This window comes from Cyprinodon tularosa, unplaced genomic scaffold (assembly GCF_016077235.1).
Source record: "Cyprinodon tularosa strain WSP-4 unplaced genomic scaffold, ASM1607723v1 ctg97, whole genome shotgun sequence".
Classification (NCBI taxonomy): domain Eukaryota; kingdom Metazoa; phylum Chordata; class Actinopteri; order Cyprinodontiformes; family Cyprinodontidae; genus Cyprinodon; species Cyprinodon tularosa.
The window spans coordinates 2,518-120,580 of NW_024039751.1; the positions used below are offsets into that span (position 1 = coordinate 2,518).

General features: G+C 40.3%; 5 protein-coding genes and 1 pseudogene across 5 annotated transcripts; 4 read left to right on the forward strand and 2 right to left on the reverse strand.

Moving 5' to 3' along the window:
• Nucleotides 1–1,408: 1,408 nt before the first annotated feature.
• LOC119776937 (sialic acid-binding Ig-like lectin 14) lies at nucleotides 1,409–4,289 on the forward strand. Its single transcript, XM_038275595.1, has 6 exons — nucleotides 1,409–1,781; nucleotides 2,259–2,561; nucleotides 2,638–2,895; nucleotides 2,981–3,053; nucleotides 3,303–3,342; nucleotides 3,439–4,289. The coding sequence occupies exons 1-6, from the start codon at nucleotides 1,553–1,555 to the stop codon at nucleotides 3,646–3,648; spliced, it is 1,113 nt and encodes a 370-aa protein (XP_038131523.1). The 5' UTR covers nucleotides 1,409–1,552; the 3' UTR covers nucleotides 3,649–4,289.
• Nucleotides 4,290–17,736: 13,447 nt separating this feature from the next.
• Nucleotides 17,737–28,267, forward strand: LOC119776929 (annotated as a pseudogene).
• Nucleotides 28,268–47,092: 18,825 nt separating this feature from the next.
• LOC119776936 (sialic acid-binding Ig-like lectin 14) lies at nucleotides 47,093–78,007 on the forward strand. Its single transcript, XM_038275594.1, has 11 exons — nucleotides 47,093–47,101; nucleotides 48,897–48,972; nucleotides 49,163–49,540; nucleotides 51,681–51,716; nucleotides 53,351–53,611; nucleotides 53,688–53,945; nucleotides 70,259–70,549; nucleotides 70,633–70,890; nucleotides 71,061–71,139; nucleotides 77,093–77,192; nucleotides 77,661–78,007. Exons 1-11 carry the CDS (start codon nucleotides 47,093–47,095, stop codon nucleotides 77,694–77,696), a joined length of 1,782 nt encoding a protein of 593 aa, XP_038131522.1. The 3' UTR covers nucleotides 77,697–78,007.
• Nucleotides 78,008–82,884: 4,877 nt separating this feature from the next.
• pck2 (phosphoenolpyruvate carboxykinase 2 (mitochondrial)) lies at nucleotides 82,885–94,055 on the reverse strand. The gene is made up of 11 exons (XM_038275606.1): nucleotides 93,655–94,055; nucleotides 89,009–89,221; nucleotides 88,748–88,932; nucleotides 86,201–86,271; nucleotides 85,885–86,020; nucleotides 85,621–85,808; nucleotides 85,378–85,540; nucleotides 85,083–85,298; nucleotides 84,637–84,774; nucleotides 83,436–83,531; nucleotides 82,885–83,354 (listed from the first exon to the last, which is right to left on the reverse strand). Exons 1-11 carry the CDS (start codon nucleotides 93,684–93,686, stop codon nucleotides 82,885–82,887), a joined length of 1,908 nt encoding a protein of 635 aa, XP_038131534.1. The 5' UTR covers nucleotides 93,687–94,055.
• A 9,565-nt stretch (nucleotides 94,056–103,620) lies between these two features.
• On the forward strand, nucleotides 103,621–112,982 carry psme1 (proteasome activator subunit 1). Its single transcript, XM_038275616.1, has 11 exons — nucleotides 103,621–103,869; nucleotides 104,151–104,183; nucleotides 104,270–104,332; nucleotides 105,733–105,834; nucleotides 106,370–106,433; nucleotides 106,979–107,076; nucleotides 107,201–107,269; nucleotides 107,368–107,435; nucleotides 111,582–111,636; nucleotides 112,247–112,333; nucleotides 112,733–112,982. The coding sequence occupies exons 1-11, from the start codon at nucleotides 103,831–103,833 to the stop codon at nucleotides 112,811–112,813; spliced, it is 759 nt and encodes a 252-aa protein (XP_038131544.1). The 5' UTR covers nucleotides 103,621–103,830; the 3' UTR covers nucleotides 112,814–112,982.
• Nucleotides 111,531–116,041, reverse strand: LOC119776953 (fat storage-inducing transmembrane protein 1). The gene is made up of 2 exons (XM_038275615.1): nucleotides 115,636–116,041; nucleotides 111,531–113,686 (listed from the first exon to the last, which is right to left on the reverse strand). Exons 1-2 carry the CDS (start codon nucleotides 115,920–115,922, stop codon nucleotides 113,014–113,016), a joined length of 960 nt encoding a protein of 319 aa, XP_038131543.1. The 5' UTR covers nucleotides 115,923–116,041; the 3' UTR covers nucleotides 111,531–113,013.
• Between the last annotated feature and the right edge of the window lie 2,022 nt (nucleotides 116,042–118,063).

The following is a 118,063-nucleotide window of genomic DNA, read 5'->3' on the forward strand; positions in this document are numbered from 1 at the left end:
TATTTATTTTGGTCACTTTTCTGGTCACTTTAGTTTATTCTTTGTCAGTATTTAATGACATAACTCAGGTCTCTTAAGTTATTTTTCTTTAAAACAATTCTGTTGTGGTTAAAAAATTTGGTTAAATAAATATTTAATTGGAAGTCTGTGTTTGTGTTCTTTATTAAAATTAAATCCTTTAGCAATATCATAAAAAGTCCAGGCAGATGTTCAGAGAACATCAGGTTTTAGTAGAAAATCCACAGAAGTCTTTGAACATTAAGCACAAAGTCTAAATGTCAAAAAGAAGAAAATAAGAAATAGTAAGGATTAAAGTTTGCAGGAATGATACTGATTATTTAAATAAGTGACTTGGGAGTAGAAGTAATTATGGAAACCCTTAAATTGTTGTTGTGAAGGTAACTCTACAATTGTATGGCGACAAAGCATTTCTTCTTTTTTTAATTTCCTCCCTTAAACAAAGATTTATAGAGAAATGTTAAGACTGGAAGTGATGGCTGTTTGAGTGCAGAGAAAAACCTGAGAAACTGAAGTAAAAACGAGAAGCTAAAGCTTAAGGTTTTTTTTAGTTCCGCAGGAGGTTCTTATTGAGAACAGGCACTGATGTTTTAGATAAAAACATGTCCTTATGTGGTGAACGATAAATATGTGTATTTTCCAGGTTCTTTTTGGTATTTTTTAGATTTTGTGATCTAGCATTGATAAAGGCAGCTGTGCAATGAAAAATAATCAACTTTTATCTTATTTAGTTAATGGCTCTTAGCTCTGTGTTAAAACACCCTTCATGAGATGACTTTATGCAGTGGTGAGAAAGAGCTGACTTCCTCTTTACAAACCATGAAGGATGGAGACGCCTTTAAATAACACATCTGGTAACAGAGAAGGCTGCTGTTTATTCTGCTGCTGATCAACTGATCTGAACAGATCAACTGGTTTGAAAACTAAACTGTTTTATTTTTTACTGAAGAAATTCTGGTGAGTTCACATTTCTGACTCTGATCATTTAACCAAATATTTCAACAGGCTTTTTCATATTTAAGTTTAAATATTTACAGCACATTGAAAGCTGCTTGCTACGAGCTGAAGGTCTAATTTCAGATCCACTGTAATAAATCAGCTAAATGTTTGTTTTCCAGAGTCTGAATCTGATGGCAGCTCTGTCTGAGAACCTGCTGACAGTCAACATGATACTGAGTGTCTTCTTTCTTCCAGGTGAGCTGTTTGTTCACTTCCTTTCATTTAAATGTATCTTTTTTTGTCTGAAACATTGTATCCTGATGTTGTTTAAAGGCTCCACATGTTACAAGCTGCAGCTGAACTGGAGTTTATGGATCATGAAGATTCTAAGCAGGCAGATTTTGCTCCACATCATGTTCATCATTTGTCTGTTTTTACAGCTACTTTGGCTGGTTGTGGTGATATAAAACCAGACCTCAGAATCACTACACCAAAGAAGATTGAAGCTCTGAATGGATCTTGTTTGGAAATCCCATGTATCTATGATACAGATGATACCAGATATAACAGCAGCAGAACTATCTATGGAGTTTGGATGAAAGGTGGTCACAATTTTGGCCCTGATCCAAAGATAGTTATTTTCCACAGCAGTGGGTCAGTTAACACCTATTCACTGAATATTACTGGAAACCTGAGAGAGAAAAACTGCACCACTCTGTTTCCTGATGTAAAGACCAGTTATGCAGACAGATACTTCTTCAGGATTGAGAGCGAGCCGTTCAAAGCATCAGCTTGTGATGATCCTCTCAATATAACAGTTAAAGGTAAGAGAATTTCAATATTATAAGTCTATGACATTAATGTTCAGAAAAACTCACACTGGTTTAATAGAAATTAACAGAAAACACACTTACATGTGATGTAGTGTTTATTCAAACCTCATGAATTTAGTCCAGTATCTTTTTTCTGCTTAAAATTATTTTTGTTACTGATCTTCTTCTGTTTATCTTGCTGCAGCTGAAACATTAGAAAAAACTCTCTATAGGGAATGTATCAAAAAAGTTGAATGCGGTAGATTTATTTAGCCTGACTCTGTTTAGAGAAGTAAACCAAATGTCTTAATGATCTAATTAGACAAAGTTAATGGACCATTAAATCAAATACTGCCAACATTTTTGACACAATCAGTTGATAAATATTTTCAATTTTCTTCTGTGTCTAAAAAAAGATGATATATAAACAGCTTAACTTACTAACAGTCCACTGTTAAACACATTTGTTTTCCTGATTTAAATTCCCAGATTCTCCTTGGAGTCCCAGCATTAATATCCCTGTTGGTGATCTGAAGGAGCATCAGTCTGTCACTATAAGCTGCTCAGCTGTGACTCCCTGTCCACACTCACCTCCTGAACTCACCTGGAATCTCCAACAAGACTCTGACAGACAAACAGAGAAAAAAAAAGATGGAACCTTTACAACTAAAATCCAGGAGACCATCACTCTGTCAGACACACATGATGGATACAACATCAGATGTTCTGCCAGATATCCTGTGAATGGAGGAAGCAAGACAGCAGAGACAGAAGTGACTCTCAGTGTTTCATGTTAGTGATCCTGTCAGCACGTCATGGTTCAGCTGTTTCTGATCAATAAAGTTAATGTGTGTCCCATTTTCCTCAGATGCTCCTAAAGACACCTCAGCATCCATCAGTCCATCAGGTTTGGTGTCAGCAGGTAGCTGGGTGGAGCTGAGCTGCTCCAGCAGAGCCAAGCCTCCTGCCAGCTTCACCTGGTTCAGGAACAGCAAACATGGAGCCATTAATGTATCTGTGGGGCAGGTTTACAGCTTCAATGTTACTGAGGGAGGAGAGTATTACTGTGAGGCTACAAATAATCTGGGGACTCAGAGATCATCAGTGATTCTACTGAACAGTGAAGGTATCAAGAATCAATTTAACAGCCTTTATTTTTTCGTTTTTTTACATTTGTTGTCATTTTAATACTTCGTTTCTCTCTGATTTAGCTATAGGAACTCCTCTCTTGGTCACAGTCATAGTTGGAGTCATTTTGTTCATCATTCTGGTTCTTTCTCTCTGGTAAGTGTCAGACATTAAAATAACAAACTTCATTTAGATGATTATAGTGAGGTTTTTATTAACCCTCCAGATAAACATCTGAACCAGCTCCTTATTGAGGTTGTGTTCAGTTGATTCTGGTTCTGGTTGTTTTGATGTTAATCCTCTCATGTCTGTTTCAGCTCAGTCTTGACTCTTTCAGTTTTAATCTTTCTGTTTTCTCCTGAATCACAGCAGATTTATTTTTTACAGATCTTAAATGTCTTTCAGGTGCCTTAAGACCAAATGTCAAACTCCACATCAGACCCAGGTGAGGAAATGTTCTGTGAGCATCACTGAAGTAAGTTTTCCTCTGCAAGCTGAAACAGTATTTTCCTGAAACAAGAACATTTTCATTTTCCCACAGAGTCAAATATATCAGGAGGTTTCTGATCAAATTGCAGCCAATGAAACAGAGGAAGAACTTAATTATGGGGACATTACTGTCCTCCAGAAACGACCTGAAGCTTCCTCTGTCTCAGTGCAGGACGGTGGACAGCAGGAGACAGAGTACGCTCAGGTTCAAGTGTCTACTGACCATCCAGAGGATCTCTATGCACAAGTGAAGAAGCAATAACTTCATTCACTGATGTGTTCTGAAATGAGAGAATGTAGTTTTTGATTATAGAAATGTTAGTCTCTAAATTTATTAATATCTTTGCCATGTTTATTTTGGTTCGACTGTGGGATTAGCAGCTTTTGCTTTCATTACAGCTGTGTGACCCACTTTAAACCGAAGAGCTTTAATTTGATTGGTGGATTCAATTTCATCATCATTTCTTATATCAGTTGTTTCCTACAAAAGAAAAATACTGCAAACACAAAAATTAGACAAGATCATGGTCAGATGCTTAAAAAGACTTTAAGGCAGATTTGCTTTCTTTCTCCTCTCCAACATTCTTCTGAGCATCCCATTTTTGAAATACAGCAGCCAAGTCTCCAACATGGATGTAGCTGCCATTGCATGAATCAATTTGTTCTCTCCACCCAAGCAGAATCAGCAGGACCTAAAGCTATTTAGGACCTGCAGGCCTTTCATTTGTTTGAAGGTGAGGGGCCTGTGTGGCCCATTAGGTGTTGTGTGGGCTCTAGACATGCCTATCTGAATGGTTCCCAGACGTTTGGCTTTTTACCACAAAAAAGCAATAAAAGGGTCCTATGACTCAAAATAGCAGTTGGATTACAAACAATTCTAAAAAAAAATATTTGAATAGCAACAACAACAGCACAAAAAAATTATTTATTTGGGGTTATTTTTTTCTTTTTTAAACATGCTTCACCACTATCATAATTTTATTTGGTTTCATTTCTTTTCATTTCTGTAGAGGATCCCAAGAACCAAAACCTTTTGAACCACAATCCCAAGTAGGGTCACAACTTCAACTTTTGGAATGAATGCTCTAGCATTTCTTAACTCTGAATACTTAATGCTATCTTTATATATTATTACAGAGGTTCGACCATTTGAGCAGAATCTATTCAACAGAACCTAAGAACTAAATAAATACTATTATATCAAGGTTTGTAGAGTATCTAACAGCTTTTATTCTGTTAGATGGCATGTAGAGAGGCGAGATCATCCAAGCACTGCTAGGATCAGTCAGGTTTAATGGGAGGGCTGACAGAGTGATTGGGACCCTACCAGTTAACCCTGAGCTGAGGGTATCTGCTGGTTGGGAGGAACTAATGTTAGCCAGGTTTACAATAACCAGATAACCAGCTGAAAAGAATAACATAAAAGTGAACAATTTCAGCAATAATGAGTCTTTCTGGTGAAACTGCAGCTTTCAGCTGCTAACAGATTGATAGAATTAACATCTGATTTTTTACATTAAATTAAATACCAAAAGCAAAGTTTAAAGAAAACATTTTTCAAAAACAAAGTGCTCCTATTTCACCACTTCCCCTCCATTAACCAAAGGGTAATGAAATGTTCAGATTGAACTGATAGCTGCACAAAAAGGTGAGAAAAAAATGAGAAGTTAAAGAAATAGAAGACGCTGGTTCTAGTAGTTCTAGAGGAGGTTCACAGTAACAAAAGGCACAGAGTTTTAAATGAAACACTTCCTCATAGGCTGATCAACTGCTGTGTGCATTTTCTGTGTACTTTTTGTGTTTCTGTTTTTTTTATTTGTGATCAAACTCAACCATTCTGACCAAATGTAAGCAGGAAATAATCAGTTAGCATCATATTCAGTAAATTGCTCTTAAGTTTGTGCTGAATTACACCTCTTAAGATATGTTAATTACTTTAAGATAACGAGAAGGAGCTGACTTCCTCCTTCAAAGGCCGTGAATGATGTAAACTCCTTTAAATAACACATCTGATGGCAGATAATGTGGCTGTTTATTCTGTTGCTGATCCCTTTTATTTCCATTTTCTTATTCTTAAAATTTAAAGTTACACTGGTGATAAAAGCCAAGTTTTCATTGTTGGCAAAGCAAAAAATAATATATATATATAATATATATAGTATTATATATAATATATATATAATATATATTTATACAACTGATCTGATGTACATCCCCTCGATTGTAACACAACAGATGAGCTAACAAACTAAATATTTTCAGGGACTCATTTAAACCCTTAATGTTTACTAATTCTTTCATGTATTCTGTATTTATACCAACAGGTTGTAGTGCTAGCTAGTGATGGTAACTATGAAGCCCCGTCAACTAATTTCATACAATTTGCCAAAACAGTGCATCATGCTGTATCATACATTTGATACAACCATGAATGTCGGCATCTGCTGGATAGCTACGAGAACTACAACTCGTTTGTTCCATGATGATGATAATATAAATAAATAATTTTGAAAATAAATATCTGATCTGTTAAATTGAAGTGTATTAATCCTTCTGATGCATAATGGCTATATGATGGTGTGAATGGTTAGCACACATTACTTGCACTTGGTAGAATTTGGGATTGAATCTTGCCTGGATCCTCTACTGTGTACCTAATGAAGTTCACATATTTTTTTTTATTTATATGAATTAGGACCCTTGTTTGCCCTTTATAGCCCAATCTTAAAGTGGGCTGCACCTACCTTTAAATATACACATTAATAAATTATCCTTTAAAGAGTTAACCTAATCTAAGCTATAATCTTGAGCCTTATTGTTTATTTGTATTGTGTGACTAAATATCTGTCATAAATGAATCCCTGGATAAATGCGGTGGCTATAGGTGTGTGTGTCTCTGTAAGTCTGTAATATGTGTCTGTCTATTTCAGGACTGTGTGTAGATAGCAAACCAATCTGAATAAATATTAAACTAGATCTAAATATATATATATATTTTTTTACCGTCTTTTAGTAAAACTGTAAATGGAAAAAAAAAACTTGTTCTGAGCCGTGATTCTGATGCAATTTAAATACTTCCGTAGTATTGAAATTATTCACATTTACTGTGAAGCTCGGCATAGAGTGTGAAGTAACAGGGCCTCACTCACAGTGGTCATGTGACTAGAGTGTGCTCAAAACACTCAGTGACACTTCTGTATCACAAAGGTCGAAGCTGTGTCGAGGAGACTGATTCAGGCCTAAGATCCAGGGGCACCGTATGGGAGGGGAGTTGGGAAGATTCTGAGAACCCTCGACTGGGGGGGGGGGGGGCAAAAAAAGAAGAAAATATATGTCCTATATATTAAAATATAAAAAGAAAATCCAGCAGTAAAATAAATTATCTTTGTGTTCTCCATCATTTTTCACGAGTAAACAGCGACATAAAGGATGAAATTGCAATAAATACTTTGGTCCCCGGGTCCTACATGCTGCATCAGGTCTCCCCGTCTGTCAGTTTGCAGACCTGGACTAAAGAGCGCTAAAGTGCGCACGTTATTTGACATAGTGATAACGAATGAAACAAATGAACAAGAACATGTGTAAATAAGCAGCAGTGTGGAAAAGTCATCAGCTGATAAAAATGCAGTCCCCCCCCCAAAGTCTGGTTTTCGAAAATTAACAAAAAGGAAGGAGGAAGAAAGTGACCCTGTTTTTCAGAAAGGTTTGTTACCTGAAGAGTTCAAATTAACGAAAGATTATCAACCTGTTGAGTGAAATAAGATATCTATCAGCTGGCTACAACTACTTAATAATGCTACTCTTAAACGGGAAATGATGCTAGTTTTTTTTTAAATATTATTTTGTTTAGTTTTTATTTTTAAAGAACAATTAGACAAGGATTGATCGACCATTTAATGAGCCTAAAGTTTTAGTTTTATTGAAAGGATCCCCATTAGCTACAGCTATGCTGCAGCTATTCTTCCTGGGGTCCTGAAAAAATATATACATTAAAAACAAAACTAAAAAAACCATATTAACGTACATATGTACCCTCATGCGGGTGTGATATATGACAAATATAAAACACATTCTACACTTACACCTGTAAACATACATACACATACATATTCACACACATATAAATATAAACATTCAGTTATATTATTTTGATAAATGCTGTTTTACATATAATTTGAATTTATTGACATTATTAGCAAGCAGGATATGTTTTGGCAGATTATTCCATTCTTTCATACCTCTGAACACAACAGTATTTTTCATGGCATTTGTTCTTACTATGGGTAAAGTGAAATTACCTTTAGTTGCATGTCTAGTACTGTACTGATGATTTACTACACTGAAAGAAAGATGCTTGAACAAAACAGAAGGAAATTTGGAATTAGAAATATTTCTTATGAAAATTAACAATGAATACAACAATCTATCTTTGACCAACAACCAATTAAGATCTTTGTGCATTAATGTTATATTTCTCCTGTAGCTGCATCTGAGTGCTACACGAGCAGCTCTATTCTGTATAAGTTGTAATTTATTTATATATTCTCCAGTGGCATTTGACCAAACTGCTGGGCAATAGTCGAGGTATGTCAATATTAGTGCTTTCGTTGCATAATTCCTAATGTTTGAAGTTAAGAAATTTGCATGTCTTCTCATAATGGATATACCTCTTCCCATTTTTGCAATAATATTACTAATATGTTTTTTCCATGATAATCTAGAGTCAACTATTACACCCAGCAGTCTGGTCTCATGCACCTGTTCAATAACTGCGTTGTTAATCTTAATATTAATTACAGGATTCTGTTTAATATTGTAATTTGAACCTAAAATCATGCAATTAGTTTTTACAGTATTTAATGCCAGTTTGTTTGATTTGACCCAATCTACTACATATTGTAATTCTGTATTTAAAACAGTTTCTAATTCAATTTGTGTACTTGCTGATGTATATATAGTTGAATCGTCAGCGTACATGACAATATTAGCCTTATGTAAAATATATGGTAAATCATTAGTAAAAATATTAAATAATAGTGGACCCAGACAGCTACCTTGGGGTACTCCACATGTAATTTTTCTGATACCTGAGAAACTGCCATTGAAAAACACTGTCTGTGTTCTATTTGACAAGTAACTGTACATCCATGTGATTGCAGATTGCTCAAACCCGTAACAGGATAATTTTGTTAATAGCAGGTTATGATCTATGATGTCGAAAGCAGCAGAAAAATCTAAAAATACAACACCTGTAATTTTTTTCTTTTCAGTCTCTCTAAGCCAATCATCAGACATGTGAGTCAGTGCAGTGGCAGTGGAGTGACTTTTTCTGTATGCATGCTGAAAATCTGTTAATAAATCATTTGTATAAAAATAGTTATTAATTTGATCATGTACTATAGTGTGTCTGTAAAAAACACAGAGGCCAAATAACTAAGCCAGAAAGCTCACAGAGATGAGAATTTAGATTTAGGCTACAAACCAGTAGCCTGACGTAGTCCGACTCAATTCTAGTCAGAATATGAGTCTGATACTGCTCCATAGAGCTGTGATTATGGGGCGTGTTTAGAAAGAACCAGGAAAAAAAATGCCTCTGCACTCAATTGGATAGACCTACAACCAATAAGAGCAACGGAGTGTATGTTAAGCGAGGCATAGTTGTTGTCCACAAAAATCAAAGCGTGCAGTTTCACGCCTAGAATAAGAAGATGAGACTTGATCACGTTTCTCTGTTCCTCTTTTAAAATTAATTTGCTGTCGATATCTTCTAGAACAGACCTAATAGCAGAATCTACTCACCCAAACTCTCCAGCGGCAGCCATTATTGTTGTCACCCTAGCGCGCTTTGGTCACGTGGTTGATTACGTTACTGTTGATCATCTGTCTATCATCGTATAAAGTCCGCCCTGACAATTTGATTGGATCGCCTGACAGTGGGCGATAATACTCGCGCTACTATGGAGCAGAGCCAGACCGAACTTCCCCGAACTCAAACCTTGTGGGCGGGACTAAGTTCTGACTGGCACCCAGGCTAACAAACCAGACCAGGCAACAGGAAAACATCATAATACTCAGAGGGTTAGTCAGTTAAACGTTGGCAGATTAAGGGTGGCCAGGCAATAGCCAATGTACACTGAGGGGGGGCCGAAAGCGGATAGGCACCAGAACCTCACAGTTAATCTACACTGTTCCAACAGGAACATTAATGAGAACAACATCCATCTTTTCTAAATAAAGACTAACTTTACTTTCCTACAACCTTTGCTAACCAATAGCACTGTAGTTTTCAATGAAGATAACTTTAAACTAGTCTTAACTTTAAACAGGCTCTAACCAGAGTACATTAGAGTCTCTAGTTTGAGAAACTGACGCCTCACAGGTCCCCAACTGGAATCTTCATTAAACAGTAGCCGCAGTAGCCTCTTTGTGCTGTCATCTGAAGGGAGTAGTACACACCGTTGTAGGAAATCTTTAATTTCTTAGCCTTAATTTCTAAGAACAAGAATAGACTGTCAAGTTTCAGATGAAAGTTCTCTTTTTCTGGCCATTTTAATGTTTAATTGACCCCACAAATGTGAAACTCCAGAAACTCAATCTGCTCAAAGGAAGGTCAGTTTTGTAGCTTCTGTAACGAGCTAAACTGTTTTCAGATGTGTGAACATGATTGCACAAGCTTTTCTAATCATCAATTAGCCTTCTGAGCCAATGAGCAAACACATTGTACCATTAAAACACTGGAGTGATAGTTGCTGGAAATGGGCCTCTATACACCTATGTATATATTGCACCAAAAACCAGACATTAGCAGCTAGAATAGTCATTTACCACATTAGCAATGTATAGAGTGTATTTCTTTAAAGATAAGACTAGTTTAAAGTTATCTTCATTGAAAAGTACAGTCATTTTCTTAAAAATAAAGACATTTCAATGTGACCCCAAACTTTTGAACGGTAGTGTATTTAAACAGCCGTAATTTGTAGGTAAAAGGTATAATGGATAAAACTCAGTTTTGAGATCTGGGGCGTAAATCTTTTCCATTGTCACTACTTACCTACTTGTATTATTAAACATTCTGCATAAAATTGATATTTACAAGCACTAATAACTACAAAAATTGGTTATTTGATAAGTTTTAATTAACATTTTAATTTATCTTTGATTTCACTGAAGACTCTTAGATGACTTGCAGAGACACATCATTTTCTCTTTATACCATATAACACAAAATCTAGTTCTGAAAATAGAATTAATTATGTAATTATCATCTTTGATGTTAGTATATTGATGTGTATAATTAACCACAAAAAATAAAATGTTTAAAAATATTATACTTGAGAGTACTACTGCAGCCACCATCTGTATTAGAGGGGGAAAAATGTTAGGGGTGGCCAATGACTGGGTAAGGGTGGTCATGGCCACCTCTGGCCCCCCATCTAGCTCTGTCCCTGTCTGTGCCTACTCCTCTCTGCATTTGAGTCCTCAAAGCCTACACATAACCTGAAAGAAGAAAGCAGATAAAATGAAGTGATGACTTCTTTGTGTCATGAAGTCATTACTTATTGATTTTGTTAACTTTGCATTAGCACTGCACGTGTTAAAAAATACAATGCAATAATTTAGTGGATTATATAGTAGATTTCAGAACCGGGCTGATGTGCTCTACTTGTGTCTTCATGCAAACTCACAAAGACACTGTTGCAATCATCAATTCTACTAGAGACATATGCATGAATACATTTCTCTAGATCCTGCTCTTTAATTGATCGCTAGTAGTGGCCAAGATGTGTGATTAAAATCCTTTTTGAGAACTAATCAGTGAATCATATTCTTTTATTGTTGTATACTGTTAAGAAACAGACATGACAGCTGATACAGCATTAATTTGCTGTTAGCTCACGGAGTAATCCTTATGTTTGATATTCCCTCTTGTGGCGATTTGTTGCCACTACAGGCTTAGTTCTTTACCTTTGATTTAAATGGGAGAAATAAATGGACCTTAATAAATTATTCACTAAATAAAAAAATAACATTTGGAATAAATAACATCTTAAACAGGCTTTCAGTGAATTAAAACCTTATGTAAATTGACCAATGAATGAATATTTTAATGCATAAATGCAGAAGTTCAGCAGCTTACTAATAAACTACCTAATGTAAACAGCCAATGGTTCTCCATGGCTGGCAGGCGCACTTTTCTAAACTTATCAGCTGCTTTGGCGCCACCTATAGGATATTTGGTGCAACTGTTGATCATGTTAAATTATTGTTCAAATCATAGAAAATAATTATTTATGTAGCTTTCATCTGGGTCAACTCATTTAATTATTTTAATATTTAGTTACAAATGTACGGAAGTGTATTGCTGTCACTTGAAAAAATAAATTTTTGCTCATTATAGTATTAAAATGAAATTTTCAATCATAAATAAAGAACTTTCAGGAAATTCATGTTATTCATGTTCATGTAGTTTGGTTAAAAAGCACATTAAGATGTAAGGAGGAACCTATTTTTTGTTTCGCATGTTACGTTGTTGCCCATGGGAAAGATTGACACAATTAGTAGCAACCATGGGACTGTTTTCCAAGAAGTTTCACCAGGAAATGTAAGAGTTTGTGTGACAAAGTCTGTATAAATAATCTTTATTCCTCCGGAGTTTATGCGGCTAATGAGTTACGACATTAGTGTTTTACTTGTCTTTATATGGGTAAACCTTTATATGTTGTTTGAGTTAATTTGGGTTTCTGTTTCGCTTAGTTCTGACGGCATTTTGAGGGCTGTTTTCTAAGACATGTAAAGAAATGTCAGCAATTAATGTCTGTTAACTCCAAAAGAACGACGTTGAGCCTTGATTAACTCGAGAGGAGTAGCAATGTATATCATTCTAGCTATGCTCTAATCACAAGGCCATCCTTCCCAGAGAGAAAAAAATATGGGCAGTTAATTCAATTCGAGGTTTGCATGTAAAATAATGTGTATATATTATTATAAATAATAATCATCAATGGAAATATATTAAAAAGTACAAATAAGAAGCACCTTCATTAAAGAATATGCAGAACAAAAAATACCTCATGCCCAAAAATTTATCTCAAGCCACTCTATATATGACATCATACATCATTGGGAGAAATTATATGTTTTTAAAGAAACATTTAAAGACTTCTAGTGTTCTCAGCTGTAATCTCTAGGGTTCTCTGATCATTTCCTACAATCTCAGCATCCTTCTCTGTGACAGCAAACCCTCTTTCATTTCTCTTTGGTTGTGGTTAGTGAACGATAAGGGTCTAGCAATGAGTAGTTGCCTCGCCCAGGCACAGTAGACTGGGCTGGCAAGTACCTTCTCCTGAATAATGAAATAACTTTGTAATACAAAGGAATACCAGACTTAGACAGACATTATTGTCATTTTGTACACACAGAATGTATAGAAAAAGAAATTTCGTTTAGTAAAGCTCTCAAGATATGTTCTTTTTTTTTAAGTGCAGCAGTGATAAATGTAAAATACAACTGTATATAATTTACAGTTTCCAACATTTAGGTTTTTTTTTTTTATAAACCCCATTTTATACAACATTCAGCAGTCTAATGGCAGTGGGGAAGAAACTGTTGTGGAATCTGTTGAGGGTGTCTGTGATGTGCACCCCTAAGAATTTGGTGCTGTTGACCACCTCTACAGCTGAGCTGTTGATGACCAGTGGAGCGTGGTTAGGCCGATTCTTCCTGAAGTCCAAGATGATCTTCTTCGTCCTCTCCCTGTTCAGGATCAGGCTGTTATCTATGCGGTCCACCAGTCCACCAGCTGCTCCACCTCGTCTCTGTAGTCGTGGTTGTTGTCATCTCTGATGAGGCCCTTCACGATGTGATTGGTGTTGAACGACAAAGGGTTAACAGCAGGGGACTCAGGACACAGTCCTGAGGGGAGCCTATGCTTAGGGTGATGACATCAGAGGTGTTCTGTCCGACCTGGACTGACTGAGGTCTGTTGGTGAGGAAGTCAAACAGTCAATTGCAGAGGGGTGTATTGAAGCCCAGCTGTTCCAGTTTGCCCATCAGATGCTGTGGGATGATGGTGTTGAAAGCTGAACTGAAGACCAGGAACAGCATCTGCACGTGGATGTTCTTCTCCTCCAGATGTGCCAGGCTCAGATGGAGAGAAGCAGAGATGGCGTCCTCAGTGGAACCGTTCCGTCGGTAGGCGAACTGGAACGGGTCCAATGTTGGTGGATAACTGGAGACGATGTGTTTTTTAACCAGCCTTTCAAAGCCCTTCATCATGATTGGAGTCAGTGCGACAGGCCGGTAATCATTGAGTGAGTTGACCTGAGGCTTCTTTGGGTCTGGAATAATGGTGGCAGACATGAAGCATGTTGGCACTACGGATCGGTCCAGCGAAGTGTTAAGTGTCTGTGGGGACACCAGCCCGTTTATCTGCACACTCTTTGAACACAAGCCCAGGTATGTTATCAGGCCCTTGTGTTGTTATAAGGAAAGTTATAAGGAACTTTCAGCAAATTTGTCATCCCAGATCAATGAACTTTACCCTGCAAGCAGGATTAACATCATGCCAGGAGCCACCAGATATGTCTATCTCGATACAGAAATGTTTCGGTACAATCAAATGCAGTGACCTATGACATCACCAGGCGAAAGGCAGAAGCAAAACAAACATGGCTATGGAGGTTTTAGCTGGAATACACTCCATTTCTTTTTTCATTTTTTCAGTGCAAAAGCACACAGTTTTTGCCTTTGTGAATGGAAAGATGGTAGCATAGTCCACTTAACTGGATTTGGTAAGAGTTTGATTTATCAGATAACTCATATTAATTACTAACTAGTTCTTAGCTAATTAAGGTACCATTGCATTTTAAACCATGGTCTTTTGTGTTTATTTTACACAGTGAACAATTCATTGCTCAGGCTGGATTCACGCTTCTCTCAGAAATATCCAAATGAACAGAGACAGATTTATTTAATAACCCTGCTGATAGCCGTAGTCTAAATTGTTAAATCGGTGGAGGCAGCTAAATTTTTAACAGTTGATTCAGGATTCAAACCTCAATGTATAGTTAAAATAATTAAACTGATAATAATTACTTCGATTTAAACTTGATTTCAATAACATATGAATTAACTATAACTTCCAGTTCTACTGTAGTTGTTTAGTATATCCATAATCTTTCAGTTAACTTGTGCATGACTTGTCAGTTTCTCTTTTTTGTCACGTATCTTCCAGTTTCTTATTAAATTCTTCCCATGTAATCCATTCCAAATACAATACATTTTCTGCTCCCTTCACAGCAGTCTTAATTTTGTCAGTTCTATGTTTTACTTGATCCGTATAGCTTATGGCATAAGCTAAAAACACTATCACATTATCGATTTTGAGTTTGGTTCTCTCTTCAACAAGTTGCTGGTTCACTCATCGTCCTCGCCAGTTTTCTCCCCTTTAACCCTTCCCACTGCCTCAGCACATGAAATGTCATTTTTTTTCAGCTTTTACCTTCTGAATTTCCACAGCTTTTTTCCTGACATGACAGCCTTCAAATGTAACTACATGTTCACCACCACGGTTACAACATTACATTGTAGATTGGTATTTTCTCCACTACACTGACATTTGTAATCTGAGAACTTGTATCTGAGAGGAGGTGGGACAAAGTCTCTCACCAGGAAGCTCAAACAACCCACCTTCACTCTTTCAGGGAATACCGTCCCTTTAAATTCTAACAAGAGAAATGAGATCTTAACACTTGGGTCATCAACAGGCTTTCTCAATCTTTTCCCTTCATTTATCCTCCCACCAGCCATTATTCAAATCTTTCCAAATTTTCATCCAAAAGAGTACCAGTGATAACTTCACAAGCTGCCCTCTTTCCCCCAGCATCTCTCCCTTCACACACAGAAAGCCTTACAGATTTGATCCAAATTTATTACTTTTCTTTTCTGTTCTTCTCAAGTACAAAGAAAATCAGGAAACTGCCATCTTTGACAACTTTAACCAAAATCATATCCCCCAACTTTATGTTCAACTCCTTAGACAATGCCACCGAGCTTTCTTTTGCGATCATTCTAATTAAATCTAAGGAGAACATTAGGATGTCTACATGTAACACAACTGTTTTCATCTGAACCTACTCTCCCCCAGGTTACGCTTCCTTGCCTGATTTCCATTGTTCCCCTCCCCAGTCTTACATTGCACCCTGCTTATTTAAAGTGTCAATTTCCTCATCTGACAGGGAAGCAATCACGTCCCAGTCACAAACTTTTGTAAAAACACCACTTCCAAAATCAACTCGAATCTTTCTTTTGTAAAACTGAATCTAAATGAAAAATTCCATTTTCATCTGTCTTAAAATCCCCTATTTGTCATGATGGGTCTCTGAGTTTAAACCCACATGCAGAACACCACAGGAAACGGAGTAAAAGTTTAACAGTTTATTAAGAGGAGAACACAGAGTTATGGGTGAACAGGTTCTGGTACTGGTCCGGGACTGGAATCTCAGAGTAATCTGCAGAGATGAATAGTTTGGTCAGCCAGGCAGCGATGATGATTTGTCAGGGGTTTGATTCTGGTTTGTACCTTGATGAGGTTCAGACTGATCGATGGAGAGAGGGAAACGGTTGGGTCCAGAGACTGAGGATTCAGCAGAGAGTTCAGCAGCAGCAGCGTCTAGCTTCAGGCTAACGAGGTTCAGACCTTGAGTTGATTTTCTAGTCCTCCCTTGAGAACTAGCTGAGGAATTCAGACTGAGAGTCAGTTCAGGTTTGGCTTCCTTGGGCAGGCAGCCAGGTTTCCAAGCACAAGCTCTTCCAGAGCTACAGACTTCAGTCGGGCTTTCCTGTGAGCAGAGAAAACAGAGGCTGGTTAGAATCTGGTTACTCTCTAGAGCAGACAGAGATTCTAAATGTTAACAGAGGCTCAGGTTCCGCTAACCAAAACTGGTCAACACTCCGGCGCCGAAGACAGGTCTGGCTGATGCTTATGTAGGAGGTCTCCTGATGGGCTGATGATCCTCAGGTGTGCTGGAGGCTCCTGCCCAGTAGACCCACAGCGCTCTCTGCTGGAGACAGGTGGCAGATCCCAACAGTGCCCCAGATCTCAACAGAAAAAAACATAAAAACAGGGAGGGATCCTCAGCGCCCTCTGGAGGGCAAGCCTCTGGATCCCAACAGAGCCCCCCCCTCAAGGGCGGATTCCAGACGCCCTCAGAATAGTCCATGAAAAAACAACAAACAAAAAAACAACCCACCCAGGGTGGGCGGAGGGGGCACTAGGCAAGGAGGGCAAGAAACAAAGTCCTGAACAAAAAACGATCCGCTTAAGGCGGACGAAAACAACAAAAGTCTCTGAGAGTTTAAAAGGTAGAGTCTCAGGTGGCCGGCCGTGGGACCGGCAACGAGGCAGTGTCTCAGGTGGCCAGCCGTGGGACCGGCAGCGAGGCAGAGTCTCAGGTGGCCGGCCGTGAGGTCGGCGGCGAGGCAGAGGTTCAGGTGGCCGGCCGAGGGGCCGAAGACGTGGCAGAGGTTCTGGAGGCCGTCCACAGGGTCGGAGGCGAAGCTGACGTTCTGGAGGCCGGCCACGGGGCCGTAGGCGAAGCTGACGCTCTGGAAGCCGGCGGCGGGGCCGTAGGCGAAGCAGAGTCTTAGGAGGATGTCCTCTCCGTTGCTGCTGAGTCCTCGGAGGAGGATGACGCCCCAATTTCAACAGGTAGCCCCAAGGGCAGTGGCGGCTGGCCAGTAGGGGGCGCTTGGGCGCCGCCCCCTTTAAATTGTTTAGATAATAAATGATTTCTGAACTGCAAAATACTTAGAAATATATTTATTCCTACTGTGTGTCGAATAGAAATGTTAAATTTATTAAAATAGTAAATACATAATTCTATTTAATTGCTCACATTGTACACACTTCCTATCCTGCAGGGCGCCGTTCTAATGAGAGTGTATGTAGGCGCATCAACTTGTGGCAAGCAGGTGATCTGAGGCTGACTTTTAATTGGTTATTTAAGGTTTTCAGCAGGGCGCAGCGCTCTGCGTCCCGGACACACCCATTCTGTTGTGTCATTACTAGTAGAGTGTCAGTACTGGCTAATTTTTTTTTAAAACATTGTGGGATTGGACAATCCCCGATTTGACTCATTAGCGCAGCAGCAGCTGCAGTTCGTTAGGTCGATTCACGTTTACGTTTGCAAAGTGGAGTAGTTTCAAAATGAGAGAAAATTCTGTTTTGTCTTTACAAAAAAATGCTTTTACAAAGCGTTCACTTGAAGAAAAAAACAGGATAAAGGAGCTTGGACCGGATCGTCCCAATTTACAAATTCAGCAGCAGGCAAGTGATCGTGGACGATCCTACATGCGGGCTTTTTCCAGCTCTTCTTACGACAAGCGGAGTTGGCTAGCTGGATGTGATGTAAGCAATGCCTTTTACTGCTTTCTGTGTTTGCTATTTCAAAGTTCTGGCACGGAGGCAATGTGGACAACAACTGGGGTAAGAGACTTAAAACATCTTTCAGAAAAATGCAAACGGCACGAAAACAGCCGCAGCCACCTAGACAATGCAATGAAGCTAAGTTTTTGGGGGAAACTTAGCATTGCTCAACAGCTAGATGAAGGCTACAGGATTGCTGTTAGAAGGCAAAATGAAGAGGTGACAAAAAATCGGCACATCCTTTCTAGAATAATAGACTGTGTTAAGTTTTGTGGAGCCTTTGAGCTGGCCTTGCGTGGTCATGACGAAAGTAAGAGCTCTGAAAATCCCGGGATCTTTCGTGGGTTGGTTGCTTTTGTTGCTTCTCTTGATGGAGTACTAAAAGAGCACCTTGAGAATGCTACTGTGTTTAAGGGAACTTCGAAAACTGTGCAGAATGAGCTACTGGACTGTATGTTCTCTGTTCTGAAGGAGCATATAATCAAAGAAGCACAGAGCAGTGATTTTCTTTCAAGCCAGCTTGTGCTTGTACTACGCTATATCGATGCCAAAAACACTGTGCAGGAAAGGTTTTTTGAGTTTATCCCTCTGCAGTCAGCTACAGCTGATTCCATTGCTACAGCCCTAAAAGAACGTCTTGCAACTATTCTTCCTGAGGCTCAAAAGGCTAAGCTAATCTGTCAGGCATATGATGGAGCCAGCGTGATGCAAGGTGCCACTGCAGGTGTTCAAAAGAAGATACAAGATGTGTACCCAAATGCCCACTACATCCATTGCTATGCTCATCAGCTCAATCTAATAATGCAGCAGGCTACTTCTCACATAACCAAAGTTAGAATTTTTTTTTCTAACCTTAGTGGATTTTCCAGCTTTTTTTCAAGATCATCCAAGCGCACAAGTGTTCTTGATAAAGTTGTGGCCCACAGACTACCAGCATCCAGCAATGTCAGATGGAACTTTCACAGCCGTGCCATCAATACTGTGTTTGAGCACAGAGAGGACCTCATCCGCTGTTTTGAAAGCATACAAGACTCTGGTGACTTTGACCCCATTACCGTCAGAGAGGCTGGAGCATTTGCCATGCTACTGGAGGATCAGGATTTTAAGTTCTTTCTGCAACTTTTCCACCATATCATGCCTCATGTGGACCTTCTCTATGCCAAACTCCAGAAGAAGGTCATAGATTCAGTCTGTATGCAGGAAAGCATCCAACAGTTCCAGCAGGACATTCAAAAGATCAGGTAATTGTTTAAATAGCTGATTTTTTTTCTTCTTCTTCGTTATTATAATATTGTAAGTATTTCTCTTTGGCAGAAATTCTCTCCACTCCATGGTTGGACAAAGCAGTGTTGGTAGTAGTCAGCCAGTGAAGAAGCGTCGGACACTCAGTGTAGAAGACCATGAAAGGATTGCTGCAGAGGTGAGTTGTTGTGGAAAATCACTGTTACACTGGTTTATAGTACTGTTATTTACAGAGGCGTGCACAGACATTTTGGGGGGCAGGTGCTCAGGAGGGGGGGCGGGGCACTTTTTAGCGCACGTGGAACACTTAATTATAAAAAACAATACATGCATGTTGAATGAAATTTGACTTTTATTTGTAACATTCTCTAAACATGAGTTTTCAATGGAAAAAAGTCACATCACCAACAGAACAGACTAAAGCGTATTTCTTTCATCTGGCTCATCTCCCTGTTTTCCCTCACCCATCTGTTCTCCCTCATCCTGGTCTTTTTCTGTCTCTGTGTCTTCCCTGAACTCTTCCTCATCTCCTGTCCTGGTAGATGTTGATGGTATAGAGCTTCCCTGCTGTGACTGGCTACAATATAATAATAATAACCATCATGACAATAATAATAATAATAATAATAATATAATAATAATAATAATAATAATACGGTAATAATAATAATAGCTTTAACAAATATGCCACATTAGTTTAAATAATGGGCTATTAGGGCAACATGACTGGAAGTCTTGTCACGTGGATATGACTTATGGTAGCCTACAAAATAATAGCTATTTTAATACCTGCTGCACAAACCACTTAAAAATAAAATGTGAACAGCTTTTAAGATTTTTCAATACGATTAACCCTCCTTTCTTGGCATTGTGCTGCAATTATTAAATCAATATACAATTAAGACAATAAAGAGACCAACATGTGTTAATTTATGTTGCCTAACAAAACCTATACAACAGAAAACGTTTCTGACTTTAATCTCAGAATTCCTACAGAATTCTGACTTTTTTATTGTCAGAATTCAGTCAATAAAAAAAACAAGTTTCAAAAGGGCATTTTCTTTGATAAAGGGCAAACTTCTTAGTGCTTTAGCGCCACCTAGTGTCTATGTATGCACGCCCCTGGTTATTTAATATATTAGGAAGATGTGCGTTGTAGTTAGAAATACCTTTAGTTGTGTCTATGCTGTGTAGGTATGTTGATGTAATGTTTGTCAGCAAGATATTTTATTATTTAAGTTGTACTGAAGTTTATGGGTAATGGGGAATAAAACATTTGGTTACTGAATTTTGTATAATCTTGTCCCACAAAAATGCTGTAACACATTTCATAACACAGCCTTAAAAAATGGCAGCAAACATTATTAAAATCAGTAAGTTTATAAATAAAATGTGTTCCTTCTTTCTATGACTTAATAGAAAGGACAAAATAACATTTCATATTTAGAATGAAAAATGTGATTATAAAATCATAATCTTCATGTTTGTCCTTCTCTCTTAAGGTCTGTGATATCATACTGGGACACACCAGGGAGCGCTTTTCTTTCACAAACCACCTTGTTAGTGCCACACTCCTGCAGGGGGACAGATTTGAAAAATACAACACAGCATTTCCTGAAGATGCACTGAGCAACACCTTAAAAGCCTATCCAGTGCTCAATCGAGGTAAGCTGAAGACAGAGCTTACTCTCATCTACAGCAAGGAAGAGTTCAAAGCCTGTTGTGGTGCTGTGGGCCTATTCCAGCTGTTTATGGAAAACAATCTAGAAGAAGTCTTTTCAGAAACTGTCACGCTCTTGAAGATCCTCATCACCACACCCATGACCACAGCAGAAGCTGAAAGGTGCTTTTCAACTCTGAAAAGAATCAAGACTTTTCTGAGAAACTCAATGACTCAGGACAGGCTGAATGCATTGGCCATGTTGTCCATGGAGAAAAGACTAGTCACAGAGATGACTGACTTTAACAAGAATGTAATTGAGAAATTTGCAGGGCAGAAGGAAAGGAGGGCAAAATTCATGTTCAAATAGTGCTATTTTTTAAGATTTGTTTTGTTTGTTTTTCAGTTTGTTTTGTGTGCGCCCCCCTCAGTTTTTTTAGCACCAGCCGCCACTGCCCAAGAGATACCCCGTCCCCTCTTCAGCGGCTCAGCAACAATCTCAGAGGGGACCGCGGCTCTGGAACAGGGTCCGAGGAGGCCGCCGACTGCGGCTCAGGAGCTGGAGCAGGAGGGGTCGCTGGCTGCGGCTCAGGAACAGGCTTTGAGGGGACCGCCGACTGCGGCTCAGGAACAGGCTCTGAGGGGACCGCCGACTGCGGCTCCGGATCAGGAACAGAGGAGCCCGCCGACTGCGGCTCCGGGTCAGGAACAGAGGAGCCCGCCGATTGCGGCTCCGGATCAGGAACAGAGGAGCCCGCCGATTGCGGCTCCGGATCAGGAACAGAGGAGCCCGCTGATTGCGGCTCCGGATCAGGAACAGAGGAGCCCGCCGATTGCGGCTCCGAATCAGGAACAGAGGAGCCCACCGTCTGCGGCTCCGGGTCAGGAACAGAGGAGCCCGCCGATTGCGGCTCTGGGTCAGGAACAGAGGAGCCCGCCGACAGTAGCCCCGAATCAGGAACAGGGGAGACCACCGACTGTGGCTCCACGCCAGGAACAGAGGAGACCACCGACTGTGGCTCCACGCCAGGAACAGGGGAGACCACCGACTGTGGCTCCACACCAGGAACAGGGGAGACCACCGACTGTGGCTCCAAATCCAGCATGGAAGAAACCGCCCATGGCGGCAAAGGTTCCGTCTCTGAAGAGGCTTGCGATGCTCGCGGAGGACTCTTGGTGGTCAGGGGCGCCTGCAGAAAAGTCCTAGGAGGCATAAAATCACATACCTCGAATTCAGACACCTCTTTAAAGTTCCGCTTAGGGGTCTCTGGACGGCACAGAGCTAACTCAGGGGTCTCTGGACGGCACAGAGCTGACTCAGGGGTTTCAAAATGGCACAGAGCTGACTCAGGGGTTTCAAAATGGCACAGAGCTGACTCAAGACGGCTCAGGGTTGGCTCAGGGGTCTTTAGACGGCTCAGAACTGGCTCAGGGGTCTCTAGACGGCTCAGAGCTGGTTCAGGGGTCTCTAGACGGCTCAGAGCTGGCTTACGGCGACGCCGTCTCTTACGTCGGGGTTCTTTAGAAGCTGGGCTAATGGGTTCAGAGACTGACTGTGGAACTGGAGTGCAAGTGGGTTCAGGTGTAGGTTTAGCTAAAAAGCTAACAGGCTTAGGAGTAGGACAACTGGTTCATGATAAGGTGACAAGAAGGGGAACAGATCATCTCTATCCCCGTAATAGAAGTTCCAGAGGTCTGACTCGTGGATTACGGGAGCTCTGACTGTTTGGGTTGTGACTTGTGGTTTGATTTTAAGTTTCTTAATGGAAGGTGCTAACTGACGATCATGTAAGTGGTGGCTGAACTGGACTGAACTGGGCAGAGACTGACTGAACAGGGCTGTACAGAGCTGTACTGGGCAGGACTGAGCTGGACTGGGCTGGACTAGACTAGACTGGACAAGACTGGACTGGGCAGATCTGGACTGAACTGGGCTCAGCTGGGTTGAACTGGTTTCCTAGACCTGGGTTTGAGTCTGTGATCATGATATAAGGCTGTGTGAATGAGCTCTTCCAGGGTTGCAGATTTATCTAAAGTGGCTAGTTTGTCCCTAATTTCTTTATTTAATGCCTTTATGTAGATGGTTTTAAGCATGGCATCACTCCAACCGGAAGCAGCGGCTCTGACCCGGAAGTCTTCTGAAAAATGTTCGACGGATCTATTACCTTGTTTAATGTTAGACAAACCATGAGACTCGACAGATTTACTGGAAAAAACTAGAGTGAATTCGTTAAAAAACTCTTCTAATGTACAGGTGATAGTTGATTCAGAAGGAAAACGGGTCTCTTTCCATTCACAGGCTTTACCAGATAAAAGTGAGAGAATAAAAACAATTTTTCTCTCATCGTCAGGGAAACTGGACGGATTTAGTTCAAAAAATAATTTGCACTGCCAGAGAAAACTTTTACATTCACTAGATTCGCCAGAAAATAGTGAGGGACGGAAATAAGGAAGTGACGGAACATATTCTGACCTTAGAAGTGGAACTGAAACCGGAAGTGACAGGCGGAATTCCGGAAGTGACGAGACTGGCTCCGCCCCTTGAGGCGGAGTTGACTCCGGAACCGGAAGTTGAGCTGGCGCCGTGTTAGCGTTTCTCACGTAGCCTGCTAATATCTGAAAAGTTTGTTCTTTTAACTCAGAACTGGTGTTTAACTCACGGAGGGTTGAGTAGTGTTCCTGGATCTGAACAGCTTGCTCCTTGATAAACCTCCGTGGGGTGTCTGCTGGGTTTTGTTTGTGGCCGGAGTGTTCTGTCATGATGGGTCTCTGAGTTTAAACCCACATGCAGAACACCACAGGAAACGGAGTAAAAGTTTAACAGTTTATTAAGAGGAGAACACAGAGTTATGGGTGAACAGGTTCTGGTACTGGTCCGGGACTGAAATCTCAGAGTAATCTGCAGAGATGAATAGTTTGGTTACCCAGGCAGCGATGATGATTTGTCAGGGGTTTGATTCTGGTTTGTACCTTGATGAGGTTCAGACTGATCGATGGAGAGAGGGAAACGGTTGGGTCCAGAGACTGAGGATTCAGCAGAGAGTTCAGCAGCAGCAGCGTCTAGCTTCAGGCTAACGAGGTTCAGACCTTGAGTTGATTTTCTAGTCCTCCCTTGAGAACTAGCTGAGGAATTCAGACTGAGAGTCTTCAGGTTTGGCTTCCTTGGGCAGGCAGGCAAGTTTCCAAGCACAAGCTCTTCCAGAGCTACAGACTTCAGTTGGGCTTTCCTGTGAGCAGAGAAAACAGAGGCTGGTTAGAATCTGGTTACTCTCTAGAGCAGACAGAGATTCTAAATGTTAACAGAGGCTCAGGTTCCGCTAACCAAAACTGGTCAACACTCCGGCGCCGAAGACAGGTCTGGCTGATGCTTATGTAGGAGGTCTCCTGATGGGCTGATGATCCTCAGGTGTGCTGGAGGCTCCTGCCCAGGAGACCCACAGCGCTCTCTGCTGGAGACAGGTGGCAGATCTCCAGATCCCAACAGTGCCCCAGATCTCAACAGAAAAAAACATAAAAACAGGGAGGGATCCTCGGCGCCCTCTGGAGGGCAAGTCTCTGGATCCCAACACTATCGAACTATGGCCATTGAAATCTCTACATCATATTACTTTTCCATCTAAATGCTTTATCATTTCCTCCTGCTTTATATTTTGGAGTATGGAAACTAGAAACAAAAACTCAAAGTGACCAACAGCTCTAAGGTGTAAATGACAGCTCTGCCTGTTTTTAGGTCGGTATTTTCATATTTTGTGATATCATAGGTAAATAAAGATGAGAAAAGAGGAAGAAGCAGTTATTCTTAGACAATGGCTCTGAGCTGTGAGTTAAATTGCACTTAATGAGACGACTTATTTTTGAAAACATTAGATAGACTTCCTCTTCACAGAGCAAAAAGGATAGAGATTCCTTTAAATAACACATCTATTAACAGAGAAGGCTGCCACTTATTTTGCTGCTGATCAACTGATCTGAACAGATCAACTGGTTTGAAAACTGAACCGTTTTTGTTTTAAAAGCAACATTTCTGGTAAGTCTACATTCCTGACTCTGATTATTTAAAAAATACTTCAACTTGCTTTGATATTTATATGTAAATAATTACGGTCAATATGAAGCTTTTTGCTATGAGTTAAATATCTAATTTTAGACCTACTGTTATAAATGAGCTAAAAAAATTTTTAGAGTCTGAATCTGATGGCAGCTCTGTCTGAGAACCTGCTGACAGTCAACATGTTACTGAGTGTCTTCTTTCTTCCAGGTGAGCTGTTTGTTCACTTCCTCTTTTAAAGACAATAAATTAATCATTTCTATTCTGAAATATTAGATGTTGACCTTGTTTAAAGGCTCAACATGTAAAAAGCTAAAGCTGAACTGGAGTTTGTCGAGCATGAAGTTTCTCTGCAGACAGATTTTGCTCCACATCATGTTCATCATTCGTCTGTTTCTACAGGTACTTTGGCTGATTGTATAAAATCAGGCGTCAGAATCACTACACCGAAAAATATCAAAGCTCTGAGTGGATCTTGTTTGGAAATCCCATGCAGCTTTAATACAGAAAATGAATTATTTAACAGCAGCAAACCTATCTATGGAGTTTGGATGAAGCAAAAAATTAATGGCGATCCAAGTCCTGTTATTTTCCACAGCAGTGGGTCAGTTAAAACCTATCCATTGAATATTACTGGAAACCTGAGAGAGAAAAACTGCACCACTCTGTTTCCTGATGTAAAGACCAGTTATACAGGCAGATACTTCTTCAGGGTTGAGAACGAGAAGTTTAAAGCAACAGCCTGTAAAGATCCTCTAAATATAACAGTTAAAGGTAAGAGAGCTTCAGTATTAGCGTTTTGTGAAAGTAATGTTCAGAAAAAAATTAACTCTGTTTTTACCTTTTAGTTTTTTTTGGGGGGGGGGGGGGGGCATTTGATAAAAATTGTCACTTCATTTTTGCCTGCGAGTTAGGTCTAGCCTCGATCAATGCCCCAGGCCCTAGAACTGGCGGGCCAATCACAAGGCAAAGATTTGTTTTGAATTTTTGGATGCAAAGTGGGCGGGGTTTTGAGGGCATGACGACAAAGCTGCACGACGCTGGAGAAAGCACAAGCAAGATGGCAACAACTATTGAACAGTAGCATGCACTGCGGCTCCACTGAAAGTTAAAAGTTCTCTTTTCTGTTGCTGTTGTTCCATAAAAGTACATCTTAAGATCATTTGAGGCGAGAATATTATACTTTAAAGTGTCACTATATGATCCATTTACAGAATTAAAGAGTAATTTAAAAAACTATATCCAAAGTTGAGAGCACCGCGGCAACCAGCGGAGCTCTGAGGTTAACGGCAGCCAGGGCTAACCACAGCCTGTCTGCAGCAGCCCTCTCTCTGTATAGTTGTGTGTGAAGGACCACTGGCTCTGATCGCGATTTTTGACTCAGCTTTGGAATCAGTTTTGGAAGGATTAAACTTGGGGTTTTCGTTGAAACGTGAGCAGGAAGGGGCTCTACACTCATTCATTTTTGAGAAGGACGTATTCGCCGTTTTACCAACAGGCTGTTTGTTTACACTCCCCCACCAGCTTTCTGTCGCGCTTCCTACGTCACAGTCAATTACGCTCACTGGTCTGAGCGTTGGCTATTAGGCACAGACATGGTTTGAAAAACAATGGGTTGTTTTCATCAAAAAATCTTCTGATGTCTTATTCATCGGGGCCAGACTAAATGACACATTTAATCTCACATTTAGTCTGGTTTATCAGGCAAAAATTTAAATAAAGGAAATAAAAAGATGTTTTGAGTATGAATGAAGGGACAATTTTTTTTTTTTTTTTATAAAAATGTGACATGAGTGACAGAGTTTTATTGGGGGAAGCTGTTGTCTATTGGTTCTTTGAAGCTTATGCTTTCACACCTTTTTCTTTAGCTGGAAAGAACTTTTGCGATCTATGTCTGGACACAAAGTTGGTTTAATTGGTAAAATGTTTGTCTGATCTAAACTCCCAGATTCTCCTTGGAGTCCCAGCATTAATATCTCTGTTGGTGATCTGAAGGAGCATCAGTCTGTCACTATAAGCTGCTCAGCTGTGACTCCCTGTCCACACTCACCTCCTGAACTGTCAGCACGTCATGGTTCAGCTGTTTCTGATCAATAAAGTTAATGTGTGTCCCATTTTCCTCAGATGCTCCTAAAGACACCTCAGCATCCATCAGTCCATCAGGTTTGGTGTCAGCAGGTAGCTGGGTGGAGCTGAGCTGCTCCAGCAGAGCCAAGCCTCCTGCCAGCTTCACCTGGTTCAGGAACAGCACAGAAGGAGCCAAAAAAGTAGCTACAGGGGAATTTTACAGCTTAAGAGTCCCTGAGAAAGGAGAGTATTACTGTGAGGCTACAAATGATCTGGGGAATCAGAGATCATCTGTGATTCTACTTAATACTGAAGGTACATTTCAACTCTTGGTTTTTAATTAATCCACATTTATATGCCTAAATAGTTAAATGTATCTAATCTAAGGGCCTTTTGTGTTAAACAAAGAATACAGTTCAAAAGTTGAGTCGTTGAACTGAATCATTCATTTATCAAGTATTTTAGGCTGAACATATTTCAATTTTGACCAATCACTGAGTCTCAGTTGCTCTCTCAGTGTTTCATGTTTATTTATTTATTTTTGTACATCTACGTCTATCAAACCTTTTTATAATCCATTACCAGGAGTCAGTCTCTATGCTATATTGAAGATCCTGGGAATAATAATGTTCTGCAGTGCAGTCTGCATCTTTCAGAGGTGAGACTCATTTTTCTGATTTGATTCTTTGAGCTGTAGATCTGCTGCTCTCTGCTACATGTTTGTTCACGTTATTTTTTATTCTTTTAGCTGGTTTAGATTATCCAACAAACACGCAAAGAAGGTAAGCTTGTTTATATTCAATGTGCAAAATTGATAACAATATATGTGACAGGAATTGTCACCTTTTATTACAGTATCTATTCTTTCATTTAATCTTATACTGATTGTAAAAGCCAATTTATCATTGTTAACAAAGCAAAAGATAACTTTTGATTTCTTTGAAGCAATAATTTTAATGTATGGTTGTTAAACTTGATATTCGACTTGAAGAGAAGCTAAAAATGAATCATCAAAACAAAATCAACATGTTTCTTGACTGTCTAATGTCCACATGAGCTGATTCACTGCTGCTGTTTGAAAGATAGTGTTTCAATATTTATTGAAGGAATTCTGAGGAAAACCAGAGAGACTAAAGATAATTTAGACTGACAATAATTCTTCATTGGCTAATTTTCACAGGACACAGAAGAAACAGATGATGTCAACAGAGTGACGGAGGTTCAGGCATTATGAACCTCAAGGGGACAATGAGGAGGTCTATTCCACAGTCAAAGGGTCTCCGTTCTTCATCCATCAATCCAATTAAACTTCAAGGTTACAGCAGGAACTGGTGTCTGTCTGCAGCCGTCATCAGGCCAGAGGAGGAGGCCCACCTGGACAGCTCACCAGTTCATCACAGGACCAACCATTGGGTCATGAAGTCATTAATTATTGCTTTATGTTAATTTTGGCTGTGCATGTGTTAGAATATAAAATGCAATAATTTAGTGGACCATACAGTAAATTGCTGTAAATAATGCTTAATTAGCAGAACTAGCATTACGTTTTTAAACGTTTTGATAGTTTTACCTGATATGGGAATTTTAAAAATGCCTAATGTAAAACCTTTCAATAGATTATTTCCAAAGAAAGCTTAAATTATATTACAGACTTAGAAAGGGGCCGCATCACCGTAACATTAATTAAATATGACGAGAAAAATTCAACCCAGGTTCCATGTTTCTCAAACAGTGCTTCATGTACCACAGGAGGTACTCAAGGTCAACCTCTTAAATGTTAAGAGCTCAAGTGTTCATCAGGTGAATGTTTTTAAAATTTAGAATATAGTTTATTGAAACAAAGCTTGAGATCCTTTCCCTGTTTATCAGCCTTTGCATGTTTTTAGATTTGGTCTTCACTTCTCTGCTTCTATTCCATCATGACTCTCTGCAGTCAGGTTTTACTCATATATTTTTTAAACTGACTTTTCTGTCTCCTTTTGTTCTCTGATATGTTTGTCTTTAATAGATACATAGTTGAAGGCGATTCTAAACAAATGAGCTTTTAACTTTGACCTAAAATAACTCAGGCTTTCAGCAGTTTTACAGTCTTCTGGAAGTTTGTTCTGGACAAGTGAAGCATAGGAACTAAATGCTTCTTCTCCATGTTTGGTTCTAGTTCTTGGTGAACAGAGTAGGATGGAATAATCAACTTTGCATCAATTTGACTGTATGATCTGGTGAATTGTAAAGTGCTTGAGATGACATGTGTTGTGAATTGGCGCTATATATAAATAAACTGAATTAAAAGACCTGAGTGGTCTGAGAGGTTGATACACTGACAACAAATCTTATGTATTGAGGTGCTGATCCGTTCATTGATTTAATGCAGAGGTCACGGGTTAGCAGACCGCGGTCCAGATCACGACCCACCTGCTGGCTAATCCAGACCCAACTTAAATTTAAAAAATTTATAAATTACCACATGTTGTCCGATGACAGTGTCTCTTCTGCCCTCAGTTAGTGTATCTAACGTAACTTAGACAGTGAGCTAAACACATATGGTTCCAGCAATGAAGAGACACGATTCCTTTTCTCTGTCTTTACTGAAGACCATGTTAATTTGTGAAAAGATTATGATCTGCCAAGAGTCCAAACGAAGAAATGAGTAGAGAGGTGGATGAACACGTTACACCTCCAGAGCTGGATCATAGAAAAAACTGCAGGTCGTTTAGTTTCTGATTACTACCGTTGGCCACCAGAGGGCAGCGTTTTACACAAACTTCACACACAAGAAAAACATCATACAAATGACAAAACTGACCTCTGGGGAAGAATAATAGAACAAGTTTTTACCAAAAATTAACCTTAAGCAAGAATTGTCTTTCACTTATAATGAGGGACAGAATTCTCCCCGTCTGGCATCCTCACGATGTCATAACTCAAGATTTCTAAAGAACAGCAAATAAATCTTAGAACAAATAGCGTGAACATCTCTAAGCATTGTCATTACGCACCAGTAACACAACTTCACTTATAGGTCACAAGAAATGTTTGTGTTCTCCCTTACGGCATATTTTCACCTCTAGCTTTCTGACCCACCCATCCTCGCTGGGGAAAGTCTTTGTGATTAGTCCAAGTGGCCAGTTGTTTCTGTGCTCTGATCCCTCTTTGAGCAGGACTACATCTCCTGGTTGTAGATTCGGTTTCACTACTTTCCACTTGCGGCGATGTTGGAGTCCAGTAATGTACTCTTTTCGCCATCGGCTCCAGAAGACATTGGCCAAGTGCTGCACACGTCTCCATTGTGCTCTGAATAGGTCATGGCTTTCAAACCTACCAGGTGGTATTGGAGGAGTGCCAACCTTTTGGGTGAGCAACATGGCAGGTGTAAGGATGACTGGGTTTTCCGGATCTGTAGAAACTGTTGTTAGTGGCCGTGCATTTACTATTGCAGTCACTTCAGCCATGAATATCACTAACACCTCATGTGTAAGTTTAGCATTTTTTATGCTGATGAAGGTTCTCAGTCATCCAGGTCATAGTCATTCCGTAAAAATTCAAAAAATATCTACTGGACTTGGTTTTCAAGATTTGAATTTAGCATTTTTGTGTTCCAGAAGCATTGCATCAAGAATACGGCATGTGACTCCTATCATTCTCTCCCAGGAGCCTGCCATATGGGATGCATGTGGGGGGTTAAACAGCCAGTGACAGTGATTGTATTTTAAGAAGGAGTCAATTTTGGGGTTGTGACATCCACTCTTGTCTATTTGTAGCTCTCTGCACGCACTTACAAAGTTGGTGCCACAATCAGACCTGAGCTGTTTGGCAGCACCTCTTATTGCGAAGAAGCGACGCAAAGCATTGATCAATGATGAAGTGTCCATTGATTCAATTACTTCGATATGTATGGCACGAGTACTCATACATGTAAAGATGACTGCCCATCTTTTTGCATCTGCCTGACCTCCACGTGTTTTCCTGACTGTAACAGGCCAAGGACCAAATACATCAAGGCCTACGTGCGTGAAGGGAGGGTCGGTGGATAGTCTATCCTGGGGAAGCTCAGCCATGATTTGTTCTTGCTGTTTTCCTCTCAATTTACGGCATGTGACACAGTTAAATATTAAACTGCTAACTGCCCTTTTTCCCCCTACAACCCAAAAGCCTGCAGCTCTGACTGCTCCTTCAGTGAAATGTCTGCCCTGGTGGCTTACAGTCTCATGACAATGTCTGATTATGAGCTGAGCAAGGTGGTGTTTAGCAGGAATGAGCATGGGGTGTGTTTCATCCGACATTAACTGTGCTCTTTTTAGCCTACCACCCACTCTAAGGACCCCATCTGTGTCAATAAATGGGCTTAGTTTACTGAGTGGACTAGACTGTTTGATAGACTCACCTCGTATGATGCACTGTATGTCCTCTGAGTAGAGCTCTCTCTGAACAGTACGGACGATTGTGACCTTGGCATGGTGAAGCTGCCTTTCATCCAGATGTTTATTGCATTTGTGCCATCCATGACATGCAGTATCTGGGATGTGACGGAAGGATTTAGCAATGTGCTGAAGTCTAGCAATGGCTCTTAGTAACAGGCTCCAGCTCGAGAACCTCTCAAAACGTGTGCTTCCAAGCACAGCTTTTGACTGAATGTAACACAGGTAGTTATTACTGGCCGTATTTCAGTGTCAACCTCTGGGTTAACAAGATCAAATGGCTGTTCATGTGGTGAGCTTTGACGGTAATCTGTTAGAAAGGCAGGCCCACTGAGCCAAGTGGACAGGGAGAGCTGCTCAGCAGGTAATGTACGTGTGGCATGGTCAGCTGGGTTTAAATGAGTGGGCACATAATGCCACTGATGTGGACCTGTTCACTTCCTGTTTGGATTAACTGAGTGTGCAGCTGTTCAGAGGAACTCCATCTGAAGTTAAGTTATTTTCTCTGTGATATCTCTGTATCTAAGTAACTCTAACTGACTACTTTAAAACATAGCACCATCTGCTGCACTTTTCTACTGAGCACTTGTCAGTTTCACACGGTTTTATTTCTGATAGCAAGGAGTAGCTAGCCTAGGCTAGCACTAGCTTAGCATTGCTATGGCTTCTCTCTCTCCCTCCCTTGACTCTTTTCCAACTCTTCCTTCTTCCTCTCCTCTCTCCTGCTCTCTGTGTCAGATGTTCAGTTATTCCTCTGCCTCCTTTAGTGATAATGGGATGTGTAATAAGTGTAGTATTGTTGTAGCTTTGGAGGCAAGGGTGTCAGAGTTAGAATCCAGGCTTCAGTCTGTTGAACATCCAGGAGTTAAAGTAAGCCCCCCACATAGCTGTCCTCCAAAAGTGCCTGAGCAGCCAGGCGATTGGGTAACTGTACGCAGAAAGTGTAGTCGTGGATCTCTGCCCACTGGTCACCACCAACCCTTCACGTTTCTAACCGGTTTTCCCCACTCAGTGACACACCCACTGAGAAGCCCACTCTGGTGATTGGCAGCTCCATAGTCAGAAACGTGGCATTAGAGACACCAGGGACCATAGTCAAATGTTTGCCGGGGGCCAGAACGGGCGACATCAAATCCTACCTGAAACTACTGGCTAAGGATAAGGTTAAATACAGTAAGATTGTTATTCACGCTGGTGGTAATGACACCCGGTTACGCCGATCGGAGGTCACTAAAATTAGTGTTGCTTCGGTGTGTAAGTTTGCCAAAAAAATGTTGGACTCCGTAATTTTCTCTGGTCCCCTCCCTGATCTGACCAGTGATGACATGTTTAGCCGCATGTCGTCATTCAACCGCTGGTTGTCTAGGTGGTGTCCTGAAAACAACGTGGGCTACATTAATAATTGGCAATCCTTTTGGGGAAAGCCTAGTCTGATTAGGAGAGACGGCATCCATCCCACTTTGGATGGTGCAGCTCTTCTTTCTAGGAATCTGGCCACATTTATTAGTCCTCCAAAACCCTGACCACCCAGGGTGCAGCCCAGGAAGCAGAGTTGTAGTTTAACACACATCTCTGCAGCTTCTCTACTGTTACCCACTCTTTACTCCATCCAGACAGTGTCTTGCCCACGACCAAAATCTAATAAATTAGCAAAGATTCCCAAAGGAGTAAATCATGATAATCTAATTAAAATCAAAATAACTCCAATTGGGGAAAAAGTTAAAACAATTAAATGCGGTCTGTTTAACATAAGATCGCTTTCCTCTAAAAGTCTGCTAGTTAATGACTTGATTTGTGATAATCACATTGACTTGTTTTGCCTTACAGAAACCTGGCTGCAGCAAGAGGATTATGTGAGCATAAATGAGGCAACTCCTTCAAGCTATTTAAATTTTCACATACCCAGAAGTTCTGGGCGAGGAGGAGGAGTAGCAACAATCTTCCAGTCTGACTAACTGATTACTCCCAAAACAATTAATACCTACAACTCTTTTGAACATTTAACCCTTAATTTCCCTGATCCAAATTTCAAGGCAAGAAAACCTCTTCTTTTTGTAACTTTGTATCGTCCACCAGGTCCTTACTCTGAATTTTTAGATGAGTTTTCAGAGTTCCTTTCTGATTTGGTATTAAATACTGACAGGGTCATCATAGTGGGAGATTTTAACATCCATGCTGACATTGAAGGCGATAGCTTAAGAGCAGCCTTTAATGCTATCTTAGACACTATTGGCTTTGTTCAAAATGTGAATAGTCCCACACATTCTCATCTTCATACTTTGGATCTTGTGCTGACATACGGCATAGAATGTGAAGAAATAACAGTATTTCCTCACAACCCTGTCCTCTCTGACCACTTTCTAATAACCTTCAGGATTACTTTAACAGAGTTCTCCTCCCCCAAAAGAAGGTTCAATTTTAGTAGATCTTTATCAGATAGTGCAGTTATAAATTTTAAAGAATCTGCTTCACTTTCTCTCTCCTCTGTGTCGCTGAGCAGTGCTGCAGAGTGCAAAAGCATAGCTTATTCCCCTTCACAGGTTGATGATTTTGTTGATGGGGTTGCTAGTTCTCTGCGTATTGCCTTAGACAACGCAGCTCCTTTGAAAATGAAAACCAAAAATAGAAAGCTTGCTCCTTGGTTTAATGCAGAGCTGCGTACTTTGAAGCAAAATGCTAGGAAACTGGAGAGAAAATATCGCTCCACAGGCCTGCGGGAGTCCTTCCAAGTCTGGAAAAATGGTTTACTGCTGTATAAGAGGACCCTTTGTAAAGCAAGAGCAGCATACTTCTCCTCATTAATAGAGGAGAATAAGAATAATCCTAGATTTCTTTTTAATACAGTTGCCAAACTCACCCAGAGCCATAGCTCTGTTGAACCGTCCATTCCACCTGCTCTTAGCAGCAATGATTTTATGGGATTCTTTATAAATAAGATTGATCTTATTAAAAATAAGATCATAAGCACTCCTCTATCCGCGATTGTACCTGAGGTAGTCATGGAATCTGAACCGGGTTTAGACTGCTTTGATCCAGTTGAACTTTCTGAATTAGCAAAATTATTGTCTTCATCTAAGCCTTCAACTTGTATGTTAGATCCAGTTCCAACCAGGTTATTTAAGGAGGTATTCCCTTTGATCTCCTCCTCCATTTTAGATGTGATTAATCTATCTCTGTTACAGGGATATGTACCTAAAGCTTTTAAGGTTGCTGTAATTAAACCTCTGCTTAAGAAACCGTCTCTTGACCCAGATGACTTGGTCAATTATAGACCTATATCCAATCTTCCTTTCTTATCCAAAATTCTTGAGAAAGTAGTTGCCAAACAAGTGTGCGGTCACTTACACCATAATGAACTTTTTGAAGAGTTTCAGTCTGGCTTTAGAGCTCATCATAGCACTGAAACAGCTCTGGTGAAAGTCACTAATGATATTCTCATGGCCTCAGATAATGGACTTGTATCTGTGCTCGTCCTGTTGGATCTTAGTGCTGCATTTGATACAGTTGACCATAATATTATTTTAGAAAGACTTGAATATTTTGTTGGAATTAAAGGAACAGCACTAGACTGGTTTAAATCTTATCTATCTGATCGAATTCAGTTTGTTCATGTTAATGATAGATCTTCAACACGCTCAAAGGTTACCTGTGGAGTACCACAGGGATCAGTGCTAGGACCAATTCTCTTTACTTTATACATGCTCCTAATTGGTAGAGTTATTAGACAGCATGGGATTAATTTCCACTGTTATGCTGATGATACCCAGCTATATCTGTCTATAAATCCAGATGAAGCTAACCCATTACATAGATTACAGGCATGTCTTGAAGACATAAAAACCTGGATGACTCTTAACTTTCTGCTTCTGAATGCAGACAAAACAGATGTTATAGTCTTTGGACCAGAGTCTCTGAAAAAGAAACTGATTAGCCAGTCACTTCATTTGGATGGGATTAAACTGATTTCAGATAATAAAGTAAAAAATCTTGGTGTTATTTTTGATCAGGACCTGCCATTTAAATCCCATATCAAAGAGGTTTCTAGAACTTCCTTCTTTCATCTGAGGAACATTGCAAAAATTAGAAATATCCTGTCCAGGGGTGATGCTGAGAAACTAGTCAATGCATTTGTTACTTCAAGGCTGGAATATTGTAATTCTTTACTATCAGGAAGTCCACAAACTGTAGTTAAAAGCCTTCAGCTGATTCAAAATGCTGCAGCCAGAGTTCTGATGAAAATGAAAAAGAGAGATCATATCTCGCCTATCCTGGCTTCTCTTCATTGGCTTCCTGTTAAATCAAGAATATAAAGCCTTAAATGGCCAAGCTCCGCAGAGATCTGATTGTTCCTTATGTTCCTAACAGAGCACTTCGCTCTCAATCTGCAGGTTTACTAGTGGTTCCTAGAATTTCTAAAAGTAGAATGGGAGGCAGATCTTTTAGTTATCAGGCTCCTCTCCTGTGGAACCAACTACCAGTTTTAGTCCGTGAGGCAGAAACCCTGTCTAATTTTAAGGCTAGACTTAAAACTTTCCTTTTTGATAACGCTTATAGTTAGAGTGGCTCAGGTTATCCTGAGCTATCTCTATATTTATACTGCTATAGGCTTAGACTGCTGGAGGACATAGGGACCCCCATTTCATCATTCTGCTTCATTCTCTCTCTGTTCTCCTATTCTGCAGAATCTGTTAGTTCAATCTCTAACCTTCTGCTCTCTCTGCTTTTCCTCAGAGTAGCTTTGCCTCGTCTGTTCCTGTTTGGCTGTGACGTCATCCTGGAAAGAAACTTCAGCTGTGCTGCTTCCATCAACACCCTTGTTTATAGATGTTGGAGATCGGCCTGTTTTACAGTGTGGTCCTGTTTCTCTGACCGTGACTGAGTGGATGTGCTCTCTTCGTCCTCTGGCATTGGAGCTGCCTTGGAGCTTGTCTGCCTGGCTGTGTGTTTCGTGGACGGGGCCGCCTTTTACAGCTGCTTTTTGTATCTCTGCTTCTGTCTCCTTGAACCCCAGTCGGCCTCGGCAGATGGCCGCTCACACTGAGCCTGGTTCTGCTGGAGGTTTCTTCCTGTTAAAACGGAGTTTTTCCTCTCCACTGTCGCTACAAGCATGCTTAGTGTGAGGGATTGTATTTGAGTCAATGAGTCAATGCAATCAACTGGTTTTCCTTAGATAGAAAACTTTGTATCAATTTGACTGTATGATCTGGTTGAACTGTAAAGTGCCTTGAGATGACATGTGTTGTGAATTTGGCGCTATATAAATAAACTGAATTGAAATTTAATTGAATTGAATGTGCTCTTGTAGAACGTCTGATGCGCTCCACGCGGTTGTGCACATAAACATAAAATCGTCTCTTCTCATTGAATATGTAACCCAGCACTACTTTGGAGTCTGTGAAAAAGTTTACTTTATCCATTGTGATGTCTAGCTCCTCCAGGGCTAGCTCAGCAACCTCTACAGCCAGCACCGCTGCACAGAGTTCCAGCCTTGGTATGGTGATGTCTGGTTTTGGAGCGAGTCTTGCTTTACCAAGGAGGAAGCCAACTTTCCTGCAACCATCTACAGCTGTGAGCTTGAGGTAGGCAATGGCACCAACAACTTTCGTGGAGGCATCACAGAACACAATTAGCTCCTTTGTTTGTGCTGCAAACAAGGGGATTGAAGTGTACATTCTGGGGATCTCAAGTTGTTGCAAATGTTTTAGAGAGTCTTTCCATTTTTGCCATTGTTCTTGTTTCTCCTTTGGTAGGTCAGTGTCCCAGTCACTGACATCAGATGAAATGTCTCTTAGGATGGCTCTGCCTTCTATAATGACAGGCACTGCAAAGCCAAGGGGATCGTACACGCTATTAATTACTGATAGCACTCCCCGTTTGGTGTAGGGCTTTTCGCTGATGGTCACCTGAAACTTGAACCGATCAGTGGACAGGTCCCAGCCCAAGCCTAAACTGCGCTGTATAGGAGGTGAGGTTTGTCCTAGCTCAAGCCCCTGCATGCCACTTGCAAGATCTTCATTTGGGAAAGCGTTTGTAATAGTAGGACTGTTAGATGAGATTTTGTGCAAGCGTATGTTAGACTGAGCAAGCATTTCTTGAGCCCTACTGAACACATCAATGGCCGTGTCTGGGGAGGAGAATGACTTTAGTCCATTGTAGTGAATTAGTGTGCACCAATGATTAAAGTTATATACACAACATCTTTCACATTGAATATAGGGCTTACTTTAAAGGTCTAACCGTTTGAGCATCAGCATGGAAAATGCTGAGCTGTGTTTGAGAGACCCTGCACTTACAGATCTGAGTACAGCTTTACAGATAAGGCTTGTTAATTAGGTGGAAAGAATTCTAAGTGCAGCTGTGCAGATGTAGGCTTTTATTGAAAGTAAGCAGAAATAATTCTAAGTGCAGCTTTGCAGATGCAGGCCTTTAATGAAGGGAAAAATTCTGAGCACAGCAAAATGCAGATGGCTAAGCCAAAGATCATTAATGCCTCAGAAGCTGCAGGAAGTCAAAGTAAGGCCTGTTTAAAAGGCATTTGGAAAATGAGGGGTGCAGGAGTGCACAGCTTAGCTAAACTAATTGTGATAAATGGAGTTGTTGTCTTTAACACACACATACCGAGCAGTACTGGGTACAGTAAATGTGATGTTTTACTGAAACTTTAAACACCCTAGTTTGATGTGAAAGTTATACTCATGACTCACTGGAAGAGAACTTTGTTTCGAAACATTAATAACTAAGACTGTGTTCTCCCCTGAAACATTAATAACAAAGACTGTGATGTATTAATGGCAATATATGTTATCATGACCTACAAGAAATGTAACCATGATCTGTAATAAAGGGTTTTTGAATAAATATATAAAAAATATGTTTTGAAAAGGACTTTCCTCCGGTAGAATAAAATTAATTAGACTTAACGGAAGAAAATGCATCTAAAATGGTGAAAAGAAAAGGAGGAGCTTGGGGGAGGAGCCCCCAACAGCCCGAAATGTATAAAAGGGAAGCTGTTTCATTGTATTGTCAGTTGTTCTCCGGAGATCAGCTCAGTGTGGATGCTCTGTGTTTTGCAATAAAACACTCTGGACTTGGAAACCGTGACTCCTGCCTGTTTTTTAGATTTTTGGCTGAAGACTTTTCTGCTTTTTGAGAACTTTGAATTTTTATAAAACTTAGTTCCAATTTTTAAGTCGTTAAGAAGAGAAAATACACGACACCATCATCTACATAAAAGTGACGTTCAATGAATTGTCTAACATCACTACCATACTCACTCTCCCCCTCTATTGCTGTCCTTTTCAGCCCATAAATGGCAACTGATGGTGACGGGCAGTTACCAAATACGTGGACACGCATCCTGAATTCCTGCACTTCTCCATCAATATCGTGGTTTTTGAACCACTGCATATGGGTCAGACCGGAAACGCATGAGCACACCCACAAGACTGTTGTTCAGATTTGGCCCTTTTAGCAAAACATCATTGAGGGACACATTGTCACATTGAGCGCTTGAATCGAACACTATTCTGATTTTACCCGGCTTTTGTGGGTGGTATATGCCGAAGCTATGGAGATACCAGCACTCTTGCCCGGGGGTTAGAGGAGGAGCAGGCTCTGCATAGCCCTTCCTAAAGATTTTCTCCATGAACTCCACATAATGTTCTTTCATTTCAGTCTTCCTTTTTAGTGTTTTACGTAGTGACATGAGACGAGTGAGGGCTTGTTCCCTATTATTGGGCAGGCGCTGTCGGGGGGAACGAAATGGGAGTGGGGCTACCCAGTTATTCCCATCATCTTTTGCAAACTCGTTATGCATAATGTTTAGAAATGATGCATCCTCCACTGAAAGAGCAACTTTGTCATCTTCCGTTGTATGTATGAAAAGGTGTTTACCTAGTTCTTCATGTGCATTGTCGAGGGAGGAGCCTTTTTCTGTATATTTCTCTTTGCCACAGATTGTGTTCTTACAAGGAGTAAGAAAGCTGGGCCGCCCATTGTTCAGAACATTTGTTTTGAAAGTGTTTACCGTGGGCTTATGGGCACCTGAAAGGCAAACATCACCTACAATTACCCAACCTAAGTCAAGAAGTTGAGCCTAAGGTGCATCGTTAGGGCCATTTACCTGACTGCGCACCTTATGTGCTCTGATTATGTCCCTGCCTAGGAGGAGAAGGATGTCGGCTGATGGGTCAAGGGGATGGATGTATGACGCCACTGGTTGTAAATGAGGATGAGCAGCAGCTGCCTCTGGAGTGGGTATCTCACTTCTGTTGTCTGGTATCTGATCACATTCAGTTAGTGTGGGCAGTAACATAGACACTTTCCCACCTACAGTATGTCCTCAATAACAAAGCCCTGCGACCCCCTGTTTCTGTTAACCCTGCACATGTTTTAATAGTGTATGGGAGCAGACCGCCCTGTACGCCAAACATATAAAAAAAGGCGGATTTGGCTAATGACAAATTGCTTTGATCATCTAACATGGCATACATCTTTCTTTTGTTTTCAGGGGATGCACGATGGTAGACGTTAACTAAACAAATCTTTGCACAGGATTTGCCTTGAAGCCCTGGACCACATATTTCTGTACAGCTGGACGTGGTGACTATAGGGCTAGGAACATCTGGCTCCCCGCCATCACTCCTTGGGGACATGTTAGAATCTTTTGGTGACCATGGGGGTGGTCCTACATGCATGGCTGAAACATGTAAATCATTATTGCACTCAGAGCAATGAATCATAACTTTACAGTCTTTGGCTCTGTGATTTGTGGATGAGCAGCATTTATAACATATGGAGTGCTCTTTAAGTAGACTCTTCCTCTGTTCAAGTGTTTTCATTCTGAAGCCTCTGCATTTGGCAAGGGAATGTGGCTTATGGTGAAGGGGACACTCCTTGTCTGGACTGGGAAGATTTGCTTTGATGTTTTCACTTGTTTTGCCAATCTCTGTTTTATTTACTGCAATAGGGACTCTGTACTTGTTTTGTTTTATATGTGTCCTGTCGAACTTAGGAGAATGTGAACTATAATTCCCCTCAGGCACGACGAGCACAAATGGATTTCTTGAACTGATTTAATGAAGCCTCCAAATCTTCATTAGCACCGTGAAAACTGTACAGAACAATACAGTTGATACAATTAACTAATTAGCTACCATCAAACCACACAGTGTACATTGTAGCTGGCTTACAACAGAATGAAACAATGTAACGTTATATAAAAATAATAAAATACCTCGTTGGCTGCATGCCACAATGAGGGAATTATCCATGAATTAAAAAGGTGATAGTCCTTGATGCTGTCCTTGGTTTTTACTCAACAAACTTCAGTTTATAATGTTTGTGAGTAATGTGAAAAACCTCCGTTGATTTCCATGAAAGACGGGCGTTGGTGTTTGTTTCCATGGTAACCCAAGACGGACGTTGGTGAAATAACGTCTTCTCAAAACAGCGCAAGAACAAGCTTGTAGATATAATCATGAGAATAATCATAAATAAATCAAACCATGTGTCACTCAGTAAAACAATATAAAGATACAATCATATTTACAATAATTAATATGAAATGTAAATAACTATATATACATATATCAATATCAATGAAATATATCAATAAACTGTCTGCATCATCATGGATACATTTACATGAACTATGGCCCTGTAACATAAAGCTGGGGTCAGTTTTTATTTCAGCGTGGTCATTAACAAACTGTACAAAATATGAGAAGGGAGGATAGACAACGTCATAATCCTTTTTATATTTTGACTCTTGTTTGACCCATGACTCCTGGAGACTGTATGGGAGCTTCTCAACTATTGGGTTTATCCCTCTAGAAGTGTCAAGAAAACTAAGACCTGGTAAGTAGTTTTCCTCTTTCGCATATGTATCTCAAGGAGAAGATCAGCTAACTCCTGTAAAAGACTAGAGTCTTTATAAGAGATTTTTGGGAATTTTTCTAAGCGTGTAAAGAGGGTTGCTTTAATCACCTCAGCCGAACCATAGTTTCTTTCTAGGCGTTGCCATAGGCGTGCCAGACCATCTTCTGGGTTGTTTATGTGAACTGCTCTGATCCTCAGAGCATGCTGAAGTGACTCCCCACCAAGCCACTTGGTGAGTAAGTCAAGCTCTTCACTGGCTTTTAAACGGAGGCCTTCTGTAGCATTGCAAAACATGGACTTCCATGATAGATAGGATTCTGGCCTGTTATCAAAAACCTTAAAGCCTGTGGTTAGCAAATCACAGCGTGCTATCAAGGCTGCTAGTTCTGACATTTCAGTGCGTGGGGTTTGTGGTGGTCTGGGCTGATGATTGTGGCTGTATGATTTTACATAGTTTGAAGAGTGTTGTTTTGGGCACCCTTTGGGTGTAGGGTCCGCATGATACTCACATGGATGCATTATAGGGGACGACTCGCTTGGATCTGAGATTGGAATTGTGGTATGCGGTTGGTTGAAGGTTAACTGCTTGTCCGTTTCAACCTTTTCTTCTTCTTTAATGTCCTCTTCTTTGTAGAAATGGGTGTCCACAAACGCTTGGGCTAGTCCAATAGAGGGAACTGTTGTATCTGGGATGCCTGGGCCATTACATTGGGATTATGAGTCTCTCCAGCTGCACTTTCGTAGACTTCAGCCGCTGCGATCGCTGCTTCAGCCTCACCTTCCTGCTTTAGGGCATTCAGTGTCGCCTCGATGCGTGCCTTTTCAACCTCCATGTCGATTTGGCGTTTGGCATACTGAGCTCTGGTGCGGGCGGCCTCTGCCGTAGCCCGTGCTTGAACTGCAGCCTGGCTTGCAGTGGAGCTGCTGGAGTGACGGCTGCTGGAGTGACGTGATGCAGACGAGTGGACCTCTGACCTCACCTCGAGCTGTGACATAGCTCCAGCGTGTGACATTCTGCTGTCTAGAATTTGACCTTGGCGTGTAAACCAATCTTTTCACTCTTCTGCCCTCAGTTAGTGTATCTAACGTAACTTAGACAGTGAGCTAAACACATATGGTTCCAGCAATGAAGAGACAAGATTCCTTTTCTCTGTCTTTACTGAAGACCATGTTAATTTGTGAAAAGATTAATGATCTGCCAAGAGTCCAAACGAAGAAATGAGTAGAGAGGTGGATGAACACGTTACACCTCCAGAGCTGGATTATAGAAAAAACTGCAGGTCGTTTAGTTTCTGATTACTACCGTTGGCCACCAGAGGGCAGCGTTTTACACAAACTTCACACACAAGAAAAACATCATACAAATGACAAAAGTGACCTCTGGGGAAGAATAATAGAACAAGTTTTTACCAAAAATTAACCTTAAGCAAGAATTGTATTTCACTTATAATGAGGGACAGAATAGTGTCTAACTTCACTTCTCCTGTAAATATGGCAAAGCCTTGGATGTTATCATCCCAATAAATGACAGTTATAAATGGTATAAAGTAATATAATAAAACAATTTGATTGGCTATAAGTAGAGCAGATACAGGGGGACACTCTGGGTTTACTGCAGAAAACCTGCTACTGACCAATTTAGCTCTGGGGAGAATGTTACTCTCTTCGTGAACCAAAAAAGTCAGAGTTTCCCTGTTTTCAGGTTTAGACAACTTAGAGCTTCTGGTAAACCTGCTTTGTGAAACGGACCCCTGATGTCCTCTGCTTGTGTCTTCATACAAACTCATGAAGACACTGTTGCAGTCATCATTTCTACTAGAGACATATGCATGAATACATTTCTCTAGATCATGCTCTTTAATTGATCGCTGGTAGTGGCCAAGATGTGTGATTCAAATCCTCTTTGAGAACTAATCAGTTAATCATATTCTTTTATTGTTGTACACTGTTAAGAAACAGACATGACAGCAACCATGATTGCCCTTCTTCAACAGCTGATACAGCATTAATTTGCTGTTAGCACACAGAGTAATCCTTATGTTTAATATTCCCTCTTGTGGCGATTTGTTGACACCACATGCTTAGTTCTTTACCTTTGATTTAAAAGAGAGAAATAAATGGACCTTCTAAATTATTAACAAATTATAACATTTTGGATGACAGGTAATATCTTAAACAGGCTTTCATTAAAATAAAATGAAATAAAATAAATGTCTTTTCTCCAACCTAAAGTAAATTAACCCATTAATGAATATTCTTATGCATAAATGCAGAATTTCGAATGCTTACTAATGAGCTATCTAAAGAATGAATGTATACAGCCCCAATGATTCTCCATGGCTGGCAGGCACACTTTTTTAAACTAATTAGCTGCTTTGGCGCCACCTATAGGATATTTTGTGCAACAGTTAATTATGTTAAATTATTGTTCATATCCCAGAAAATAATGACATATCATATTAGCAGTGATGGGCAGTAGCGCCGCTACATGTAGCGAAGCTACAGTATTAGTTTAACTACATTTTCCAGTAGCTTGGCCGTAGCGTCGCTGCTTTATTTATCAAGTAACTTTCCTGTAGCAACGTTATTGTTTTGATCAAGTAGCGACGTAGCGTCCACAAACGCTACAAAATCCAGGGGAAAACTAAGAAATGAAACCAGGTTTTCTATCTCTAAACAACAATCAGCCACAAAACTACCGTAAATAGCAGTTTCAGCTGACGCTCTTATAAGTGGCGTAGTAGCACAGGCACACTCAGTAGGGTTAAACAAGCGCACCCTTTCCGAGGCTGTCGTTCTATTGGCTGGAAAGGTTGCTAGGCAACGATCCAACTGCAGTCTGAGAGAGAGCAAAACAAATCAGCAAGCAGAGCCTATGGGTTTGCGAGCGTATCTGAGACTGAACAGAGCGCGGTTTGTGCGCGAAGAGACGGAGGCAAGTGAGAGGAGAAAATATCTGTGCAAGAAGCATTAAATCTGAGAGAAGAAACAAAGATTTGAGAGAGAAGAGAAAATATTTGAGAGAGAGCGCATGTTTTGAGTGTGAGCATTATAAGTTTTGAGTGCAAGAAGATGAAATTATTTTCTCTTATTTTAAGTTATGTGCTCTTGCATTATGACAGGATAATTCTCCCATATCTATGTGCCACTAAGATACTCTAATTAGAGAGCAGTAGTGAAACTTCGATATTGTATTTTCATGGCCTAGTTTACCTGACAGGATGTTTACATAAATCTGTTTTTAGGCTTATTTGCACAGATAAGATTTTTTTATGGAGGAACAGCTCTACCGTATATAAAATAAATACATAAATAAATAAATGCTCAATAAATAAATAAATAAGCATTCAATTAATTGCCTCCAAAAGTACAATGAATAAATATGTAGGTAGAAATTAAATTATATGGTGAGACATATATATATGCATCTCTTAATTAGCTTCTTTATTTTTTCACCTTCTTTTGTAAACAGTTTTGTTTGTTACTTGAATCAACTGTTTAATTGAGGTCTTTTGTAGGGTTTTGTTTTCCCTAGAGATGTCCATTGAATGCAAACTCATAGCCATGTCTCCATGTGTAGAACAATACACAGTACCTTTAATTTGGTTCTAATAACAGCAGATTGTTTACTAGTTTGTCTACTAGTAATTACTTTAGTTTTTATTTTAATATGCTGATCATAAAGCAATGTTTACACTGTGTTATGTCATTGGCTGATCTTTAATAAATATTTTAACCAGTGCATCAGACTCATTTTAAATTGACATTAGGTTGGTACAACGTTAAGTAGCTTCTGATGTAGTTAAGCTACTGTTAACACATTAGTGTAACTTAGCTTGCTATAATTCTTTAGGTGGTAGCTTTTGTGTAGTGAAGCTTAATTTATTGTTGAGTAACTGATAGCTTACAGTAGCTCACTACACTGGACAAGTAGCTTGCCCAACACTGCATATTAGCTATGCTCTAATCACCAGGCCATCCCTCCCACAGAGAGAAAAAAATATGAGCAGTTAATTCATCTCTAGGTCTGTATGTAAAATAATGTAAAATAATATCTATATATTATGATTAATGATTGACTTATGATTAATATTATGAATAATAATAATCAATGAAAAACTGCCTAACTACAGTAGCAGCCATTCAAAATGGCCCTTCCAAGTCAAACGCCAGCTAAATGGCAGCCCACTTCCCTCCAACTCCCAGGGAAATACCCTCCAATTTCCAGCCACTGGAGTGACCCCTCTTGCATATTTTTTTTACTCTGACTCCACCCTTTCACTGAATTACAGGGTTTGGCCAGGTCATTACAATTATATTTATATCTTAATGTCCACAAATCATGATAAAAATAATATTTTAATGCAAATATTGATGTTTAAAAAGGAATTTTTGGAGACCAGCTAAGGACCAGCCAAGGGTCCTTAGCACCAGGTCACAATGAACTTGGTTGTAGCTTTTAAGACTGACCAGCATTCTACTCTTCAGAGCTAAAGGGGAGATATGTTACAGATCGGAATTACAGCCACCATGTTAGAGATTGGGTTACAGCTGTGTTTGATACAGTCCATCCCTCTAACATCACATCCTGAACCGCACCCCCTGGTCACCTCTAAAACAACCAGGACCCCCTTTATCTTCCACTTCCACTGGACCTCGGTCTGATGTAAGAAGAAACCCAACACCCTAGCTCAATATCGCATTACATGCGGTACATTCTCTAGAAAAAAGAACTGCATACACCTTCAAAGAAGCTTTGAGATCAAAACACATGAGTCGATTGAATAAGACAGCATCCATTTTTTGGCAGATGATAAACAACTTTTAGATGCAATACCGCCACTTACCAGAATGGAGTATGGGCTGGAAAGGGCCTTATATATCTAACATACCTTTAGATAGATAGTGGGTAAGTATCTATCTATCTATCTATCTATCTATCTATCTATCTATCTATCTATCTATCTATCTATCTATCTATCTATCTATCTATCTATCTATCTATCTATCTATCTATCTATCTATCTTTCTTTTTCCTCTACAACCTGATCTGCCATCCTGATCCAGCCATAAACTAGCTAAAGCCTACTGCCAACTTTCCTCTGAATTCTTCAGATAATGAGTTCAAGAAAGAAATGTGACTTACATGAACTTATTGGTCTGAGTGAGCAGGTGCCCGGAAAAAATTATGCTGTACAACACATTTGCTTCTAGTTTACATGCAATTGCTATCCTGAGTCTTTAAATGTGTGATTATCCCATTTGTTCTAAAGTCTCTCTTCTTCTGGAGACATAGAGAAATTTCTATGTCTCAATCCCCTGGATCGGGTTTGTATGATTAACTAAGAGCCTCAGGGTGGATGACCTGGGTCACCATTGCCTTATTACTTGCAGTCATAAATATCTACCATAAATTTGCGTCTTGCTCAAAAGTTCATCAGGCAGTTTTCCAAGGTTCCAGGATTCCAATATATCTTTTAGTTTATATGAGTGGGTATATATGACAATTTGCAGATGAACTAAGATTTACATTTAAAATATGAAAAAACCTACCTCTGTTATCTTATTTCAAGTACATAATATGTAATAAGCTTATTCTAAGGTTAAAAATTGTTTATTAATGGTAATTTTACGAAATGCGATAATTTGGCCTTATGTTTGGGGATATTCTGTTATGATCGGGGCGTTAATGACTGGCTTAATTACTCCTTTTATTCACCTTAATTCATGCGTTACTTTAGTGGTTCTGATAACCTGATCCTGACCTGTTCTGCCTCTCAACCAATGGCTCAGTGGGTAAGACAGCAGACCAGAAAATCAAAAACTAAGTCTAAGTGCTGGACACACCCTCCCCACTGGCTCGAGAAAATAATCTGCCTCCGATGACTGGTAGCAGGCAGCTTAAATAGAGGCAGGAGCAGGTGGATCAGATGAGCAGGAATGAGAAACCGGGCAGAGTTAACCAGGTGAATGAAATTAGTAATTAGGCCAGTCATCAGCACCAAGATATTGAAAGATGAAATGTATAACAACCAAAAGGTAACGTGTTGTGTAGATGTCATAAAAAGACAAGAGTCAAATAGATAGATTTACTGTGAAACTGAAAATCAATAATTACATCTATGAGAAGCTTTAAATCATTTTTTTTTCTAACTTAATCAAAGAGTTGTATTTAAACCATTCCTTGATGCATGGTAAAAAATAAATAAATTACAAAAACCTAGAATTTTGGTTTCAGGAGTGCACTTTTTTGTCCAGAGTGGAAAAGGGCAGTTGCCCTCTCTATCACCATCTAGTGTCTATCTGTGCAAGTCGCAGCCCAGCAAGACCATCAAACCAAATTTCTCTCCGCACTTCCTTGTCAGTGTTTAACATCCGCCATGCATCCTGCTTAAAACCAGTTCCTGTTATGTCTGATGATGTCTGATGATGTGCTGCACCCAGATTTGGACTGTCAGCGATTTTCGGCCCTGGAGTTTTTCCATCTACACCGGTCCACTTATGGACCCCCCACTGAAGCCCATCCACTGGAATGCAAATATAACCCAAGCAACATCCGCAGCATCCTTATTCCCACAGATGTCCTTTAAAAAAAAAAGTCTAAATGAAGGAAAACACAATCATATTTCCCCCTCCAAAAATGCAAAGCTCAAAAAGAAAATGTAAATAAAAGAAAAACATAAATAATATTTTTCCCCTGTGCAACATTAGTCTTTAGATGCAAAACCCCATCATGCACCGCAACGTATTTTTGCAAAATATTCAAACATGAATTCACCAAATTATAAGATGGTTTAAAGTAAGCACTTTAGTTTTATTATACTTTAATTTGTTGCAAGGATTTCACAGTTGAAGAAATTGAAATTTACACCAACCGTCACAAGGATGTGCATGACAAGGAAGGGCTATATATACTGCATGCATCATTTAGGTGGTTATCATTGTATTACTTCTTGAGCTTCTTGAGTTATTTACTGTCACAAGTAGGTGCTTCAGCCAGAGAGTAAGTAGGATTTAGGTATAACAGATTACCAGTCCGAGCCTGGCTGCACCTGTGAGATGAGTGCACCTGCAGGTAATGAGCAACAGATTATCCAAATGCCCAATACCTGACACAAATCTTATTATATTGCAAACATCGATAAAATCAAAAAGTAATATTTATTCATAAACGTTAAATTTATTTTCATTTTAAATGTTTTATTCTGGGTACTGTGGAAGTGCATTATATTTTGGAGTATGAAACTAGAAACAAAAACTTCAAGGCTCAAAGTGACCAACAGCTCTAAGGTGTAAATGACAGCTCTGCCTGTTTTTAGGTTGGTATTTTCATATTTTGTGATATCATAGGTAAATAAAGCTAAGAAAAGGGGAAGAAGCAGTTATACTTAGAAAATGGCTCTAAGTTGTGAGTTAAAGTGCACTTCATGAGATGACTTATTTTTCAAACAATCAGATAGACTTCCTCCTCACAGAGCAAAGAGGATGGGGACTCCTTTAAATAACACATCTAGTAACAGAGAAGGCTGCCGTTTATTCTGCTGCTGATCAACTGATCTGAACAGATCAACTGGTTTGAAAACTAAACTGTTTTTGTTTTAAATGCAACATTTCTGGTAAGTCTACATTCCTGACTCTGGTTATTTAACAAATACTTCAACATGCTTTGACATCTATATGTAAATAATTACGGTCAATGTAAAGCTTTTTGCTATGAACTAAATATCTAATTTTAGACCTACTGTTATAAATGAGCTAAATGTTTGTTTTTTAGAGTCTGAATCTGATGGCAGCTCTGTCTGAAAACATGCTGACAGTCAACATGTTACTGAGTGTCTTCTTTCTTCCAGGTGAGCTGATTTTTTACTTCCTCTTTTAAAGACATCAAATTAGTCATTTCTATTCTGAAATATTAGATGTTGACCTTATATAAAGGCTCCACATGTTACAAGCTGCAGCTGAACTGGAGTTTGTCGATCATGAAGTTTCTCCAGACAGATTTTGCTCCACATCATGTTCATCATTTGTCTGTTTCTACAGGTACTTTGGCTGATTGTTGTGATACAAAATCAGGCATCAGAATCACTACACCGAAAAAGATCAAAGCTCTGAGTGGATCTTGTTTGGAAATCCCATGCAGCTTTAATACAGAAAATAAATTATTTGACAGCAGCAAAACTATCTATGGAGTTTGGATGAAGCAAAAAATTAATGGCAATCCAAGTCCTGTTGTTTTCCACAGCAGTGGGTCAGTTAACACCTATCCATTGACTATTACTGGAAACCTGAAAGAGAAAAACTGCACCACTCTGTTTCCTGATGTAAATACCAGTTATACAGACAGATACTTCTTCAGGATTGAGAACGAGCCGTTTAAAGCAACAGCCTGTGAAGATCCTCTTAATATAACAGTTAAAGGTAAGAGAGCTTCAGTATTAGCGTTTTGTTACAGTAGTGTTCAGCAAAATTAACTCTGTTTTTACCTTTTTGTTTTGGAAGGTGGTGGCATTTGATCAAAAATTTCACTTCAGCATTTTAGACTTAGACTTAGACAGATTTTTTTGTCATTTTGTTTACACAAGTGTAAAACAAAAAGAAATTTAATTTGGAACAACTCTGGACAATTTCATCATGCAGCCTTGAAAAATAGTTAAAAAAAAAAAATATATATATATATATATATATAAATATATATATATATATATATATATATATATATATATATATATATATATATATATATATATAAAACAGTAATATAAACATATGACTGTAAATGTACAGTTCTAACTTTTTTTTAAATGATAAAATGTGATAAATATAATAAAATACATTCGAATAACCTATTATACAAAACATTCAGCAGTGTAATGGTGGTGGGGAAGAAACTGTTATGAATCTTCTGGACCTGCATCGGATGGTTCGAAATCTCTTCCAGAGGGCAGCAGGGAGAACAGTCCATGGTCGAAATCTCTTCCAGAGGGCAGCAGGGAGAACAGTCCATGGTGGGGGTGTGATGGGTCATTTATGATGTTACGGGCTTGGGACATGCAGCGCTGGGATGAAATGTCTTTTATGGAGGGAAGAGGAGCTCCAATGATCTTCTCTGCTGTTCTCAACACTCTCCTCACCTTCTTCCAGTCTGAGGCGCTGCAGCCTCCACACCACACAGTGAGACAGCTGGTCAGAACGCTCTATATGGGGCTTCTGTAGAAGGTGGTGAGGATGGGTGGAGGCAGGTGGGCTCTCCTCATCCTCTGCAGGAAGTATAAGCACTTTTGTGCCCTTTTGACCAGTGAGGTGGTGTTTATAGTAAAGTTGAGTGCGTGCACCCCCAGGAATTTGGTGCTGCTGACCACCTCTACAACTGACCAGTGGACCCTAGTTAGACCGGTTTCTTTCTGAAGTCCAAAATTATCTTTTTCGTCTTCTCCACGTTCAGGATCAGGCTTTTTGCACCAGTTCACCTGGACTGACTGAGGTCTGTTGGTGAGGAAGTCTAGCAGCCAATTGCGGAGGGGTGTATTGAATCCCAGCTGTTCCAGTTTGCCCATCAGATGCTGTGGGATGATGGTGTTGAAAGCTGAACTGAAGTCCAGGAATAGCATCTGCACGTGGGTGATCTTCTCCTCCAGGTGTGCCAGGCTCTGGTGGAGAGCAGCAGAGACCTCAGTGGAGTGGTTGTGTCGGTAGGCGAAATGGAACAGGTCGAATGATGGCAGCAAACTAGAGACGATGTGTTCTTTAACCAGCCTTTCAAAGCACTTCATCATGATAGGAGTCAGTGCGACAGGCTGATAATCATTGCATTAGGTAACCTGAGGCTTCTTTTGGACTGGAATGATGGTGGCAGACTTGAAGCATGCTGGCACTACGGATTGGTCCAGCAAGGTGTTAAAAATGTCTGTGAGGACACCTTCTAGCTGATCTGCACACTCCTTATACACCCACCCAGGTATATTATCAGGCCCTGGGGCCTTCCTTGGGTTGACTCTCCTCAGTTTTCCTCAGTTCAGCTACGTCCAGGTTTAGTGTCTCCTCCCCCTGGTGTGGAACGGCTTTCTCTGCTGGAGTGTTGTTTAGTGTCTCACACCTTCTATAGAAGTTGTTCAGTTTATTTAGGAAGTCAGTGTGTGCTGCATCTAATGGGGGGGAGGGTGTGTTGTAGCCTGTGATCATCAGAACGCCTTTCCACATCCTCCTGGTGTTGCTGTCATCGTGGAAAAGATCCTGGATATTCTAGCTGTGGTTCTGCCTCGCCGATCGGATGACCCGGTTTAACTTGGCAAGCGATGTTCTCAGTGCGTCTTTATCACCAGACTTTCATAAAAATAGTTTTTTATGAAAAATGTGACATGAATGAGAGCAGGAGTTTTATTGGGGGAAGCTATTGTGTATTGGTTCTTTGGAGCTTATGCTCCCACACCTTTTCTTTTAGCTGGAAAGCACTTTTGGGATCTATGTCTGGAAACAAAGTTGGTTTAAAATTAAAAGAGCCTTGTCTTTTCTTAATAATCTGTTCGTATTGGTAATAGGTTTTTATGATCTAAACTTCCAGATTCTCCTTGGAGTCCCAGCATTAATATCTCTGTTGGTGATCTGAACACTGTTAAAAAAGTAAATGGCAATTGTTGTTCTAACACACAATTGTATTGTAATCCGACTCAGAAATATAAATTTGACATCTAACAAATAAATACACGTTTGCCCAACTCAAATTCTCAGAAGTCGGTTTAACAAGGAGTTTTAAATCGCCTATACAAGATTTTTTGAGTTCCCTCAACTGTAAACTCATGGGCATGCACACTGCTTATGTTCATGGACACGCCCACTACGGTACGGGGTTTCCTATCCCTTTCTTCAAGTGCACAGCCTTTTTCCCTCGGGTTTGAGAAGATTGGCGGACATTGTGCTTTTATGCATCTGGAGAACCACGGAGGAACGACCCTGGGACCTTACCAGTTTTCTGAATCTTTTCTTTTCCCGGTGAGTGCTGCAAAGTATAGAATATTACAAGACTACATTATTTTACTTTCTTAATCCGATGTGGGTATTTACTGTTTAACTGTAAGTGGTTTTATAATTATTTACATGTGGATTTTTTGCTTTCATGATTTTATTTGCTTTACAAGAAAAACAGTGACATTAACATTTTATATGTTAACCCTGTAATGCAGCAGTTAATTCGTAATGAGTTAGAAAAGTTACATTACACACTGAAATTTATCATAATTGGAGAGATATAAACTATACAGTTAAGAACAAGAAGTGAATGGATTTAACTAAGCCCTGTTGTGCTATGCAGGCTGGGTTTTTTGGATACCCTGGATTCTGGATTCTCTCCTTAAATGGAGATGGCGAGCCAACCGTGTGAACATCTGGATTTGGACTGAAGAGAAGGATTTGGACTGAAGAGGACTTTCTTTTCTTGCATTCATCGTCCTGTCGGAGTGGTAGGACTAAAAAGAAAAACTCAGAGATAAAAAGGGAAAACCTTTTTCTTTTACCGTTGGGAAACAAGACATTTTATTTCATTTTATTTTTTTTAAAGGGTGCACCCAATTTAAAGAGACTACAATTGAAAAAAACAAACTGAAGGCCGTCCAAATTTGTAAAACTGTTATTTTTTCATATATGTTAATACACTTACTTCACAAAAAATTACCTGTGTGTTTTCCTCTTACTAAATCGGTGTCTTACTGTTTTTTCCCTCATCATCACTCCCTCTTACGAATCTAGAACATTCTGGTCCAGTGTCAGGTTACTTTGATCTGTGCAGTTAAGATTATGTTGTTGAACATGGTTTTATACTGTATCTATTGATACAATGTTTGACTTGAAGCAATAAAAATGTTGTATTAACATAATTTTTTGTGTGTTGAATGATTGGTAGTGAAGACGATTGGTTGGACTAAAAAAACTGAGTTGATAGAACTCAACTTGCAGATAACACTACAAAATCTGAGTTTGTAGAACTCAAAATCTATATGTCAAACTCATAAAACAAAGTTGATAGAACTCAGAACTTAAAGGTGAAACTCAAAAACCTAAGTTGGTAGAACTCAAAATTTCTATGTACCGGGTAACACTCCAAAAACCTAAGTTGGCAGAACTCAAAAATCTTTGTAAACTCAACCACAGTGAATTTAAGTAAGGAAAACTCAAAAAACCAAATGCATCACGTTGCCTAGAAAATTTAAGTTCTGTCAACCTCTATTTTTTTTTCAGTGAAGGAGCATCAGTCTGTCACTATAAGCTGCTCAGCTGTGACTCCCTGTCCACACTCACCTCCTGAACTCACCTGGAATCTCCAACAAGACTCTGACAGACAAACAGAGAAAAACAAAGATGGAACCTTTACAACTAAAATCCAGGAGACCATCACTCTGTCAGACACACATGATGGATACAACATCAACTGTTCTGCCAGATATCCTGTGAATGGAGGAAGCAAGACAGCAGAGACAGAAGTGACTCTCAGTGTTTCATGTTAGTGATCCTGTCAGCACGTCATGGTTCAGCTGTTTCTGATCAATGAAGTTAATGTGTGTCCCATTTTCCTCAGATGCTCCTAAAGACACCTCAGCATCCATCAGTCCATCAGGTTTGTTGTCAGCAGGCAGCTGGGTGGAGCTGAACTGCTCCAGCAGAGCCAAGCCTCCTGCCAGCTTCACCTGGTTCTGGAACAGCAAACATGGAGCCAGAATAGTAGCTACAGGGGAATTTTACAGCCTCAGAGTCACTGAGGGAGGAGAGTATTACTGTGAGGCTACAAATGATCTTGGGAAACAGAGATCATCACTTATCCTACTCAATTTGAAAGGTAACCGGAATCAGCCTAATTACTTTAAAAAATATATATGTAATAGATTTACCGGTACGTGTTCTTCATCTTTGTTTTCATTTTTACACACACAGATTTAGAAAAGATATCTCCTTTCTTGGTCACAATTGTAGTGGGAGTCACTTTATTTGTATGTCTGGTTCTTTCTGTCTGGTAAGTGTCAGGCATTAAAATAACAAACTAAATTTACTCAATCATTGTGAGGTTTTATTTAAACCTTCAGATGAACATCTAAAATAGTTATTTGTATTTGTGTTCAGCTGCACCTGGCTCTGGTTGTTTTGATGTTAATCCTCTCATGTCTGTTTTCTCACCGGTCTTCCAGGTGCCTTAAGACCAAATGTTCAACTCCACATCAGACTCAGGTAAGGAAATGTTCTGTTAGAATCACTGAAATAGGTTTTCCCCTTCAGACTGAAACAATTCAATTCAATTCAGTTTATTTATATAGCGCCAAATTCACAACACATGTCATCTCAAGGCACTTTACAGTTCAACCAGATCATACAGTCAAATTGATACAAAGTTTTCTATCTAAGGAAAACCAGTTGATTGCATTGACTCATTGACTCAAATACAATCCCCCACACTAAGCATGCTTGTAGCGACAGTGGAGAGGAAAAACTCCCTTTTAACAGGAAGAAAACTCCAGCAGAACCAGGCTCAGTGTGAGCGGCCATCTGCCGAGGCCGACTGGGGTTCAAGGAGACAGAAGCAGAGATACAAAAAGCAGCTGTAAAAGGCGGCCCCGTCCAGGAAACACACAGCCAGGCAGACGAGCTCCAAGGCAGCTCCCATGCCAGAGGACGAAGAGAGCACATCCACTCAGTCACGGTCAGAGAAACAGGACCACACTGGAAAACAGGCCGATCTCCAACATCTATTAACAAGGGTGTTGATAGAAGCAGCACAGCTGATGTTTTTTTCCAGGATGACGTCACAGCCAAACAGGAACAGACGAGGCAAAGCTACTCTGAGGAAAAGCAGAGAGAGCAGAAGGTTAGAGATTGAACTAACAGATTCTGCAGAATAGGAGAACAGAGAAAGAATGAAGCAGAACGATGAAATGGGGGTCCCTATGTCCTCCAAAAGTCTAAGCCTATAGCAGCATAACTATAGAGATAGCTCAGGATAACCTGAGCCACCCTAACTATAAGCTTTATCAAAAATGAAAGTTTTAAGCCTAGCCTTAAAAGTAGACAGGGTGTCTGCCTCACGGACTAAAACTGGTAGTTGGTTCCAAAGGAGAGGAGCCTGATAACTAAAAGATCTGCCTCCCATTCTACTTTTAGAAATTCTAGGAACCACTAGTAAACCTGCAGATTGAGAGCGAAGTGCACTGTTAGGAACATAAGGAACAATCAGATCTCTGATATAAGATGGAGCTTGGCCATTTAAGGCTTTATATGTGAGAAGGAGGATTTTAAATTCTATTCTTGATTTAACAGGAAGCCAATGAAGAGAAGCCAGGATAGGAGAGATATGATCTCTCTTTTTCATTTTCATTAGAACTCTGGCTGCAGCATTTTGGATCAGCTGAAGGCTTTTAACTACAGTTTGTGGACTTCCTGATAGTAAAGAATTACAATAGTCCAGCCTTGAAGTAACAAATGCATGGACTAGTTTCTCAGCATCACCCCTGGACAGGATATTTCTAATTTTTGCAATGTTCCTCAGATGAAAGAAGGAAATTCTAGAAACCTCTTTGATATGGGATTTAAATGACAGGTCCTGATCAAAAATAACACCAAGATTTTTTACTTTATTATCTGAAATCAGTTTAATCCCATCCAAATGAAGTGACTGGCTAATCAGTTTATATTAAACAGTATTTAATAAACAAGGAGCTTGCTGAACAAGAACATTTTAATTTTCTCACAGAGTCAAAGATATCAAGAGGTTTCTGGTCAAATGCCAGCCAGTGAAACAGAAGAAGAACATCATTATGGGAACATAACTTTCTCCCAGAGGCAGTCTGAATCTTCCTCTGTCTCAGTGCAGGACGATGGACATCAAACAACACAATACGATCAGGTCCAGGTGTCTACTGTCCGTCCGGAGGATCTCTATGCACATGTGAAGAAGAAATAACTTCTGTCACTGATGTGGGATGAAATTAGTTTTTGCTCAATGACAGGAAGCTCTGAAACCTCTTTCTCCTCCAAGTCTAAGACAGTGGTGGTTCTAGACAAATTTTACCAGGGGGGCTGTTTGGGCACTTGTTTTTTCATGGGGGCACAGAGAAAAAGAATAAAACTAAACAGGGTATTGATCATCATTTGATATATAAAGAAAGCCAAAAATGTCATGCCTCTAGAGAGCCTAATCTAGTAGATGAAAACTGTCATCCTTTATTTAATAAATCTGAAGCTAAAGACACTTTTATTTTTAATTATAATATATTTTTAAGAAATTTAAATCATTTAAATGTGTCCAAGGGACCAATTAGTTACAGTCTCTATGCCAACTCATGTCATCAAACATAAAACTGATTGGGTATTATGTCTTCAGCAGAGGGGCCATAGCAGGGGCCAAAGGAATAATCTTCAAAGGAAACCCAGCTGATTGGCCTCGTGAGACCATCCTGATCTAGCGAGCTTTCAAGGTTTCACTCGCAGATCAGTCTGGAGACTCTCCGTTAAAGAAAATTTGGAGCTGTTCACCAAACGAACGTCCAATCAGCGTTGGCTTTGAGGCGGGTTGAGGTGTGACGCAACGAGAAGCGCGACGGTTCAGTCTAAAGAACATGGCGGCTTCAGCCAATGAAACTAGAGTTAGCGTGGTTATCGAGCAAGTTTTATCGGAATTACAGAGTATTTCTTCACTGAAAGAAGAACAAAACACTGCTCTGGAGGCTTTTCTCAGAGAAAAAGATGTTTTTGCTCTTCTCCCGACTGGTTTCGGCAAGAGTTTGATCTATCAATTGGCTTGTGCCTGGCTTGTGGTCAGAGATGGCAAAAGTACTCACTTTCCGTACTTGAGTAAAAGTACAGATACTTGTGTTAAAAAATACTCTGGTAAAAGTGGAAGTACTGATTAAACTTCTTTACTCAAGTAAAAGTAACAAAGTACAGGCTTGTAAATTTACTTAAAGTATAAAAGTAAAAGTAGAAACCACTTTTTTCCTGCCGTTGCCTATATTTTAAATAGATGTCTGCCAATAGGACTAGATCTACGTTGTGTTCATTTTCAATCATCTCGTCGTCCATGCTACTATGCTAACGCCACCGCCACCAAGCTGCAATGATTTGCTGCGAATGAATACCACCGAATCTGTCGATTCATCTTGTAGTGGTGCGTCAAATGCAACGTAGATTCCCATCCAATTAGATTGAACTTGGTATTGATGACGTGAAAAATAATAACGGTAACTCCATTGAAATTATTCAAAACTAAAGTAACGAGCCAATTTTTTAAAATGTAAGGAGTAGAAAGTACAGATATTTGTGTAAAAATGTAAGGAGTAGAAGTAAAAAGTCGCCATAAAAATAAGTAGTAAAGTAAAGTAAAAATATCAGAAAAATCTACTTGAGTACAGTAACGAAGTATTTGTACTTCGTTAATTCCCATCTCTGCTTGTGGTTGTGTTTTCGTCGTCGCTCTGTTAGTACGTCATATGCTTCGTTGATCTGATTGGTTTATTTGGCCCGTCTATCACCAATATAGGCCAATCAGCTAACCAGTATTTTTGCCCCTTCCCAAAATTACTTCAACGGAAGGTTTCCAGATGGATATGCGGAGCAAATCCATCTGGCGGAGTCAGGTTACCAGCTGATACCATTCAAATCAAATCCATTCAGCGTATTTAATGACAATGTAAACATATGTCATCTCAAGTTTTTTAAATTGCATTAAGTCATTGAATTTGCAGGATCCATTCCTCCTGAATGAGCATGTAGCAAAAGCAGACGATGGCGTGCATTGTGTACTTAATTCTGCAGCAATCCCACACACAGAAAAGTTTATGAACTACTGCACATGTATGTACACACATTGTACACATAGACACTCTTCTTTTTCATCCTTTATCTTATTTGTTTTAAATTGTTCTAAATTTCTAACTGATGTTGACATGATATCAAGGGTGGAAAATGGAAGTCAAATTCCTCTCTTGTGCTAATGTTAGTAAATAAAATATTGATTCACATTCTTAGTACTAAAAATATTACCTTTTTGGTTCTGTTCGCTCAGTAACAGCATCCGCACCAAAGTGTGTTATTAAGGAGGCCTGATAGAGTCAAGGTTTGGGCTTGCCAATAAAAAAGATTAGGCCAGCTTCTCCTTGTAACCCAGCTGATGCTTTGCCTTCTTTCATTCATCAATATTTCTCTTGTTTCTCTGCTCTCTTGTATTGTAGTTTTAAGAATATGCTTATTTTAACCTTATTGCTGGATTGTTATATATCAGTAGAGATTTGTCTCCTAAATATTTTGTTTTTCAGTGAGTTACTGTTATTACATCTTTTATAAACTTTTTTTATCAGTTAGATCACATGTCTATGATTCTTTAATTATCTTCTCTTATATTCATCTTAGTTTCATTACTACTAATCCTATAATCTGTCTTCAATGCAGTGTTTTATTTATAAAAGGTTTGAGTCATATCACACTTTTTTTAAAGAGTTCCTTTGTATCTTATCTGTGTTTTGATATGGTTCCTCCCTCTGAGTATTTTGGTCATTTATCAAAATAATTTCTGTCGTAAACAAAAACATTTATAGCAACATTTCCCCTTAATAACACACACATGTAAACAGGGTTGGCACCTGCCCAGTAGGTTGAGTTCTCTACTGATCTTACTGATCTTACTCCTCTGTGTTGCAGTGACAGTGTTCTAGGCTTGTGTCAACCTGGGGCTGTTACAACGTTTTATCTGCTTGTGTGTACTGAGTTTTTGGAAACCCTATTCTCACATTTGCCACAACTCTACACCTCAAAATAAAAAATTCACATGTAACCACTTCACACACCAAGAGACCAGCATACACATGCAAAGACACATACATCGACCCATAAACATCCTTATAAAAAATAGCCCAAATGTTAGAGGTCTGTGCAAGCACAAGTACTCATTCCATTAATTTGGTCGGTCTACTTTAAAGGGGAACGCCGTTTTTTTTTACAATGGCTCCTTGATTTTACGTTATTACATCATGTTCTACTCACCCACATGAGTTTTGTGTCATTTGGAGCTGTTCTGAAGATATTCTGTTAGGTTATATCCAAGTAACGTCTTCCGATGGGCAGTCGACTTGAAGGCCGAAACTAAACTGTTCATAATTTATTCTTTATGGTACGCCAGCATTCATAACATGTAGGCGAATCACTGTCCCCCAGACATCCACTATTATGTTTTTTATATTTATATTTTTTTTTTAAAACAAAGCTGTGCGTGACGTCATCCGGAACATGATGTAATAACGTAAAATCAAGGGCCCAATGTAAAAAAAAAACTGCGTTTCCCTTTAAAGTCAGTCTTGATGTAATAAAGTCAGTGAAACAATAGTCAGTGGTGGAGGAAGTACTTAGCAGTAGTTCTTAAGTAAAAGTATACATACTTGTAGTCAAACCTTACTCAGCTACAAGTAAAAGTTACTTAATCAATAATCTATTCAAGTTAAAGTATTGAAGTACCCACTTTTGAAAATACCTAAGTATTGAAAAGTACATGCATTAAAAAGTATTTAAGTATTCAAAGATACAAAGTAAATTTTAAATTATCAGTACATTTCTGTCTAAGTTTCGGAGTAATTTAAAAGTACCTTGTAACTGTCATGATGGGTTCACTAAAGGAGACCCAGTTATGCAGAACACCACTGACGGACACAAGGATGAAAAGTTGAACAGTTTATTTAAGCACAAAACACACAGAATGTACTGATTCTGGTTCTGGTCTGGGTTCTGGTTCACCGGAGTCTGCGTGAGAGACAGCACTGTTAGTGGCTGCTGACAGGGTTTGATTTCCACAGGTTTACTGTTTGTACCTTGAGGGTTCTTGAGGTTTACTTTGGGAGAGTCACTGTTGGTTCTGGAGAGGGGTTTGTCAGCAGAGTCCGTTAGCTGCTTCAGCGTCTCGCGTCTTAGTTTGAACAGACCTTGGCTTGATTTCCCAGCTCTAGTCCAGAGCTGCTTGGGGGTTCTCTGAAAGTCTTCAGGGTTTGGCTCAGAGGGTCGGCTCGGCAGGTTAGCTCTTCCTGAGCTTTCACAGAGGAGGCACAGGTTTCCTGGAAAACAGAGACAGTAGTTAGAATCCAGACTGGATTCAAGGTCATGGAGATACACTGAGAATCAAGGCTTTAGCGCTGACCAACTGGAACAACACTGCGGCGTTGAGGCAAGGTCTGAAGACAGCTTATATAGTGGATCCTCTGATGGTCTTGATGAGCTGCAGCTGCGCAGGAGGCTCCCTCAGAGGATCCACAGCGGACTCTGCTGGAGAAAGATGGAATTTCTCCAGCTCCCAACAGTACCCCCCCCCTCAACGACCGCCCCTTGGCGGTCCGGAAGAGGTTGATGGGCAGGAACGCTCGTACTCCTCGATGAGAGCTGGATCGAGGATGTACGAGCCTGGGACCCACTGGCGATCCTCCGGTCCGTAGCCCTCCCAGTCGACGAGGTACTGCCATCCGCGACCTCGTCGACGGGAGTCCACGATGCGGCGTACTGTGAAGGCCGGATGGCCATCGACCTCCAGGGCGGGTGGTGGGGAGTCGGACGGTGGGCACAGAGGGCTCGAAGAGACAGGCTTGATCTGGGACACGTGGAAAGTGGGATGGATCCGGAGGGACTGAGGTAACTGGAGACGAACAGCTGAGGGGTTGATTACTCGAGAGATCCTAAAGGGTCCGATGAATCTTGGGGAGAGTTTACAGTTTACTAGTGGAGAGCCACACCTCCTGGCCCTCAGCGTACTCGGGGGCGGGACGTCTCTTGGCGTCGGCGAAACGTTTTGCAGATGCTGATGACTGATTGAGTGTGGCAATGGTCTCCCTCCAGATCCTCTGGCAACGGCGAATGTGATGATTGACGGACAGCACCGATATCTCCCTCTCATCTGCGGGGAAAAGAGGTGGCTGATATCCGAGACTGACCTGGAAAGGGGACTGTCCAGTGGATGCAGAACGGAGGGAGTTGTGGGCATATTCAATCCACGGGAGGAATTGGCTCCAGTCCACGGGGTTACTTGATGTGAGGCAACGGAGGGTGGATTCCAACTGTTGGTTCATGCGCTCGGTCTGACCATTCGATTGGGGGTGGTAACCTGAGGTGAGAGAAGGTTTGCAGCCGAGCGCAGAGCAGAAAGCTTTCCATACCTGGGAGATGAATTGAGGGCCTCTGTCCGAGAGGATCTCCTGGGGGGTGCCGTGAAGCCGGAAAACATGCTTAATGAGGAGTTGAGCGGTCTGGAAGGCTGTAGGAAGCTTTCTGAGGGGAACAAGGTGGCAGGACTTCGAAAAACGATCAACTATGGTGAGTATAGTGGACATACCTCGGGAGATTGGGAGACCGGTGACAAAATCTATGGCTATATGGGACCATGGACGCGAGGGAACAGGTAGAGGTTGAAGCAGGCCTGAAGGAGGTTGGTGTGAGGCTTTGTTGCGTGCGCATGTGGGGCAGGCCAACACATACTCCTTAACGTCCTTATGAAGAGAGGGCCACCAGAAGCACCTGGAAATGAGAGCAACTGTCCTACTCACTCCAGGATGAGCGGTGAATTTGGCGGCATGCATCCACTGGATCAGACGGGACCTGACGGAAGATGGGACATATGTATGATTAGACGGACCGGTACCTGGGTCTGGTTCAGTGGCTTGGGCAGAATTGATTAGATCCATTATCTCCCAGTTGACCACTCCAATGGTGCATGATGCTGGGAGGACAGGTTCAGGAGTCTCTGGATGATCGACGGAGTAGAGACGAGAGAGAGAATCGGGCTTCACGTTCTTGGATCCGGGCCTGTATGAAATGATGAGATTGAAACGAGAGAAGAATATTGACCACCTGGACTGGCGAGGATTTGCCTGCTTAGTTGACTGGATGTAAGCAAGGTTCTTGTGGTCTGTCCACACGAGAACCGGATGCTCAGCTCCCTCCAGCCAATGCCTCCATTCCTCCAATGCCAGCTTAATAGCCAGGAGTTCTCGGTCACCCACGTCATAGTTTTGTTCGGCTGGAGAAAGCCTACGGGAGAAGAAAGCACATGGATGAATCCTTTGATCTGAGTCGAGTCTTTGAGAGAGAACAGCTCCAACCCCGGAGTCTGAAGCATCCACCTCTAGGATGAACTGTTTAGTTGGATCTGGTTGAATGAGAACCGGTGCTCTGGAAAACAAGGATTTTAGTTTTTCAAAAGCTGTTTGAGCCTCGGGGGTCCACTGAAAAGATCGCTTGATGGAGGTTAGTGAGGTTAAAGGAAGGGCGGTCTGACTGTAATTCCTTATGAACCGGCGATAGAAGTTGGCGAAGCCTAAAAACCTCTGTAGCTGCTTTCGGTTTTCTGGAACTGGCCAGTCCAAGACAGCCTTTATTTTGTCCTCTGAAGGTTTTACCTGGCCGCCCTCGAGCACAAACCCCAAAAAGGTGACTGAAGGTTGATGGAACTCGCACTTCTCGGCTTTCACGAACAGTTTGTTTTCCAGTAGTCTCTGTAAGACAAGACGAACATGTCTCTTGTGTTCCTGGAGGTCCTTGGAATAAATGAGAATGTCATCTATGTACACAAAAACAAACACATTGAGGAAATCTCTGAGAACATCGTTAACCAAAGCCTGAAAGCAGGCAGGAGCGTTTGTTAAACCGAAGGGCATCACCAGATATTCGAATTGACCCAAGGGTGTCTTAAAGGCAGTTTTCCATTCATCGCCCTCACGTATCCTAAGGAGATGATAGGCGTTTCTTAAATCCAGCTTGGAAAACACTGTTGCACCCTGTACAGGTTCAAAAGCAGAGGCGAGAAGAGGCAGAGGGTACTTATTTTTAACTGTGATCTGATTCAAACCTCGATAATCAATACAAGGTCTCAGGGAACCATCCTTCTTGCCCACGAAGAAGAAACCAGCGCCCAATGGAGAGGATGACGGGCGAATTATTCCAGCAGCTAATGATTCGTTGATGTATTTTTCCATTGTTTCTCTTTCGGGCTTGGAAATGTTATACAATCTGCTGCTAGGAAGGGGTGCACCAGGTAAAAGTCGTAATGTAATCGTATGGTCTGTGTGGAGGTAGGGACGTCGCACTGACCTTACTGAAGACAGGGGCTAAGTCATGGTACTCAGAGGGAACTGAAGAAAGGTCAGGAGAGTCCATCTCCCCCCCACCACTAGGAGGCCCCACCATAGGGGCAGCAGAGCGAAGGCAGGTTTCGTGGCAAGAAGTGGACCATGATTCCAGAAGACGTTTAGTCCAATTAATATGAGGGTTATGCTTCTCTAACCACTCGAACCCGAGGACCAGCGGGGAACATGCGGAGGGAAAAACAAAGAAAGTTATAGTCTCTCGGTGGTTACCTGACAGAAGTAGCTCGAGGGGCTGGGTTTCGTGGGTAACACGGTGGAGTCTTTTTCCGTCTATGGCGGACACACTGAGAGGCTGAGAGAGAGGAACGGTTTTGATCTGGAGTTGCTGGACGAGGTTAGAGTCGATTAGGTTACGCTCACAGCCTGAATCGATGAAGGCGGAGAAAGAGAGACTTTGGTTATCACAGAAGATGGTGGCAGGCAGCAACAGACGAGGAGATTTTATTGAATTTATTTGGCCCGCCAGACTCCTCAGATCCTCTGGCGGGCCCCGGCTTTTGATTTTGCCGGGCAGGAGGCGATGAAGTGTCCACTCTCGCCACAGTAGATACATAGCTTACTTAGGAAACGCCTCTGCCTCTCCTCTGGAGTGAGCCTAGTGTGTCCCACCTGCATTGGTTCATAATCCCTTTCCCCCGAATGAGAGGCTTGAACAGGCAATGGTAGAGACTGGGGCTTAGACCTCTGAGTGGGCATCTGCTCTGTAGAGGGAGAACACACAGTCACGTTAAGAGAGGCAGGAGAGAAATTACTCTGCTTCTTAGAACTGTTTCTGGCTCGAATCCTATTATCTAGTCTAATGGAGAGGCGAATTAAATCTTCGAGGGAAGCAGGCTCGTCGAGGGTTGCTAGTTCATCTTTAATCTGTTCATTTAAGGCCATGAAGAAGGCTCCCTTCAAGGCACTTTGGTTCCATCCGGAAGCTGCCGCCTTAACCCGGAAGTTTATTGAAAAATCGGCCACCGATGAGTTTCCTTGTTTAAGGCTGAAAAGAGCTCTGGAGTCAATAGTTTGGTCAGTTTCTTGGTTGAAAACCTGGGCAAATTCAGCAATGAAGTCAGAAAAACTGCAATTTAGACTGTCGTCAGTGGCAAATCTTGCCTGAGCCCATTCCAAGGCTCTTCCTGTTAACTGAGAAAGAATGAACGTTATCTTCTTGTGATCTGTGGAAAAGCTACCAGGAGAGTTCTGAAAAATTAGCCGACACTGGAATAAAAATCCTTTGCAATCTTTCATGTTACCGGAGAATTTCTCTGGAAGACTAGGGCGGAACTCTGATGACGTCACAGGTTGTGACCTCGGGGGAGGGACTGGACCCGGAAATGGTTGCTGAACAGATGCAGCATTAGCGCTATTCAGGAAGTTAGCACAACTCTGTAGCATTTGGTTATGAGTTCCAACTAGATGGTATAACTCACGGAGCGTTTGGGTTTGTCCTTGTAGTTGCGCATCCTGTTCCTCCAAACGGCGGGTGAGGTGATCTGCTGGGCCTTGAGTTTGGCCGCAGTGTTCTGTCATGATGGGTTCACTAAAGGAGACCCAGTTATGCAGAACACCACTGACGGACACAAGGATGAAAAGTTGAACAGTTTATTTAAGCACAAAACACACAGAATGTACTGATTCTGGTTCTGGTCTGGGTTCTGGTTCACCGGAGTCTGCGTGAGAGACAGCACTGTTAGTGGCTGCTGACAGGATTTGATTTCCACAGGTTTACTGTTTGTACCTTGAGGGTTCTTGAGGTTTACTTTGGGAGAGTCACTGTTGGTTCTGGAGAGGGGTTTGTCAGCAGAGTCCGTTAGCTGCTTCAGCGTCTCGCGTCTTAGTTTGAACAGACCTTGGCTTGATTTCCCAGCTCTAGTCCAGAGCTGCTTGGGGGTTCTCTGAAAGTCTTCAGGGTTTGGCTCAGAGGGTCGGCTCAGCAGGTTAGCTCTTCCTGAGCTTTCACAGAGGAGGCACAGGTTTCCTGGAAAACAGAGACAGTAGTTAGAATCCAGACTGGATTCAAGGTCATGGAGATACACTGAGAATCAAGGCTTTAGCGCTGACCAACTGGAACAACACTGCGGCGTTGAGGCAAGGTCTGAAGACAGCTTATATAGTGGATCCTCTGATGGTCTTGATGAGCTGCAGCTGCGCAGGAGGCTCCCTCAGAGGATCCACAGCGGACTCTGCTGGAGAAAGATGGAATTTCTCCAGCTCCCAACAGTAACTTTCAGAAACCACCCAATGTATTAATGTATAGAACAGATCTGCTGCGAATTCTGAACCACCAGTGAAGAAGAAAAATGCAATAAAAAATGCCACAAAAAATAAGGAAAGTTTCTTTGAATATTATTTTTTTTATTTAAAAACAAACCAAAAAGAAACAGGAGTTATCACCAAGTATCTACAACTCTGATCTGAGAAGTCATCGTACTGAACAACTTGACCACATGGCTACAACTAATGCATTAATAAAATTATAAACTACTGATTATATCTGCCCTGAGGTTCTCACATTTGTGGAAAGTCATGCAAATCTCTAAAACAGAGATGTCCAAACTAAGTCCTAAGGGCTGCTATCTTACATGTTGAAATTGCATTTAAAAAAAAAAAAAAAAAAAGGATTATAAAGCTAAGCTGAACAAAAATTAACAAGTAACTAGCAGCTTCCTCAAAATGTAGTGGAATAGAAAATGCAATATTTGACTTTGAAATGTAGTTGAGTGAAAGTAAGTATTCTCAAAAATTGTATTTAAGTACAGTAATCAAGTATATGTATTTTGCTACTTTCCACCACTGACAATAAGGATACTATTTTGATACTATTTTCCCTTGATATGTCTTTAATGCCAAGACTGAAGGCCTAAAAACAGATAAGGAAATACTCAACTCAACTTCTACATTCACTGCTTTGCTTTTAATGATTGAACAGTTCATGGCGCCATCTTTTGGCAGCCAAGGGATGCTTTGGGTTTGCTCAGCGACTTTGTTTTGTCTTGCAAGTCAGTAGAAGTAGGAGGCCCACCCTTTCAATACAATCTTGAAACTAAGAGGGAAGGAATCAGTCTGAACTCAGATTCCTACATCGACTATAAAAGTGACACGCAGTTCTAGTCCGCTGGAAGGAGATCAAAAGGAACAAGTGAAATTGCAGATGATTATATGATATAGAATTACAGGTACCAGAGAGGCAGCTGGTAAGACAGTTACCTTTTAAAACAGTAAAGACTGTATGTTTATATTGTTGTGTTTAATATTTTCCCTGCTGATGACAGTATAGTCAGACATCTGAGCAGTTGTTGCTCAGTTACATCCATCTCAATCAATTCTAGGCTTAATTATTACTCTACAAAGCTTGCTCTGGATTATAATTCTGACTAATTGTTACTTTAACCTGCTTTTTTGTTTTTGTTTTTTCAAGTGTTGGATTCTTATTCATCATATTTATGTTTATAGTAATAATGATTTGTATTTCATTTGGCTCCATAACACATTTTGCATAACTTTAATAATTAAAGCGAGTTCCTGCTAATAGCGTGTACTGAAAATTTATTATTTTTGTGGGTTTTTTTTATGATATCTTTGCAGTTTTACTCAATATAAAGTTACAGAGAGTTTTGTGAGGTCATAACGATATATATAATGATATATTTATACCCACAAGACCGGAATAATGGCTCAGATTTGGGCTGGAATCCTGAAAGGAAAAGTCACCAGGAAAGGATCAGGAAAGGCCATTGTTTTATTCCTTCATATCCATGGGTGCCTGAAAAAATAAGAACACCCGACCTACAGGGCAGATAATAATGCATCTGCTTTTGGGGTTTACTTAATCATATTTAGATACTTTAACAAAAATGTTTATGTCATACCCTGCTAACATGAAACAATTGCGTTAAAATAACTTAATATGATTAAGTGAATGCCAAAAACTGTTGCATTATTTTTTAGGTGAAGCTAAATAACTGCTAAAACATCAATCTTTTGTCAGTTCAGTAGCATAACATCAGGGGACACGTCAGAGGAAATAACTTGTTAATTATGACAAGTTCCCACATTGTTCACACAGTGGCTGTTGTGGAAATGTTTACATAAAAGCTTACATTAGAAAAAAGCTGGAGGCAGAGCTTGAACAAAAATAGAATAACTCAACAGCAGGGATCCAGGCTAGCGAACATGTTAAATCTGTGCAAATGTAGACAAAAGAAGAACCCTGATGGATGCTGCAGTAGACTTTAGACAGGGTGTGTAACGACCCTTAAGCAGGACAACTCTACACATAGAGCCAGTTTATAATGAAGTGTTAAGATCACAGTATATTGATGTTTAGATGACCTAGTCATTCCTTATAAACATACTGGACTTAAAATTATTCATTACAGCGCCTGTAAAAGAATCACTTTTTATTGGTACCAGAGTGGAGAAAGCACACAGAGGTAATCTAATTTGTTGCATTTTATGAAAACCAGATATCCATTTCATTTCTGAATTATTCGCTACTGTTAATGTTTCACACATAAGTTCAATGATTTTTATTTTTTGGTGACAATTAGTCAAGTACAATATATCTCTTTAGAGGAGAGGGGCTTAACATTTTTCTACTTCTGAGTTACCAAAGCAGAAAGGCAATAGATGTGCGTGGGAAAAAAAGCAACTCTTGGCTGACTGTCTTTGCATTGAGTATTTTCCTGGTCAGGCAGAGGGTCACCTTATTCCTCCAGGTTGTAGAGGGTAGCTTTAGACCAGGGGTGTCAAAGTGGTTCCAGAAAGGGCCGTGTGGATGCAGGTTTTCTGTCCAACCATGCAATAGCACATCATCAAGTTAGTCCAATCTGAACATGATGGCTTGATGAGACGACTGGAGTCTGGTGTGCTATTGCTTTGCTGGAAAGAAAACCTGCATCCACACGGCCCTTTCTGGAACCACCTTGACACCCCTGCTTTAGAAAGTTAAGTAAAGATAATCCAACCTTGCAACCTGGATGGATGGATGGATGGATGGATGGATGGATGGATGGATGGATGGATGGATGGATGGATGGATGGATGGATGGATGGATGGATGGATGGATGGATGGAGTTTATACTCATCGCATTTAACAGTGTGTGAGGTTCCGCACGCAACAAAAGTGAGGCAATCTGCCGTCTCCACCCTAAAGCATGGATCGCTCTGTGGATTCCACCCCAAATCCACAGACTAAACACTAAGAACAAAGAAGGAGGCAGAGGCCTCTGGAGCCTAAAAGCCACCATTGAAGATGAAACATCCAAGCTCCAAGAATATAACAGGAAGATGGCCCCAAAGGATAAAGCCCTTGGCGAATGTCTCAGACAGTGAAAGCTAGAAATGAATGAACTAAAAGAAATATTATAGGAAGAAAGGCCCCTGAATGGGATGTACCACCAATAGATAGCTGAAGTGGTTGATATGACAAAATCTTACCAATTGCTAGAGAGGGCCGGACTAAAGGACATCACAGAAGCACTGGTCATGGCAGAACCGGAGCTACGTTGAGCACCGATACCTTTGAGGCCCAGATCTACCATATCAAGCAAGATCCCAGCTGCAGACAATGCAAAGAGGCCACCGAAACGATCCACCATTAGAGTGTTAGATACTAGCAGGAAAGGAATAAATAGAATGCATTGCTGGTACAGAATAGCCTATAGAAAAATCTGTGCATTATATAAACTGGAAGGCCCAGGTCAAAATGCAAGCAACACGCAAAAGTGGTGGAGAATGAAAGAGCTAAGATCCTGTGGGTCTTCTAGATACAAACAAACAATAAGATTGTGCCACCCAACCAGATATTATGATCATTGATAAGCAGCAGAGGACAGTTTTAGTGATCAATATGGCCATCTGAAATGTTGGAAATAACAGGAAAGATAAATCATGAGAAATACCAAGGGCTCAGGGAAGAACTAGAGCAAGCCTGGAAGGTGAAGGTAACTAAAGAGCCTGTGGAGCCCTCAGGGTAGTAATCCCCATACTGGAGAAGTTACTCCTGCAGATACTTTGAGAAGGATCTCAGTTAAGAAGTGTGCAGTTCTAGGGACAGCTAAGATACCCTAAAGAACCCTCAAACTCCCAGGCCTATGATAGAGGACCTCAGCTTGAGATGAAGAAGAAACCCACCCTGGGCTAGAAGAAAACTTTTATCTATACTTTAAATTATTCATAATCAACAATGTTGTGCTGTGATATTTACTGAAATTCTAAAGTTCTATCCTGTAACTCCTTTGATGAAATCTGACACTTTCATCTTGTTTCTAGTCTGAAAGATGAAAACCCATCAGAGTCTGATGGCAGCTCAGTCTGAGAACGTGTTGAAAGTCAACATGTTACTGAGTGTCTTCTTTCTTCCAGGTGAGATGTTTGTTCACTTCTTTTCATTTTGAGGACTGTGAAACTTCTCTACAGGCAGATTTTACCTCACCTTCAGTTTATCATTTGTTTGTGTTTACAGGGGTTTTGGCTGGTAACTGTTATAAACGACCAGCCCTCTCCATCTCTTCCCCGAATAAGATTGAGGCTCTGACTGGATCTTGTTTACAAATCCCATGTAGATTTAATACAAAGGACAAAACACTTAATAACGACTCCATCTATGGAGTTTGGATGAAAAATAACCTCAAACTGTCCCTAAATCAGAAAATAGTTATTTTAAACAGCAGTAACTCGGTTAACATCCATCCATTGAAAATTATTGGAAACCTGAGAGAAAAAAACTGCACCACTTTATTTACTAACTTAAATACAAGTTATACAGACAAATACTTCTTCAGAGTTGAGAACGGTCCGTTTAGAGCTACAGCTTGTGATAACCCTCTTCAAATAACAGTTAAAGGTAAAAAATATATACTTAAATAAAATGTAAAGATGTATATTGTAAAATTATTAACTTTCTATTATTACAGTATATAAAGCAATTTAGACAAATTAACCTCATTTTATTCAAACAATATTTCTTACTTTGTGAATTATCTTCTTGCTTATAAAACTCAGATTGTCCTTGGAGTCCAAGCTTTAACATCCCACTTAAACTGAAGGAGCATCAGTCTGTCACTATAAGCTGCTCAGCTGTGACTCCCTGTCCACACTCACCTCCTGAACTCACCTGGAATCTCCAACAAGACTCTGAGAGACAAACAGAGAAAAACACAGATGGAACCTTTACAACTAAAATCCAGGAGACCATCACTCTGTCAGACACACATGATGGATACAACATCAGCTGTTCTGCCAGATATCCTGTGAATGGAGGAAGCAAGACAGCAGAGACAGAAGTGACTCTGTGTTTCATGTTAGTGATCCTGTCAGCACGTCATGGTTCAGCTGTTTCTGATCAATAAAGTTAATGTGTGTCCCATTTTCCTCAGATGCTCCTAAAGACACCTCAGCATCCATCAGTCCATCAGGTTTGGTGTCAGCAGGTAGCTGGGTGGAGCTGAGCTGCTCCAGCAGAGCCAAGCCTCCTGCCAGCTTCACCTGGTTCAGGAACAGCAAACATGGAGCCATTAATGTATCTGTGGGGCAGGTTTACAGCTTCAATGTTACTGAGGGAGGAGAGTATTACTGTGAGGCTACAAATGATCTGGGGAATCAGAGATCAGCAGTGATTCATCCTGGCAATAAAGGTAGATATTTATGCATAGTTATTCTAAAGTTAGCTCAAATCTGTTACCATATCAAACCATACCCACTTTATTCATAAAACACTTTAAAACAACCACAATTGCAAGAAACTGCTCAAATTTTAAAACTATACAAAAGAACAATAATATATTTTCTTTGTTTGTTGTTTGAGGTTTGCCATCTGGATTTATTTTCTGGGTGACCACTCTAGTTGGAGGAACTGTGATCCTCTGCCTGTTAGCTTTACTTTGGTGAGTATGAACATTTTTAGCATCTAATATAACTAGCCAAAAGAAACGCAAATTAGTTCAAGAAAATAATTTGATGAACATTTACTTTTGTAATTTAATTGTATTCATTCACTGATTCGAGATAAGAGGTGCCTCATTGTCAAAGGTGTTGATGAACCATCTGGGAGTGAGGTGCTCTTTTTTGACAATAAAGTATGATAACCAGGGAGTGTTGGCCTAGTGGTTAGAGCAGTACGCTTGTGCTCTGAGTAGGTTGCAAGTATCCGGTTTGATCCCCACAGCCTTCACTCTGTGTCTCTGGGCAAGACCCTTAGCCCCACGCTGCTCCCCAAGCGCCGCAAATGGCAGCCCACTGCTCCCCAAGGGGATGACTTAAAGGCAGAGAATTAATTTTGTTGCACTGTACTTGTGAGAGTGCAATGAAAATAAAACGCTGGGGGGGGGGGGAACCTCCAGTGTAAGATCAATAAAGTTCAATTATTATTATTATTATTATTATTATTATTGTTATTATCCATCCATCCATCCATTTTCTTACACGCTTATCCCAACTGGGGTCACGAGGGGTGCTGGTGCCTATCTCCAGCTGTCTACGGGCGAGAGGCAGGGTACACCATGGACAGGTCGCCACTCCATCGCAGGGCTATTATTATTATTATTATTATTATTATTATTATTATTATTATTATTATTATTATTATTATTATTATTATTATTATTATTATTATTATTATTATTATTATCATCATCATTATTATTATTATTATATTGGAAACTAGGACTCATCCTAAAAGACTCTTTGGTCATATTTTGATAATAAAATGTGATGAGCATATAAGGAAACATGTGAACAGCTTGTTTTAGCTTTATTTCTTGGCACAGCTCAAAACATGCCAGCATAGGGTACAATATCTTGTCTGCTTGTCATACACAACAGAAAGCACATCAGATGATCCAAAACCAACATTAATCTGAATTATTTACCCAGAAACTCTTTCCCTATCTTTGCCAGACCTATAACTTCTTCTGATCTCAATCCAGGAAAGGTGGAGATACACTATATTGCCAAAAGTATTTGCTCACCTGCCTTGACTCACATATGAGCTTAAGTGACATCCCGTTCCTAATCCATAGGGTTCAATATGACGTCGGTCCACCCTTTGCAGCTAGAACAGCTTCAACTCTTCTGGGAAGGCTGTCCACAAGGTTTAGGAGTGTGTTTATGGGAATTTTTGACCATTCTTCCAGAAGCGCATTTGTGAGGTTGCCCACTGATGTTGGACGAGAAGGCCTGGCTCTCAGTCTCCGCTCTAATTCATCCCAAAGGTGTTCTATCGGGTTGAGGTCAGGACTCTGTGCAGGCCAGTCAAGTTCATCCACACCAGACTCTGTCATCCATGTCTTTATGGACCTTGCTTTGTGCACTGGTGCACAGTCATGTTGGAAGAGGAAGGGGCCAGCTCCAAACTGTTCCCACAAAGTTGGGAGCATGGAATTGTCCAAAATGTCTTGGGATGCTGAAGCATTCAGAGTTCCTTTCACTGGAACTAAGGGGCCAAGCCCAGCTCCTGAAAAACAACCCCACACCATAATCCCCCCTCCAACAAACTTTACACTTGGCACAATGCAGTCAGACAAGTACCGTTCTCCTGGCAACCGCCAAACCCAGACCCGTCCATCAGATTGCCAGATGGAGAAGCGCGATTCGTCACTCCAGAGAACGCGTCTCCACTGCTCTAGAGTCCAGTGGCGGCGTGCTTTACACCACCGCATCCGACGCTTTGCATTGCACTTGGTGATGTATGGCTTGGATGCAGCTGCTCGACCATGGAAACCCATTCCATGAAGCTCTCTGCGCACTGTTCTTGAGCTAATCTGAAGGCCACATGAAGTTTGGAGGTCTGTAGTGATTGACTCTGCAGAAAGTTGGCGACCTCTTCGCACTATGCGCGTCAGCATCCGCTGACCCCGCTCCGTCAGTTTACGTGGCCTACCACTTCGTGGCTGAGTTGCTGTCGTTCCCAAACACTTCCATTTTCTTATAATACAGCTGACAGTTGACTGTGGAATATTTAGGAGCGAGGAAATTTCACGACTGGATTTGTTGCACAGGTGGCATCCTATCACAGTTCCACGCTGGAATTCACTGAGCTCCTGAGAGCGACCCATTCTTTCACAAATGTTTGTAAAAACAGTCTGCATGCCTAGGTGCTTGAATTTATACACCTGTGGCCATGGAAGTGATTGGAACACCTGATTCCAATAATTTGGATGGGTGAGCAAATACTTTTGGCAATATAGTGTATCTCATTCAGCAGCTTAGTATGGCAGGCACACAGCAGGGGATCTTTGTTCTCAATGCTCTACTCTCCAAGTCTCATCAGTCATCTGAAAGTTTCCTGTAACTCATAGAGAACTGTTGCAGATTGGTCTATTTTTGGAGCCCTTTGGTTCAGAATTAGCCCCCAGGTCCACTAAGCCTTTGATCAGTCTGCAGATCCTGCAAGGTCCTGGCCTTCTGTTGCAATCCTGAGAAGAGTTTCATAGCGAAAACACAGAGTCTCAGTGAGTTGCTTGCTTTGTCCTAAAGCACAATGGGGGGCAGGACTCATGTTCCTGTAGGAGTGCCTTGTGAGGGGGCGGAGGGTTGCACAAGTTGGAAACTTCCTTAAGTTAACATAAGCATGTACATTGGTCCCCAATGTCCAACAAAAGTATCATGGTTTATGGCTAAACACTACCAAGAGAAGAACATCTAACAGAGGACAGTTAAGGAATCAACATTTGTCTTCAAAGAAGATGACATTATCAATGTTCCCTGACTACATAAAGTATGTAGTGAGGCAGAGGATGGCTTTTATGGCAGATAAGACCGCTGTTGTGGAGGTGCAAGTATAGCCTTATGTACCCCGCAAAACTAAGGATTACAAATTGGGGTGGAATGACAGAGGAGCTTCACTGACCCAGAGAAAGCTCACATGATGGTTAAAGGACTTATGGCTGCATGATAGGTGTGGATTCTATATAATGAACTGGTATACTCCCCTTTATACTCCCCTAGATTAAGTTAAGATTAAGTTCTCCGTTTAAATAATGTTTCAGCTTTAAAAGCAAGTCCATCTTTTCTTTAATAATATCCACCACTCAGAAATGTCTTAACAAATGTAGTGGGCAGTCTAAGGCAGACCCTAAGAAGAAGTGCTCACTATCATAGATTTAGAGTGGTGTGTGAACAATATTTGAGTGGGTAGCACTGCTGCCTTGCAGAAAGAATGTTCTAGGTTCGGTTCCCAGCCCGGGGTCTTTCTGCATGGAGTTTTCATGTTCTCCCTGAGCTTGTGTGCGTTCTCTCCGGGTACTCTGGCTTTCTGTGTGTCTCTGTGTTGCCATGCGATGGACTGGCGACCTGTCCAGGCTGTACCCCTCCTCTTGCCCGTAGACAGCTGGAGATAGGCACCAGCACCTCTCGCGATCCCATTTGGGATAAGCTTGTTTAAAAATGGATGGATGGTTGTATTGTGTATGGTTTTAGATCTTTGAGTATATCTCATAAAAAATGGGAGGGAAACCAAAAGTGTTGCGTTATTCAATGTTAAATGGCTAGCAATTAGCGTTTCCAAATTATACAGAAAACAGTTATAATCTCTCTCAAATACAACTCTGAGGCTTTAATGAAACTGGGTTAAAGCACAGATAGTACGTCTCAATTCTGAATTACTAACAGGGAGGATTAAACAATATCTGTGACATGCTGATCACTCCCCAAACAACAATATACTGAAATCTATGCATTAATACAGTCTGAGGGCCATATAGTGGTGGAAATTAAAACTTCACAGAGAACTCCATCATTCTTCTTCCGCTTATCTGGGATCAGGTCTTGGCAGTAGCAGTTTCAGTAGGGAGGCCCAGATGTCCTTCTCCCCAGCCACTTGACCCAGCTCCTCCGGTGGAACCCCAAGGTGCTCCCAGGCCAGCCGAGAAACATAGTGCCTCCAGTGTGTCCTGGGTCTCCCTCTGGGTCTCCTCATGATGGGTATGCCAGGAACACCTCAGCAGGGAGGCAACCAGGAGGCATCCTAACCAGATGCCTGAGACACCCCAACTGGCTCCTCTCGACATGGAAGAGCAACGGCTCTTCTCTGAGTCCCCCCTGGATGACTGAGCTCCTCACCCTAACTCTAAGGGCGAGGCCAGGCACACTACAGAGAGATCTATCGATCTTCCATTCAATCTTCCCCTCATTCCTGAACAAGACCCCAAGATACTTAAACTCCTCCCAACCGAGAGAGGGCACTCTACCCAGTAGTGTACTGGTCCCTGGAGAAGTGGGTATCTTTGGCTAAGGGCGAAGAGGTACCTTCTTCTTCACTGACAGCATCTTGTCCAACGGGGATGGGGGGGCAGAGTGGGCATCGTTAGGCTTAATTGTAATGGGGTAACATTGCTGACAATAGCTGATTTGCTGGCTAATGTTAAAGGTATAGTGGAGGATGTTCTTTCTCCAGGTGGATCATAAAAATAAGTGGTCATCCAAAATGTCAATCATTCTGGTGATATGTTTACGTAAGGCCATCCTACGTACAGTGGTAGGTCTGACATAGTGGAAAAATTGCAAATCTTCCTTTGGAAAGTAAGCTTGCATGAGCCATGCAAACAGCAACTTTTAAACAGAGTGTTCACAGGGAGAAATGGGCTTGTGCATGCTCTTGCATGCGTTTAATAGGCGTTACCTCTCAGGAGCGGGTACAGATTTGCGCATGTGCAGTGGAGGCAGCAGATCTTTTCAAAAATTCATGAAAATCCTCCACTATACCATTAATTCACAAGGATGTTTGTGGTTAGAAAATAAAAGTGTTGTTTGACTAACTCCCTTCAAATTATCGATTCTTTGTTAATCCTTAAGATTATACTAAACTTGTGTCAGGATTTGTTTGAGAGTTGAGGACCCAAAAGCAAAGTCAGGCAAGCAGAGGTGAATTTATGGTTGGTTCAATGAAGGGTAACTGAAAAAGCAAAGTCCAAACAAACAGACAACCAAGAATCCAAAATCCAAAATGAAAACAAAGTCCAAAAAACAAACAAGAAAACAGGAGTCCAAAATTAAAAACATGAAAAAATAAGAAGAAACAAACCAAGAAACAAAACTCAATGAGGGAGACTCAGAGAGACGAAGTAGGAGCATGTGAGACGAAGTTAGACAAGGACCCAGCAAAGAGGAACTGAACAGCAAGAGCATTTATAGGAGACAGAAACAAAGAGAGGGCTAATTAGCAAACTGGGAGCAGGTGTGCACAGAGCAAGAGAGGAAAAGAGCTAGAGAAAAAGGAGAACAAAAGAGGGCAGCAGAGGGCAACAAATTGAAACCAAGAAAACTGAAAATAACCAGAAAAACACAACAAAATAAGAATTAAACCCTTTAAATTAGAAAACAAACCAGTAAAGCAAAACTGGATACTCAAAAGGAAACAAAACAGAACCAAGACTGAAACAGTAACTAGGAATTAACCAGAAAACATAACAAAAATTAAAACATTTAAACTAAAAAAGAAGGAGTAAAGTAAAACTGGATACTCAAAAGAAAAACATATCAGAACCAGAACTCTAACAAGTTGTAAATGTTATTTTATATATGAGCAATAATAACCTCAGCATGAACCACCGTTTTCTGCCTCCGATTGGCTCACTGATCATCATGCCTACAGTTAACCAATGTAATCATTAAAGGTGGTGAGTACTAGCCAATTAAAAGCAGAGTAGCGCAGCTCACCATTCTATGCAGACGACGCCCTGACCCCAGGCATAGAGAGACCTAACAGTGCCATAAGTACCTAATTTTAATCCTACTCATCCACAATTCTTGTTTCAGATCTGCCTTGACTATCTTTAAGCTTGTCTTTTTGTGTTGTCAATTGAAACACAGCATAATAGGATTGTCTTTAATGTTTTTCAGGTTCATTAAGATCAAACATAAAGCTTCTCGGCGGAAGCACCTGTACGAGGTGTCAACAACTATCAGTAATGCAGGGAGTTCTCATATGTTGGTTTGTAAGGTATTTGCATGAAGAATAATACTTTACTAGTATAATTTCATTACCGGCTTTCATTTCAGTAAGGCACCCCCACATAGCCTTGGAACACCAAAGCCTGAACAAGCTGATCTAAAAATGAGATCACTAATAGGATTTTCTTACTGCATACAATTTTTATTTGTCTAATTTGTTACTTATTTCAAACAGATTGCTTTTCTATCCCAATCAAACTATATCTAATTTTATTCTAATACCCTACCATTTTCTTTTTTTTTTTGTTTTTATGGTAATGTAATGTAAAGCAAGATTTAAGTTACACATCACACAGTTGAACGTCATGATATCACACCATTGATCCTAGGGTGCATGGTTTATTATGAACAGGAGCATAAATCATGTTCCACAAAAGTCCACTTAGTTTTACCATGTTAAGAATGTTATGTGTTTTTTTTTAAATACCACCGAATCAGAAGATGTATTTTTCCACAGAATCAACCGGGTGTGCGGACGTTGATCTTCACATGATAGCCAACAAATCAAATGAAAAACTCCATGATGGAAATATGAATTTCACTCAGAGCAGGCCTGAAGTTTCCTCCTTCTCGGTTCAGGACCAGGAACATCCGGAGACCAAGTGTGAACAGTTCAAAGTGCTCACTAACAGTCCAGAGGATCTCCGCACTGAAGAGGAAATTGCTGTGTTGTGAATAATCTCATCTCTGGAGACAGTGGTCTCTTAAAATACAGATGCTAATCTATATATGCATATTTATATTATTTTTTGCTAATGGTTAAAAAGCATGCTTAAGTATGTTTTGAGCATTTGCAAATTTGCACATGGTCAAATTTGATTGTTATGTTGCTATTATCTTTGAAAGCAGAACAGATCATGTAAATTGCATATAGATGTGCAGTAAAAATCTTTGGTAACATTCAAATCAATGAAGTTTTATTTAATCCAACAATGAACAATTAACAATAAACACAATACATTTGATGTGATGATAATGGATTGCTTATTAAACCACATTGTCAAGGTAACCAATAGCTTAGCAGCTAACAACAGCAACAGGCCAGAAACAGACCGTTGCAAGTCCAGGTCCAGGTATCTAGAAATGCCAGGCACAGGGCCGCTGGAAGTAATTTTGAACAGGGGGTAATTTTTTTGTTGTTGTTTTTATTCGAACAAAAGAACCATGAGCCTATAGGGCTCAATAAATACAATAAATAAAAATAAATAAATAGATTGAGATATTTACTTCTTTACTTCACATTAATCAGTTCTCAGATGAATATATGCACTATTAATTAAACTTCTAATAAAATCATCTTCAGTGGCTTTACAGCAATTTGAAACGCCATTCCTGAATGGGTTGTCTTTTCTTTTTTTTCTTCTTTTTTTAAATAACAGTGTCCTGTCGGGTGATGTGGCAGTAAGAATAATTGTCTTGATGCAAATAAACGAAAGCCCAACAGATTTTGCTTTCACAATTGAAAAACTACAGCTATCTCCATGGTTTTTCGCTTGATTTATGCATATAAATTGCTCTATTATAATTCATGCAGGGAGTATTACAGAATATATCGACACTGCAATGTAAGTAAAACAGTAAAGAAAAGGAAGAGGAGATAAAAGGGAGATAACGATAAAACATCTTCGGTCTACTTCATCACCTGCAAGGAGATGTAAAAAGAACAGCACAACCAACGGATATAGTATAAGAGATACAATAAAGTAACACCTTAATACTATCGCTGAAGTATTAGTAGTATTATTTAATGGGGGTTTTCTTTCTTAAATTTGTCTCTAGGTATGACTTCTCTCTCTAGGTCTCACTGCTTTAAGACAAAGGAAACACAAAATTTGATCAGTCTTTTCCACATAGTGCAGCCACCGCCATCTAGCAAACCAAGAATGTGAGAACGTCTCATTACCACGACACCATGCTTTAAATTTTAAACTGGATGTTGCCTGAAAGGGCTTTTCTAATCCAACCACGCTATTGAGGCTTGGCCTAGTGGTGCGACTGCCATCAGAGGTGGGCGGACAGTCTCCTCACTCTGACTGCTCTACGTTACCATGACTGCGGTACTAGTGTTCTTCTTCACTAGTGGTGGTTTTCCAAGAAAATCCAAAATGCGTTTCTGTGCCATATTTCCTCCTTGTTTCTGTCATTAGACATGTAAATTTCCTAGTCTGCTACTAGCTTGCATGACATTGCTATGACAATGTAACTTCCGTAAACATGTGTTGATAAGGCATCAAAATAATGACATTAAAATCCAAAAACATGTAATAGTAAAAGTCTAAATCATTTCCCAAAATGTTCATAAGAAATTTATAAATTCTACAAAGTATTTTTAATACATTAAAAAAAAAAATGTCCCTCTCGCCACGCAATCCCATCACCCTCACTCCCCGAAGCCATGATCAGGCATGTCATAAAAATTACGTTGTGTCATAAAGTAGCTGTCTAAAGAAGTAGCTTGCATGGGTCAAACCAGATTGACCCCTCTAAAAGCATCTTTCCCATCTTTCCTAGTTTGGACACAAACTTTAATCTTGCATCCATTTTCTCCTGCTTATTCTATTAATGTGAAAAACAATAATCATAACAACTAAGATACCACACGGCATCTTGCCACTCTTGTAGTTCTGGTAGTGAGGAGCCACATCGCAAACAGCCACACAGACGTCTGTCCACTCCTTTTTCTCTTTATTGGTCCTAAGAAACACTTGGATTAAAGGCATGAATCAGAGGCTTGACAAAAAGGATCGGTATAGAATGTCTTTATGTTTGTCTCTTACTTTGCAGCTCTGCTGAAAAAAGGAATAGGAGCAGATACTGGACATGGCACTGGGTTTTGACATAACGCGCTGTTGAATCATAACGAGCTAGTTGTGATGGATATCTGCTAAATTTACTTTTGATTTTACTAATCTAATCAACGTTGAGATAGCATCCCTGAAATTAATGTTCAAATAATGCTGATTAGACTCAAAATAAGTTCTAGGCACCATCTCAACTGCTTGGTGTTCACCGTCAATTTGGCATTAAAATATATTTGTCTCTTACTGGGGAAGTGTTGGTCCAGTGGTTAGAGCAGTGCGCTTGTGCTCAGAGAAGGTTGCAAATACCTGGTTCGATTCACCACAGCCTGCACTCTGGGTCCCTCAGCAAAACACTTAACGGCTCCCCAGGCGCTGCACAATGGCAGCCCCCTGCTCCCCAAGGGGATGGGTTAAATGCAGAGGTGATTGGTTATTGTCGACTTGGATGATGAGGTCAAGCATGAAAGATAAGCTGCAAAGATTTTATTTTAAGAAACATGTCTAACTTGTATATTCAATGGTGTGTGTTCTCCAATAGACGTCTGATACTGTCATAGTTCTGGTTCTGTTATGTTTTCTTTTGAGTTTTCATTTTTACTTTGCTCCATGTTTTCTTGTTTTGGTGGTTTAATTCTTATTTTCTTGTGTTTTCTGGTTGTTTTCAGGTTTTTATTTGTTGCCCTCTGCTGCCCTCTTGTGTTCTTCTCTTTCTCTAGTTCTTTTCCTGTCTGCTCTGTTCACACCTGCTGTTCACACCTGCTCCCAATCTGCTCGTTAGTCTTTCAGTCTCCCATAAATACACCCTCTGTTCAGTTCCTCTAACTCCGTCTTCCTCCTCGTGATAGTCTTCCCCCCTGATGTCTATGTTTTCTGGTTGGTTTAACTTTTTTCTTGTTGGATTTATTGTTGGATTTTTGGATTCCTGCCTCAGTTGTTTGAAAACACTTCATTAAATCATCAAGAAACCCACCTCTGCCTCCCTGCCTCTGCATTTGGGTCCTTAAACCTCAACCAAATCCTGACAAGATCCCTGAGATTATCTAATTGGTTTGGGTATTATTGCTACTCTCTCAAAAGAAATGTGTCTTTCATAATGGCTGGTCTTTAAAAACTGTCTCTGTCAAATATTAGTATAAGAATGATGTTAACAGCTGAACTCATTGTCTCCTTTGATGATTAAGAAGAGCAAGAGAAAGAAGAGCAGAACAACTGTTTGAACATTAAATATTATCTTTATTGGAGTAACATATGTTTTTTATTAATATCATATGCGTTTTCTTTGTTTACTGAGAGAAAAACACTCAAGGTGGGGTTGAGAATATGCGTAAAATGAAAAATATTAAATTACTTAGCAGCATCCTAATATTTTAGATTTTATTTACATCAACATTTGATCAAATCTGGTAAAATTGTATCTGCTTTCATTAATTGAACAGAAAACCAACAACTGTCCTTGGGTAACATGACCCAAAATGCTTCAAGAGTGCATGTCCTTCTCCATCTGGTTAATGTCCCTCCTAAAGGCAACCGCTAGGTGGCAGCAGACTCACAGCTGTGATGCAGCGTTACTCTGTGGTTTAACTTTAATGAACTAAAAGTTTTTTTTTAATGTAAAATGATTGCAATATATTTACCCAAATTTTAAAATATTTTTTTCTCACTTTTTGCATTATGTATTTTATAAATTATATCAGACATCAGAGTGAAACCAGTGTATTTTTTAGATTCATAAACTTTTTGGGCTTTTGCAATATTTAATAAACTGAAAAAACGACTTTGAGTTTATATTAGCTGTGAGGCATAATCTTCCTAATTGATGAAATAAAAAAATTATATATATATATATATATATATATATATATATGTATTGTAGTCATGAAAATAACAAATCAATGTAATAATAACATGAGATTCTTAAATTAACTGAGTTATATTCCAATATATATATATTTTTTTTTTTAATATATTTTATATTATGAACTAACATATAAAACCGAACAAGCTCATCATTCGGTGTTTGAAAGAGAAAAGGGAAACAAAAAAGTCCAACAAAATGAAAACTTTCACAAGGCACCATTTATTTTTCAAGTCACTGTAAAAATGAACAAGTCACATATGAAGATTTTTTCTTTCATTGCACTGTCATATAAACTTAAAAAAAACGGCTGATAATCTCTGAGGCGTTTATTGGTCCAACATTTAACAAACTGAGTGTAAACATCAGCTGAATTCCTATTTAATCACAATCATTACACAAGCGGCCGAGTGAAATATATATTTAAAGATCCTGGGTTCTTAAAATATCATTGTAGGGAACGAGTTAATCAAGATGAGCTTAATTCAGTAATAAAAAACATTTTAAGACACTGTGTCTTAAAATGTGTGTTAATGTTTTAAAGGTGTAAAAAATATTACTTAAAAAGCTATTTAGTTTAAAGCCTGTAAACTCTACAAGGCACTTCAAGGTCCCTGATTGGACGCCGGCGACATGCTGGCAGGTGTGTGTGGAAGGAGGTAGAGATGTTTGGGTCCCTCTCAGAAATTAACCTTCAGCCTGAGTATTATAATTCAATGTTGGTGCTAACTGGGCACCGGTTGCTTTATTGTTGCAGCATTTGTAGTGTCTAAAATGTAGCTATTGTGTTTTTGGGGACAGCAGGGCTCACTGACTGTGTTCAAACGGACAGAGGAAGTTTGATCTTCTAATTTTTACCTGTTTGTCGTCAAGTAGCACAGAAAAACATGTTTTTAGATTAGCATGTGTCAGACTTCTCTGCATATGTAAACCCAGTCAGTGGCTCTGACTGACCCTGATAACCTGTCTTCCCTGAGTGCCTCCCTTCTTCCAGATTAGCTTCCTATCCCTGGTTTTAAACGTGTCTAACTGTGGACTCTGTCCTCTAGCGCCTTTAGCTCAGCTTCCACCTGAGCGGGCAGGTCAGCTCCCACCTGCTGGGTGAAGTACGCTCTCAGCTCCTTGGTCTCCTTCTGCCAGAAAGGTTTGGGCACATCGAACAGGGCGCCCATATCCACCTTACTGCCCAAACCTTTAGTGTCGATGGCGCCGGCTTCTGGCAGCCAACCGACGTAGCTCTTTCTGGCCGCCTCGTCTTCCCGCTCTCTGCCGCAGCGCTTAAAGATCCACTCCAACACGCGGGCGTTTTCTCCGAACCCGGGCCAGAGGAAGGCACCGGTTGCCGGGTCCTTCCTGAACCAGTTGACGTGGAAGATCTTAGGCAGGTGAGTGGGGGCCTTCCTGGTCTGCATGCTCAGCCAGTGAGCGAGGTAGTCTCCAAAGTTGTAGCCAAAGAACGGGCGCATGGCGAAGGGGTCATGCATGATGACTTTACCTGGAGGAAAAGTACATTTTCATGAATTTAAAAAAGTTTCTAGTTAGAAATGTAAACCTCCAAATGTCTGAAGATGCTTACCTTTATGCTCCGCTGCTGCTGTGGCCTCTGACCTCATTGCAGCTCCAACAAACACTCCATGCTGCCAGCTGAAAGACTCATAGACCAGCGGGACTCCTGAAAGCAAAAAATATAACTTCTTCTTTACTGAAGCTGTTTTTTAATTTTGGTACAAGTTACTAAAATTAACTTAACTGTGGTAAGTTATTTGCTTTGTTTTTTATCATGAAGACAATAAACTATTATAACTGCTCTGAATTTTGGAAATAAAAACATTTCACTGAAAAATATAGATTTTGTGAGGAACTATTCCTTTACCCCATTATTTCTTTTTACAATATCATTTAGACATTACCCCTTATAGCTAACCAAGGTTTCTAGAAAAGTATTATTATTGACCTATAACTATTTCCCAAGGCAAATAAATATGAGTTTATCATCAGAAATATAAGGAGCATGTCATTCAAAAGGGCAGAAATAAACTCGCCTTTAAAAGTCAGAAAAGAGAAGCAAAAAACTACTTGTACAAGAGGTGTGCAGCCAGAGGCATAATAAAAAAAGAGCAGAATTAGAATTACCAGGGGGGACTCATGCTTTTCTTGCTAATTAAGATACTGGAAGGAAGAGAACTGCAGCAAAGGATGAGATCATTAAGGGTTTAGATAATCACTGGGAAACATTAGATGCTACCAGCAGTGTCAGTGGGCATTTCAGTTAAAAAGTCCCTCCTGGTAATGGGTTAAACTTTACTAGAACCTTTAATAAATTCACTGTTTAGGCAGAAAAAAGAGCAACAAACTGTCGATTTCAGTTTGATCTGAAATAACCTATAAATAGAGGAAATGAACTCCCTCCCCACTGTTAAGTGCAGAGGAGGATCTATGATGCTGTGGGCCTGATACTTTTCCAAATCCCACGGAGAAACGTGTATATAGAAGAGGGGACACTTGGTGGACTCTTCTAGAGAACTAAAATTGTTGTTTTTTTGCATGATATCACCAAGATGAAGCAGAATAGCAAAAACAAAAATATTTCATGGCCATCTCCATCACCTGACCTAAGTTTTATCAGCATTGACTAAAGAGAAAAACATGCAAGAGTTCAATTCAGAGACACTGTGCAAAGAGAACTGGTCAAAGATCCCTCTATCTATAGCTTCCGGCTTGTAAAATGTTATAGAAATCTGACTGGTTGAGTGTGTTTTATATGAGCGAGTACAAACCCTCAGGCCTTCTGCCTCCAAAGATGATGGCATCAATGGGAACCCCTTCCTCACTCTCCCACTGGGGGTCAATGATGGGGCACTGAGCTGCTGGGGTGCAGAAGCGTGAGTTGGGGTGGGCACATGGTGTGGAGCTTCCTGTGTGCAAAAAGAAAAAAACATTTTTTTATTGTGTTCAAAGCATTAAATGTTATTATTATTATTATTATTATAAGTATATCAAAAATATGCTTCAAATTGTTGAAACTGTTTCAAAACATAAAAAAGTAATTACTTTGGTAAACCACTAGATGGTGCTGTACACCATTTGCATTTAAAATGACTTTATGACAAGTAATAATGTGGTAAATGTGGAGAAAAACTTTATCTAAGGAGATATTTACATCAATCAAACTTTATTGCCACCTTTTAGGGCCTAGCGAGTCTGAATATGATTCCACTGGTACCTGGCTTCCATGTTTTTCCATGCCAATCAGTCAGAGTAACTCCAGCCGGAGGGGGGTCGAGCCCCTCCCACCACACTCCGCCGTCGCTCGTCTCGCCGACGTTGGTGAACACCGTGTTTTTGGAGATGGTAGCCATGGCGTAAGGGTTGGTCTTGTCCGAAGTGCCTGGAGCGACTCCAAAGAACCCGTTCTCTGGGTTGATGGCCCTGAGTTTGCCTACAGAGGAGTGAAAGGCCTGATTCAGAGCAGCCTGTAGTCACAAAGTCAGAGTGGATTTCAATAGACCAGCACTTACCTTGACTGTCAAACTTCATCCATGCAATATCGTCTCCCACGCACTCCACCTTCCAGCCTGGGAGGGCAGGCTTCATCATGGCCAGGTTGGTTTTACCACAGGCGCTGGGGAAGGCAGCCGCGACGTAACGCTTCACACCCTGAGGGTTTGTGATCCCAAGGATCTAAGAACAGAAAAAAAGGGTGAACAAAGATGGCTCTACAGTGTATGCAAACTGATTTAATGTTTTTCTTTTGCTCTCACCAACATGTGCTCAGCCAGCCAGCCCTCATCCTTGGCGATGCGGGAGGCGATGCGGAGAGCAAAGCACTTCTTCCCAAGCAGAGAGTTTCCTCCATAACCACTGCCGAAGGACAAGATCTGCCTGGTGTCCGGTAGGTGGGATATTAGGACTTTCTCCGGGTTGCAAGGCCAAGAGTTGACTAGAGGAGCTAGAGGAGAGAATAATGAAAGTGAGTTTTCCCATGAATACTTCCTTGAAGTACAAAAGTAAACGTTTCTGCGTACCTTTGAGTGGGAGAGGTCGTCCTAACGAGTGCTGGCAGCGGACAAACTCCGCTCCTTCAGACAGTTTCTGCAGAACAGGACTGCCCATACGGGTCATGATCCCCATGCTGGCCACCACATATGGAGAGTCTGTCACCTGGAGGATGCACAAGACCCAGAGGTTATGATCATAAAACTGCACAGAGACTAATCAGGCTAGACAATAAACCACAACAATGCATCACAAATCATTCACGACTAAAACAATCCTGCAGGCTTATGGTTTTATTGCAGGTTGTTTTTGCTGAGTAGCAGGTATCTAGAGAACAGAAAGTACCTGGACACCATATTTGCTTAGTGTTGAGCCCACAGGTCCCATGCTGAAGGGAATCACGTACATGGTCCGACCTACAAGGAAAACCAAAACACGCAATTAGAAAACCATTAGGGATAATTATTTCTATATTTTTGACAGATATTTGCAATAAAAGTTGGATTTTTTTTAATATAAAATGAAAATAAACCCTTTTTTTGTTTTTATAATCACATTAATCCTGTTTAAAACAGCAGCTGGTAGATATTAAAATGCTAAAGAAATAAGGGAAAGGTGCCGGACAAATAGATAAGTCAGTTTTTTAAGAGCTTAAATGTAGAAATAGATCATTTTTTTTAGACTTTGTTTGTTTAAAGTCAGAGAGAACAACCCTTGGGTCAGAGTTGTGTCTTCAAATAAACTGATGTTTGATGGTTTGCTCCATGGGTTCATGTTGACATGACAGCAGGTGATAGGAAATTATCAAGGGGCGCACTAGAGATCAGGGATTACAACATAGTAATGAACTCTACCTGCCTATTGCTGAATTTTTTTAATCCGGTCTAATTTTCTTTAGTTGCATTTATTCATCTTTAAATAAATGTCTTCAGTTTTCTTTTGCTGAATCAGTCGTTCCCAACTTCAACTTCCATCTGTGGGAACAGCCACTAATCCGCCATGAGTTTGACTTTGACTGACATACATCATGGTTTAATCTGATTGGATGAAGGATGAAAAACAAAGCACTGATTGGCCACAACTTTTAGCCCCCTCTATTTTGCTAATTAGAGACCAGCATACAGTCACATGAAGTCATAGGACATATACACTCACTTTAACGTAGATTTTTAAGTCTACACAAAAAGTAACACAGAATAAACCAAAGACAAATCAGGAATGCTCATCAATTCAGTTATACGTCTATGAGCAGATATTATGATAACATTTGTACTTTATGTTTACTTTGTTTATACTTTTTTTCCCTGCCTATTTGTAGTATACTACTGGCAAACCACCATTTATTGGTATCATAAAGAAATAAAAAACTAGGAGATATTTCATTAAAGAAACAGTTAATCAGCATCATAAAGTGGCATCAAGTGGCTGATGAAGCTTGATACTGGGGGGAGACCATTACTTTAAGACTTACATGAGTTGTGCCCCAAACAAGTTTGGAATTGCAAACAACAAAAAATATGCAACAGAGGGCTAATGACACTGAATTTGGGATCTGATTAAACGACTTTAAAAAAGATTGTTTACATTTGGGGCTTAGTTAGCTCTTGATTTTATTGTATGATTAAATTGGTGAAACCAGAACAGATTCCTTTTAACTCTGAACACAACTAAGAACCACCTCTTTGCTTGGGATAAGTGTATTTATCATGATGAACACACTATTAAACCCAGGATGGAAATATTTTATACCTTTATTTTATACCTTTATTGTAGATTATTAAATAAAAAGATCAGATCTGGGACCAGTCTGTTTATGGAAACAAAAAATGTGTTTTAGATACTTAGATTTTTCAAAACTGACATTCAATATTGCAACGTCTCACTCTTGATCTGAATATTTCAGTTGCAGAACAAGAAAATTCAAAATGTTCTTGTTGACTTTGCTCACCAAAAAAAGTCTACGATTCGGTACTGGATTATAAAACCACAATCTGCCTATAAATTTAGTCTAAAGTTTTCTTCAGTTTTGATTAAGCACTTTATAATCTGACCCAAGGGTCTTTAATCTTCTCAGAGGTGTAGGAAAATGTGGAGTCCTCCAGAGCTACAATCTTGCAACTTTTGGGTACAACTGAATCAAACGGTGAAATTCCTACATTAGCATTTCATTCACGTAGTTAGAAGTCTGGAAAAGAGCCATTCATGTAAGTTAGGAGGAGCAGGGATGCATCTAAAAGTTGCAGGATAGTAGCATCTTTAACTAAAGCATTGGACAAACTGCCAGATCGCAGTATATAGTCCAATTCATCAGAGCTATGTACTCCCCCAGTACCTAAATAAGCCAATGTTTCATCTATGCACACAAAATAAGAGAACCTAACTGAACTACACTGACTGAAAGCCGCCATTTAACAGCAGAGTTAATAAAACAATGCGAAAAGAATTCAAACATTTTAGGTCAGTGATAAACTCCCACAATGGCACAACACCATTAGAAGGAGACATTGCATCTTTTGCCACCTGCAACCTTTAAAATAATCTATGACTCCAAACTAATGGACATCAACCACAGGTGAAGTACAAATCAAACCAGTGAAATAAAGATAAAAAAAAAAAAACTAACCAAAGCGAGAGTAAATATAAGGGTTTGCATTGCCTGTTTGATCAAGAGGTTAAAGTCTTTTAGATGTCCCAGATCATGTCTGGAGGGTAATCTGTGACACTTTCAGCTGTTATTTGCAGCAATGAGATAAGACATACATCTGAGATACCAGTCGCCTATAGCCTTGGGTCTTTGGCCCAAACAGAAAAACTTTCTTTCAGCAATCTTAACCCTTTCAAGTAATTGAAAGTGACCCAGATAGTTTAGATCATATGTATCAGTAGACCTACCTGCCATACAGCCAGGAAAACGATCTTCTCTGGCTTTGTGCCAGTCTGGTTCACTCATCCAGCTTCCTAATTGGCTCTTCACCCCTCCAGCGGGGATGGGGATGGTGTCCCTCTGGTTCTTGGTTACAATCACGGTCTTACTCTCTACTCGGGCCACGTCCTTTGGGTCTGTGCGGGCCAGCCAACTGCCAAACACTAAGTTTAGCTGCAGGAACTTCAGGGTAAACTAGATGTTAATAGGCAGTCATCAGTATAACTCACCAGTTCTCATATTTAGGAAGCTTCTTGACCATGCCGTCCCTTTCCAGGCCGGCCAGTATGTTGGCCGTCTCCTCAGGAGTACCAGTCACTACTTGGACATTTGCGGGCTTGCACTCGTCTACCGCTCCTTTCACAAAATCAGCCACTGCCGGTGGTAGGGAAGGGATGGAGGCCAGAGAGCGGACCCCGACACCGGCCCCAACTCCACCCTGCCTGTAGAGACAAGGTGCTTTAACTTAAGAGCTAAACTTTGCTGTAGTTGTGAGGAACTGGTTCAGATTCTTTAGTCATTGCCAAGTAGCGATACTTTTCCTACACCTGCTCTAGTTAGGACACTGACCTTACCATCTATCCAAGTGTCCTTTTTTTTAAGGGAGTTTTCACATGGATTTAGTCTTCTATCTCTGCCAAGTGTAATCTAATGTTTTCATGTGGAACCATAGCTTTGTTTTGGCATTTTTTATGGGAAAAAAGTGCGGATTAGTCTTTTCTGGTTTTTAGGTTGAACTGCAAACCTCATAATGACATCTGTGGACAAAGGAGGGCCTGTAGGGGAGCCAAGCTATTGTTTGCCAGCAGCATAATATTCATGTACACTAGCCAGTGAGCAGCGGTTGCCATGTTTACGGGTAAAACACAAACCTGTGTGTGTGTGTGTTGCCTGACCATAGAGCATACAGTGTTATCTTCTCTGCTGTTGCTGACTCCATGTGGTTACTTAAACTCTGTATGTTCAGCAGTTATGAGGGAGTACGGATAACTATTTAAACAAGAGTAAAGGATTGGCTGGTTTAACAAGGGTAGCACTTTCACATAAGGTAGATGACATAAAGATTGGCATTATCTCTTGTTCAGATGCGGAGTGTTTTTTTTAGGTGAACACCGCGTATGCAATAAAAGCATGCAGATAAACGCGTAAATCAAGTCTAAAAAGACAAGGAAATATGCAGCAGACAGGATGATGAACGTATGACTCCGCAGCACAAGGACAAAGAGCTAGAAACTGGTTAAATTACTTTCTTTGAAGCTGTGCTTTGAGGTTAGTTTCAGTCATAGTGAACAATTAATCATCAACATGGTGAAGTTTGTGCTGAGAGTGCAAAGTAAATGTCCCAGAAGGCTGAGAGGAAGTGTTCATCTTTGATATTCTTATCTGGGAGATAAACTGGAAGTAAGATCAGGCAGCTGGATGTCAAGAGATGGTAAACCAGAAGGTAAACCCTTTTGGTTTCAGAATACCCATTATGGGCCATGGTCTTCATAGCTGTATGCAGCTTGGAGCTGAACAATGGATGGTAACAATGAAAACGCTGACTGTGGATGTTCCACATGTACCATATTCTGTTGTCTCCTCTGTTTGACTTTAACATGTGAGCATGTTCCTAGATGGCTTACCTTTGGACCTCACATTGGCGGGGCTGACGTACATGCAGGTTTGCTGATATTTGCTCATAAACTACATCCCTGACACAGTGGTTAAGATTTGCCTCTTAACACGGGACGTCCTCTGATTTCTGACTCAGTCTAGGCCTTTGGAGCTGCCCTGATAACTTTTAAACAACTTTCTAATGTCTAGATATCAACAGAGTAGATATCTATTGATGACAAGAGTCTTATTTTGAAAGAGGAAAGGAAGCAGATCTTCATCAAATGTTAACCATTTGATGAATTGCACTAAGCCTCCACTTCTCTGAAGTCTTTTGCAACATGTTGGGTTCTTGTTAAAAGAAAGAAAATCACAAAACCATTTGCTAGCACTGTGTGACTTATTAACTATACATGCTAATGTCACTGTACTTTCAAGCTAAAGTACAATCTAACAGCTTTTAATAAATCTGGGTAGTGGAAACTTCTTCGTTTATGCCTGCGATGGACCGGCGACCTGTCCAGGGTGTACCCGCCTATCGCCCGCTGAAGATAGGCACCAGCAGCCCTCGTGACCCGATTTGGGATTAAGCATGATGGAAAATGAAATGGAAAATTAGTTTATGACCTTTCAAACATTTTAAAGGTATTTACTCCGAGAACACCCTAAAATCTTGTGTCGTCCTCAAAATTGACGATTGTCTGTGTTGCTTCGGTGAATCAAATTAAAAACAGCTAAAGATGTTTAGTACGGCCTAAAACACTCAGTTAAGCTGGGCTTACACTGTGCGATTTTTTGCCCTTTTTGGGCCAACTTTCCAATGTGTGCGAGAATTTTTCGATAGGGCTGACTTTCAGCCTGATTATGCGTCGTGTAGGGCACAGGGGTTAACAACAAGCCTCTCACGAACACTTCCCAATCAGGAGTCGTGAGGTCAGAGAAAATCGAACATGTTTGATTTTCAGTTGGCCATCCTGGGCTAATCGCTTAGTGGGGAAACAAGGATTCTTCTTCTTCCTCTTTCTCTCAGATGAACACACAGCAGCATGGGGGGCAGCGAGGGAAATGGAGTTCTTTCTGTAAAATTGACAGACCGTAGTAGCCACGTTTGCTCAGCCTGGTCTTTGTCCAAATACGTCGTCGCCTTTTCTTTTTAGGGCTTTCAGCACAAAATTGCACAAACTGCCAAGACAGCGCGTTTCACTCTAGTGAGCCTAATTTCTCTTCTTCTCATTTGGCTTCTGGATAGATGAGTCCAAGTAGCGCCATCTCACTGTGGAGCTGAGTCCCACGTGGTTTTTAGTCGTATGTTGTGAGCAGGTAGATCGCATTAGATGGTTGGGCTGAACATGCATCGTGAGCTGTAAACTCACACTGTACGATAAAACCCTGCCGTTTCGTCATACAGTGTGAGCTGCAGCTGCGTGCAACGATTGAAAAAAATCGCACAGTGTAAGTCCGGCTTTAGGGAAGTCCAGGAGAATCTTTTGACACATTTACATTTTTTGTGTGAGGACATTTTGGGTACAGAGAAGGGATTTAGAGCATTGATGATTTACACTGTGAGGCTATAGCTAATTGCTAGCTTTTAATATTAGCACCAACTTTATCATTTCCCAAAGAATCTCATGTCTTTTCTTTATCAATCTTGACTGTATTCAATGCTGTTTTGTTTGAAATCTAAACTGCATTACCAAAACTTAATCTCTATACTTCAAAATTGAATAGACGTTCTTTAAAACACAGTTCAGGATTAGAAAAACCTTTAATCTGTTCCTGAAAACGAAAAGAATTGTTTTCCTGAAGTTGTGCACCCTGACATTTTACACATTACCATGCAGCTTCAAGATGTAACCATTTGCTGAGTTGAGCAGATCAATGACAGATCAGTGGGGTGGAAACTAAACAAATAACCCCAAACAAATTCCCCCCTAACCCACAGACAGACCCTTGCCCCAGAAACCTTTAGGGATAAAGACCCTTTGTAGAGCTTTTTTTAAAGCAATATAGATGAAAACAGTCTGTTCAGTCAGATCTAAAGCAGTCAGGCTCCTAACCATGCAGCTCATCAATTAGGCACATTAATCCTGTCATGCAGTTAATTACACTAACTGGAGGGACACAGCTAAACATTACAGTGAGTGTGATCACGATTTTAAGACGGGAGATCACCTGAATAGAATTTCAATTTAAATTGAGGTGAAGCATGTAAAAAAAAATTAGAAATATGCTGTCAAACTAGTTGAGCCAGATCAGATCCTCTCTGAAGACGATCTGATTCTCTTTAGGCTGTGTATGCCTGTAACCTTTGCTCTAGTTTTCCCCCCAAACTGCCTCCTGTTCTCCTCTGCAGTCCCACCCTGAACAAGATAAGTTGAAGAATTTTGCCACATGATGCGTTTTGTAGGATCAAGATGTTTCTAACCCTCGGGAGAAGGAGTAAACGTGACAATCCGGCAAGGAGGGCAAGGAATCCTGGTCCATCTGTTTTCATTTAATAATAATAATTGATCTCACATTGGAGAAAATCACTTCTGCATTTAACCCTTTCCTTTGGGGAGCAGTGGGCTGCCATCGTGGGGCGCCCAGAGTGGCAGTTTGTGAGAGTGGGGCTCAAACTCAGTACCTCAGGATTCCAAGCTCTATCCCCTAACCCCAAGGCTGCCATAAAGGAACCACACCTCTGAGTGGACAAGCCAATCCACACACACCACAGCCCTGCACACCCCACTGCCCCTGCCTGACATATCCTGGTTAAACAGCAGCGTCACAGCAGACAAACATGCACAAAACATGCAGAATTACACCACATTTCATTGACGAATGCACTCAGCAACAGTCCCTCAAGCAGAAACACAAACAGAGGGCACAGGAACCTGGTGCTGGTGAAAAGCGTCAACATGTGTCCTTGGCATGCACCTTTAGAGATGAAATAAAAGCACACACTCATTTAAACTGATTGCTCACATTGAGTCCAGGCCTCCTGAGTGATGCGGCCTCACCACAAAGCCTTCAGGCACAGTGCAGTTTGCAAAAGGAAGAATTACAGACAATTATACCAAACATACAGAGAGAAATATTTATTTTCCTGAATGTCGGTTGACGTGCAGCCAAATCAAGTCTGACAAGTTTCTGACTGAAATGGAGAACCACAAGTTCAAGCTCTGCTTCTAGTAACTATTGAACAAAGGTTGAACCTGATAGGTCACATCAAAAACACATTTATTATTCCAATAAAATGAGATCAGAAATGAGTGAATGGCACTGATAGACTACTCACCTTCGAATGACTCCTAATAAAAGGCAAGACATCTTTGATGCTGAGTTTAAATTAATATCTTAAAGAGACTTTTGTAAAAGGCGCACATAAGTTAGATTAAAGCTCTTCACAGCTCATATCTGTCCTCAGATTGAGGACTTCGCACTTTGCTCCAGGTAAAAACACCTTCGGTGGATTCCGTCCTGCCACTGCTGCCCCACGATCACAGCCGACTGGCTCCGCGGAGTCCCCACGCTGCTTTATCACAGCGAACCCCCCGGACACGGAGCTGCAGCAGGGAGGAGGCGCTTCTGGCTCAACATTTACATATGCTAATGTTTGTTAGTTTATTTGTCCGCAGATTGCGCCCATTCTGGTGATGCTCTCTGTCCCTTCACCCCGGGCTGCGCGCCCCGTCCCTCCCGGATGATGCAAACCCGGATGGTTCCTGCAGCGTCGCACGTAAAAGCTGACGTAGACAGAAACCCGGAAGCTGGAGCTGCAGCTCAGAAAAACACTCAAAGCAAACTCCCATACAGTGCTGTTGTTACACTGTTATAAACATACTTATTTATATTTATCTATCTATCTATGTATATATATATATATATATATATATATATATATATATATATATATATATATATATATATATATATATATATATATATATATATATATATATATATATATATATATATATATATATATATTTATCTATCTATCTATGTATGTATATATATATATATATATATATATATATATATATATATATATATATATATATATATATATATATATATATATATATATATATATATATATATATATATATATATATATATATAGTTTTTAGTCTTGTCATTTGGATTAAATGTCACAGTTTTTATAACAGAACATGTGGATGCAAATTACACTTCTTCTCATTTCTTGTTTCTGAAATACTTTCTAAACTCAAATGCAGGTCCTGCTCCAGCGTATTTAGTTTATTTTAGCTGTCCATTATTAATTTCCACACAAAATAGTGAATAATCATCAATTGTGAATAAAGGTGTTGCTTTTAAAACTTTGATTAAAATGGTTTTGGTCTAAGGCCATTATAACAATGTAGATTCACAAGACTTTAGGTAAAAAATCTCTACAATGTATTTACAAACTACCCCCAAAACTCAGGTTATGTGTTTTTGTGCTGATGGAAAGTATTTTCCCTTAGTCTTTTGTTATCGCAACCCTAATTATTTATTTTTCTGTTGTTGCAGTGCTTTAGCTCTATTTGTTTTATTAATAGCCTATTATATCCACCCTTAATGGATAAAACAAAGTCTTCATATTCAATTTCTTTCACAAATGCTTAAAATCCTCAAAGAACACTTTTTATTCCATTGTTTTCTCTCTGGTTGTTTTATATTTTAAGGTGGTTTTTTCAAGTTTTCTTTCCTTTTTACTATTTCATCTTGCATCCTCTAACACACTTTTTTTTGTTTTTACAGTAATATTTGTCTGCATGTTATATGTTCACACTGAACATATAACATTTTGATATGGTTTCCTTTTAAGAATCCAGACTCTCCAGTCAATGCTTTCACCCTTAACTTTTAACACAAGGCTGTTGTGTTTATAACAGTTTGCATTGTTGGTTTGTTTATGTTGACCTAAAAGTTCAGTTTTGGTCTCATCTGACCAGAGCCCATTTCCCACATTTTTTTATGCCCCTTCTTAACCAATGTAGACTGTTATTATTGCTTTATATATTTATCTTTTCACAACACCTTTCTTCTCACCTTTAAATCAAGAAAGCTACATCTGTGGGGTGTATGAATATACATTTTAATTTCAGATTATGAATTGAACAGGGCTATAAGACATATTTAAATCTTTGGATGTTGTTTCATTACCTTATCCTGCTTTGAACCCTTGTAAATGTATCCCTGGCCCGTCTGCTTTGTTTCCTGGCTTTCATAGTAATGCATCACTTCAAGTTTGAATTTGGAGTCCAAGACAACCTCCTGGTCATATAATTCATCTACTTCTTGAATTGCATTTTAATGAATTTTCTCTGGAATTTGTAACATTACACACAGTTATGTGTTATAAAGCATTCTGATTTATTTGAATGAATTAAAAAGCAGAACAGCTGTTATTTGATATAGCTACCTTTCTTTCCATGACCAGTATGGTAATGGACCCAAGTCTTGTTGTGTTTATTGTGTTTATTTATTGTGAGTATTTATTAGGAATTACACTATGTCCGCTGTTCAGTGTTGTCTCTTCATGCAGCTCATCCTGACATGCTGGCCATTAATTTCTGGACTGAACCAGCTATTGTTGACCTACTCTTTTCTTATTAGGGCTTCAAGGGAATTGCTGTTTTTTGCCTTGTTTTTTTGTGTTTTAAGGGTTGACCTCAGGTTGCTGATATTAAGATCTGGAAAATTTCCATTCTACAGATCCAGAATTTCAATTAAATTTAGTTAATTTATGTATCTCCGGATTAAATAAATGTGATGTGGATGTGCAATAAGATGGTTACTTTATAAACTGATACAGAGAGATTCATAATGACTTCATTCAGATTAACAGAACCATATAGACAAAATTAGTTAATTTGGTTAATTAGTAAATAAAAACTTATTTCTTCAAAATGAAAACGAAGAACAGTCACATTCACTTCACTACAGAAAGGCAGTTATAGAAAAATATAAATAAGAAAAAATGATCTTGTTTTGTAGCCACATTTAGTGAGTTGTGGATTTTGCTGGTATCCCTCATCCAAAGTAAGACACTGGCAAACCTGGACAGATGATTGTAATTATTCGCATGTTGTTACCTCTGTGATAATCATTAGTAATGTGGTCTGCTTGACTGTTGGAAGAAGTTTCTCTCAGAGGACACATGACTTTATTTAAAACAGAGCGGTGTAGAACTGAGAGAATGCCCATAAAGGAAAGAACCACATAGCAATATGGTCAGGACTCCTTTTTTGTGTCAGACTATTTTCTTTTTATATAAATGTGTTCCAAAGAATAGGAAGGAGAAAAGATCTGCAGAGAAATATTTGCTTTTCCATTAGTTTACATCAAGCTTCATTTTAATCTGTGCTTCATGTTCTTTGGCCAAGAATCATTTTGTTTTTCCCACTGTGGAAACAGCTCATTTGAAAATCATTTCTTGACTATACAAGCTGATCGATTCACTCTCATATACTTGTACGGTAATGTTAATCAAGCTCTTTTCTAGTAATAACAAAGTCCTGCCCTCCTCTGAGGGAGACCTTCACTGGGGTTGCTGCACATACATCAGCTTCATAGTCAAATGGACATCTTTATAAGTTATTATATGTTCTGGACATTTTAAATGCTATATTCCAAACTTTAACTTGATTGCATTTAAGTGTGACGCTATGCAAAACGATGCTGATAAATGTTAATCTCAGGCGTGCCTTTTGTATCTCTGGCCGCTCACACTGATCCTGGTTCTGCTGGAAGTTTCTTCCTGTTAAAAAGGAGTTTTCCTCTCTACTGTCGCTTCAAGCATGTTTAGTGTGAGGGATTGCCTTCGAGTCAATGAGTCAATGCAATCAGCAGGTTTCCCTTAGATAGAGAACTTTTAATCAGTTTGACTGTATGATCTGGTTGAAATCTCTCTATAAAGTGCCTTGAGATGAAATGTGAATTGGTGCTATATAAATAAAATGAGTTGAATATGATTGTAATCAAATCAAAAGTAATTTAAGGTAGCCCAAGTAAAAGTCTACAAAAACATTGCAGCCTGATCTACCTTTCTGTTATGGCTATCAGTTTTTTTTACATAATGTAGGGCTCCTTTTTAGCATCGTTATCACTGCTGGTGACATGAATATAGGATTAAATATAACTGTTTCATGTAATTTGAGCTATGCAAGGTAAGAAGTTTAAAAGGCAAACCCAACAAGAAAGTATGGCTTTCACCAGTAAAATTTCAGGTGACATTTATTTTCTGTTGTTTTCATCTTTGTTATATCAAATATGTCTTCAGCTTATAAACAAAGTTAATTTGAAAAAACATTTTTACTCCAGTATCGGAGCCCTGTGTGTTCTAACAACAACAGCGGTCCCAAATGTTTCTATCTGTGAAAACATTACAGTAGATCCTGCAAATGTTTTGCAGAAAAGTTCACGCCTAATTTTTCTACATGTTGAAAACACATTGTCCAACCTCCATGTGTGGGAAAAGTCGCTAAAACCATAATTATGGAGCCACAGTTGATTTGAGACAAACACAAAAACACAAAAGTATTTCAAAGCAAAGATACTTTGTGGAAAAATACGATTTTTGGAAAGCTAATGAATATGAAATGACTCTTAACATGCAGTATGGAGACCTGGCTCCGCTTGCAACGGAAAAGCACAAATTCCACTACAACAGTTTAAAGGCCTGAAAGAAAAGGACCCTGTACAGCATTTACAATGTAAATGGAAGATTGAAAGGATGATTTAGATAAGGGAGAGTTTAACAAGTAGATAAGCTTTAACAACGTCATGATGATGGGTTTATTTCCGGTCAATCCCAAAGACATTTATATCTCCTCAACCTTTGCAGTTTGTCATGGTTTAACCACACTATTAATATATTTGAAAACAATCACCAACCTGAAGTTATGCAAAATTGTTAACAAAAAAAACTATCATGCATTTAAAATCGTTTTAAAGATGTGGCGTGCACAATGTATTCAGCCCCCGTACGTTAATGCAGATAAATTAAATCAAATGCAACAAATTGTCTATTTATTCAAAAGAATCCACCTGTTTTCAGGATAATCTTAGCAGAAATCCCAGCGTTCTGTGAAAGTATCATAGATTTGTTAGAGAATAGTGGGAAAGAAACTGGGAGGAACAGGGAGAAAGGAAAGTAGTAAAGTTGCAGAAAAGTTAGAAAAAAAGAAAATGACTATTTTAGAACATTTCACAGAACAATGTTAAATCCATCATCCAAAACTGGAGGGTTTCCCAAATAGAGTAACACTCCGAAAAGTAACCAAGAAGGCTGTCAAAGTCTGGATGAGCAGCAGAAATCCTGGGGCTCAGGTGACACTTTTTCATGCATGCATAAAGCAAATATGGCTTAATATTGAAGTGCTTTAAGCTATTTTTAAAAGAAGACCATCAGAAATTCCATTTGCAGGTCATTATAAGCCATGTAGGGGACACAGAAGATATTGGAAAATAGGGTCTGGTGAGATGAGACCAATTTAGAAGTTTTTTAAGTAAATACTAAATGCAAAAGGAGGTAGAAAACTAACACATCAAATCACACTGAGCTAATTATTGCCTACTGTAAAATGATGGCGGCATAATGCTGAGGGCATCATTTTCATTGCCATAATATTGGTCAGATGGGATAAGATGATGGAGATAGCAAGTTAGAATCTTAAAAATAGGTGAGAAAAGGGTGGAGCTGTGCCTTCCAATCAGAACAGTAATTGAATATTGAATGTGTTAGAATGGCCCAGTCAAAGTCCAGAGCTAAATCTGATTGAGAATCTGGGATCTAGCACAAAAATGTATGTACCATCCAAAGAAGCTTGAGGTTTTCGATAAGGGTGAACGTTTTTAAAATTTCTATGAAGTGACGTTACAATTGTTTTAGAGAAGATTTCAAAAAGAAAACATTAAATAGAAACATTTTTAATGAGAAATGTGAATTAAAAAGAAAAACAATCCCAAAGAAATACAGACATTTAGTATTCACCAACAGAAGGATGTAAAAGGAACAAGACTTCATGTGCGTCCAGTTAATATATGTAAATATAGATGGCTGCAATGGGTCAAAGCTGACGCAATTAACCAGGGAGAAACAAGTCCAAAGGTTCCCCATGTACCTCCTCTCTCTATGCCCCACTTTTTGTTTAAAGATAGATGAACTTTGTCCAGACCGTTTCCCAACTTTCCCTCTTAACCGAACAGAACTGTGCGAGCTTTTAATCACTCACCCAGTCAAAATAAGTCAACAACATGAAGTGTTTTCAGTGCAAACAAGTTCAGCCTTTGCTCTTTGGATCCAGCCATGAATTACATGATTCCTGAGTGTTAAAGTTTATCAGCAGAAATCAGAGTGGATTAACTGCAGCCTGTCACACAGACCAATGGTCTAACAAGGGTAATTCATCTAGTCTCTTGATTAATTTATACATAGCAGCTCTGCAAATAAGCAGGATCCTTTAAAGGGGGGGCTCCGTCCCCTTTGAGCTTTTATTTGTTTTACGCTTTGACCTGAGCAGATTAACAACAACTATACCCACAGAAGTTCTGATGAAAGAGACAGTGTGAAGGACAAGGCACGTCAGCAGAACCACTCAACTCTCTTCATCCACAAACTCTGGTTTTAGTGGAAAGTTTTGCTGACATATTGCTGCCATGGTGTAAATCTGACATCAAGGGAGATTTGTGCTGATATATCTTTAAAAATACATCCCACTATCTCATATTATCGTAACGATAATTTACAAGCTGGCTCAACTAGACTGGAAACAGACGTAGTTTGAATGGTGGCCCGAGACAGAGCAAACACAATGATTTTCATGTGTTTGCTCAAGGACTGTTAATGTTTACATGTTCACTGTTTGTCACAGATGTCTTCAGAAAGCAACAGCGACACCCAGTGGAAGCAGGCAAAACTTACTTTACTAACTATAAAACCTGTTGAACCCACTGAGCTCTATTCACTGGATTGCTGATTGCCCATTGGTAGTACAGGGTTGAAGTGAAGCCACCATGTTGGTACTCCCTAGTTAGACCGGTCGCAATGTAAACAATATGTGCACTACAGCATCAAGCAATGATGATGTTCTCATTTTCAGAGGGATTTAGGACTTTTAAAATAAAGATAAATTCATCACTTTGATACACACTTGCTGTTTCATAGCATCTGAAGCCTCTAAATCATTTGATATAACATATTATACAAATCTATCACAAGAAAATGTGTTAATGGAGCATAATAATACGGCTGTGCCAAAAGTGCTAAACGGATGTACATGTAATATACACATATTGATTACATTGTTATGGTAATTACATCATGAAGTTTAAATTTACAGGGATGTCTTTTGTGTTTTGGCAACGATTATAGATTTTTTTTATTTAAAAGTCTAATTTTATTAGTGGATTCGACTGTAAGCTGGGGCGGATTTACCATTAGGCCAAACTAGGCACTTGCCTAGGGCCCCAAGTTCCCATAAACTCGTTTTACATGTATGGTTAATACAGCTATTACTTATTTGTGCAGATTTATTATGTTTTCGTTAAAATACCATCAGAGTGCTTATAATACTGAGTGTGTCCCCCCCTTTAGTGTTCACCATATTGGATCAGTCCATTTGCTGCACATGTGCAGAAAGGTCCAAACAAACAGAAGCAAACCATTTGAAAACAAAAGATATGAAGAGAAGGTGTTGCCAACTTAGCGCTTTTGTCGCTATATTTAGCGACTTTTCAGACCCCTCTGACACTTTTATTTAAAAAAAAGTGCTTAGCACCAAATCTAGTGACGTTTTTCTGCTACTGGAGACTTTGTCGACAACAAATAAAAGCAGCGAACTCTGCTCTCCAGAGCAAGTAGATTGGTAACCCCGCCTCCTGCTCTCCTCTATCTTGTCTGCTGTCATGATTCATGCAGCTTTTATTCTATACAAATGAAAATGGAGAACAGATAAGCAGATCATGGCTTGTCTATAGTGAAAAGAAGGAATGTGTTATTTACTTTTGCTGTCATGTTTTTTGAAACAGAGGAAGGAGCAATCAGCTAAGTGAGCTTAGAGCTTGGAAAAAATGTTTCACTCCTTTTGAGAGTCAACTGTGTACAAAACATAGAGAGGAAAACAACAAGAAAAGGGACAGGAAGAGAGGGAAAAATACGTAGACAAATAATGTATGTCTATTCTATAAAACAAATATGTATCTGTAAAATAGATAGAGGTACAGATCTTTGTTTTAATCTGTAGGTTAACTAGTGGTTCCTAGAATTTCTAAAAGTAAAATGGGAGGCAGATCTTTTAGTCATCAGGCTCCTCTCCTGTGGAACCAACTACAAGTTTTAGTCCGTGAGGCAGACATCCTGTTTACTTTTAAGGGTAGGCTTCAAACTTTCCCTTTTGCTAAAGCTTTTAGTTAGAGTGGCTCAGGTTATCCTAAGCTATCTCTATAGTTATGCTGCTATAGGCTTAGACTGCTGGAGGACATAGGGACCCCTATTTCATCCTTCTGCTGCATTCTGTCCCTCTTCTCCCACTCTGCAGAATCTGTTAGTTTAATCTCTAACATTCTGCTCTCTCTGCTTTTTCTCATAGTAGCTTCACCTCATCGGTTCCTGTTTGGCTGTAACACCATCCTGGAGAGAACTATCAGCTGTGCTGCTGCAATCAACACCTTTGTTTATAGATGTTGGAGATCGGCCTGTTTTCCAGTGTAGTCCTGTTTCTCTAACTGTGACTGGCAGGATGTGCTCTCTACATCCTCTGACATGGGAGTTGGCTCAGAGCTCGTCTAACTGGCTGTGTGTTCCCTGGACGGGGCTGCCTTTTACAGTTGCTTTTTGTATGTCTGCTTCTGTCTCCTTGAACCCCAGCTGGCCTCGGCAGATGGCCGCTCACACTGAGCCTGGTTCTGCTGGAGGTTTCTTACTGTTAAAAGGGAGTTTTTCCTCTCCGCTGTCGCTACAAGCATGCTTAGTGTGAGGGGTTGTATCAGAGTCCATGAGTCAATGCAATCAACTGGTTTTCCTTAGATAGAAAACTTTCAATCAATTTAAAGGAATAGTACACCCAAAACATGATTAGCCTTCATTTTCTACTCACCTCCATGCTGAACAACACTCTGGAGTACTTTTTTGATATCTCAAATGCATCTGGAGATCTGGGAGGCTTCTTGCTGTCTGCTGACATTCAAATAATGGAGGTCCATGGCGCCCGAGACAGAAAGGTCCATAAAAGTCCACAAAAACGTGTCAATATTCCTCCATACTGCTCGTCCAATGTAATCCAAGTGTCCTGAGTGGGTAGCATCCAGAATTTACTCGAAACGAAGTCATTTAGAATGTTTTTAGAGCATAAACAGTAGTGTATAGGATTTCCTAATAGCGCCCCCATGCGCGCTCACGATTCTACGGAAGCCGGCAGACCAAACCAGCGCATTCAGCTCGGCAAAGAACTCATGCTCTTCCTCAACACTGAAGTCCTCAGACATTTTTCTTTCGTTGTTTCTTTCTTTGCACAGGTAAACAGCACATTTCTTCTTCTACGCTTGCATTATCGGCAGACCAGACGCTGAATGCGCACTTTCTTCCGGTTTGGTCTGCCGGCTTCCGTAGAATCGTGAGCGCGCATGGGGGCGCTATTAGGAAATCCTATACACTACTGTTTATGCTCTAAAAACATTCTAAATGACTTCGTTTCGAGTAAATTCTGGATGCTACCCACTCAGGACACTTGGATTACATTGGACGAGCAGTATGGAGGAATATTGACACGTTTTTGTGGACTTTTATGGACCTTTCTGTCTCGGGCGCCATGGACCTCCATTATTTGAATGTCAGCAGACAGCAAGAAGCCTCCCAGATCTCCAGATGCATTTGAGATATCAAAAAAGTACTCCAGAGTGTTGTTCAGCATGGAGGTGAGTAGAAAATGAAGGCTAATCATGTTTTGGGTGTACTATTCCTTTAACTGTATGATCTGGTGAATTGTAAAGTGCCTTGAGATGACAAGTGTTGTGAATTGGCGCTACATAAATAAACTGAATCAAATTGAATTATGGGTCTGTTTTATGTGTTGTCTTCCCATTGCAAAGGGTCCCATGCCTGTCTTTGCCTAGAGCCCCAAATTTCCTAAATCCGCCCCTGGCAGTGAGTATTTTCTAATAGCTTTTTCCGTAAGGGCCACTTGTTATGAAGAGAGCAGAGATTGAGTCGCTTAAAACTACAATTCCAACAATGCACCGCAACAGCACACAGCGAAGTTGGGAAAGTACGGCGCTGTCACAAAAGGCGTTCTGCTTTCATTTTCGCTTTTTATGCTGAGTAACTCCGAGCACTTTCCTTGTTCTGCACGGCGTCGAGTTACACGGAGAAAAAAACGAATATTTTCCAATTTTTCAAAGGCTTTTGTCAAAGCTGATATACTTTTATACGCCCGCTTAAATAAGTTGTCTTTTTTTCTGGGCGGACATGACTTCTCTGGGTATTCAGCTCGAGTCGAAGAAACAGGTGAGCTCCTCAGCTAGCTTGACACGTTAAACAGAGGCTTTTTTAAGACGCTGTCCCTTTAAAACACCTGGACGGTGTGATGGCGATGCTAACAGGTGGTGGAGAAGGGGGGGCAGGTTTAATGGAGGCGGACATTGGGGCTGCGGGGGTCAGGTGAGGTGACGGGGCTCAGGTTAGCATCACGGCCTGTAGTTCTGCTTTGGGGAATATGATCCGAGCTGACTGCAGATTGCCTTTTTAAAAATGCTCTAAAATGTTTTTAAAAATATTTTTTGTTGCAGGTGGATGAATTCTGCCAAAAGCTCACCAAGGAGGTAATGTTTTGTTTTTTAATTTCCAAAAATATTTGAACTTTCTCAGTGATTTTAAATTTTTTGTGTTGATTTTGTTATTTTGACAGGCAGAGCAGCTGCTTTCCAAATTCTTCCCAGAGAAGATTGAACAGTTGGAGATCCTCTTGAAAGTATGATGGCGTTAAAGGATAATTTAACCATTTTTTTTTTCTGATCACAAATTTCTTAAAGTCGTAGGGAAATTATATTTAAAGGTCAAATCATTCTTGTTAAACATGTATATAAATGTACTCTTTATCAAACCATATTGTCCCAAAAGTTAGAAAATTTTGCGGGGGTAGCAGCTTCAGTAGGGAGGCCCAGACGTTCCTCTCCCCAGCCACTTTGGCCAGCTCTTCCGGGGGAATCCTAAGGCGCTCCCAGGCCAGCTGAGAAACATAGTCCCTCCAGCGTGTCCTGGGTCTCCCCCTGGGCCTCCTCCGGGCGGGACGTGCCCGGAACACCTCATCAGGGAGACGTCCAGGAGGCATCCTAAACAGATGCCCGAGCCACCTCAACTGGCTCCTCTCGATGTGGAGGAGCAGCGGCTCTTCTCTGAGCTCCTCACACTATTTTTAAGGGAGAGCCCAGACACACAATGGGGAAAACTCATTTCAGCCGCTTGTATCCAGGATCTCATTCTTTCAGTCATGACCCAAAGCTCATGACCATAGATGAGGGTACGAATGTAGATCGACCAGTAAATCGAGAGCTTTGCTCTATTTAAAAGAAATAATATCCTGTCTTAAAAACTATTGTTTTTTTTTTTCCATAATCTAATGCAGGCCGGTTAGGCTACGTTCACACCGCAGCCTGAAGTGACCCAAATCCGTTTTTTTTTTTTTTTGCCCACTTGCAACCTCGATCTGATCTTTTCATGTCAGTCTGAACAACACAGATCCGATTTTTTCCAATGCGACCCAGGCCATCTGGCTATGTGGTTCTGAATCCGATACGAATCTGATCTTTTCAAATGCGACCTGCGTCTACACGATCAGCTCGCATTCATCTGACCTAAACGCCATTAATAACTGACAAAGGTCACTATTCTGCGTCTTGCTACACAGAAGCGGCAAGAAAAGCAAACACCATGGCGGACGATGATGCAGAGAGCAGTATTTATGTAACCATCTTGAAAAGATTGAGGTTTTAGGGTTTGGAAAGATCGCTAGATGCGCTCCACCACTACATCCATGTTTACTTCGGTAAACTCCTTGTGACCTCATTGCGTCGTCTACTGCGCATGCGGGACACATAAGCTGTATGAATGCAGCTCACACAGGAGATCACATACAAGTCCCATATATTTGGAAATCTGGATGGCAATGCAAAAAAAATCGGAATTGAGCTTTAATGCCTGCAGTGTGAACGTAGCCTTAGATATACATCAGCCTGTACACCTAAATTTGGTGAACAGCCGCTTCCCTACGACTTTAAAAACAATATTAAAAAAAACCTTTATGCTGCAATAATCACTGCTCTGTGTTGTTTGTTTGTTTTTTTTTTTTCACTTTATCAATGTTTTTGTCAGACATCTTTTAGCTGTGATGACCTTGCATCCCTGAAGGCTCCTCTGGACATCCCAATACCAGATCCTGCAAAGGAGGAGGCCAAACGCAAGAAGAAGGAGGAGGTCAGTCCTTGATACAACAAAAAAGCAGGCTGGCTGAAATCCCCTATATTCAATACTTTTTTTGTTAAATGTATTTCACCCTTAAACATCTTTGGAATATAGCTTTCTGATTTAAATCTTCCACACATTTTCTTTAGCTTTAAAAGGAGTCCTTGATTACCATGGCAACTAATCAGTGTAAAACCTCTCAAAAGATGTGTGGCTTTTTATTTTAGATGATGCATAATGCCTCTTCATCATTTAATTTGGCATTTTAAAGTCTTGGCAGAAGCAATCAAGATCGTCAAAAAAAAAAGAAAAAAGCCCTCCTATTATTAGCATCACTGATTGTAATGAATATTGCATTCCATCAGGAATATCAAAATAGTTTCTAATAGCATACCTGATGTCTTCATTACTTAAAATATGTTCATAAAAATGAAATTTAATACGAATATTGTCTGTATCTCTAGTTTATTTAGCTCAGTAACCACAAAAGAGTAAGCACACCATTAAAAAAAGATTTGACAAGAGGCTTTATTTTCTTGTGCTGCAGAAGGAAGCAAAGGAGGGGAAGAAGGACAAGGAAGGCGAGAAGGAGAAGGAAGAGGAGGAATCAGGTAAACGGGAACCCAAGAGGAAAAAGAGACGCTGCTTTATCTGTTTCAGTGTTCATAACCAACAAACCATTTCAGATGTTCTTTCATATCACAGCTGCAGCCTTCACTCTATTTCATGGGTGTAAACAGACCAAGATGGTGTTCAAATTAAACTGCACAACCTCAGACACCGACTGAGCATTTGCTCGCATTTACCTCCATCCAGCTTCCTTGTCTGTCATTGAGGAAGAGCATTCCCTCAGCATGATGCTGCCTCAAACAGATTCTGACGTGTTCAGAGTGAAGTGTGACTTATTATCTAGTTATTACCTTCTTGTTCTGCTCTTACACAAGCAGCGGATAATAGTGATTATCACACACATCAGGAGTGTATTTTATCACCGTGACCACTGGAAGGGAAGTGGTGAAGGGGAAATGGGTACTTTTCCAAGACTCTGCTTACTGCTGGTTGAGGTTATGAAGAGATGAGAATGGGTGGCTCTAATGTAGCTTCACTAAAGGTTAGATGCGTAATTCTAAGTCTTCAATGGTCGTCTGCCCCTCAGGGCCTCCTTGTGGTCCCATCTGCAGCAACGAGAGAGTGGAGAGTCTTTTGAATGAGGTCAAACCTGAGATCCAGACCCTGAAGGAGAAGCTGAACACAGTCAGTCTGTTTTTCCTTTATTCCTACAGCTTTACTCTGTGGCTGCCTTCTATGTTTTATATGATATTTAAGTGTTAATTGATGTCCTATGGTGGGATTTGACTTGTTTGTCTTTTCCTGTCAGGTTTCCATGTGGGTCCAACTTCAGATTCCCAGAATCGAGGATGGTAACAACTTTGGAGTGGCTGTACAGGTCGGTAACTAATGATGGAAAGGTGAAATCACCATCTTACCTTAAAGTAGGTTTGTTCTGTGGACGCTGAGTTTTAAACGTTCGATCTGGTCTAACAGGAGAAAGTGTTTGAGCTGCTGACCAACACGCGCACCAAGATCGAGGCGTTCCAGACCCAGATTTCTAAGTAAGCTCCAGCTGTGTGGCGGGTTTTAGTTTTGGCATGTGATCAGAAGAATCCCATGTGATCATTTCTGTCTCTGGGCTTTTTCTTTCCTGTCAGTTCTGTGTGTGGAGCTGCTATCGTTTCAGACGAAGCACAGAAACCACAACAAGAACTCTGTCTGTGTCTAATTAGATGCATTTCTGTTTCCTCAGCTTTCATTTAGAAACACTCATTAGGTTTGTAAATCCACAGATATAAACATGATTAAAATAGAAGTGCCTCAGTTTGATGCTCTATAGCCAACTTTATAAAAGAGTATTCAGAAAACAACAATAACCTGCTACTTTTGTTTTAATTTTGATATATAATCTTCAGCAAATGTATAAAATAAAAATTATAGCTGAATAGATAACAGTCTAAAACTAAGGTAAACATACCAACTTCTAATTGTAGAACTGTTTAAACCTAAATAAATATCTGCTGCATTCAGTTTTATTGATAGTTTTTAGGTCTTATTTTATGGAATATTAGATCTTTTTTTCTATCATAGTTTTTAATGCTGAATTTAGATAAAGCGAGCTAGTATGGAGGATTAAGGGGAACAAAATTGAATCAATATAGCATTAAACAAACAGGGGTAAATGTATATTTAAATAAATATATCATTAAATAATTAAATGTGCTATTTATTTATGAATTGTTAAATAATGAAATCTGTTAAGAAATGTATCTCTTAAATTATGACATTAGCTATTTTTAAATATAAATGTATTAACTTTTGCATTTTATTTCAGTATCTCTTTAATTTATCTGCACAGTAGCTCAAGACCTTATTTTAACTGTCAACTTCACCCATCAAACTTACAACTTCCATTCAAACTGAAGCAGCCCTAGTCCCGCCTCCCCCACTATGATGAATGGGTGAGAGTTAAAATTAACTCATGGAGCACTTTAGTACAGGAACATAAAATAATAATTGATTCACTTCTTCAAATTTAATTAATATATAATTTGAGTAATTATATATTCAGAAAATAAACTATACTTATTTTCAGTTTTATAAATTAATTTACATAAAATGTGCAGTAGGAGATCTTTTCTGACACATTTTTTTTACCATGTGGCTTAGAGATCTCCCCACAGCTGCATAGCAAGCAGTGAAAGAGAAGGTCTGGAAGAGAAACTAAAATAAATGGTCCCCGCTACAGTAAGAATTCAATGAGTAACGTCCACCAATCACAAAACACGGTCCGTGGTTCACGATTGGTTGCTGACACGTCAATCATGGTCGTCTTCTCCCTCCCCCCTGTGCGCGTACCCTTACACATGAATGAATCGACCTCGTGGCGTCCTGCTCGTGCAGGACATGGCTGGAAGCTAGTCACTGTTATGCTACGTTCACAAGAGCAGCAAAAAAGAAAAATTGCGTCCTGCTTCATTTTTTATGCTTGTACAAGTTTAGTTCTGATGCGCGGCTGAAGCATCTCTGTTACTCTAGCTGTGCGGTGGGCAGAGCTACCCTATCCTTTCTTTGCCTGTAACAATGGCAGCTATATTTACTGTGATCAGTGAGTAAAAAGTAGTTTGAATTTATTTTGAAGTGAGAAAGTCCACCTGAAAACATGGTCAGTGCAGTCAGTTCATCCAGATTACAATCCTGCCTTCAAATCAGACCCCCGTACACCGGCGGTGCGCTGTCACTAGGAATCCCATTCAACAACAGCCTATGGCCCGGTCGCCTCTTCGCAGTTTGCCGCGGCGGCTGGAAGGCGGTTTTCATGTACGCAATCCAAACTGCAGGCACCAGGATGATAAAAGTGAACATTTTGCCGGCAGATTTCGACTGTTTCACAGGAGTGAGCACTCTGCATCATCAGTGCTGCCTGTCTCCCTGCCAGCTCCCAGATCAGAGACGCGCTGCTCCTGATGCTTTAGATGCGCTGCTCCTGATACTCTAGATGCGCTGCTCCTGATACTCTAGACGCGCTGCTCCTGCTGCTCTATATTAGCTGCTCCTGATGCTCTAGACGCGCTGCTCCTGCTGCTCTAGACGCGCTGCTCCTGCTGCTCTAGATGCGCTGCTCCTGCTGCTCTAGATGCGCTGCTCCTGCTGCTCTAGATGCGCTGCTCCTGCTGCTCTAGACGCGCTGCTCGTGCTGCTCTAGACGCGCTGCTCGTGCTGCTCTAGACGCGCTGCTCGTGCTGCTCTAGATGCGCTGCTCCTGATACTCTAGACGCGCTGCTCCTGCTGCTCTATATGAGCTGCTCCTGCTGCTCTAGACACGCTGCTCGTGCTGCTCTAGATGCGCTGCTCCTGATACTCTAGACGCGCTGCTCCTGCTGCTCTATATGAGCTGCTCCTGATGCTCTAGACGCGCTGCTCCTGCTGCTCTAGATGCGCTGCTCCTGCTGCTCTAGATGCGCTGCTCCTGCTGCTCTAGATGCGCTGCTCTAGATGCGCTGCTCCTGATGCTCTAGACGCGCTGCTCCTGCTGCTCTATATGAGCTGCGGGACCTTTTGCTGCACCGTGTTGCGCTTCAACCATTGACTTTGCATGTAAACTAGCTGCTTTTGCTGCCTCTGCTGCTTGTGGTGTGAACGTAGCATTATGGTGTTGTTAGCTCGTGTCACGAGCACTCGGTCTTGGCTTGTTTGGTTCTTGATCTGATCCGAACACCTCAACAGACAGCTTGCGCGTTCATGTGTTTTGAAGGCATGGTATCGAGGGGTGGTCTAAAGGGAGAGGCATGGTTGGAACCGTTTTTCCAAAATTTCCTACGGCACCTTTAAATAATTATGTTATAAGTTAATTATTTAATGTATTGTGGCACCTTCACCCTCCATAAGCCAATACTAGTAGTTTGATTATTTAAGTCGTCTGCTGCTAAATCCTCATACCTGTAGTGTAGGAACAGTTCCTCTGTAAAGAGAGATAAGTGTATTAGTCCCTCCTGTGTACGGCTGGTGAAAAATGCAGGAATTGCTGCAGCATTCTAAGCTTTTTAGCTGTTTTTAAATAATAAACTTTTTTTTTTAAACGCTAGAATTCTTTTTTTTTTTATATTGAATACATAAGAACAATCTTACGGAGCCCCTCTGATGACATGGTCAAAAAAATTGTTTTATTGTGGCCACGAAGTAGTATTTTGTGGGCACGAAGTAGTATTTCGTGGCTACGCAATAAGTTTAACGTGCGCACGAAATACTTATTAATAATATTAATATAATTCCTGGACAACTGGGTAAGCAAATCGAGCGTGCCTTCTCTAAGGTCTAAGGCACGCTCGATTTGCTTACCCAGTCGGTCTCCGCCAGTCACGTGACATTTGTTGCTAAGACGCCATTTTAGGTGGAAAAGGCGTAGTGTAAACAACCGCAGCATAGCTAAACGAAGGACTAAAGGCCCGTTTACATAGCAGCCTGACCAAGATAAGTCATTACAGTTAACATAAGCCTGAAAACAGGGGCGGATTTATTGATATTATTGATAAGTATTTCGTGCGCACGTTATACTTATTGCGTGGCCTCGAAATACTACTTCGTGCGCACGAAATACTACTTCGTGGCCACAATTAAAAAATTTTTTTGACCATGTTATCAGAGGGGCTCCGTACAATCTTGATGCTGCACAGTCCAAAGTCAGTTTCCTGATATGTTTATACGAAGCAAGCTAATGAAGCGCATTCTGGTTCTGGTAACCAGCAGCGCTTGTGGCTTTTGAAACAAACCTCTGAAGCTAATTCTGAAAGCAGAGAATCTACACTTAAAAAAAAAAATCAAATCTAGATAAGTCTTTTATTTCTTAAAATAAGTGCATTTGTTCTTGGATTGAGGAGGTAAAATACACATTTTGTCAATGGAACAAGATTATTTACACTTAAAATAAACACAATTTCATTGTCATATTTTAAGAGCATATTATCTAATTATGAGTAGAAATACTAATTCCATTAGCAAACTATCTAATTTACCTACTAAAAATTAAGCTCCAGTGGAGCGTGAAGCTGTTGTTGTAGAAAATAATAGAAAATAAAAGTTTTCTGTGTTAAGAAGATGTTACACTTTGGTGGACAAACTACACTAAAGGACAGAAAATGTAGATCAGAGATGTTTTGTTGTTTTTTTAAGAGTAAAAGTTTATTATCCTCTGTTCTTTGCTGTGGCAGGTATTACAGTGAGAGAGGCGATGCCGTGGCCAAGGCCTCCAAACAGCCCCATGTGGTCAGTATCTGTTTATCTGCATCATTAAGGTTTTAAGAGTAGCACATTATTTGTTTTCTATCCTGTCATGTTCCGACCAGAAACCCTATTGCTTCCTTAGGACCAAATGTGATAGAAATGACTGGAAAATATGTAGTTTTAACTTTTGTATTTATTTTTTTTAACAAATCTGTAAAGCGTGGTGCGGATTTCCCATTGATCTACTCCCTTACTCATGAATTAAATTTTTCTGTGAAGTCCTCTGAGCAGCAACATGAAGAGCAGAGAACAAAGCAGGCGGGTCAGGAGGAACGTTGAGGATAATATTAAAGCAAAGTTACAGCTTAACTGACATGCGGGACAATAAGAGCAGGGAACAGGGAGCTGCAGGTGGAAGAATGCGTTGACGGGACAGACAAACAGGAAAAGGTGTTGATGATTAAAAGACGCTGACCTTTTAACAATATACCATAAAACAAAAAACTTTTCAGATTCATTTTTTTTATGTTACCTCAGATGTCTGAACATGGCTGTAAATCAGGCTGGTTTTGTTTCAGCACCCCTTCCATCTGCATGCACAACTGTTTTCTTCTTTTTTTTATTCTAACCTGACCGCCTCTTTGTGCTGCAGGGAGACTACAGACAGCTGGTACATGAACTGGACCAGTATCAGTACAGCGAGCTTCGTCTGGTGGTCTTGGACATCCGCTACACATACGTAAGACCCCCCCCACCTTATCTGTGTGATTAAAAAAGGCTGAGTGGACGCTGTAAATCAAATGCATTAGACAGGAAGCACCAGCTGCTGTGTTTTGGACGGGATGTCCAGCATGTAAATGGCGTCCAAGCAGAGAGACGTCGGTGAAGTGGTTTCCATTTGTTGTTAATAGCGAGGCAATTAAACTAATTGCTGCGCTCGTGCTGGATTAATGAGTCCTCCATGTTCTGTCCATTAACCCTTGCTTCTCGTCCCCTCGGTCATTGTCTTCCTGCGTTTGATGCTGGTGATAAAGGAGGCTGTGATAAAAGGGACTGATGAACCTGACCACAGCTCCCTGTGTCTCATGTCTGGGTGATTTCATCCTGTAATGTCGACTCTTTCTCTCTCTCTCTGCAGGCTGTGCTGTTTGACATCATTAACAAGAACTATGACAAGATTAAAAAGCCCAGAGGAGACGGGAAGGCTCTCATCTACTGAGTCGGGCGACTGGCTTCTTTTTTTTATCTTAAAACAAGCGACTGCTACTGTTGTATAACACTGATTAAGTTCCAAAATACATGTCCTGACAGAAATTAGCTTGTTCTCTCCAAGTGATGCATGCATTTTTGTTTCAGATTACAAAAATAAAGCAACAAGAATCTCCGTAGTCTGCTGTGTTTAATTTTAAAACCCTTAAACTAGTTTGAGTGTTTATCAGAGTCCGCGCCGCTAAAAAGGCCGTCTCCTGGTAAACCGGGGGACCAGTGACTGGGTGCCAGGCGGTACCATCCCTGATAAAGGCCCCTCCACCCTAGGTAGCCTAGAGCTCCTCCCAGCTGCTGAGAAGGCCATGCAGGGAAGTATGCAAGCATGCACAGAAGCAAGACCATCCAGATAAAGAGCAGAACCACACACAGAAGGAAGAGGACTCTCAGGGGAGCGCTAGGCGGCCTGTGAAGACGCTTCTCGTGTTCCAGGTGACGACCAAAGACGGAGAGCTCCTCCACAATCAGCAGGCAGCACAGGCAGAGGATGAGCGTTTCCTGGGAAACCTCGTAGCCTCTCCACGTCATGTTGGCTTTGAGGCAGGAGGCCTTGGTTTGATCCTCATGTAGGAGCAACAGAGGCTGAGCGGGGATGGAGGAGCTCTGGCCGTCCTGCACAGGGGCCAGAGGTTCATAGCAGGCCCCGGCCGCGTCCTCCAGCAGGGTCACAAGGCGCCGACAGCCCCACCACAGCACACCCGAGAGCGCCATCCGAGAGAGGTGGCGAAGGGTGATGGAGATGGAGCGGCAGGCCGAGAAGGAGAGGAGGACGACGAAGGAGCCTGTGAGGACGAAGGTCCAACCCCAGGTAGACCTGAGGAACTTCCTGTAAGAGGGAGGTGAACCAGAACCGTTAGGGGAGAAGGTATCGATCAAAACCCTGAAAAGGATCAATGGATTGATTTCAAAACGCATGAGAGGAAAAATCTGTTCTGGTTCGATCTAAAAAAACTGATTCAGAACCAAACCGAGATCATTAAGCAATTTTATATGAGCAGTGGGAAGTTTGACTGAGTTTTCTTAATGTAATTATTGTTGGTAGGAAGTTAAAATGAATTTTATAAGTGATAATTGAGTTCTCAGGTTTGATTATTTTATGGGATTTATATAATCCACACAAAGTCAGGATTATACAGAGACCTCAAACATTTACAATATATGTCACCCCTTCATGTCCAGGAGGTTTAGGAATAAACTATTAATTTCTGTCCCCAATGAGGAACATTTCACTTCTTTCACTTTCATTTCACCTAACCCTAACTTTTAACTGTGAAAGGGGTCAAGGAAGCAGCTCCTGAACTAAAATCATCTTTTAGCCCGAATGAAATCTGCAGCTGTTAGGATGGACAAACTACTGTAGGTGAAGCTGAAAGTCACAGTTAAAGGTTGGGCATGGGCAACAATAATTTTAAAATTTCATTTTGTCTTTGTTTGATTTAAACAGGTTGGCAAGACAATTTACTGACAAAATAAGATGATTTTAAAATAAGAACACACACCATTATCTTATTTCATATGAATATTATCTAATTAGCTTACAAATATAAATTTCTTTGGCATAACATCTTATTTGCATGCTCAGTTGAAGGACAAACATGTTTATTTCAAGAAATTACTTATTTTTGTTTTTTGGAAGTAATGTAGCGATAATTTATCATATCTTTACTTAAGTAAAGGCATAAAATATATATATATATATATATATATTTTTTTTTTTTACTCAAGTAAATGTAACTGAATAAATATAACTAGTTGGTACCCACCTATGGTTTGACTAGAAATGTTATTTTGACCAGAAAAAAAATCATTTTTAAGTGGTCTTTTAATAAATGTCAAAACTGCATGCCATAGCAGCTCCAATTCATACAGACTTAACTTGAGCAGCAATCTTCTCCTACGCCATCTTCCACTCCTCTGCAGCTGTAGCCCTGTTTTAAAGACATTATACTTTTTTTTTTTTTCTGCTTTAAAATCTCTAGTTTCAGTGGGGTAAAATTGACACTTCCTGTTTCCTGTTGTCATGGTGACTTGTCAAATCGGGGCTCATCAGAGCTGATGAAACTAACTCACTGGCAGCAATTATGAACCCGATAACTCAGAGTTTCCACCCTGAGTCTAGAGGAAACCCCTTTTTCTTATGTTTGTGTCTATTTTATTCTGTTGCTGGATGATCCGAGGTGAACGAGCATTCATGACCCAAAGAAATCTACATTGTTTCTGTCAGTCCACCAAGTGCTGCACATGTTCTCTTCAGGTTATTTGATGTGTTGCTTGGTATATTGTAACCTCTCCTACCTTGGTAATTTGAGTCTTGGAGAATATTAGCAGTTTTATGACCCACAGAATGCTCGTTTTTCTTTTTCATATAATTCTGTTTTTTTGGTTCTCATTTCGTGTTATCCTAGATCATTTCACTTGAGCAGCCTGTTATTTTCTGTGCTTCCTGTTATCATTTCCTCTTTTCAGGACAATCAGAGCAGAGTTTTCCTGAGAAGTGTCTAAAAAAGTGTCTACTTTTCCTTTCCTTATTCTAAAAACATGCCCAACTCCATTACTAAGCTTAAAAGCCAGGTCCTTCCTATGAAACCAACAATTTAAATAAAGATAAGCGCACAATATGCAAATTATTCATTTCCATTAATAAATCATCATTTTAGTTTAATGTTTTATAAACACCTGTGTAAAGACTTGTTTGATTTTTCAAATTGCTGTCCATTTCCTCAAACCTCATGCATGCTCTGCCTTTCATGTTCAGTCTACATAAATCCCTCTCACCTGTACAGGTAGTGGTTGCCGTTAGCGAAGATGCTGTATTTGGAAACCCAGAAACTCAGCAGAGGTCCAAAGAGGACCAGTCCTGACAGCAGGAGGTGGAGGTGCCTTCGGACCAGGCTGCATCCTAAGATCCAGGCCAGGAGGCTGCTGATGAACTCCAGAACAGCATTCAGAGGCCTGAGGAGGAATCTGCCGGGGAGAATCAGCTCTGCCGCTATCTTTTGCAGCTTCTCCAAGTTGATCTCCGCTGTGAGGCTTTTGGAGGAGTTTTCACTCATTGGATCCATAGAAATTGAAGCCGTTGATCTGATTTATTTGTTGTTTAACAAGCTGGAGGGCTGTTGTCTATGAAAGGCCAGTCCCTCTTTGTGGCTGCCAGGCACGCAGCAGACCACATGCTATATAAAAATACAACACCTCTGCCCCCTTCACCCTTAAAATCCCCCACCCCCATATCAACAGACTGTAAGAGGAGACTAATAATGCACGCTGCTGCAAACGATCCCATTATTTTTTCCAAGCTGCTACAAACACTTTTTTTTTTTCAGTGTGTCTGCATTTCAGAAAACTAAACAGACTCCTTGGTTGCCAGGCGAACTCTTATTTTTTATTGCTGCCATCAAGTTTAAAAGAATTGCTTTGACCCAGATGACCTGTTTTTTTCTTGCTTCTCCTCTTCCTTTTTTTCTTCTTTTTCACCTAAATAGATTTAGCTTTTAGAGGCAAAGCTAAACTGTTGCAATCCTGCAGTCGGTCCAAACTAACGGCTGCCTTCTCACAATGTTATCAGCCTTTTTATTTCCAAGCAAGGTCATCAGGCCAGAGCCCATTTTAAGCTCCTTTCACTCTGAGATCCTTGAGCTAAAATAGGGTCAGCCAGCCCTGCTCTTCCCTTAGACTTTACAGATTCATTCTTTGATACCTGAACACATTTCAGACCTTTAACGTTAAACTAGAGATGGTGGGATTTTATACGAATCAGATTTATTCATGCAGGAACATAGTAGAGATGAATCAGACCCAGCAAAAGAATCTAAGGCTAATTTTAGTGCGTTGGCAGCATTGCTGTCTCTACAGCGCCCTTCAGACCTCTTTGCTGTGGTTCCTGCAGTGGCTAATTGTCTGCTCTTCTAGCAGCTCTAGGTGTAAAAGTAGTAATCAGTCCAATAATTAGACTTTTAGCACACGGAAACTTCAGAATAAATGTTCACATCCTGACACATCTTAACCAGTTTTAAAGTTTAATTAGATTTTAGGATTATGTAGTCCTTTTTTAAGTTTTACAATAAATATATTCAACGTTTTCCAGGCCAAGGACCTGAAACTGATGGTGAGATGAAGCTGGGACCCCCTAATTATATATATTGTATGAAATTGTCTTATATCAGACTGGTCCTATAGTCACTCTATTATAGATAGAGTAATGTAATGAAAGTAATTTCTCCCTGGGATTATTAAAGTATTTCTGATTCTGATTCCTGGTTGATGGGACAGGTGTTGTTAATGAAACGGTGCCCAGCTTGAAAGAGCTCCTGTGTGTCGCTGAATGTGTGCATTGATGACTAAAAGACATCTGCCTCCATTTATCTGTTTACTACAGTGTGTTGAATTCATGTTAATGTGGATTTAAAGACATTTCAATTTCAATCAGTGGAAAAAAAGTCTAATCAACCAAAACCTCCGCAGACCCCCTGTCGAAGACTTCCGCATTAAATAAACATATTTTAGGTTGTTTGGTCAAAACAGAAAATACATTCGTTCAATTTTCAAATACACCTTACTAAATAACCCAGAATACTGCTGTCAGGTTCTGTGTATCTTTATAAATGGCTTCCCATACTAGAGCTAATCTTAATGTTGGATTACTATTGGCTCTAGAATATGATTTTGACATGTGTTGAACGGTAAGTCTGTTAGTTTGTTAAAAGATCAGAAAACAAAACCTAAAACTGATGCAGAGACGATAACTGATGTTGACACTGATTAGAGGATGAAGGCCCAGAAGCTGCTTTACATACTAGCAAGGTTTTTAGAAACTTTCAGCTCAAGTTTGACAGGAAAAGTTTCCCCTAGGAGCAACAGAGGAAAGGATCATCTGACAGAAAAACAGCTTTTCTTTTGTCGAGCTTTGATGCTTCCCTCTGCTTGCAAAGACACCCTGGGTTAAGAGCCATATCTATTTAAAAAAAAAATAATCCCTGATAAGTTGAATGTCATAACACGCAAGAAACTACTAATAAATGTTTTTATTTTCTTGGACATTTTTATTTAGTTTTTTTCAGCTAGAGATTAAGAAACAGCTGTACATGCTAGCAGTGCTATGGAGGCCCACCTCTTTTATTTTATTTTTAAGTGGCAATTAATTGTATGCTTATTTATTTTTGGACCATTTATCCAGTTCTGTATTTATTTTTTAATTATGGTAGCA

Excerpts from the sequence above, each read along its gene's own strand:
- LOC119776937 (XM_038275595.1), top strand. The coding sequence starts at position 1,553 with ATGAAAGGTGGTCACAATTTTGGCCCTGATCCAAAGATAGTTATTTTC. Across the intron at positions 1,782-2,258 it reads TCTCAATATAACAGTTAAAG|ATTCTCCTTGGAGTCCCAGC; the intron begins GTAAGAGAATTT and ends TTAAATTCCCAG. Across the intron at positions 2,562-2,637 it reads AGTGACTCTCAGTGTTTCAT|ATGCTCCTAAAGACACCTCA; the intron begins GTTAGTGATCCT and ends CATTTTCCTCAG.
- LOC119776936 (XM_038275594.1), top strand. Across the intron at positions 48,973-49,162 it reads GAGTGTCTTCTTTCTTCCAG|GTACTTTGGCTGATTGTTGT; the intron begins GTGAGCTGATTT and ends CTGTTTCTACAG. Across the intron at positions 49,541-51,680 it reads TCTTAATATAACAGTTAAAG|ATTCTCCTTGGAGTCCCAGC; the intron begins GTAAGAGAGCTT and ends CTAAACTTCCAG.
- pck2 (XM_038275606.1), bottom strand. The coding sequence starts at position 93,686 with ATGTCTTGCCTTTTATTAGGAGTCATTCGAAG. Across the intron at positions 88,933-89,008 it reads CTTCCTAAATATGAGAACTG|TTGGCTGGCCCGCACAGACC; the intron begins GTGAGTTATACT and ends AGTGTTTGGCAG. Across the intron at positions 85,809-85,884 it reads ACGACCTCTCCCACTCAAAG|CTCCTCTAGTCAACTCTTGG; the intron begins GTACGCAGAAAC and ends TCTCTCCTCTAG.
- LOC119776953 (XM_038275615.1), bottom strand. The coding sequence starts at position 115,922 with ATGGATCCAATGAGTGAAAACTCCTCCAAAAGCCTCACAGCGGAGATC. Across the intron at positions 113,687-115,635 it reads GGCAACCACTACCTGTACAG|GAAGTTCCTCAGGTCTACCT; the intron begins GTGAGAGGGATT and ends TCCCTCTTACAG.
- psme1 (XM_038275616.1), top strand. The coding sequence starts at position 103,831 with ATGACTTCTCTGGGTATTCAGCTCGAGTCGAAGAAACAG. Across the intron at positions 103,870-104,150 it reads AGCTCGAGTCGAAGAAACAG|GTGGATGAATTCTGCCAAAA; the intron begins GTGAGCTCCTCA and ends TTTTTGTTGCAG. Across the intron at positions 112,334-112,732 it reads TGGACATCCGCTACACATAC|GCTGTGCTGTTTGACATCAT; the intron begins GTAAGACCCCCC and ends CTCTCTCTGCAG.